Consider the following 119,683-nt stretch of genomic DNA (forward strand, 5'->3'; position numbering starts at 1 on the left):
CTAACTGAAATATCTGCATGCTACATGAACTGTTCCCTAAACCAGAGAGGAGGGAATCAAAGTAAAGCTGGAGAGTCCAGTTTCAGTAGAGAAGTCATAGCTCAAATACTTAGTGCAGCAGAAATACTCAGGCATTATTACACAAATATCAACTAATGCAACTATTAGCACGTTTCAGATAGCTGTATTGTAATTTTCATGCATCAAAGAAAATAGAGACAAGGGTAACAGATGATCAGCAGCTAACAGACAGTGCCCTTGACTTCCACTTTGCCTTAGCTTACAGGCATGCTTACAGTAAAATTATTATAAAAGAAATCCTATGATCCTGAACAGAGATGCCTATAGCTGTTTTGTGTAGCATGGGGCCAAGTAAATTGCTGATGCTGCAGAAATTTTGCTAGATCTCGGCGTATTTCTACTGATTTATATGTTAAATCAAGATTTTCTGAATCTTCCCTTAAAAATAGTTTGTGAATAAGTATTGATGTCCAGGTTTCCCTTTACACTGCCACACACTAACATATGAATATGTTACAGTTCACATACAGATGTTTGTTTTGCTCAGCCATCTGTTCCATCTGAAACACAAAAGAGATCACAGAAAATGAACTCCCACTCTAACTCTCCTTCTGAATACACAGACAAACAACCAGGTTCTCAACAAAACAAATTTGTTGGTTTTCACAATATGTTGGAAAAGATTACACTTTGTGGATGACTCAGAAAGTCAGGTCTCCAGTCTGAACAGCAAGGAATCTTGGCAAGGTAATAATGAAGAAATGATGAGTGATTACGGGGTAAGGGAGCATACAGATCACTACAGAAGAATTTTATTTGCAGGATGGTGTTCTGAGTCTTTAATTTAATTTTTTTCCATTATATTATAGGTGTTTTGTAGTCAATGGCAGAAAAAAGAGAGTACTGTAAGAGAATAAAGTGTGTAGCAAAATGTGTTAACTGAAAAGAAAATTCAGCTACTTGGTGCAACTGGAAGACAGTAGAGGATGATCTGACCCTCAAACAAATCAACATAAGTAGATTCAAATCTCACTGGAGAAGGCAACAGTAACACCTTGAGCCAAGAGTGTTCACTACCACTACTCACACTAACTGTTCATACTGACATACATCCAGTCAGATTTCCACACACCAGCCCAATTCTCACTACAGGTTTCACTTGGCTATCACTACAATAGGTCATGTACTCCAGCATTGCAATGGATATAGATACAGCATAATACCTGACTTCAAGATGAAAACTTTCCATTTTATACTCTCTGAAATAAAACAACCAGACAAAGCATGAAATTTCATATGATTGAGCCAATTAAATTCATGTCCTAATACCTGCAGTCAGGCTTTAAACCAGAATTGCACTTCAAGACTAAAAGCCAGGCCTAGAGAGATCAAGTTACACAACCTTACCTCTTATTCTACACGTCAAGAAAGCCAAAGAAGCAAAAAAAAAAAATCACAACAATGACAACATTTAAATCTGGAGTTTCTGTGGAGGTATTCTTACCTTAAGATTCCAAATATGGATATCTACCCCATATAGCATCCTACCTGATCTCCCTATGTATTAAACGGCAAGTAGCCACTAAATAAGGAAATTTTATTGGTTTCTGTTTGTTTGTTTGTTTGTTAAGGATGTGTGGTACTACAGCAATAATATTTTTTTAACGGAAAACTATGATTCTGAAAAAAATAAATGCATTAAATATTTGCACTGTAAAAACAAGAGTAAAAACTAACATTTTAGCTGTAATATCACATCTGAAAAATGTTTTGGCATATTTGATGCACACATGAGTTTGGAAACTAAGAGTGAGAGTAAAACCTGACACAAGTAGAATAATAATTTATAAATCTGTAAAACTTCTCATATATACAACCATCTAGAATTACATTCAGAGATATCCAAAGTGGCACCAGCCAAGTTTGATCAGACCCTGGAAGCAGTTCAGTGATGCAATTGTTGTATGAAGCTACTAAAGCTGACTTATGCTGAGCAGAGAAGCTGTATTGGAGGAAGAAAGCTAAGTTAGCCCAAGAGGACTAACCTACATCTACACTGCAGTAACAGTTATGTTTGCAGCAGCTCATTCAGGTCCAGTTCATGAGCCCATGCACTGCCCTGGCCTGCACAGCACAGAAAAACAGAAATAGCCAAGACAAAGGAATGAGATTTTTAACACCTTGTGATTTATATTCAGTCCCATTGCTTGTGGGTAATTTTTCTATCTGACCTCCTGCACTATAAAAAGTCTTCATCTGGTACCTGTGAAACTTTCAGCTTTTCTGTTAGAATGGCTGTGTTTTATCACAGTGAAAAAGGTTTTATGGAGCAAGCCCAGAGAAGTAGGACACCCAAGCCAAAGAAAGTTAGATTCATTCAAGTTCATGTTAGAGGGAAATGGCAACATATCTCCTATATTCCTTTACTGATAATGTGTTCTTTCTATTGATGTCTTAGGCACGAAACAATAATGTTATATCACATATCCAAAGTAAAAAGCATAGACACTCTTTAACAGGCGAAAAGATACATCTACAGCTCTTCTTACTGGGCACTGGTCTTTATACAGTCTATAACAGCTGATATCATGGTATAAAAAGATTCAGGTGTTTTGTGCTTCAAATACTCACCCTTGCTGATTCTTTTACCCCTCGACATACATACACATCTTAAATATTAATCACAAGGAGTTTACACACAGACTAGTCATAAACACCCTTATTTTAGAAACACTGGTTCAATCACTGCCATCTTGTTTTCAGTTAACCTCATTCAGAATAAAGCCACTTTCCCTGCTAGATTTGATTTGATATATAAGCCTTTCAGACTCATTTCTGTTGTTCTTCTTGATGCATTCTGTTCTAGTCTCTACCTGGATATAACCAAACAAATTAATGCTGATGCTTACTCAGTACAGTGACAGGATTATTAGAGCACTATTTTGTTGTCCACAATAAGCTCCCTCTTGTGCCTCTGGTGTTCTGTAATTAGGCCCCTTCAGACATACAGTTTGGTTATTATGGTTCAACAGCTTATAATGCATTATTCTAAATAGCTCCATTTTCATTCTCTTTTTTTCCTTTTCCTTTTTTGCTGTTAAATAAAAAAAGAAAAAATCATATAATGGAAGAAGTAAAAAGAATTACTCACCCTTCATCTCGATCTAACATAATGCTTATGGGTAGCAGGGAGAGCAGGAAGATGTTCTTGTGAAGAGAGGAACTTGAGCAGCTTTATAGGACAACAACCTAGGAAGAAATGACAAGCCAATACCCACATTTACTGTTTGTAAATCTGAGCATTGATTCTGCTTTCACAAGTGGCTTTCATCAGATGCAAATCAGAAGCCTGGCATCTGCTTGAGTAACCAGGCAGCCCTGTCCTGCTTTCAGGGGAACAAAAGCCATACAATCAAAGGGTTTTAAGAGGATGACAAACTTATTGTAAGCTAGAAAAGGTTAAAAGTCTGCCAGGGCTTAAATATACCTCGCAGAACTCCTAAGTATGGAAGCACTTCTGACCCTGATGAATTTTTTTTCTGTGAAATATTTCTGTATATTTGAAACATGATAAAAAGTGACCAAACAGGAGAGAGAAAAACTAGTTACGTGTCCTACTTCCCATCCAATTTTGAAAGCTTCAGAAAGCAAACTTAGATAGTTTTATTTGTTCTCCAATTTCAAAAATCCTGCACTCTGGCTGTTGTAACAGAGCCTACCTGTGCTCCCCTGCATCAGTGACAAATCTCCTTCTGTAAAGATGGATAACGACAGGGATTCACCCCAAACATGCTATTTCTTCTCTCAGAAATCTTCACTGAGACTAGCACACCCTGGAAAATGCCTAAATCACATCTGGGTAGAGAAAAACATATTTTTAAACACACTGAAAATTCACTACTTTTACTTACTTCAGTTAAAAGCACACTTTCCCAGCAACAGGGTAAACCAGGTTACTATTTCTACTGCAAATCTTACAGAAAAATGTCTAATACTAACTTCACATGTATATTTATTGTGAAAACAAAGTCTTTTGCTGTCTGGTAACATCAAAAATAGGAATTCAAATAAAAATATATTAATGTATAACTCATCAAAATGTGTCTTTCTAATAGTCTTATTTTTCATTCATTTGGGAATAACCACAAGGCTTATCCCAATGACTATGAAGCTAGAAATGAACATTCAAAGACATGAAATGAGCCTGAAGTGTCACTTGAATAATTTTCCAGCTTTTTATTTAATGATTGTTTCTAGATTCCAAAATACAGAAAGGAATACCATCTCACACACAAGTTTTAGCTTTGTAAGAACATGATTTGTTAATGCTATTAATAACTAGCTGGAAAATAATTCAGTCAGAGTAATGTCTGAAGGACCCTGCTGCTGTGAAGAAACCACTCTTTATAATTATAAACAATTTAATTTAAAACAGTCTTGGTTCTAATGTTTTGCATACAGTCTGACAGAACAACCTGTGATTTCTTCTGAAGGAATCATAACTCTCTCTCGTGGTCAGAGACAAAAAAAAAGCTGGCAATTCTTTAAGACGAAACCAGAAAAAAGATTCAAAGCCATAGGAAGGAGTTTTGTGATTTTTTTTTATGTAGTATGAACTATATAAATCAGATTATAAAACTCAGTGTCACAAAATATCATGGAGCCCAAAAATACAAATAGAACTGAAATTAAATTATGTTAACTAAAGGAGAAATCCATTGATACCTATTGGACTGGTGGTACAAGTGTAACCTCCAGATCAGATGGATATACTAAAACCCTCCAGGCTTACCCTATGCTTTCTGTCTTTAATTCTATGCTTTCAGCACCATGTTGGCAGATATCTTCATTGGATTACCCAAGGTATAAACTAGCTTGAAACAAACTACCTAGAATCTGGAGTTCAATTAGTTCAGATGCAAGTGGTGAAAAGAAAAACCAAAACAAAGCAAAGGCCAAACACAAAACAAAACAGGAATGCTGATTTAAAAATGAGGGATTCAAGAAAAAGATCTCAAGTAGGAAACAGATTCTGTTATCACTGTAAACATAAAAGGTAAAAGGCTACTTCAAGAAGGAAACATCACCTAGAAGCAAAACATGAATGGTGATTGCTGGACTAAGCATCCTGCATCCTGGCCATCACATCTCAAAGACTACCCCATTTGCTGCCAATGAGGATTTCTCCCAAACTGAAACACCTTACAGGGAGTAAGAGGGCTGCAGAAAGCAAAACAGAGACAGTAAGTGATCCCAGACTGCAACAAATGAAATAAAGGAAGAGGCCAAAACATGAAAAGTGGAAAAGCCAGGGAACTGGTGAGGAATGTAACACAGAGCATTCCTGACAGCAGCCCACATAGCTGATGGATGCTGCCAAGTGGTGGTCTGCCCAGGAACAGAGACATCACTGTCAGAAGCAAGATGAGCTGGACTCAACATCTGATATTGAGCTGGCACTTCCATCTGACCCACTGAGAAAGTTCTTAAGGAAAAGTTATCAGGAAAAGAAAAGCAGAAGTCACATTGTGCAGTTTTTCGATACAGTATCTTGTGTTTGAAGTTGATCTGCAGAAACAGCAAGGCTTTCCTCACAAGGACCTTTGTGTTAAGTAACATTACAAGATCTTTCTCCTTCTAAAAGCAATGTCTGGGTTTATTATATCTATTCAAACTAGACCTGGGAAAAATAAGAAATTCTTTGCTGAATCATGCTCAGAATAATTCTTACCTTCTCCATGATTCCTTTCAGACGCAGATATTTAGACAATGTTTCCGGAGATAAAAGACAAATAAAGTACTTTATTATTAGTCCTGAAAATAAGTCACTTTCACAATATCAGCCTTGCATAACTGGTTTTCATCTAATAGTCATCTGCATAGTAATTGTTCATCCCAGACTCTTTCCACAAAATCACAGAATAAGAACAAGTGTTAGAGTGGCATGCTATGTTTGCTTAAGGTAGACATTCTAGAATATCTGCAATAATGCAAATTGCAAAATAAGGATGATAAATTTTACTAATACTATCCAAAATTCTGATAGCCTAATGTTAAGTACAGTATTCCTCCTTATTATGTTTATAAAACATAATATCTAATATGAGCAGGACACACTGTGATAAAAATTAAATAATAATATAGACAATAAACTAGCATACTATTGTTTTCCACACAATCTTATGGTTTTAACTAGATCTCACTTGAAACTCTGAAATATTATCAGATAATGCTGAGTCAAATTTTTTTTGAATTGTTAGTTTCTACATCTCATTAAATCAACGGGATACTTGTGTCTAAACAATGTTAGCTCTCTCTTCTAGGGCAGTACATAGGGTAACATAGGTTAGAATCTTCCTAGTCACTTTAGTACTTTTAATCTTATTTCACTTTTACTTTACTATCAGAGCAGTGGCGGTACTAACTGTAAGATTTTCAGACATTTAAACAAAAACATCAAATACTGGAATTGCATTAACTTCTCACCTTCTCTTCCCATCATTGCTTTAATTTTTGTCTCCTCCTATACACACAAAGACGCAAATATTCTCACACACACACAAAAAACCCACTGAAAACCAGAAGACAACATTTTTTATTGTGAAAATACAGAAAGATACTCTCTTAAACGTTAAGCTACCATGGCTTGAAGTCTAAACATTCAACACATAATTTGTAACTTTAATCAACACATCTCATTTTGCTAATGCATCCTGACTGGCTGCCTGAGTGCTAATGAGCGTCCCTGAATGCTAATGGCTCTGTGAAACTAGATGGCCTCTGAGCATCACATGGATTATCTGAAACTTATTTGCATCTCAGATTCCCAGCACCATTCAGCTTCACCTCTCTTTGACCTTGACATTTTATAAACTAGGGAGAACAGTTGTGTTATGAAAGAGAAGCCAAAACTGAACCAAAAAATGCAGGCAAGAATATATTAATCTACAATATATTTGAAACAATTTACTGAGTCGAACAGTCTCACACTAGAATGTGGTCACTGTAAGATATTATACATCTTATCTCCCCCTTCTTTTAACCCTGATGCTTACAGAACTTGTGTTTAGGAACAGAGTTGCTGTAACCAAGGAAGGTTAAGAATATAAGTAAGACAAGGATTGTGAGAAGAGTTAATACCTTTTAGAACCAATGGATTTGCCAGCAATTAAAGGTATTAAATATATTATACATTACTGCACAATGAGATAATGTAATAATATGTATATCATAAATTCAGCACCATTGGAAAAAATTTTGGGTACACAAGACCTTCTTCAAATACTATCCTATGTATTAAAACCATATATTCCCTTTCCCCCAACATTTAATATTTATTTGGTGATTGTCAGATGTGGTCTGTAAACTTGCAAAACCCCACCATCCTGTTGCAGTGAGTAGATGTTGCATCAATCTCCCATTTTAAAGGGAAACCTATACTGGAGGTATTATTTCAGCTCTCTGTGTGTCACAGCACTCTGTAGAAAGTTAGAAATATTTCCCCTGAAAGCTTTTTCTTTTTTTAATTTTTTAATAGTTTTCCATGCTGTATTTTTTATGTGAAGAAATGCATATATACAAATATACATACATGCACATATATATTTACATATTTTCAGGACAAGAAAATTTCTTGTTTGATGAGAAACATTATGAAAATTATAATTGAAGAATATGATGCAAAGGTTATTTTAAAATAAACTGGGTTTCTACCTTTATTACCCTCAGAGTGAACAGACACATCATGTTCACATAATGCTCAGATCGGTTTCCCAGCTTGAAATACAGTAGAAACTCTTGATACATTGTTAAAGTCAAAATCCAGGAGAGTTATCAGCCATTAGATTATCAGATTTGATCTCTGTGATGTACAGTTCATGTACCAAATTTAATATGGAATCCTTACGCTGTTGTTGACTCAAACATATCTCCCAAAAAGGTATATGACTTTGATCTGAGGACTTCAACTCATGCAATATCCACACCTTCTCTTTGTATTTGTTTTGCAATGGTTTAATCACTTCTCCTATTAAAATTATTTCTAATATTAATTTTCCAGTTCCTACTTAAAGACCGTTACTGTATCCACTTTTCCATCTATCTGAACACAGCACCATAGGTTACCTTATCTAACTTCTCCTTTTTCTTTTAATATTTACATTTTCTCCCTTCAGCTTTTCTGAATTCTGTGTAGTACTTCAAGATTTATTAAAAGTCTTACCAGTATGCCAGATGTTTTTTTAGTTCTTTAAAGACTGTTTGGTACAAATTATCTGCAACTCTAAAAGCGTTTATCCTTTAATGACTATCTGTGCCCTGAAAAGTACTTTCTTATCCTCATGGAATGCAAACAGATGGCTTTCCAAGTGCAGAACAGAAAGTCTTTCTGAATATTTCTACATCTTCTATATAACTATTATGATTAAATTATCTCTGGTTGGTAATAGATCTATAGCACCACTAGGATTTCTCTAACCCCTCATTATCATTAGTTTTGAGTTTCTCCCCTATTGTCCTTGGATTCCTTATGAGTTTTCTAGATTTCTTATCTTCCAAATGACATACACCATTTTTTCTTTACCAAAAATACTTTTCTGTAAGTACATAAAATTATTTTTTTAATGGCCAGTCTTCGCAAACGAAGATTTTGGGGAAAGGTCTTTTACCTTTCCAGCCTGTGCAATGGATTTTTTAGGTGAGACACAGCATGTGCTCAACTGAGTCCACCCTTTAATCCTAAGGTTCATCTGCCGGGGCCAAGCAAGCTTGGACAATGGCAGTGAGGTCCTCAGGACGTAGGTTTGTTTAGAGTGACCTTCTCATAGATGGATGGCCTCACAGGGCTAACGGGCTCCATCTGCCCGGGGGACTGGGAATCGAACATGGTTCGCAGCAGTGAGAGTGCCGCATGCTAACCACTAGGCCACCAGGGGTCCCACATAAAATTGCATGTCCTACAATAAGACAGCTGACATCATGGAACTGTCTCCAGAGACACCTACATAAAAATCAGGTTTGGATAAGATTGAAGGCAAGTTTCTCAAAGATGGAGCTCAGGGGATCATGGATTCTTCTGGGAGAACTCAAACTGGTATCTAAAACATTATATTGCTGTACAATCAGGAAGCCTGCATTTAAAAGTACAAATCATAAAGGTTATGATTTAACATAAGTTAGCAACAAAAATTGGGTGAAATTATTAAATTTGACATTATAAGGAACTTTAGCCCATCCTAAAAATGGATGAGTGTGACATTTGTTACAGAGGGACTTTGCCATACATGGTAGGTGCCAGTGGCTACTGCAATCACGGTAGGAATATATAAAGAAAAAACTGTGTGCAAGAGATAAGCTAACATTTTAGCGTAGTTAAAGATATTTGAGTAACTTTATTAGAGAACTAATTGTTCTAGGAGCATGACAAACACTTTGCATAATTAATTTCCAAAAACAAAACAGTACACCACACATTCAGAAAAAAAACTTATAAAAATGAAAGGATCATAATCCACAAACCCTTTGCATCAGTAATAATCAAACAAACATAGCAGCATCTTGGACTGATACACATGAAATTTATTATTACAGTAAAACTTCTAAGCATTAATGGTAGAATAATATTCCATAAAAACTTCAACAGGTGATGTAATTTAATTTTAGAGTCTAAAATTGTTGGATTTCTATCCATTGCCTTTTTATGTTAACAAAAAAAAAAAGTAAGGAACTGAAAAAATAATCTAAAAATGTAAATTTTGCTTAATTTTATGGCTTTCAAATAATTTTTTACTGTCTTAATATGACACACAAAAATAGTCTTATCAGATATTTTAAAAACTTTGTGAAATGTTAATTACCTTGACAACTTTCAGCAGCTTATTGTCTAATACCATAATGTATTCCTCACTATTTCTCATTTTTCTGTAAGCTGCCTGGGTTACACTGACATGAGAAAAGAACCCACACTGTAGGCTGGCTTTTGCAACCAGTTATGAGTTGCTGTGGTGGGTTACTTAAGGTGAACAAAGGACCTTGACAGCTACTTAATTCTCCACTGTTTCTGATAACACTCTCAAGGCAGAAAAAAATCAGCTCTTCAGTGCCATGTTGCCTGTGCTGCACAGGTATACCCAAAAGAATCCCAGAAGGGCGGTGAAGCTATTCCAGGCAGAGTCCACAGGGACAAGGCAATTCACTTTTCTCAGATCTACTATTCCAGGCTTCCTTCTGACCTCTATTTAACTTCAGTTCAATTTAGATTCAAATTTGGAGGTTTTTCCTCCACAGGTACAGCAGCTAACAATTTTGTATGTTAAAAGAGAAAAGGAAGAATGGGGAAAGTCAATGGTATATCACAAGATTATTCAGCTGCCATGGGAATGTGGGAAAAGAGTGGCAGTGATTGCTTGTTTCCAGTTTATTCTGTGCCTTGATCAACCTTTGCATTTGCCATTAAAATTTCTGTCATCTCCTGGTTCCAGCAGCCAGTGTCAAATACTACCTACTGGAGGTATTTGAAGAAATGTAGCACAGGGATATTCCACTCTGAACCTGAACTGCAATGAAATTCTCAATTTCAGTGAGACACTCTGTATTAATTATCATGGAAAGCAGTTCATGTTATAAATGTTGTGTTATTCACAAAATAGAGCAGCAGCAATGATTTAAAATACTCTTGTCCTGCAGGATATGGACCATCTCAGTTTGACCAGCACAATCTTCTGTGGGCCATATTTGGAACTAGATCAGGAAACTGATCAGCCTGAATGAAACTGAAGAAATAAGCAAATGAGGTGCTAAAGCTAGATCAGGCCCACAAATTCTTCTTTTGCCATATTTATAGCAAGGGTGCATGTTGCATCAGAGCTAAATTTCAAAAGTCCTCAAAAAAACCCCAATCTTTTCTCAGTTTTCCATGTTTCTTTAAATAAATATATATATTCTATGTATTTTATATGTAAGAAAGGTATTTCAAAAGCTTGTTGTTCTTTAAATAATTTTTCCTTTTTTTTCCTGAAAACTTTCTTCTGATATAGAGAACTTATAGGGATGAGTAAATTCAGAGAGTTTATAAGCTAACTTCTGCCCAGGTTAGATATCTCTTGAGTTTTTGGGCTGTTAATGCACTGCTCACTACAGTAGCCACCTAAATGTTGGTTTATAGTCCCTTGAAACATTTGTCTATTTCTCATGAAAACACATGAACCCACGCTTCACCTTGTGTGGCTGACAAAATGAAACTTGTCCTTTTATTATTATTCTTATTCTCTGTAATACTGCTTCACAAATATCTTAAAATTACTCCATATAGCACATTTTAATCTTAGTTTAACACATCCTTTTACCAAGGAAAAGAAATTCTATTAATTACTTTGTTAACCAGAATTGAGAACCTTGTCTAATCTCCAATGCAGTAATCCACTGATACGCCAAGCACTTCTGTGGAATGTTACCCCACAACATTAACTTTACATTTGCTATGTTAAGCTATCACAGACTTTTTGAGCACTGATGCCATGTTTGCATTCCAAGTGTGAGTGCGTTACAGGTATATCATAGGCAAAATTATTTCTTATTTAGACTGTCAAGCATAAAAGTTTTATTTCTACCAACTGCCTACTTTTCTGCACATTTATCCTACAGAACAATAACTTTATAGTTTAAATAAATTTTTGGGGTACTTGGCCTGATTTTGACCTAGCTTTTTAATTTCCAGCCAGGTCTTATTAAAACAACAGAAAAAATTTTGGAAAATTTCTGTATTTTAGCACTTAATTTTCATTAAGTTCTATAATTTATAGAAATTATTATTAATTCCCATAAAGTTACAAATATGAAAAATGTTAATGAGATATAATCTCTTTTTCACAAAATTTGAAAGAAAGTTTTAAGATTACATTTCCATTTCCCAAAATGTTTACATTGCGTTCCTAGTTTGTAACATAAATTAACTAAAATGACAATAGAGTTACTTCTTAGCAGGAATGAAAGGGGACAAGTCAATCTCTTTTACACACAAACAAACAAAAAATCCAAATTCAAATAAAATTCTCTCAGATACAGTTCTTAGAGATAACAAGTAATTTTGTTGGTTTTCCCCTGCCTCCCTCCAACGAAACAGGGACATCATTAATTCTACAGTCAGCAGCTGAAACCAGTTAGTCTGACCTCAGATGTTACTGATCACATCCCTTGTGCTCAGTAAACCCCAGACTACAAAAGATATATCGCTTTTCCTTTCTTACTAAGAATCAGCAGTCAGGCCTGAACATTTTTCCTAATACAAAGGTGCATTTTCAGTTAGGCATACACCTCTGTGAGTATTTTGATCCAAAATGCATGGCCCTATAAGAAAGGTAAGACAGAACATAGCAGCAATAGTGAAAGCTACGTATTGTTTTTACTGATACGACTTTGCACATTCAAATTACATTGCCATGGGTTTAACCAGTCATATCTCACAGTACCACAGAATTACAAAACAAGAGCAATTCTCACTGTCATTTAATTTAAAAGAAGCATGAAAAAAGCTTTAGAAAATGTCGCTTCTCTTGTCCAAGGTCAAGCCTACAAACTGGAAAAAACACTCTTTCTTCCCTGAAACAGTTAAAGACTAAACAACTGCTAACCTTACAGACTTTACATTATGGTATTCCATCAGCTCTCACAGTCAGATTAAGACTGATGTTAGGGATAGCATTTAAACTGTGGGATCTGGGATCATTCTGGGCTAATGGTGTAAAGAGAGGACAACAAGCAAGAAAGGGAATAAAGCAAAAACATTCCTAATAAATAATATTCAGAAGGGATTGACTGTGCAGTACATTGCCATGATGAATCAAACCCATTTATCATATGGTCACTCTGCAGCTTTCTGTAAAGTTGAGGGATTGCATCTTTTGACTTGCAGTTTATTTAAGGCGATGCATTGCTGTGGATCCAAGCTTGACATTGATTTCTCAGCAACCTATGTGATATGGAAAGCCACTTTAGCTACAATATTGTAAAATGGGTTTTTGTCACATGGTATTTTACAAAATTCTCAAGGAAGAATGTGTGAGAGCTCTTTAAAATGCAAGATTCACCACAAGGGAAACAGCGGTTAGCTCAGCAAAGGAAAGAATGTCACATGGCTGAACACATTCTCTCATTATTCCCAGAAGCTAAGAAAGTAGCTAGAGGCAGAAAACTGACAATAATTATATTGCCTGGAAACTGACAGCATACATAAATCTACTGTATTATGCCTTTACTCATTGATTTACTTTCCAAAACTCATTTCAGCATTAGCCCAGAAGTAACACCGTGCAAGGCATTACTCTTCAGTTTGAGGGAAATTTGAGTAAATTTTTCTTCCACGTACTGTGATAATTAACGTTTTATATGGTTGCTCTCTCTATCCTGTGGCAACCTGAATTGCCATGATTTTTGACTGCAATTTTCTTCCTTAGTAGATTGTCAGTAATACATGAAATAGAAAGCAGGCGTGCTTAAAGGAAGAGTAATTCAGCCCTTGTTGAAATTGTTATATTTACAGTGAAAGCCTGCAGTGATGGCAAGACAGCTATTCAGTCCTGAATGTCTGTTTATGTCAAATCAGAAGAGTACAGTGCAAGCAATCTGGACCCAGCAGGACCTTTTATTGAAATAATTTTGACATAACACTGAAAAATCATAAATCAAAGGTATACCTAACAGGGAAAAAATAAAGGTTGGTGATACTACAGGAAAAGTGTTAGCACGGTACTGGCAGACTGGCACGCACATGTTCCCATAATGACCTCAAAGACTGTTAAATTTAAAGAAAATAACTTCCCTTTATGTATGTACCAGATCCAACCTGCACCACTACTGTTCCTTCAGACATTTATGGTAGCACACCACTGGTTGTTCCCCAAACTGAGCAGAAGAGCAGACAAGCCCAAGTGGCAGCCAAGGGAAAAAAACAAGTTTTGCACTTCCCATGTTTGTAAAATCAGCATTGCTATTTTGCTGCCATTGTTTGAGTAAACATTATACCTTTGTTGTAAACAGGTTATAAATGCAATTAAAAGTCTGGAAAGATGTTCTATCAAATTAACTTATTACTTGTGATTATTTTATGATTCTCAGATTTTTGTTCATGTCATTATGCATTTACTTTATTTTGGGTGCCTAATTATTAATAAACAAATAATTACATTTCAAAGCCAGAAAGAGTATTAAGAATTTGAACACTTCCATAGCTACATCTCCTGCATATAGTACATTAACAAGTAAAATGTGCAATTTTTAGAGTGGCAAAATGAATGTTTTTTTCTCTTATACATTTCAGGCTAAACTGTCTCCTTGAATTAATGTTAACAGGTTTTCATATTGCTCATTGAAGAGGTTTTTAGTGTTATTTGACCTCATAGTTATGATGAAGGAAAAAAAACCTGGAGTAGTTTCAGTAGGATATTTTCATGATTTCTACAATGTAACACAGAATAACATACTAATCTTAATGGGAAGGGAGACAACACCATTTAATAATAAGGGAGAATGAAAACAGCATTTTCTCTCTATTAAACTCCAATCTACCCTATTAAACAGTTGAAAAAATTCTTGCACTTGCACCAATTAAACTAATTTTTATAGACCATTCACTGATAAACTCTACTTTTTTGAAGTTTTCTAATATGCCAGCAATTAAATATTCAGTTGTGTATTACTTGTACATTGCCCACAGGTTGTGAGGAATAAGAAAATATCATAAATATTTGGGTTTGTTTTCTTAAAATATATTATTCCAATTAAATATTTCAGGAATTATTTTCTCTTTATCATGCATAGAAAGCCTTTTAAATTAAGAGTTTAGGGTGCAATTTTATTTTTGGTTGTGTAGATACAGACTCCCAGCAAAGCCAGTTAAAGCCCATAAAATACAGTGTCCCAACACGATCCTTAGCAACTTAACACCTCTTGCTCTATAAGTGCAGAAGTAGTGTTGATGCCTAAATGAAGGCTAATGAAGAATCAAGACTCCCTGTGAAGAATCAGGACTCCTTGGTGCATTTGTTCTGTGGCTATGTGCTGAACAGGCACAGCCTTGCTCATATTCTAAACCACTGTTTTCCATTGTTGGCTGAATGATGCCTGTTAAGTCTGGCTAAAATCCCTCCTTTCCTATTCCAAAGCTTTTTGAAATTTAGTATAAAACAGTGGTGTCCATACATAGATAGATCCACATATCTACCACAAGAAACGCAAAAAAGCACTCCTTTCTTAAGCAAATTGAAGGAAGATTCATAGGGGAGTGAAAGGTTGAGTGGGAAGGAAATTCTTGTGGTGTAATGTGGATGAATCCTTTTTTGTTTAGGGGGATTCTACAAGAGGTTTTACTCCACTAATCCATCCCACTTGAAAAACAACCCCCCAATATCCACTCCCATCCATTCTTTCCTCTCTTCTCCTTTTGTCAAGTTCCTTAGTCCTAACTCTGTATTGTCAAAAAGAAAACACAAGTCAATGAGAAGACAAATGGTTTTATAATCAGTGAAATAAAAAACATATCTCATGAAACTCTGTGGCATCAATCTGCAATCTTTGCCAGATTATGGCTGACAGCACTGAACAGCAAAGAAAATTATGTGTATGTAGTGAATATAAGGAACCTGCTAATAACTGTACTGATATTGCTGCCATTTGAACACTGTCACTGATGTTGGTGATACTGGAAAAGGTTCATATAAACACTGACAGCAGTTTAGTACAAAGTACTAAAAAGGAATGCATAAAGTTGGAACACAATTTGATAGATCTTCCAGACAGAGACAGAGATTACATACCATTTTGCCACTGGCTGAATACAAGAAAAATAATTCTTTTATCTACTGTGACTAAATGACTTTCTTAAGTTTGCTGTAATTTGGCACAATACTTCTATTATGCAAACAAAAATGTTTATTCAGTATTTTTGTTCTTCTATTTTATACTTGGCAGACTGTAAATCCATTAACTTAATATTTCATGCAATCTTTGGATTGCCAACATTCAGATAAAGTGTATTTTCAAAAATACAGTGGACTAGAAGAGCGTTTGGATCCTATGTATTGATGTTAAGCAGTATCACTGTCTTCCTCCTATGCCATGAAAGGAGGAAACCATATCCTAAAGATGATTAATCTTTTGAAATAAAGAAGAAGACTATTTTATAATTTTTTTTCAACTATTTCAAGCTATTTTTTCAAATAGCTAAGAAGACAAGTTTCAGCACTTCTCTGTGAAACAGATGGTAATTTTTTCCATCTATATTTCTTATAGGAAACCAAATTTGGTTTAGTCACAATTAAATTTCCAATTAACTATTTGCATTTTTTTACTGCTTTTTACCCATTTCCTCTCTTTTTATAAAGGAAGAAAAAAGTGTACAATAAAATTTCCTCAGATATACATTTGTATTATTGTCCGATTTTTATATACATTTACACACCAAAAACATTATGTAGAAGTAAAGGAAGAGGACAGGTTTTTCCTCATCTGAAAGAAGAACTTTTGAAAGCTGTTTGATAGTTTAATGTAATATACATAAAAATAAAGTATCTTTTCTCTAATTTCACAAAATGCACTTATAATCTATTTACTACTTTAAGTCAGCTTGAATCTCCTCATTACAGACTTAACTATAAAAAAAAAAGGAGAATTTCATTCCATTAGTGCTAAAATAATCTAAACTGGCTAGTAATTTTGCCTTAAATCAAGCCTTTTAGACATTACAGAGTATTAAATTACCTTTTCTTTTCCCTAAATGAGCTTTTAAAAAGCATCTGATCCTACTCTTGCCTTTTCTTTCTCTCTTTCTTAAAATAGACTGTTTTGCAATACCTCTAAAAAGATAACTGGCTTTGGTAGATCAACTTAACTACTGAACACAATTGCAGAAAAGAGATGTCCAAAGCAAAATCTCCATTGTGCATTTGAGATAAACAATCAAATCTTCAAAATAAAACTTGAAATTTTTTGTGTCAATTTGTGTGCATGGATCCATCTCCCTGCCGAAATCTTTCAAGATGTGTGAGACTCTGCCATTATGTTAAAATTATTTAGAGAGTGGCTGTTTATATGAAAATTAGTGATTTTATTTTTGTACTCGGACCAGAACCACCCTGCTATAGGATCTGATTAAATCCTTCCCAAAGACTTCTTGTCTTGGACTTCTAAGATACCTTTGAAGAAAGCTTCTTGCTTTGCTTCTCGCATATAACCAGTGAACCTTCAGTCATGAATTATTGCTTTGAAATACAGTATATTTGTCCTTGTATATGTAAATGAAGTTCCCACTTAACCCTTAACTCAGCATCCCTGTTCCTGCTTTGTTTGCCTCCCCATATATTTTTACTGCCATGATATATAAATTGGTGCCTTGGGGTTTTTTAATTGATAAACACATGCCTACAGGGTAACATCTGATCGTTAGCAGATAAAATCCATAGTTTCCTTATGCTGTGTGGTAGTTCCTGTCCATGGCTGGGGATTGGAACTGGATGGGCTTTAACATCCCTTCCAACCCAAACCATTGTATGATTCTATGAAAGCTCATTTTGGTCATGAGTAACTAAATAATAACAAGTACCCCTAGAGGAATCCCATGGGTTAGGGCTCTAGAAGATAATAGGGGTCAGAGAGAGCTGGTCAGTATTTAAACATCACTTCCTCAGAGCTTAAGATCAGAGTACTCCCATGACAAAGGAATCGAGCAATGGGGGTAGGAGACCTGCATGGGTGAGCAAGGAGCTTCTAGCAAATCTCAAAGAGAAGAAAGAAATGTGTAGGATGTAGAAGAAGGGACAGCCCACAAGGGAAAACTGTAGGAACATCAGAGTATTCAAGGATGCAATGAGGAAGGTCAAGGCCCACTTGGAATTGAGTCTGGTAATGGATATAAAGGACAGCAAGAAGGGCTTCTATAAGTACATCAGCAGCACAAGGAAGAAGAGGGAAAACATGGGGCTGCTGCTGAATCAAAAGGGTGTCCTGGAAGACACAGAGAAGGTGAAATTGCTGAATTCCTTCTTTGCCTCGGTCTTTACTGTTGAGGCCAGCCCTGAGGAGTCCCAGACCTTGGAGGCAAGAGACGAATGCTGGAGAAAGGAATGCTTCCCCTTGGCTGTAGGCGGCTGGATTAGAGATTATCTAGACAGACTTAACATCTGTAAATCCATGGGTGCTGAGGAAGCTGGTAGATGTTCCTGTTAAGCCACTTTCCATCATCTCTGAAAAATCATGGAGAACAGGAGAGATGCCTGACAACTGGAGGAATGCCAAGGTTATTCCCATCTTCAAAAAGGGCAACAAGGAGGACCTGAGAAACTACCAGCCAGTCGTCCCTGGAAAGATGATGGAATAGATGATCCTAGAGGTCATCACCAAGCATGTTAAGAGAAAATAAGGTCATCAGAAGTAGTCAGCATGGTGAAATCTTGCTTGACCAATCTGATAGCCTTCTATGATGACATGGCAGGATGGGTCGATGAGGGGAGAGCACTGGATGTTGTCTGCCTTAACTTCAGCAAGGATTTTGACACTGTCTCCCATAACATCCTTGTAGATAAGCTCAGTAAGTGTGGGTTAGATGAATGGACACTGAGGTGAATCAAGAACTGGCTGAATGGCAGAACTCAGAGGGTCATGATCAGCAGAGTAGAATCCAGTTGGAGGCCTGTAGTTAGTGGTGTTCCCCAAGGACCAATAATAGGTCCAGTCTTATTCAATTCATTCATCAAGAACCTAGAAGATGGGATAGAATGTACCCTCAGCAAGTATGCTGATGATACCAAATTGGGGGGGAGTGTCTGATATACCTGAAGGCTGTGCTGCCATTCAGGAGGACCTTGGCAAGCTGGAGAGTTCAGTGGGGAGAAACCTAATGAGGTGTGTAGGGCACGTGTAGGGTCCTGCATCTGGGGAGGAATAACCTCAAGTACTGGTACAGGCTGGGGACTGACCTTCTAGAGAGCAGGTGTGCAGAGAAGGAGCTGAGAGTATTGATGAATGATAAGTTGACCACGAGCCAACAGTGTGCCCTTGTGGCCGGGAGGGCCAATGATATCCTGGGGTGCATTGGGAAGAGTGTGAGGGAGGTGATTCTTCCCCACTGCTCAGCCCTAGTGAGGCCACATCTGGAGTCTTGTGTTCAATTCCAGTCTTCACAGTTCAAAAAAGGAGCTACTGGAGAGGGTTCAGTGGGGGGGCCACAAAGATGATGAGGAGTCTGGAACATCTCTCATATGAGGAGACTGCAGGAGCTGGGCCTGTTTAATCTGGAGAAGAGAAGACTGAGAGGGGATCTCATTAATGCATATAGATATCTCAAAGGCAGGTGCCAAGAGGGCGGTGCCAGCCTCTTTTCAGTGGTGCCCAGTGACAGGACAAGGAGCAATGGACATAAATTAGAACACAAGAATTCCACCTCAACATGAGGAACAACTTCTACAATGAGAGTGGCAGAGCACTGGAAGAGGCTGCCCAGGGAGGTCATGGAGTCTCTCTCTCTGGAGTCATCCAAAACCCACCTGGACATGTCCGTGTGTAATCTGCTCTAGGTGATCCTGCCTTGGCAGAGGAGTTGGACTGGATGACCTCCAGAGGTCCCTCCCAACCCTAATGACTCAGTGATTCTGTGAAGGCAATGAAAACTTTAAGTTTCCCACAAAGTGATAGTATCCAAATAGGATTTGACCTCTGAATCATTTCAAGAAGGTTTATAATAAAAACTGTGTCCATGCAAATATTACAAAGTACATCTAGAAGAAAAAGTACGTGGTGGATGGAAGAGTGAAGCCATGTAAGTCTCTAAGAAAAAATTCCAAGATTAACATCTATCCACCACCAACCCTATATTTTCCCACCAAGCAGTTTTTTGAAATGATTAATCTGGAACAAGAGAGGAAGTTACTGTTGAACTCCATGAAAAGAAATTGGTGCTAGTTGATCATTAAACAGAAGAGCTATTGATGGTGCCTCCTGCACTCCTCTAACTCATTGGATCCTCAAACTCATCCTGTCTTCACACTAGCACTCCTATTCACCTGAAGAGACAGTAAGCAAGATTTTCAGTTCATTAAGTAAACATAAAGGCTGTTTGGAACTGTGGTTTTGTCACCTCAGCAGTTTCATTTCCATACATGTGTTTTAGGGATCTCAATTTGAGGGGGAATAAAGGTTTAAAGGGTCATACTAGAGGGAAATTTTAGGCTCACAGAACAGGTTATAATTTACGTTTATCTGTGTCTGACAAAACTGTGCATGGCAGGGGCAAGAAAATGCTTGCTGCTTGTCTCTCAGGTTATTCATAATAGGAGGGATGGTTAAAAAATTGCCAATAAAGTAACAGAGCAGCTCCTGGCTTTAAGGACTAAAGGTAGGGAACTTAGACACACTTCACTTGTGATCAAAACCAAACAGTTTTCTTCATGATTGTAAGCCATCATTCAGAACACCAGCAACAGCAGATCTATTTCATGGAGAAATGCAATAACATCTGCTAAATAACGGATTTTTCTAAGTATTGAAGCTTTTCTTTTCTTCTTTTTTTTTCTGAATCCTGTCTCCTGACCTTAGAGAAACAACCAATTCAACAAGTGTCTTTGTCAAGGACCAGACATGCTACCCAAATACAATACAGCTGTTTACTCCACGGGCACAGCAGACATGCTGTTACAATCAGATACTGCATGACCAGCCATGACAATTGCAGCAACAGAAATATCATAGAAATGTCATAGAGTAGTCTACAAGGCTCAGTGGTCTTCAAGTTCTCCCATAGATATCTTCAATATAACAGCTGTCTGTGCTCCCAACTCTTAAGTGTCTGCCTACACACCAGTGGCTGCTCCCCACTGTTCTTGAACACAGAGCAGGCGTCCTTTGAAAAGAGAAAACCTGTGCTGATTTCACATCAGATGTGATGTTACATCACATCAGAATTTCAGTTTCCCTCTCCTCGGCAGGCAGAGCCAGAAACACATTTCCATGCTGCTGGTTCCCCCTCCCCGCACAACTCTGTCCTGCACTCCACAAGGTAAGAGCGGAACCACAAAAAGAAAGGCGCTGCAGGGACAGGCTTGAAGAGACACCTGAAAGCCAGTGATCATAGGGTTTATACTGATGCGGTTGAGCAGAATCAGCAAGAAGAACCTCAAATAGTTTAAAGATGGAAAAGACACTAATTATAAAAAATTGCTGTTTCTCGAGGGTCAGGACTGGTTCATAGGCTGTGACTCCTGCCTTAGTTCAGAGTTAATCTCTGTCTGTTTAAGTTGATAGTCTACAGGCAACAGAGATACTGTGCTTCCCTTTATGTGGCCCTTTATGTGGCACTTATTTTGAACTTGTGTTTCATATCTGTACTTTTTTTTCCTTCAGTGGAAGGAGAAGAAAAGCAAGCCCTTCCTAACAAACAACTCACAATTAGAGAAATGAGTGGTGTGAGCGGGAATTCCCCCTTTTCAAGCTAAAATCTGAATTAAAACTTCAGTGATGCCAATTTATTTGGTTTTTTCCCCCCTCTATATGTGGGCATAACATACTACATTCTCAGTCCTTACTGCAGCCAGCTACAAATCATGTGGCTGACAGTTAAATGGCCACTCTGAAGATGTTGTCTGATGTTGCTGAGGCTTTGGTATGCCCCGGGATGTAGGTCACTGTTAGTGCACAGCCTTTCTCATATTCTTTGTTCCCATGATGCATTTATGTGATGGTGCTTTAATGTGACACTCTTTCAAAATAGAAGTCGGGAGATGTAAAATCTGTTTCCTACATAAATTATTTTTAATCTGTAATTTCCATGACTCTTGACATCTGCCATCAAATGGCAATATATCCTGTTGTTTTACTGTCAAGATAAAGGCAGATTGTTGCTATCTCCACTGCCAGCACTCATCTCATCATCTTTAAACAGCCTTACTCCTGGTTTCCAGAGGTGCAAAAGAGACTCCTAAGGAGCAGAACATTGTGGGTGTTTTAAATAAAAAAGCATTGGAATGAAGAAAGGTCCTATGATTAGCAAGGCTTACCCCTCATGTCACATGTCACATCACACAATACTTATAAATTTAACAAGTTCCATCTAGAAGACAGGACAGTATTTTTCCTTTCTCTAATCCCGCAGAGAAGGTTTTCCAAAATCTCATAGATCTAATGATTGGAACCTTATTCTAATGTCCAGGTTCAACCTGTCTGTATAGTAGAAAGCTGTAAAAATGCAAAAAAATATAAGAACTAGTGTATTACACCACAGCCAAAGTCCATCTGTCTTGGCGTTCTGTTTCCAACAGTGAGCAGTATAGAGCATTTTGGGAAAGAATTTTAGAATCAAGCACTAGAAGAGCAAGGAAGAGGTACAGCGGGACAGAAACAGGTATGCTAACTTGAGACACTGAGACACTATTGTCCAACTGCAGCCAAAGTAAAAATTAACTGAATAAACATATTTTTTTTGGTCCTATTCCTTTCTGACCAGACTGAGCCTCTGAGAGGCATTTTAGGTAAGAATATTACAGGTGCATTATTATGACTTTTTTTAACTGTTTCAAAGCAGAGTAAATAGCTCAGGCTGAACCTTGACCTATGAAGCCTGCACTTTTGCCATACCTGGGTTAATTTAAAACCAGTCTGTATTACAGTCAGAAATATCTGGCTGGACTGGGTGACAGTGGAGACCACTAAACCATATGCAGGGTTAGGATCTATAGGGATTTCAGGACTTTGTATAGGTAGAAGTATACCTTTCTTAAGATGTTTCACTTTGGCATGTCTAAAATCAGTGCTAAAAAGAATCACACATGTTACACTAACACAGCAAAAATCCGATTTGGAACTTTTAAGATCAACTTTGTCTTACACTAATTCACTTGACAAGGAACATCTGATTAGCCAATAATTTACCAATGAAATGTTTAGTTTTCCAACACTAACTTTTCAGTGAATGGAAGACAACTTGGCTTTCAAATAATGACTTCAAATGGCTACAGAGATGGGGCTTTTGACAGGGTAAGATCAATTGTGAGTAGCAATGAACTGGACATTTTGTAGTTTCATTTTCACTGCACTTGCCATGAAACATTTTACGGCTTGAGGTTATTAAGCTGGAAACAGTAGAGAACATTCTCCTCAGGGCACTAAAACTCAAAAGGCCAGTTTCATGACCAATGGCAAGCACTGAAGCATTGATAGCTGCATTCAGAGTCTTCCCCCTTGTGATATTTCGTACTGGTTATGGTAAGCTATCTGAATGTCTTCTGAAAAGTGGAAAGAACTGAATGGAGACTGAACTTCATCTCTTACACTCCTTAAAATAAAAGAGGAATGCAGACAAGCAGGGCAATAGCAGAAGACATAGTGGGGAGGCTGCTGTTTTTGAAATTAGCCTGGAGGTAACCGAAAACAAGAAGAGTGGTAAAAGGCTGTGGTGGAAAATTGTAGAGGTGGACTTGACTTCCAGCTGCAGAATGATCCTAGACTTTGTCTTTCATTTTCTACATCCCTCCCACTAGCCAATTAACTTTATAGGTCACAATGTCCCAATCTTAGGCGTTATCTTCTCTGTCTTACCCACTCCTTCCACTAAGTTGTTCTTTTGCCTCTAGTTTCCCCACAGAAATTGTAACTGCTTGGAGTAACAGAAGATGTTGACAGTGAAAAGAACCACATTTTTAATTTCTGAAGTGGTGTTACAGATGTTCCATCTCCTGGTACAAGCAGAAGGACGTAGAATGAAAACCTATTTGTTTCCCTTGGGTTCAGTTAAACCGCATTATATGTTTTCATCCAAATCGCAACTTAAGCACCTGATAGTCTTTTAATATTAATTTTGTGTGGTTGATGAAGACTTCCATCAAAATGGTGGGCAGTTCTGCTTATGTATGAAAAACAGATAGTGTAATTCATGACACATTTAGGAGGTCTGCATTACCACAATGAGAATCATAGAATCATGGAACAGCCTGGATTGGAAGGGATCTTAAAGATCATACAGTTACAGAATCACAGAATCACAGTTCTAACACCCCAGCCATGGGCAGGAGCACCTTTCAGTAGACCAGGTTGCTCAGAGCTTCATCCAGCCTGGCCTTGAACACTTCCAGGGATGGGGCATCCACAACTTCTCTGGACAACCTGTTCCAGTGCCTCATCACCCTTATAGGGAAGAATTTCTTCTAATATCTAAATCGACTCTCTTTTAATTTGAAACCGTTCTCCCTTATTCTACTTACATGTTCTTTACATGTTCTTGAAAACAGTCTCGCTCCATCTTACTTGTATGCTCCTTCACTTACTGGAAGACCACAATTAGGTCACCCCAAAGCCATCTCTTTTCCCTCTGGATGTAACCATCCAACCACTTTCTTATCCATCTAACAGTCTAGCAGAGAATTGTTTTCTGAGGTTAGCAACACAGGATAGCCTTGTTTGTTCAGGAAATATGAATCAGGGGTTAAAATTTCATCTTTTTGATGGAACAGATACATTTCTTTCACCTGGTTGATAATTTCTCCTATAATGGACATTTCCAAGTTAGTTGATATTTTTCACGACTGCATAAAGAACACATTCCCTGAATATGGAAAGAGTCAACAAACAGAAGAAAATACCTTGTTAATATTCATACCCACTTTAGCTAATTCTTAACTCGAATTCACCTCTCTCAAGTGTTTTTCCCCTCTTCGTCATAAATCCATGATTTGCTTCTTTGCCTTTGATTCTTCGGTATTGTGTTAATACCATCACATCAAATTAGTGGTGCTAACTAGTGTTAGTACAATGCTAGTTTTGCTTTCAGTTATTCAGCATAAGAACAGGAGTGTTGCATAGCTCCACTTCTTGCTATGTGCTGGTGTTATGGGCTTGTATCCTTACTTTCAGTTTGAAGAGCCACCCCCTCTTACTCATGTCCTTATATGTTCTTCTCATTTCACTCATTCGTTTTATCCCAGTCTTCAGTATCACCATGATCACTACTGTTCCCACTTGTTCTGCACCAGAATAGACTGTAGTATAAAGCTCTAGCATGAGTTCACCCTCATCAGAGACCATCTCTTATTAACACTCCCACTTTGTTCAGCAATCCAAAGAACCTATAATCACAGTGGCTGTAATCATGCCGCATTTAAATTGGTTTTGATTGAGATCTCAAAAAAAAAAATAGAACAAAGAATAATAAGTTTAACAATGAGTAAGTGGAACAAAACTACTTAAGATCAATCCCTCTTTTTTCCTGCTGAACTTCAAAATTACCCTGTAAATGCCACCCTCGGTGAAAAATCATTACACGAAAAAACCCCTAAACATTAGGAATTTTCCTAATTATGACATGTTTAGCTACATTCAGACTCTCTGCATGAAATCCACATAATGCAGCCATGCACAAAGCAATTGCTCTGTCTTCATCTGTTCCCTGTTGACTATGGTTCAGGTGAAATTAATACATGAAATGATGAAATGTAGCTCAAATTTGCTACAGCTTTAAGAAAGCCTTAATCCTGAAGGTGTTTACCAAGAAATTTTGTTGTAGCAGATGTTTGTAACAGCAGATGAACCTAATATATTTTTTCTGAATAGAAAGTATTGGCTTAAACCATTTAAAAATTGTAAAATCAGATGTTAAAAAAACAGGAGGTGTATCCCCTTATCTGAAATCCAGTGGTTTTGGCAAGTTACTAATTAAAGGCACAAGCGTTAAGGAGAAGATGTTAATTTGAAAACTCAGCTCCCAATTGGAAATGAATAGTGGACACTTCGATAGTGACAATCCTTGTTTTGTTTCAATTTTAAACAGTGTTTCAAAAAGTATCAGATTCTCATGAAACAACTGTTCCCATGTCTGAAAATTCAACTCTTGCTCTCAGAAAGATACTTTTATCCACCTCTGTTGTTTTGAAATCACCTGTTTGTTTAGCCCTGGTGACCAGGGTCTACAGAAGTCACATGCCTGGGCATGTTGCAGGGCTGCCCAGGTGCCTGCTGTACCCAGTGCCCAGTGAGCAGTCACAGAAAGAGCTGGGAAACTGTCCTTGCCCCTTCAAACAGTGTTTTATACCATCTAATGACTATAAGGGCAAACACCACTTGGCCCTTCCTAAGAGCCACCAAGAAAAAAATGTTTAAGTGAATTCATGACTGCATGCCAGCTAAACAGGTTTTACATCATTAATAACCTGTCCTCCCTGCTCCATATATCTTGCACATAATTTTCATGCCTTTTTCTACAGCACTCAAGATATTTGTATGCTAAGCATGGCTTATGTTCTTCTTCCCTACCAGCACAATGACGACAAACCCCCTCCAACAGCAGGAACTTGGTGCATGCCTGCAATTGCATCAGACAAGTCTTTCAACCCACCCCCTGGCAAGGTGGCAAAAGCAGGGGCCCCAGCGGACAGAGCAGTAGGAAAACCAGGAGGCAAAGTGGAGGAGAAAACCATTAGGAGCACAGCACCTCAACCTCCTACACTGCCTGACACCTCTCTGAGCAAATTTGGGATGAGAGACTGTAATCCACAGGGAAAACAAGGGAAGCTGAGACTGGGGAGGGGGGAGGATACATGTTTTTACACGTCTGTGAAGCCTCATATTGCTAATAGCGTGGTTTTCCTACATGCTAACTATACAGATGGTGTAAAGCCTTGCAGGATAACACTTTGGTTGAAGATGGGCCTGAATTTGCAAATAGGAAGTTTTTTGGGGGATTGTAAGGAGAAAGAAAATTTGTTATTAACAAAATTTAGTCATGTTAAAGACATTTATCAGGTAATGTGGATAAAGTAGGTCATTAACCCCTGCTGGATTATGGGCTGCTTTGTTTGATTGGTGCAAAATTGTATGCATGAGGCACTTACTTAGGACATACATAGCTATATATGGCCTAGTGGTTAGCATGCGGCACTCTCACCACTGCGACCCAGGTTCGAATCCCAGTCCCCCCGGGCAGATGGAGCCCGTTAGCCCTGTGAGGCCATCCATCTATGAGAAGGTCACTCTAAACAAACCTACGTCCTGAGGACCTCACTGCCATTGTCCAAGCTTGCTTGGCCCCGGCAGATGAACCTTAGGATTAAAGGGTGGGCTCAGTTCAGCACATGCTGTGTCTCACCTAAAAAATCCATTGCGCAGGCTGGAAAGGTAAAAGACCTTTCCCCAAATCTTCATTCGCGAAGACTGGCCATTATATATATATATATACATAGCTATGCCCTGCTGTCTGGGACAGTGTGCACTGATTTTGATAACTAGCAGCTGGCATTTTAAAAGCCTGGTCATTCTTCACATGGAGGATGGAGAAAATTCTGTGTGTCTGAGCATATGAGGAGAACCGCAACAACGGGAAAAAAATAACTTCTTGGGGGCCAAAGACACTCTTTTCTTTTGGGTAATATTTGTGTATTGGCTTAAATAAAATAGTTAACCATCACACTAATTCATGTGGATCCAGAATTAATATGGGGCCCATTTGTATCATTTCCTCAGCCCTGTCTCACTGAGGTACATTAATAGAAAGAGCAATTGGTTTGTTCAAAATGAAAATACACATTGTATTTCTAAATTCCAGCTGTGATAGTCATTAAAAATTAACACCTGTTGTACTGGAGAGAAAATACCACTGTCTACTACCAGATACACAGTTTGGACAAACTTCCCGGCTGAGACAGTCCTTGGCATAGTACTTCTGCAAATCACCAAATATGACTGGTAGCAAAGTGATATAACTTTGGCTTGATGTCAAAATTTTACATTAACTTCAATGAACAAAAGAGGTATTTTGAGCTTCTATTATCTTACTCACTGAGACAACTGCATTTCATTCAAATGTTCTGATTTTCATCAGCAGATCTCAAAGTACTTTAAAATGGTCTCATATATATTTAGGATATGAGATGCAGATGCAGAGATGTATTCAAACTCTTCCACCAGACCACTAGTCAAAGCAGGAATAGAAATAGAAACCAGGGCCTCCAATCTTATAGCTTTTCTATGCTTTCCATTTATAAGAATATTGTAATTTGTATTTAATAGCAGTGTTCAGGAAGAAGTTCATACAAGGAAAATACTATGATTAGTGGTCTGGTTTTTATCTACAGAAGGTACTGGATAATGAATATAGAAATGAGTCGTGTGGCTTGCTACTTCTTTTTACCTCCTAAATAGCATTTTTTAAAATTATTATCCATTCCTTCATTTCACAGGCGTTAAAACTTTTATACTCAAAATCCCTTGTCTCTAAATTCTGTCTCTTTGTTAACACCAGTCCAACCTGAACAGATACTGGTTCTTTTCGTAGAGTTAGGAAATTCGTATAATCCTTATGTGCAGTACAGTAATTAAATAATCTCTTTCTCTTCCTATTGTGTCCAAGCCCTTAAAGCTCTGTTACAGAATATTGATTGACATTCCACTTGCTGATAACACGTCAATAGTAATGCTACACGCTGCAGCGGGACTCTCATCACAGCACTGGCTTCTTTCTTTGTATCTTTTTTCTATGTGTCTGTGTGTTGTTGTTGTTGTTGCTGTTGTTTGTTGGGGTTTGTTGTCATTTTTTGGATTGTTTTGTTTGAAGCTGATGGAATTGTTTCTAGAAGTGGTATACGGAATAGGCTGCATGTGCTTGGTGTAGGAAAGGCCAGAAAGCTTGGACTGGGAGCAATAAAGTGAGAAAGGGGAACGAGCTTCTCAGTAGAGGCTGTGGACACAACTAAAATCCTCACTGATAAAAAGAACATAATTAGGTATTCCTTAGCAGTAGAGAAATCTCCCCAATGCATTGGAAGTCTCTGCCCTCTACTGGCATTCCTGAAGATCAGCCTGGCTCAGCCGTGGGAGTCTGTGATCATACCCCTGAGAGTCCTCACAGACCGTGTTGAGACTGGCCGTATTTATAGAGCAAATCCTTCAGAACATGGTGTTTCAGAAAGTGCAAGAATGACAGTGTCTGACAAGGGATCTAAATCTCAAGTGACATTTGCTATTGATTTCTGCAATGCTTTTCAGATGTCTGCTTACTTCTCACCTTGTTCAACACTGTGAGGGTTAGTCTGAAGCATCTCCACATGCTATTACAGTCCCCATCTGTTTTCTTCCAGTGAGCCAATAGAAGGAAGAAGAAAGATAATAAACGTTACTTTTTTGTTGTGGTGTTGGTTTTTATTCCACTACATTAAAAAAAACAAACATGCTTGTTTAGCACAACTAACTATTTCAACAAAAGTTTTCAAAGTGAAATTTTGGGTTAATGTAGAACTACAACTGCTGAATGACTCAGTTACCATCATATGTGGAAACCTTTTAATCTCTTTTCTTTGGATGCAGGGCATGACTCTAAACCTTTATTTTTTGGCAATTATTATGAAATAATTGGTAGAAAACTAATTTTCCCATGAAAATATAACTTTGAAAGACAAATTAAACCTGCTGGTAAAATATGCGAATTTCACTTCCCAGTGAACTCCAAAAAGATTTCAGGCTCAGTCCTGCAATGAACCAAATGTTCTGGACAGCAACAGGACCCTGCATGGGTCAGGCTCCACAGAACATCCTCTTTCCGGACTGCAGCTCAGGTTCTCACCCACTTAACAACTGGAATGTCAACACCAGCTTCTTGTCTTTGGATTTGCAATGATAATACTGATATCCTACTGTAAAAATCACTTTTACACTTATTTGTGCTTTATTAAAATATTTCTCTAAATCTGTAGGAAAAAAAGTATTTGTACAGAATAAAAAAAAGTTCATGCCCTGATATTCTGACAAAGCCATATTTTGTCTCTGCAAATTTGTATGTGATGCCATGTGCAAGAGCCACCCCAGTCTGAGGAGATTGTAACTGTGTGTATGGATGTACCATGCAATTGCATCATCTTTTGAAAGGCCCATTGGTTCAGGTCTGGAAATACCCCTCGTCAAACCAGTGTTTTCACCCCTGTGAAACCCAGAATACTGAGCACAAACAGATTGGAGTGTAAGAGCAAGACTGATCTGGCACAATTTGTGTTTTAATTTTGCCCACACCTCACCAACTTCATTCTTTTGAAAATAGTAGTATGCAACTTTGAGAGGAGATTGTATAGAAAAGTGCCTTACTAAACTAGTATAAAACTTGTACAGTTCTAAATAAAAAGATGCGGTAAATCCAGGTCTTTAATATATATATATATATAAGAAATTAAAAAATATTGTATTCCTTAAATTTAAGGGAGATAAGCTTCTAACATCTGCACTATTACATTGTTGTTAATTGTGCCATATAAATAACAAAATATGAACAATTCAGGGGTTTTCATCAACACTGGAGTGGAAACTCATCAGGTACTTTCTGTAAGAAGCAGTAATTTATCCCTGCCTGACCAGGGGGTTGGACTAGGTAATCTCCAGAGGTCCTTTCCAGCCCAAACTACGCTGTAATTCTGTGAAAATCTTCACAACAGGCCTACAGTCTCCAGTTGTGTCTCTGTGTGTGTTCAGCATGGATTAACTCCTTGCAGTTCCCACAGGCCACACCTCTCCTCGTCATTGCAGCACCACCCTATCTCTGGGCCTGCTGAAGGTGCCAGGCAACCCTGATGTTTGCAGTGTTGGGTCGGCTTCTTCTCCTAGACAATTAACTGAAATAATTTGTAGAAATACAGGATGAAACTGGTCACATAAAGCCTCTTTTCCATCAAACTCCTCAGGTTAAATCTCTCACCTTTATCTGCAAGCTTGACATACACTTGCCTCATTGTCATACACTAGCATTCATTCTCACTCTCAAGCTTCAGTAATGCCATTTTTGTACCTTTCTGCTCATACCTGCAACTGATGAAAGTTAATCCAGTCAACTCTTCCATTCACAATTATGTTTTAACACTATTCACTGCTTCAGCTAGCTTGGCAAAGGGAAGCCTTCAAATCATGTTAGCTTGCAGTATTTAGCTATCCTTTTTTCCAGGATAATCAAGCAACACCTTAGTATTTCATTCCTTACCAGTGCCTTTCTGTCTGTACTCTCAGCCAATAGAAACTGCTGGCTCAATAGCATGGCTGAGAGTTTTACATTTAAAATCAAAAGCATATTTACAAATTGACAGTCCTGGACTGGTTTGAGAGGACAGAAGAATCTCCCTCTCCACCTCTGTATTCAGCAAAACAAAATAAGCAAAGTGACAGTCATACCAAAACAGGCAATCATGCCATGTTAAAATTGACATTTCATGGGTACATGAGCCTTCCCAGTGGCAAAAGGTTTCCTGACTCATGGCAGTAAATCCTTCCCCAACACAGCCCTGAAGCTGAGAAACAAAAAAGTGCAAAGAAAGAACATACACACGATTTTGTATATTCAATTATTTTCAAGATGTTCCAAAAACTCCGACAGTACTGTTTCCATGTAACTCTAGGCTTAGAGCAGGCAATGCTTTCACTCTGTATCTGAACTGTATTTCCATGTAACGTAGCTGAATTTCAGAAAACATTTATGCATGGCTAGTAGATATTTGGCACCATTACCGCAGAAATATATTTTATGCACCATGATCAGAATGAAATAGGTAAAAACTTAAGTCCTTTGTCATAATTGAACTCCACGTCCAATTAAACTGATTAAAATGTTATCTAGATGTTGGGATTACAGTGACAGAGACAGCCCAGTATATAAAACAATATACATTTATTTAGCACAAAAGTTTCATATTCAAATGGAAGTGCATGCATGCTTTTTTTCTATGACTTCACGGCACTTTGCTTTTTAAAAAAGTGAAGAACCATCATGACTAACAGAAAGACATACTAATTATTTGACATAATGACTGTTTTATCCTACAACTGTAGGCCTGAGAGCAGCTTATGAACTGTAAGGCAAACTAGGAACTCCTTCTCAAGTGAGTAATCTCTACGCAGTTCCATTAACTCAAGTGGAACATTCACAAGAAAAATGTTTCACGACTAGGACACAATATATGACTCCAATGTTTCCTATGGTTACAGACAACATAATAGGCAGCGGCGGCATTATATTCTCAGATAGAAAAAGACAGAGTACTAAAAGATTCACACTTACTGACAGAGAAAAAAAATCCAACCATGTATGTGATCACATGACATCATTAAGCATAATTCCCATTTCACAGAAAACAGGTAAGTTGCAATATAATGCTCAGAATTACAACATCTACAGACTTTAAAGCCTGCAACTTTCATTTAGAGGGAAGTACTTGATATTATTTGGTAAGCAAAAGCTCACAACTGACAGCACTGAAATATTATGTGAAATCTGGTTCCATTAATGGCATAACTATAATCACTGGATACAGAAGACCATCCAAATTATACTGGTAGAGAGATTTTCCACGTCTTCTCCTTCACTGACGTTCCATCACCTTAAGTGACTGACATCAAAGATGTGCTGCTGAAACTAGTTCCGTCTTCCCGCCTGTAGTTATCAACTGGATTAGACTCCCAGAGTTTGGTCGATTCTTTCCTGTTATCCAGTCATAAAAGGTTCTGTTTTAAAATAAATGGATAAAACAGGTTGAGGAGGATAAAAAAACCCTATTACTATGAAGTATAGTGACAGGAAGCATAAAATAAAAATAACAGCCTATTTACTTTTCCTTCTTTTCCTACTGCTCTCTAGTGATTTCTATGCATGCTGTAAACCAGTGATGCGATCACTGGATTCAGACTCTCAAAGCTGAGCAGAGGTGCAGGGAAACCCCTAGGGCTTTAAAGCACACACAGGGTATTTTCAGAACATCTCAGAGGAAAAGACCAGGAGCTTAAAATGTCAGAGTGGTGAGGTTTTGTCCAAGATAAAAAAAAAAAATTGAAAGGGGAAGAGGGGCCACATTAGTTGACTTTATAACATATATATTAGAAACACAGTTTTGTGGCTAGGATAGAGTTACTAAACCCATTACTCTGCCAATAGGCCATTATAACACTTCGATATTTAACTATGAGAGTGGTCTCAGCAGAAGCACAAAAAGCCTTAGGACATCCAAAATAGTGCTGAGTAAGATGGATTCATTTTAGGTAGAACACAGAACACTTCTTATCAAAATGCAATACAGAAAGTACAGTATATTCTACAGGTCCATCAACCCTTGCAATAATGCAGACATAGTAACTGCCACATTGGAACATTCCACTATCTGACAACAGCTTCCAGGGCAGAAAATTCAAATGCCATGATGGAAAGGATTTCCTGCATTCTACCCAGGATGCAGATGTTGCCAACACTTTAACAACATTGGATGTTTTCTCATGCACAGACAGTGAGATTTTCAGTTTTCAAAGCTGGGGTTAAAGTTTAGGGAATTAGAAACAAAACAAATCAATCAACCTAATTTTCCTACAAGGTTAAAATACTTAAACATAAAAAATTAATTTGCAGAACTACAACATCTGGCTAAGCAGTCTCTCAGAGACTCTGCTCCAGTCTCTAAAGCACAATAAATTAAGGATCTTTTTATGAACATTTTTAGGCTAACTAAATTCAATTGATAGGGCCCTTTTAAAGAGCCACATCAGACAGCTGCATAGGCTGCAACTAAACAGCTGCAACCAAAACCATTTCTGACTCCAGCATCCACCTTAAAAAAGTTCACATAAAGGAGGAAATCAAATGTCAGAACTAAACTACTCTCTGAACAATTAGCAATAGGTAAATCCAATTTCAGCATCAGTTTGAAAAGACTTTAAAAATGTGTAAGAGTAAATCCCTTTGTGAAAAATGAACATATATCCAACTTTGTTTTTCCTCAAAGGGACAAGACAGTTGTACCCTTATTTTCTTCCTTTTGACAGTTTACCCTCAGCGGAATGTGTGCTACTCCCCATCACAGGGCAGAAGGCAGTGCTCATGCTGCACCTTCTCTAACAATGAATGAGAACAGTAAAGCAGATAATTGTAGTCTGCCATTAGATAAGCTACAGTTGAAGTTTCAGCATTTTGCAACATCATTCAAGACAAGCCTTTGTGGATGATGAAAAAAAATATCTTTATTGAATTTTTCTAAACAAAAGCAGGAATTTTGCCGGTTGAGAGAACTGAACTAACACACTGCAAACCAGGCAGTAAAGAGTGTTTAACAGAAAAAGAATCCCACCCAAGTTTACATGCCTATTTGCAGTTTACCTTTAAGCCAGGTGTCTCCTTCACCTGCTGTCTGCAATTTAATTTGTTTACAGGCTTTACGAGATTCTCTGGCTTCCAACTCCTCAAGGCTATCTCCCTTGCTGAAATAACTCGTGTAGAGAAGCTGAACTTGATGGAGTTGGGCTAATTTTCTCCAGTTCAGAAGCCTGTGCAATAAAACCCAATGTGATTTAGAAACATACACAATGAGGAGACGATGGAGGAAAAAACCCCAGTCAAATCCAAGGCAGCTATTTAAAAAGAACATGTACTAAGATGCATCCTCAAGAGGTTCAGTGAGGAATTGCTCATGGATACTCACTCTGCAATGAATTCTAAGGGCGTCCAGGAGCTGAAATCTGCATCAGGCATCGATTTCCTGTTTGCTGGTGTATCTAAGGTAACCCTGTGATTAAAAAAGATAAGCAAACCTTTTCTTTACACAATCATTTTTCTGATGAGCACCACCTGCTTCATATCACTGCTGTAACATATGCTTGACTTTTACACCATGTGGTATGGATTTCTCTTGCATCCTCCCAGTGTGTTACCAGCATATAGTCATCAGTTTCAGTGTTTATCCAAAGCTCCAACCTATAATCTCTCACCTTTCTGGCTCACAGAGGAGTTGCCCATTAGGACAATCACATATCTCACAGCTCCCTTCCCACCTCTCTCATGCAGACAGGGTGGCAGTAATATGCTTGTTCACATGCACTGCACAGCATATGTGCACTACATCCATGTTTTCAAACAGCCTCATGCCAGTTGCCAATGCAGTGGTTAAGTGCACAGACATAGGAAGTTTTGACTTCGATTATATGTATTTACACTACACACAATGATATTAAGGGGTGAACTTTTCACAACTCCCTCACTGAGATGCTGTTGACAATCCAAGGTATATTTACCCTGGAAAAATTCACTCAAGGACAGAATTTTGCACGAGAACTGCACAAGAGCAGCATGTGCACAAATCCAGTGATCTTGGAGTCTGCATGCCAGTGGAAGGTGCTGTCAATTATCCAAACACATTTTATGCCGTTCCTCTCTGACCTAAAGACATGTGCATTAGGAGTGTGTGTGTGAGGAAAACAAAAACAGGGAGAATTCAGGTAGTGTTCAAAATTCCCATACAGGAGTCTTTAGTCTTTATTTTTGGGTCCTGGTTTAGATTCAGACTTAGCAAGAAAAATACTTCTAATTTTTGCAGCAGAATTGATAAAATTAGACATAGTGAAGACCTACTAAGCCATCCACTTCTTTCGAGCTTTCCTCATCAAAAAGAAAACTGTGACAGGCAAATACAAGCTAAACTTTTTCTTTTCACAGATCCTCAAAGTGACCTAATTTTACTAATCAAGCATAGATATGCAGCACCTTATGGAGAAGCATCTTTAACCGAGTGAAAATGTGTCAAGTAGTCCTTTGCTTTACTGCTATTACACAGCTAAGTCTGTGTAATAGCAGTACATTTTTAGAGTTCTGTTTATACTGAAAAAAAGAGAAATCACACTTTAATGCATGGCTACAGTCAAACTGGTTGAAAATGAATCAAATTTTAATCCTAACATCCACTACAGTTTTGCAAAGGAAAGGAAAGGAATGTAATCATGTTTAGGGTTTCTTGGATATCATTTTATTCACACTTTCAAGATTACCCACTTTCTCTGTGAAACTGTAAGGAGGTCTGAGAAGCTGTTTGTGTACTGTGAACAGTACACTACAAGCATATCTATGTGGCTCTAGGTTACAGCAGTAATTAAATAAAACAACACAGGCAGAGACAACTAAGCAACTACTTACGGTAAAATGGCAACAGCAGCAGAACCAGATGGCAAGCCACTACTGGCACCAGCTAAACTCTGACAAAGCTGATGCACTGCTCCTTTGGCCATGCCATAGGCAATCATCCCTAACAATTAAAAACAGGCAAATTAGAGCACAATCGAAACAGCTCTCAATATCATAAGTAACATGATAGAAACTCAAGACTGTTTGGTGACTATTAAGGCCACTTACCACAGCCAGAACAGAATCAGCCTTTCAAAACATATTAAAACATATATATTAAAGCAAAAAAATGGAAGAAACAAAAGCTTTCATTAGACATCCAGGAACAGTCCCAAAACTCAGTTTACTCAGCACTATAGAAATAAGCAGCTTACTGAGTTAAGCACATTTCGTTATGAACCAAAATGCGCTTTGAAGGATGTGACCTACAGGGTTGACCTTACAAATGTAACAGTAAGTGCAAAGATGCTCATAGACTTTATTAAGGTGATCATCCATTAATTTGTATCATATGACTAAAGTATTTGCAGCTTTGGACCCAAATATATACAGTTCACTTCACTCCTGAACTGTAATTCACTTGGTCAGAATTCCAGGTCTGACAGGGCCTTCAGGGAAAGCCATGGAAAAAAAAAAAAAAAAAAACCAACCCTCATGGTAGAAAAATTGCTAAATAACCTTCAGGGAAAGCAAACTTCTTCCTAAACACTGTTGCTTTCTAGGCAGATGGTATTTAGCAGTGCAGGAGCAACAGCAAGGAGAGCATAAGGCACACAGGTCAGGTACTTTCTATCTTTCTTTCTACCAGTCTATGTAGCTATACAGCCCCTTTCTAGTGTTCCTGTAGAAGCATTTTGCATTGTAGAAATATTTCTGTTATATTCAGTTAGACATATTGTATAGCACCCATTTCTGCTAGGAGCAATCATGGACAGCACTAGCTAACTTATTTTATTGTTATGATAAAAATATTTGCATTGCTATCATATTCTCGTCTTGTCTAAACCAAGCACTCTAAGTCTTCTTAAATCTTTTCATCTTAATACATTTCTTAGCCATCACTATCACACTGCTGCTGTAACTATTCATGTAATTTTCAGCGTTCTTCAGTTCGCATTATCTGAGACTACATTTTCTCATAGGAAAAGAAAGATAACACTAACAGCAAACAAGAAAAACATTGTTTCTTCCAGAATGGCTGGTAGTAACAAGCCTAGCAAGGCATATTTGCAGAAATTGAGTAACAACTCTTTCCCAATTCTTCCTGAAGTTAATAAGTTGCATGTGTTTGCCCAAAGCACTGCTGTGATTTTTAGAAAAATCCAGACTAGCTGAAACCAGCTAGTTCAAAACAGGAAAGCAAATCACTTTGATTCCTGTGTTGTGGTCCCTACCTCCCAAAACCAACCAACCAAAAACCATGAAAGTTTGCCAGAATTAACATTTTCTCATTTTTATGTGGTCAGTCAGCAGTACATCTGCTTATTTTCTCAAAATTAGCCTTTTATCTTTGGACTATAACAGATGCAGCTGTAAACACAGAAGATAAACCATTAACTAGAAAATATAGCATATTTTTCCTGAAAAGTTTTATATTCATAAATTCAGTTTTCCTGAACAGTTTTATATTCATATATTGCATATGTTTTAAAATCTTAGTATCTGTGTCTCATAAAACTATTGTTGAAGTGACACTAATAAAAGATTGGGAAATAGGAGTATTTGTCTCAAACCTTCCTCTTGCTGCCTGTGGGTTTGTGTGTCAGTGCCTTTTTTTTTCTGATTTTAAATTGCTCCCACATTTCTTCCTCCATGCAGACCAACATGGTTGAGGAGCGAGATTAAAAATCCAATAAAGTTCATATTAAATAGCTAGCAGAGGGCAAAGCCAACAGTCAACAAGCTTATCTGTGTCTGAAGCAAAGGTAGACTGGAATCAGAATATGAACAGGAAAAGCAGTTGAGTCATCACCAACAGAAAAATTGGTCAATTAAGGACTCTGTCTTTCAGAACACAAACAGGAAAATTAACTTTATCTAAGCACTTACAGCTTGTTGTGTGCTTCTTAGTCTTCATTTCCAAACTTTTTTTCCTATATCATATATTAGCCAACTACATTTCACCAAACCATGTAAAATATTATTTAAATATTGATTTTATGTGTTTGCACTCCAGCTTCGAGAAATTCAGTATTGCTAACTATAAAATTACACTTTCCTTACATATTTCAGAAGCAATTTTCCATTTGTACTAGAAGTCAAGCAACTGGGGAGAGAAACTGCTGCTTCACAAACAAGAATGCTCAGACGAACAGACATCTCTAACTGTTGTTGTCCCTGCAGCCACGGTGCAGGGATATCATGCATTGCATTTTACCTGGGGTTCCAGATAAAGCAGCTTGAGCTCCTGTGAGAGTCAAGAGACCACCTTCCTTCAGATGTTTTGTTGCTAGATGGCTGGAAATAGTTGATGTCCAAACACTCTGCTTCCACATCAGATCACAGTTTTTGTATAAAGCTGATGAGAAAGAGAATTAGTGAAATTAGCTAAAAGGTGGAAGACCTCTAATTCCAATTTTCTTAGTGTCCCACAGAGTGCAAAAGCACTATGAGAACATGCTTTCTACCATTTTCTACTTTCACACTGTAAAATATACATTTATGTCTTTTGTATCTTCTTTCGCTTTGAGCCTGTAATGTCTGAACTGGAAGGGAGAAGAGAAGGACACATTTTACCAGATTTACTCCAGACAGAAAACAAAGCTATTTTTCTTCCTGTATCTCTAAAGTAGTGGCAAAAGTATAAAATTTCACTCTGAACATTACATATTTAAAAGCCTTTTTTAATCTGAAGGGCTTTGTCTGTAGCATGATTTTGGGTCACTAGGCAGTGCCTTCCAATACTGTATTGCACAGCAACAGCTCAGAGAACTGCAGGAGGCCACTGAGCTTCTATTTGTAAAGGAATGAATTGGGAAATATCGATGTTTCTACTCAGCACTGTCTTTTGCAACTTGCCTGACACAGGTAACCTTGGCAAAGTCAGTTTAACAGTGCTGAAACTCCTCCATTTTAATAAAAATTGGTGTGTCAACAAACACCACTAAGGAAATGAAGTGCTGTGCAAATTTAACGGCCAAGGAAAATTCAGAGAAGCACTAAGAAGCACTGTGACTAAGCTATTTTGTACTTTCATGCTCTTGTCCTCTTCTGTACTTGGAAAGAAAGATAATCTCAAATACCTTTATTACCATGATTTTTAAGGATTCCTTTCAGATATCATTCATGTTTTTACCAGCACGTCTACCAAAATCTTACATTTGGCTTTGGCACTGCCTCCAGCCCATCCTCCTGCTACGCACAAGATCGCATCCACCTTTTCTTCACCAAGAAGTTTTCCAATCTCTGCTGTCACCTTCAATACATAGAACAAAAACATACTGAAAACATTGAGTCAATAAGGTAAAGGAGTAAATATCGCAAATGCCTTAAAGTTACTTTTTTCCACCTATATAATTAAGTAAAACAACACACAACAATTTAAACAGCTATAGAAAATAAATATTTATGAGCCACGAACTCAAAACAAAATAATTATGTTGAAAGATAACTATAGATGACTGTCAGGCCAATGAAAGTCAGACTATACAGTGTGTGATGCCACTGGAAATAACTGACCTGAGCAAGATTGAAACATCTGACCCTTATCTATATCGTTAACAAAAATTATTACTGACTTACTTTTGACCAGTTCTCTTCTGGGTATGGTGCTGTTCAACATGGGAAATGAAACTCCAGGTCTGATCAGGACTACTGGTGTCACTTTTGATGACAGTGTCAGAGATGAAGAACTAAAGATTAGCCTTCTTATTGCTTCTATCTAGACCACAACCATCACTTTGAGTCTGACCCCTAAATTTGAGTTTGTATGGTTTTAGATATCCTATATCTTTTTCTCTTTCAAATATAAGACTTCACAATCGGTAATGAATTTGTTGCCCATGAATTTTCTCTGCCTAAGTGAAAAGCAAACAATTAATCTCTCAACAAAAGAACAAAAATCCACTGGTTTTCAAAAAAGTGCAGAGAAAATTGTGTTGCAAATAGTCTACATTACTCTTTAAAAGCCTTAAGAGTTGTATAGCTATAAAGAAAACATATTGTCTAGAGATTCAGTTTATCAGTAAAAGAAATAGGTTCAAAAGTTAAAATTCAAAAAATAGATCCTATATGTCGAGAAAAAAAACAAAACAGTTTTTAGGCTAGCTTAGAGTCTCCTATATTTACCTTTGTGCATTCCCTAGGAATCTCTCAGTGCTCTGAGCACACCATCTACCTATACACAGTGCATTTAGAAGATAGGATATTTAAAAGAAGCATTGCATTTTAGGATGTCCTTATCCATCTTCATTACAGTCACCTGGTTCAGTCTGAAACTTTTAAAGTCACAAAGACAAAAACAAAGCAAACTGCCTTATGTGCTGAATCTCCAATATCCAGGATCTTTCTGCGTATACGTGCAGTTAAAAAGAATTACCAAAAAAAAATAAAAAATAAAAAGAAACGACAAGCAGAAGCATAAGGACCTTGGGGCTCGCGGTACGGCCGCAGAACCGCCACCGGCCGGGCTCCTGATTCCCGCATGAGGCCGGACCCATTCCCGCAGCCGCGGGAGAAGGGTTGCACACACCTGAGGGGAGGCTGAGAGCATCGCTCGGGAGAAGGGATGCACACACTCGGGGGGAGGCTGAGTACATCGCTCCACCTCCCTGCCCGGCATTGCCCGCTCCGCGCCCGCCGCCGACCCACCTGCTCGGCCTGCTCGGGGAAGGAGTCGGTGGCCTTCACCACCACGTTGGCGCTGGCCTCCGCGTTCTCGGCCAGGTCGATGCTGGCGACCCACTGCGACGGGAGAGGAAGGCGCGTTATCGGCCCCGCAGCGCCCGGCCCGGAGGGGCAGGGGCGCTCCCCCCGGCGGGGCTCCCCCGCCTCGCCACCTCCTGGCCCGGAGCTTACCCAGTTCTTGGCCTTGAAGTACCGCACGCACTGGGAGCCCAGTGCCCCTCTGCCCCCGTACACCAGCACCCTGCCCGCCGCCATGCCCGCTGTCACACCCGGCTCCGCCGCTGCTCCCCGGCCCGGCCCGGCCCCGCCCGCGGATGCGGCCGCCCCAAGGGGCGGGAGAGGGGCGGCAGCGCCGGCCGGGGGTGGTACGAGGGGAGGATCCGGCTCTGCCCGCCCGGGACCGTGCCGAGCCGGGAGCGTAAGTCCCGGGGCCTCGTCCAAGCCACAGCGACGGACTCTGTTACTTGCCCCCAGGGATACTGCAGGGGTTAATTAATTAATTAGTGGTTATGAAGGTCCCCGCAGGGCTCGAGTAGCGGTAACCGTAGAAGTGCTGGCAATTACGGCCGGTTTCCTTTAGCACTCCTGGATCGCACCTGTAGCTTGAGTTGCGCCGCTGCAGCCCTCGAGCACCTGGGCTACGGCACGGCTGGTCGGGCCTCCCCGACTGCGGGGGGCTCTGCGCGCCCCGCTGTCATTCAGAGCACTCCAGACACATCACTTCTGTCCCTCAGCTAACAGGCTTTAGCGATGGATGACACCGCTCCGAGCGCATGGACGGCCGCGGGAGCTCTGACAGCTGTGACATTTAGAGGCTGGGTGGGAGCAAGGGCCGGGAGAAGGTAGCTCAGCACGGCTGAGGTGCCAGCCGAATCCTCTGGCCAAATTATGTGGTTTTAATGCTTTGCCCCTTGCACACAGCTGTTTACCCGCTTTTTAAAATAATCTAAAAAACTGGATTCTTCTAGTTTTCTTCACACGAGGTTACAGTAAAGAACTTGATGTCATTTGAACACGACAATTAAGCCTCTGATGAAACATTAGCCAGGCGATAGAGATAGGATTACTTGCTGCAGAAAGAAGCATCGCTGCACTACAGCATAATGAAGCTGTTACTTGCAGCCATTTCAGGATGTTGTCGCAGCAAAACGTATTTTAGACTTTGATTTTTAACAGTACAGATTAATTGCTGGAGCTTCAAAATACAAAGAGAAGTATTTTGAAATGCCTGCTATTCAGCTGTGGATTTTGGAGCATGAGAAAAAATGGGAAATATGCCTGACTGATGCAGAGAGGCCTTGGAGATGATCCCTTGAAAGTACTAGGATGCCTGGCTGCTTTAAAAAGACGTTATTCGCCTTGGCTTCTCTAATAAGTTTTGTGTCTTTTATCTTAATTGTTGTTGCAATGGGGACCCCAAAGTGGATGACAGGAAAGATTCTTTGCAAAACAGGAGCTGATTTGGTCAATGCCACAGATCCAGAGCTGGTCAAGTTCATTGGAGAGATTTACTATGGACTCTTTCGGGGCGGCAAAATACGCCAGTGTGGGTTGGGCGGGAGGCGTTCCAAATTCACAAGTAAGTACAATTTTGGTTGAATCTTTTGTCTAATGTCTAGTTCAAATATAGCACTCTATTCTTTTTGCTTACAGACCTTGTAGAATGCAAATCGCTATTATTAAATAAATTTGTGGCTGACTTGTGGTCATTATGGTTTGGTGTCTGAATGTGAATATAAAATCCCTATCATTTCAAGCACGCTTTTTGCTCCCAGTTATGTTCTGTAATCCTGGAGTCAAGACGGGGAAAAAAATCCCTAAGGCTAGATGGAGAGTTTCCTTTTAGCCTCATGGAGTGAAAAGCATCTGGAGATGACCCTGTAAATCACACTTTCCCCTTGACTGACTCTTTCCATGCCAAGTGTTTCTCTGCCATCTCTCTGTCCTTACCTTCTCTGTTGTACTTCTCTGAGTTTTTTTCCCTTTAAGAAGCAGAGATTTATTTAGCTGGCCACATCTCTGTATTTCTCTAGCTGTCCTAATGCAAATGTCTGCCATAGCAGATACTGCTAACTTTATTAACATGTTGAAGAAATTTTTACCTTCTTTTCTGCTAACTTTGGAGAGAAAAAATTGCTGAACTCTTAAAAAATGTAGAAACTCTTATAAACTTATTCCTTTTAACATAAAAGATTTTCTTGAGGTCTCAAAAGCACTCAGCTGTACTTTGGATGATTTCCAACTTTCACTCATTCTGTGCTGTAGAGAAAATGATAATTTGCATTGAAGATTTTTAGTTCAGTGTGCAGATTGACTGCAACTTAAACCAATATGAGTTGAAGCTGCTGCAGTCTCACCCTCTCCCTAGCCCACAGCAGTGCTATACTGCCCTATCCTTTGCAATGTCTCTGCTAGTTATGGTGGTGTAGTTCAGAAGTTAAGGTGGCCAAAAAAATTAACCTACCAAAAAATAGTTGTTTTCCTATAGGATTGTGGCTGACTACACAACAAGCACCTCTATAAAAACTTGAAGGCAGGCAGGACTGTGGGACTTCAGAAGGAATGGAGAAAAGAACCAGAGCAACCTCTGCTTAGATCAGCATGACCAGTTGTTAAGCTGGGTGAATTTAGACTTGCTGCTTTTGCCATAACCAAGTTCTTGCTCAAGCTCTGACTGCAGCTGCAACTTCATGACATGGATATAGCAGTCATGGTCATCCAGTCTCAGTTCTCTCACCCTACCCTGTCAGAGAGAATGAGGAAAAAAGTAGCCAATCTCCTTTAAACCTCTGTACAACCTTCCGGACTCTTTAATAAACTTTCTGATTTTTTACTGTGTAACCTGAGAGGAAGGCCTAAGGTTCCACCATCACTCTGGACTACATCGATTCATATTTGGAGTACATGATCCTATACTCCTTAATAAAGCTGTCACTGAAGCTAGTAAGAATTCTCCCTGTTAGAACTCTAAAATCGGGTCATTAAGTGCGATGGGTACAAATATGCATTTAGGTCAACAAGTAGCCCAGAGATTTTCCCTTTTAAATATTCTAATAACTATTAGGTTTGATATTTTCACAGTACTGGTTTCAAACAACAGTACACAAAGTTGTTAAATACTTTTGCACAAGGATGAGCAGAACCCACTCTGACTTTTTTCGCTTTGAATGTCCCCCTTAATCTACAAGCATTCTGAACTTACTGGGGAGCAAGAACTGTGAGACTTTTCCTGGGAAATGAGTTAACATAAATGGACATCACATAGAGCAAAACAAGGCTAGCACCTCAAACACTGCAGTACTGCAGTAGCTCTGACACTTTGGAATTTGCAATAATTTACTGTTACTAGTACAATGCCTTTCACTATGTTAACTAGACTAGGCTTATGGCTGGCACACTCTTTTTTTAGCTGGGACAGTTGACAGCATGACTCAATTGCCATAACAGGTATCCAGTACTATTTTGTACTCCTCAAGGTGTATCATCTGGTCTCCAGCTACTACTTCTGGAGGTGTCCCATACATAATGCAGCATGTATGTTAGACCCACGTGGTTGTTATGATAGTCCTAAGGCATCTAAGTTGGCATAAAATGCTTATGTTTTGACAGCTGAATCAAGCCCTGAGAACGAGCTGGGGAAGCCAGGCATTTTGCCTGTGCATAGCAAACACTGCTGAAATGTGCCAGGAGCCTCCATGGCAATATCCTTCCTGTGGATTCTTATTTCTGCATACTAAGCCAGAGTCACTGGTCAGGTCTTTGAGATTTGGCTGAGAGCCTCAGAAAAGAGACCAAATAATCCTTACAACTACTCAAAAATCTCTGCTGGTTTGTAGGAAGGCTTAATTCTATGTGCCTTGTTGTTACACTGCCAGTGGTTTGTAGGAAGGCTTAATTCTATGTGCCTTGTTGTTACACTGCCAGTTATTTTCCAGTCGAGGGACCCCTGGTGGCCTAGTGGTTAGCGTGCAGGACTGTCACTGCTGCGACCACGGGTTCGATTCCCAGTCCCTCCCGGGCAGATGGAACCCGTTAGCCCTGTGAGGCCATCCATCTATGAGAAGGACACTCTAAACAAACCTACGTCCTGAGGACCTCACTGCCATTGTCCAAGCTTGCTTGGCCCCGGCAGATGAACCTTAGGATTAAAGGGTGGGCTCAGTTCAGCGCAGGCTGTGTCTCACCTAAAAAAATCCATTGCGCAGGCTGGAAAGGTAAAAGACCTTTCCCCAAATCTTCGTTCGCGAAGATGGGCCATTATTATTTATTTTCCAGTCAGATAGCAAGCTAGTTTTTGGCTTCCCATTTCTCGTATGTACTTCCGATTCTCATTTATTTCCCTCCTTTCTTCTTGTTGGAGTTTCTTCTGTAGCTCCCATATATACCAGACCCAACTACAACCCCAGAATGAGCTACTGAAGTGGTAGAACTGTTGAATTTTTGTATGGAATTTGTACAGTATGAATTTTTCTACATAATCTACTAGAATTCTGCCATGTCATGACCAAATTGTATGCCTAATGCTCACTGTTACATCTACCATTTATTGTTGCCTACTTTTTATGTGGCCTGTTTAGACTTTTTTTTTTCAGTTATGAAGCACAGGAAGCAATCTGTTTATTTGTTTATAACACAAGGTACCTTCCTTTTAGAAGTTTTTTAGTAATTAAGCAGTAAATTCTTCAAAACATGTATGAGTGTGCAGTGCTACGCTACCTGAAGGGCTCTTCTTGATCACCTTGTATTTTAGGGTTCCTCTCGATCAGCCTCTCTCTTTCCCATCAGTCAGCATGTCACCTACAATTCCCTACTCACATTTCTTCTGCTTCTCTTACTAAAGGGCTGCAGGATAAACTAAATACTCAGGTGCACATTTCCCTGCTGCTGGCCAATCTGGCCCCCCAGTTAAGTAATTGAGTCTGTGAAGACAAAACCAAGAAAGTTATCACTCTTTAGAGACAGATGAGTGACAGGCTGCTGAGGGAGAGCTCATGTCTATAGCAGAACATGTGAGCACTTCACTGAAAGCCCATCTGACTGCAATACTTTACAAGCTTCCTACAGGTGTAGCTAAAACTCTGCCAGACACCCAGAAAAGCATAAAGGAGTCATAAACACTAGATGAGAAACCAAGAAGGGAATCGGAAACTTAAAGTGAAAACCTGTGGGATTAGAAGTGTGAAATCAGGGCAGATTTCACTTGAGCCAGCAGTGAAGAAAGGGAGAGAGAGAAAGAATGCGAGAAAATAAACACAGAAAGAAGTCATACTATTTGAGGCAGCAAGGGCCTGGACAAGGAAACTGGGACTGTCAGCCTTCAAAGGGATAAGACTGAAAGCATGGCACAGGAATGGGAAATTCAAAACCATGAGTTTGGTTTGAGGAACAGAGATGAAAAAGAGCAGACAATACAGTAGTGGTGATAAAGACATTAACACAGCCAGATAAATAAACAGGACTTAAGCCTGAATCCTTATTCGCAGACCCTATGTAAAGGATTATACCTGTAGCAGAATATCCCTGGTTTGTCTGATATACTGAAAAATAAAACATCATGAACTAAGATGTGTGTAACTAGCTGAATTGAACACCTCTGTAAAAATTATAAAATAGTATAATTTGAGTTTGAAGCAGCAGCACAGTGTGATGTTTACCGTCATCAAGAAAAACTACATACTTAATATTTGATTCTTTTTTCTTGACAGTTTTCCCACACATGGTGAAAAAGCTGAATACAGGCTTGCATGTGATGATCATAATGTTCCTCTGTGTGGCCATTTGCTTTTCTCTGGTCACTTTTGGATTCTGCATTCTTAATGCAATAAAAGTTCCTTACCGGGCTATTAAAGGTCCAGCAGGGGTATGCCTTTGGAACTTCCTTGCAGGTAAAGTCATTTACCAGTACTTTTTACTAGTCACATTCATACAAAATGGTAAAAGTTCCCTCTCTTGCCTTATTAAATATCTCGTTGACTCGAATACTTGTAAATAAAATGAAGTTAAGAGTGAATTCTCATCTATCTAAACAGAACTGCCAGGTGGCATCTTCGTTTATTGTGTCTAGTCAACATTTAACAGGAGCTATGAATGCCAGCCTTTAGGTTCTATGTCACTGATAAAAGGACTTTATTACAAACACTGGTATCATGTTTGCCCATACAATAAGGTGTTTAAGCCATGCCTATGTCTATCCCTACTCTGTATATTGCTCACTGTTGTATTCAGTAAGTCTTTTGAAGCACAATCAAAATGTCTGTCATTTTGATTTGATAACAAGGGTGAATACTTCTTTCATTTTGTTGCAGGTGGATTTGTAGTACTTGCAGTCACCAGCTTTATGGCTGCTGTGAAACTTCATCACCTCACAGAAAGAATTGCCAACTTTCGGGAAAATGTTTTTCGGTTTGTTATCTTAGAAGAACGCTTTGAAGACTGTTTTTGGATTTGTGTGGCAAGTGCCACAGCACATGCAGTGAATTTGCTGCTAATAGCCATCAGTGGGATTAATTTTCCTAAAATTAAGCCTAAAACAGAAGAAGTGAATGTTACAGCAGAAGATATCATGTACTAATAAATCTATACAAAACTACTTGGGTTAAGTGAACTGTTGTAAAAGAAACAGCTTCTTGGCTCTTCAACCTTTGATTTGGATGGATGGTTTAGTTATCAACTTAGTAAAGATGTCAGTCTACAATACCAGCAATTAACATGTCTGTGAAAAAAGAAAAACACAAATGCTATAAATACCATTATTCTCAAAACTGACTGCTGTCTGCAGTATATATATGCTGTTTCTCAGATTTTAGAAAAGTCACACTTTAAAACCTTTAGAAAATTAAGGTGAAATATGATTTCATCAAAACCAAGTCTCTTCTTTGTTTAGAAAAAAATTTGTTATCACAAGTCTCTGAAAGGTTGTTTCAAAACAGAAAGAATGAACATTTGCCAATTACTTTCACCTAATTATCTAGAAAATGTTGAGAAGGACATATAAGATATATTTGATAATGCTATACCATATTGAAAAAGAAAACAGCATCTGTGAGGCTAAAGCTAAGAGGCAGGACAGGCAAAGTATGTGTGAAATGTTTTTAAAACAGAAATTATCCAACCCCACAAGGGAAAGAAGTGAGAAATGTAAAGTTTATGGGATGCTATTAGTCTAAAAAAAAATTATTAGCTGCTAGATAAAGATTTCATGGCAGCTTTTGGAAGAAAAGTGAACAGGTTTTAAGTAATAGTGCTTTTAGATAACATAGAAAATAATGATCTGACAGATTAATTATCTTCAGAACCTTGTCAGTTCTTAGGTTTGTCTGAAATCAGGTAAAAGTGATGTATGATGAAACTATTAAAATGAATAAAAATGGTTAAATAGATGGAAAAGTTACTTTCTTAGGAAGTACCATAATTTTGACAGGGATTCAACCAGTTCATGGGTCATGAGGAAAGAATATTTGAGTAAAGAACATGCAATTAAGCATGGTTATGGTGGCCTCTACCATCTTTGGTTTTGGCTCTTCAAGGTTAGCAGGATTATGAGTGAAGCAGAAATTTGTGAGGGTGCCTCTGCAGTAGTCCCTAATAACCTGTCTTCTTCAAGACAGCATTACCCATGAGATTTTTAGGAGCACTGATTTATTTTTTTAAAGTCACATAAAAATTCAAGAGATAGATGGAAAGTTATGATAAGTCTAGGGCACTATTACAATTTTAGCATAAAGGAGACTCAATAAAGTAGAAAAAGTAATTCCTAGTTTATAGCAACTACTTACTTTACTGCTCTAATTTTACTGGTGCTTTCACTCAGTTTATACCCTGGGCCACAACTCCAGGAAGATGGTACAATACCCAGTACATGGATAGGCAGCAGACAAACCCAGTCTACAAAGGTGCCTTAGATAGTGACAGCACAGTATTGCCCAGAAAACTGTCCACAGATGCCTCTGGGGTACAACCACTTTCCTCTCCCAGAAAATTCTGAGTGGCTCTGAAACAGAAGAACTTAAAAGTGCAGCATGATTATGCAAGTAGAAAATGTAATACTTGTAATTTGTAATTGTTCTATGAACATATATAATTTAGAAGTAATTATTTTACAGAAATAATTATATTGTGACATGTAACTTAACCTTTACTAAATACAATTCTCTTTAGGAAGTGAAAAGGAAGCAGATCTTTAAATCCTCAAGTGATCGCTTTGGAAATGCTTTTCAGTAGTGTTAATATTGCATGCATTACAACATATTTTTCATACTGATAATGAACTTCTTAATGCCCTCCAAACTCCCCTCCACCCCCAACCTTATCAAATAAGAGCCATGGAACTACTTGGTTGAGGACAAGATTAAAGATTTGTTGGAGTGGATTCCTAGGTAGGCCACAGTAACCCATAGAGTACACTGTGTACATGAAGTTAAAAAGGAATGGCTGGGCTGATCAGCTTTGTAATTTCTTGGTTTGAATGAATTCAACAATGAGGTATACTTCAAAAAGATTTCTCACAGCAGATGTGAGGAAGTATGATTATGGGATACTGTAGCTGCACGAGCTGAATGACCTAATACCATTATCACCTAATGACTGTGTTGTAACTTATGAGAAGATAGTATTTTCACTTCAGAGTGAGCAGAAGTATTTCCACTGAATGGAAAAGATGTAACGCCAAACTAACCTTTCAGCTGCACATGTTGTCTCAGTTCAAGCTAAGACACACTGAGAGGACAATGTATAGAATATTTGCTCTGGGAAATTTTTTCTGGGGAAAAAAGGTTAAATGCAATCATACATGTTTTAAGATGTACAATTACAAAGCACACCTTCAGGTAACAATAGGTAAGTCTACCGCTTAGACGTTTTCAGCTCTCCCTCATACATCATAAACTACTTTCAAAAATGTTCAGCTTGATATGTGTGATCTACTTTATTTACACACCTTTTAGTTACACTTAATATAGTGTATCTCATCATAGTCATGCTTTACGTGTGGAAATTAATATTTTGGGGGCACTTCTTAATTTGGAAGAATCGAAATCCTGAATGAGAACATTTATGAGCAATACCTGCCCAGAATTTTGAAGAGATGATGGGTCCAATCCTATCTTTCCATAAAATTAAAAACAACTTCATTTACCCCAAAAATACCCACTTAATTTGTATGTGCAGAATAATATACAGAAGTGCTGTGTATGTAGAGAAACTATGGAGCCATCCTTCAACGGACTAAGAAACTGTTCATTGTATCCAAGAGCCTTGCCAAAATAAATGAAGCTAAAAACCAATTACCACTTTGCTTCTCTAAATGGTTTAATGTTAAAAAATGAAATTTTACAAGACAAATCAAATTGGATGCAATTTCCTCAGTCATTGTTTCTGAGTGCCGCTGTCCTTAACAAAACACGTTATTTCTCTCTGTACCACTTCATGGAAAAAGCTATTGGGTGAGAAGGTCAATGGGCTTCTAGAGAACAGGCCCAGCTCCTTCTTCATCATGTTCTGCTGGTCTAATAGCCTAACTTCAGTTACAAATGTATGGAAAAGCAAACATTGTTATTCGTAGTGTAGCAAGGTGTATGATTCTCACATATAAAAATGAATTATTTATTATCTATTACTATTATGTTTCGCACTTCAGGGGCAGGGAACGAAAGAAACAAAAAAAAATCTGGATCACCTGATGTTAAAGTCCAGTGCGTGTTCATTGTCCTTCAAACTGACAATAAAATAATGATTGGTAAACTCCAAACAGTTCTTTTCAATACAGTGCTTTTACTAGAGAAGCATAAATCCACTTCTGACATTACAGTGATGACCGAGTATTCCAGTGTAATTTTTCCTGATAAAATATAACCATAGTCATTCTTATTGTTTGGTTTTTTTAATTTTATTTTCACTTACCACTCCTTTTTTTTTTCCCCTTGTAATTTCAATCTGGGATTGTACTGTTTTCTTTTAGAAAACAATGTGCGTTTGCAATAAAGCTTTATTTTTTCCTAAGTAATTTACATTTTAATCTTCAGTACACAAATTAAACGTGCAGTAAGCAGAGTAGGGCTGTTTTTTTAACTCTGTGATAAACCCCAAAGAGAAGTGCGCCTACTCATCTAGAGCATGCTATGAGAATCCGGACCACCTTCCCGACACAAGCAGAAACACCCAGCTCCCGGCGTTCAGGGTACTAACCCGGCAAGCGCTCCCGCGTCCCGCCCTCAATCCCGGCCCTTCCCCGCCGCGGGCACCGCCCCGCGCGGCGCCGGCTGATGAGGCGCTGGGCGCGCCGAGGCCGGGCGGTGCTCTTGCCTTCCTGCTTACCTCCTTTCCTTTCCCTTTCTGCTGCCTGCCATGCTGCTGCCCTGCGTGCGGAGGGTGGCTGCGCGCCGCCTCAGCCGGGACCTGCCCCTGGCCTGCAGCTGCTCGGCGCAGGGTCCCGCTCCGCGGGGCTACAGCCACGGGGCCGGCGGGAAGGTGAGGGGCTGAGCCGGGGCGGGAGGAGGCGGCGGTGGGAACGGGTCCCTTCCTCCCGCTCGGTCCTGCGGCTCACGGCTGAGCGGGGTCGCTGTGCCCCCCGGAGCTGAGCCAGGAGGGGTGCGACTCCTTGTGCTCCTCCTGGGTGCACCTGGATGGAGATCTGAGTTGGGGGAAGCGGGGCGGAGAAGCCCTTTTGCACTTAAAATTACTGATTAGAAGAGTTTTTGTCTTTATTTATCTCTATGTGTTCGGAAAAATTATTATAACTTTAATTATGTCGTATCTAATTTCTTTTTCACACTTGAAAGTAGTTGTAGTAGTTGATCCTGGTTTACCAGGTGTTGCTCTGTGCATCGTGTTAGATAAATAGATAAAATGAGATAAATATATGCAGAAGTAGCAATGGTTTGAACAGTGTGCTTGCTGCCTCTGATGGGTCTCCAAATTTTGTGTTGTTTACATTAATGTGTGTCCTTTTCTAGGGTCTCGTTCTGGGAGTCTACTCAAGTGAAAAGGATGATGGTGGTGCCCAGTTCACTAGTGCAGGAGATGCTTTTGATAGACTCGTATCTGGGAAGCTGAGAGACCTTCTGTCCCTGTAAGTGTGTGATAAGCTTCTGAAATGGATTAAAGTACTTACAAACGCCAATGGGAATGATCTTTTTTTTTTTTCATTATTAGTGTTTGTGTCCGTATAACTGTCAGGCTGATATTTGCTTCTACCAGGCCAAACAGTTTGGAGGGGAATTCCCATGATAAAACTAAGCACTGAGGAAACGTGCAAGATGTTTCAGGGGACCTGTCCTCTGTAGGGACCTGACTGTGAATGAGCACTGAGCCAAGCATCCCAGTACATTTGTGTGGCGCACTGCATGGTTGTGGAGTGAATGTGGTACCATAAGACTTATCACCAGTAAGGACTTTCGTATTGAAGGATTCTTTTTGTGTCCTAGATGTGGGCCACCTTTGAAGAAAGGCAAAACACGCATATTTCATGGTTTGCATCAGGTACGAACTTAGCATTTTTGTGTGCTAATGTGTGAAGTTTGCTCTTGCATCTAATTTTAAGCTAAGTTCACTGCTGTGCTTTTATAAATGGCCTGCTCTTCTTTCCCCCTCTTGCCTCTCTCAACAAAAATGTAGTTCTTATTGAAGCCTCCTGTTCTGCACTACCCATGTTTGCATGGCCTTTTGCAAAGCCCTGTACTCCCTCTGCTGTGTTGCAAATTGAGAGGATGTAAACGAGTCTGCACCAAAGGTGCTCTACACTGAATAGCTGCTTACTGAATGAGCTGAAACACAGCAGTTTTGGATCTGACTTCTACAGGGTCCCCAGGGAAGTAGTCACAGAATCAAGCCTGCCAGAGTTCAAGGAGCATTTGGACAATGTTCTCGGGCACATCATGTGATTCTTGGGATGTCCTGTGTAGGGTCAGGATTTGGACTCAATGATCCTTGTGGGTCCCTTCCAACTCAGGATATTCTATGATTCTACTGTGCTTCCTGCATCCAGGAGGAGTGAGTGCCTGGGGGTGTACCAATAGGTGCAAAGACCTTCCGTACATGACAGTTCTAAATCAAGGTAGTCCCATCGTAATCTTTCATCGGAGGTGTCAAAGTTGTGTGCTTGAAACCTCTGAAAACAAGACGTGGGAGTGTTCTTCAAGCAGGACTTTGCACAGACATAGTAGATCACAGAGGTGTGAGATGGGGAGTCATCTGCTCAGAATCAGGCTTTTGGTGCCATTTGAGAAGCCCTAATTCATCTACTGCACGCATGTGAAGCTGGCCAATATGATACTATTTGTGCCTTTTTGGAGTAGTAGCTAGGCCTAGTCAGGCATGTAATGATACTATGTGTCCCTATCTAAGTACATAAATCTTATATTTGGACTACTTAAATAACCTGAAATAAATTCATTTGTAGGGAGTATTACTTACCATGTATAAATTCCTGTGCGGACACCCCATGCAGCTGACACTGGACTCAGCAAAAAGGCTCTCAGAAATTTAATGGAAGTTGAGTGAGTGCACTAAGGATCCTGTTATCCCTGTTCTGCATACTGGATAGGCTCTGAAGTGGGTAGTGAATCTGCAAAAGAAGACAGGAGAATTTGGCCTTACACACTCTAAGTGTGTTGCAAAATAGTGGTAACTAAAACAATGTTAACTGGAATCACTGACCTTCTGGAAAGCTAAAACAAGTTTCAGCATCTTATGGACTAACAGATTTTACTATAGTGCAGTGGTTTGAAAGATGATTGTTAGAGGCTGACTGAGACGGAAGAGAAAGACTAAGATTAACTTCATTTCTCTTCAGAGCTGTGGAAATATATGTATATATATGTTCACATATAAAACTTTGAGTTTTATACAAATTTGACTTCCTTCTTATAAGGCTCCTTTTATCTTTGCTACTTCTTCCTTTTTACCTTCTGCTAGCAGCTTATAAGGCAAGCATTTAGTCTTCTGTGCTACGTTGTTTTCCTGAGTTCCCGAGAGGTGTACCTCTGTGCAGCTTTGGTTTGCTACCTGTCAAATCATGCCAGCACGGCTCCTGAGATGAGCTAACAGACTCAGCTTTCAAAGTGGTTTTATTTCCTTGAACATAGTACTGTGCCAGAAAGGTTACAGTTCTCCAGCTCAGTTCTGGCCTTTGTTGCAGCTGGAAAGCTGGATCTGCTTTCCAAGGACTCTTAGGCTTGCTTACTTTTATGAGTATCAAATTTACTACATGTTGAGCATAAAGCCCAGTCTGCTGCAATGCACATAATTATTAACTGGATAACCGAGTAACTGGCTGCATACCTGTGGAAAATGATTGGGAGCACAGGACAGTGGCACCATACAGGCACTCCTAACGAAACGTGCCTATTGTAGAAAAAGTACTGAATGTATTTTAGTGCTGTGCTTGGTTGGTTTGGAAAGTAAAGTCTTTATAACAATTCTGCTGTAACAATGAGGAAAGCAAATCCATTTGTGTGTTGGCTTCATCTAGGACTTTCCGAGTGTGGTGGTAGTTGGCTTGGGTAAGAAGAATGCTGGAGTAAATGACCAAGAAAACTGGAATGAAGGCAAAGAAAATATTCGTGCTGCTGTTGCAGGTTAACTATTAAATTTTCTGAAGCATTTTGTCTATAAAACAATTGCAGTGGTGCAGCATGCTCCATTTTTGAAGAGCCAGTCTAGATATGCTTTTGTTTTGAAATGCACAACTTACTGCCTGGTTTGGTAAATGCATTTACTTGTCAGTGATATTCATGTAAATTTTTCCTTAGTGAGCAAAGAATTATGGAGCATGTAAATCAAATCTGCAGACAGGTAACTGCAGTTATTTGTATCAAATAACTTTTCTAAACAGAGTGATACTGAAAAAGCACTTGTCTAATTACTACTTTGAAGCCTGAGAGCATCACCGATTCACTTTGTGCTCACTCTGTACTTAAGTATGCACATACATTTCCTTCTACCGCTTAGTCCATAACTAAGATATTTGTGTTTTAAGCTAATATCTTTCACAACATCAGCAGTATGGTTCAGTATGTTATCTGTCATAGGCAGAGGAGGCCTTTATTTTAATCAAGGATGACTGCTGCATCTAAGTGTGTATAAAACAAGAATAAAAAGAGTTCTCACTACAGAGTTTATAATCTCTGACTGGATGAAAGTTTTATGTCCAAATCACTAACCTGTAGCTGCCAAAAGATTGTTAAATTATTTGGGTACAAAACAGAATTTATGGAATTTGTTTGTTTATAAAAATAACATCTGGAAGGATGAGTAGTCATATTCTTGGCAAAAATATAAGTTATGGCAAATTTCTGCTGCCTGTAGGTAGTCATAATTCATAGTAATCCAGAATGATAGAGCTTTGCTTTGCTGTAGAATGAGCTGTGAACAACTGTGAACTTTCTTTTTTATTCTTGTGAAATGCTTGAATCATTATAATTCATCAGGTGATATGTTTAGTCCAATTTGTCAGTATATGTCATTAGCATTTTCAATTATTCTACTGCACGATCTCTTTAATTGACTGACTTACAAACTCAGATATCTTGAGTTAAAATTATTTTTTCCTTGAAATGTCATAATGATCATCTTGGACACCTGTTTTGCTGTTCTGTGCAATACTTGGACTACTAGTTCTGTAATGTATTTTTCAGTTGGCTGTAGGCAGATCCAAGACCTGGAGATCCCTTGTGTCGAAGTAGACCCCTGTGGAGATGCACAATCGGCTGCAGAAGGTGCTGTCCTTGGACTGCATGAATATAATGAGCTGAAGCAAAAAAAGAAACCTATAGTTACTCCTCAGCTCCATGGAAGGTGATGGCAAAGGAAAGCTTGCCTATTTATTTATCTGTTTATTTGTTTATTTATAAAACTGTATGCATGGCATACTTGGGCAGGAGAAAAACAAAACTGAAAGAATAAGACCAGCAATAGTTTCCCGCTTAACTCCTCCTACTCATTTGAGTTGCCTGAAGCATTTAACATCTCAAGTATATTTATAGTATTTGTTCTGTGTATGTCATGTTGCAAGGTTTAGGATAAATAAATGCTGCTTCATAGAAAAGAAGGCCCAGGATAAAAATAAAAGTAAAATATTACTCAAAGCATAGTTGTAACATACAAGGACTTTTGTTGGTATTCTGTGCCCAGATTGTGGAGGAGAGGTATTTTAAAGCCCATAAATGGATAAATCCTTTTGAGAATCAGGAAATGCTAATTGACACCAGACCATGTCACGATGGATATTTTACATAGTTCATTTGTTATATTTCTGTTCACAGACTGCAATGTGAGAAGCTTGGGCGCTTCTGATCTCTAAACAGGCATCACTGTTACTTCATAGCAGAAAGTAGAATCAGAGCTTTTGGTTTTAGAACAGTTGTCAGAGTGGACTTTGGACATTCTGTGTTGGATAGTCTGCCATGCAGAGGAGAGGTATTTCCTATGTATACTTTAAACAGGAACAAGTCCTTCCTTATGAAAAAGTTAGTGAAATAAAATAAAAATGTCTTGATTTAAGGGTGTCTTGATAAGCTACACGGAACACTATTCCCATTTTGTAACACAGCAGATAGTTTGGTAGCCAATTACATTTATATCAAAGAAACATTTCCTGAAAACATAGATGGTCCTGTCACTACTTAAGACACTGGAAGTAATTTTTGTATATAGTAATTTAGGTTGGAAAGGACTTCTGGAGGTCATCCAGTCCAGCTCTTACTTGAATTAGGGATAACCTGGACATTACATACAACTTTCAAGCTCAGTCAGGTTGATCAGGCTTTTGTTTAGTCCATATTTTATTATCTCCAGAGATGAAATTTCTACAACCTCACTAGGCCATCTCTTCTAGTGCTTAAATACACTTACGGTGATTTTTTTTCTTTATGTCCTGTTGCAGTTTTCCATGTTGAATCTAGAGACCATTGTCTGTTACTATCTTAATGTGCAACTCTGAGATGTGTCTGTCTTCATCTTTTCTATGAACCCTATTTAAGATTATAGGAAAGACTGCAATTAGCTCTTTCCTGAATTTTTCTTCTTTAGGTGAAACAAACACAGTTCCCTTAGCTTCTCTTCATATGCCATGTGCTGCAGCTCCCTACCCTTCTTAGAGGCCCTCCTTTGCACTTTCGCCAGTTTATCAGTGTTGGGTTTGTATTCTGGAACTCAAAAGTGGACATAGCTAGATGCAACCTCACAAATGCTAAGGAAGTAAATAATTATGTCCCTTAACATGCTGGCTCTGCTCTAATCCCCAGCACGTGGTTGGCCTTTTTTGCTGCAGTTATGCACTGCTTACTCCTGTTCAACTTGTCCACCAGGACCCCCAGGTTCTTTTCTGCAGTTTTGCTTTCTGCTTAGTCAGTGTCCAGCCTGACTGTTGTGTAGAGCTGTCCTGTCCCAGGTACAGGACTGTACCCCAGTCTTTGTTAGACTTCTCAGTGTTCCCCTTGGGGCATTACTCTACCTTGTCATGGCCCCTGTGAATGGTGGTTTACCTTCCCCATTTCAGGTCCTCCCCATAATGACCTGTTTGCTGATGGCGTACCTGTTGAAGTCCCCTTGTTACCTTTCCCACTTCTTGCCAGTTTCAGTTGCCAGCTGAGTTTGGCTTCTTAATTCCATACCTCCATATCCAGGCAATACTTCCATATTCCTCCTGCTTTCCTCTATCACTGTCCTGCTCTTTTGAGAGATGGAATCCAGCTGAATGTCCTGCTTTGTGATGTTCTGTAAAGCAAGTCAATTTTTCAGTTCTGTCTCAGTAAAATGAAAGGTTTTGTACTGATTGTCTTGCAAAGTAACCAGAGTGACTTCCCCATTTTCCTATCCAAACAACTTTCTGAACGTTTGCTTTGTCATTTGTTAGTGAAATGCCTTGAGTGTGCTGTGAAATGAGATCCAAATTCCACTCTTATTGCATAATCATATTTCAGTAAAGGGAAAACTAGAATTGGAGGCTTTGTGTGGTAAATAAAAACTTTCAGGGCTGTTACAATTAATGTAATTACAAATTTTGGAAGGTGTGTTAATCTTCGTGCTTAAGGATTTAAGCCTATCTCTGATTAGTGAGGATTAGGACAAGACCTGATGTATTGGACAGATAATTTTACATCTGTCTGCTCTAGGATTTTTCTACTTTTTTCTGAAGCATTTGGCACTGACTAGAACAACTGGACTGGATGCACCTTGGATCTCATACTAAATTCCTTGTAGTAAGATAACTATGATATTCTTAATTGCTCCAAATTAATGGTACTGCATTTTCAGAAAGGAGAGAATACATGAATGCGGACAACATCTTACTTTTGCAAACGTGTATAATCCTGATTATTGTGTGTTGTTGTTTAGTGCTGAAAGTGAAGCCTGGCAAAAAGGTGTTATCTATGCTGAGGGTCAGAACCTTGCTCGGTACCTTATGGAGGCTCCAGCTAATTATATAACTCCAATCAAATTTGCTGAACATATTGAACAGAAGCTCAGAAGTTTCAGCAATGTGAAGGTCCATATAAGGTAAATTCCACTGAAATGATGCCTTTGCAGGGTAGAGAACCATGACTGTAAGATGAGATACCTTCCAGGTTACTCAAGTTTGCAGTTGTCTCTCATTTTCCCTCTGCTACTTCAAATGACAAAAGCAGTGAGGGTTTGGCTACTCTCAGGATTAGAAGGTGAGCTGCTAATTTGCAGAGGAAGCAATACTGTAATGCAGTAAAATGATTACCTGTCAATTATTCATGCAGTCAATTACTGCTTAATTAACGTGTGCTGTGAAAGGAAGCCTGATAAAGACTCAGTGAATAGAGGGCAAATATTAGGTACCTTTTATTTTCTTCCCAATTAGGTTTTAAACATACTTTTGCTTTTTTTTTGTGGCAATGAAACATCCTCTATTTATTGTTGTTACTGTTGGGGGTAAACATTTAAAAATGTTGAGTTGGAGCTGTAAAAGCCCTTGCAATTGGATTTGCACAGCTAGTGCTTCTTGCCCCTAAATTTCTACTTTCTGCTCTTCAGTGGAAATGAAAGTGGTTGTCCAAGCCTTAGAGGCTGTTTTGTTGACAAGCAAAAGACTGAGGGAGATCAACTTTGCCTATAGTTAACTGTGTTGCTAGTAGAAAGCTAAACTGTAACTTCCTGTGATACTGTTACTTCACGTACTATCTAGAGCCTCCCAGGCAAGTGGAAGTTTTAAGTTTCTGATGCAGAAGCTGTAGACAAGCTGTTCTGCTGCTTTGTTGTTTTGGCTGCTTTTTAAACAAGGCAAAACAAAGATCGAGGAGCAACTTTGAGGAGGTATTTTTCTGCCTTTACTACAAAAGGTAATAATAATTGGATTTAAATTACAGTCTCCAAAATAACTGACTAAAATGAAATGGTTTGTGTACGAACTTTCAAGGTTTTTTGTCTCTTAAAAACTATCACCTTGGTCAAAGTGTCCAACTACAAAAAAAAAAAATTAATATATGTTTCTATTCCAGACCGGAGTCTTGGATAACAACAGAACAGATGGGAGCATTCCTGAGTGTAGCTAAGGGTTCAACTGAACCTCCCATCTTTCTGGAGATTCACTATTTAGGGGCTGCTAATACAAATGACTCCCCGCTGGTATTTGTAGGAAAAGGAGTTACATTTGACAGGTATGTATGCTAATATTTTAATGACTAGACGGAGGAAATGCTTTCCTACTATTCATGTTCAACAGGGAGATGCTTTTTCTTTGCTCAGCGCATCTTCCAATGCCATTCCATTGAACTTACCTCAGATAGTAGCTTGTGCTGCCTTTTCTGGGGATGAAACAAGATTGATTGTACAAAGGAATTGTAGCAATTGATATGCCATCATCTTGTAAGGGGAAAATGGAAATTCAGGGGAAAAAAACCTAAAGAACATGCTGTTTTTTGTTGTCCTGAGCAAATCTCTGGATACAGATTTTACATGTTTAGAATTGCAGTATGCCACTGGACACCTAGGTGATGCTTAAGGAAATAGGAAATAGTTCCTTATAACTGCTTTCCATGTCACATGTTACTGAAGAATCTACCAGTCTATTCCCCTTGCATAGATTGATTTTACCAAGTGGACTGTTTTGTTCTTGTTTTGTGCACTTCTGCTATTATGAAGACCATTGAGTTAGTCCACTGCAGGTTACATGGATTTTTGTAGTCTCCTAATTATGATGAAATAACTCAGGGACATTGAAATGAAAACCCAGATACCTTGCTTTCAGTATGCTTACTAGGGTTGCAGGAGTATTTGAAAACACCAGGTCTAGCATTTACTGATACTTGGTGTTAAAACGTACTGGTGGACAGAATATTATCATTATTATTGTATCAATATGCAACATCAAACTCGTACACGTTGGGTGACACTTGTGCTCTGTGTTCCAGTGGTGGCATCTCACTGAAGCCGTCATCGGGAATGGATGCCATGAGAGCAGATATGGGAGGGGCAGCAACTATCTGTTCAGCCATTGTGACAGCAGCCACTTTAAATCTACCTCTAAACATAATTGGTAAGTGTGTTTGTCAGAGAATCCAAAAATCTTAATTTTACAACATTTTGTAATTTTCTAGTATCAGCAGTGGTGACGGCCTTGTAGAAACATCCTGGGCTCTTGCAGACCTACTTCTCTCATTCCCTTGATCAGCCTCTTTTCCATTTTTATTTGCATATCAAAAAATATAGCTTAGCTTGAATAAAAAATATAGCTTTGCTTGAATCAAAAACTAGCTTTGCTTGAATAAAATATTGCAACACCGAATTAAGATTTTGAAGGCATGATTTTTAGACTGCAGGAGAGAAATGATTGTCAATAAACATATTCTCAAAGAGTTTTTCAAAGTCTTGATCCTTCATTACAAGAAGGAATGTGGGTGTCTGTATAAGCAATTAAAATTAAAAGGAGTTAGCTGAGCTACCTCCATGAGTGTTTGCCACAGTTGAACAGGAGAGGGATGAGCTCTTATTTTCTCAGGTGAATATCTCAGCAGAAAACTAAAACAAAAAAACCCAGTCTGCTGATACTGTTAAGTATGAGCAATGCTTATTTTTTTTCGGGAAAAAAAGGCTTATTTTTTCTGCAGAGCTAAAATTAAATGAGCTTATTTAGGAATCGTGGCAAAACTAGGTGGTGATGACATGTAACCCGATCTGGGATAAGTTTTGCGTTTGAAAACCTCGACTTTGAGGGAACTGATATTTTAGTTACTTCTATGCTTCAACCAGTAGAGGGCAGCGGTGCACACACATATATTCGCGGCATTCCTCACTTGAAACTGTGATGGGAAGGACTGTCAGTGGAGCAAGTCTGTAGTAATTCCACTGGAGAGAGGTGATCCACTTGTGGACCTTGTGGTGGAGTGCATTTCATCCCATGATTCCATTTGCAGTTGGAGTTTTGACACTGACCCTCTTTTTTGCTGATCTCTAGTTGCTCTTGTTACAGTTGGAGTTACACGACAACTCCTTGGACCACTCTGGACGTTATACAATGTTTATTTATAATGAGCAGAGCTTGAATGGCTCACAGTGTTAATTTGAGAAGTGCTAGTTTTCATTTCAGAAAGAAATCCCTTTACATGTGACCTATTATTTATATGTGGGAGACATAAAATGATATTTATTGCTCCTCTAATGTCACTTGTCATGGCATAAAGTAGAAGTAAATCCTAGTGTTAAAGTGGTATAGGTGGAAGAGTGTGGTAGTGCATCATGCAGAGGAATTTTCCTGATTGAAAACCAGACCCCATTTGTCTTTCAGTAACTAGAAAAAAGTTGGAGCATAATTTTTGAGCATAAATTCAAGATAAGACTAGTATTGTTTTCTTAAGGAGGTGTTTGGGGTTTATCTGAGTGGGGTTTTTTCTACATCTTTTCTGAGAAGGAAACAAGTAACGTACTTTTCTTTTTATCTCTGAGGTTTGGCACCCCTCTGTGAAAATATGCCCAGTGGTAAGGCAAACAAGCCTGGGGATGTGGTTAGAGCCAAAAATGGAAAAACAATACAGGTATGAATGAGAAACTTGGATTTTGAATACTTTTAGTGAGTTGGTTTAATCAACCAAGTTGTATGACTGTGGTCAGAGCACATGTTTGAAAAAAACCTTTAAAAAGATAAGTAGTGCAAATGTACAGTTTTTTAAAAATGTAAGAAGCATGTTATTAACTAGAAATTGCTATCATAGGATTCTTTCAAATATAAATTTAGATTGAAAAGATGAGACATGTTTTATAAATTGCTAGGAAAAGCTGCAAAGTAAGGTCATTTACTGAGCATGCTAGAAAATCTCATTTTAGCACGAGAGGTTTTTACAATGCTTGTAAATATAGGCTCTCATTTAAATGAGTAACATTAATTGCTTCCAGCAGACCCTTCAGGACAATTCCTTGCTATCTGTATAAGACATAAGATTATTAGTTTCCTGCTGATGTAACCAAGGTTTTTATACTGCCAAGCTGCTCTATACATTCAGAACTCTGAGTCATAGGGGCTGTTGGTTCAACGGAGCTTACCCAAAATACATATTTCATATTTATTACCAACTGTTCCATACTCATCTAATAAATTAAATTGCACTGAAAGTCATTGTGCTGTAGATCACTGATTTAATTCAGAAATATTTCTTTCTGTCTGGATTTCTGTGATTCTGCCCCTCCTGACTTCCTGAACCTTCCAGTTCTTTGAGGTTCGTCTCCCAAAACTGAGTTCAGTCACCCTCTGCTCTGAGGGAAAAAGACTGGACAGGTATTCCCCAACCAGGAAGAAATTTGCAAGAAATTGGTAGTAGCTGAGAGCACATTGTGTAATTAATCTTGCAGAATTCATCATGAAGTTTTCCTGAAAGGGGAAAGGAGCAAATTGATTATTTTTTTTAGAGGGAAGAAGTTATGAGATCCAAAGAGAAAGCAGTATAACAAGGAACTGTTTCCAGTCATGTCTCAGTGCTTCTTTGTGGTACCCTCTCCTCCTTTGTGGTTTTCATTGGCAATATCTCAACCCCTGGGATTCCTGGGGCTTTGCTGGGCGTGCCAGCCTGTGTGTTCCACTGGGGTACCTCTCCTGGCTCTTCTGAGGAGTCAGCAGCCCAGAGGCCCAGCATGCAGAGCAGGTTGCAGTGCTGAAAGATGACTTGACTTCAGCTACAGATCTGCTTTTATTTTGTAAACATAACTGTATATCAACACTTTTTCTTTCTCTTAGTGTAGTTTGAGTAAATTTTGATTACCTGAATTTCCTAGAGCCTGTATCTGACAGCTATTTAAGATAATATGTAAGAAATACATCAGTGAAAGAAATGTTTACAGTAGTTTTTCTGTTTTTTACTAATTTTGCCTCTGAAGGTAGATAACACAGACGCAGAAGGAAGATTGCTGTTAGCTGATGCACTCTGTTATGCCCACAATTTTAATGCAAGGGCTATTGTGAATGCTGCAACATTAACAGGTAAGCAGTTTCCCTTCCCTGCTCATTTTGCCATTAGTTCCTTGCTACATATTAGGTGGGCTGTGGATTAGTTGCACTGTGTACATAAACCAGACTTAATTCAAAGGCAACTGAAATGATTTTACATGTTGCAGGACAACAGCGCTCACAGCTTGTGCTCTAACAACCTGTGCAACTGCACCGTGTCTCTGGGAGTGGGGAGGGGACTGGCATGGAGGGGATGTGCTCAGCAGTGTCTGTGAAGTTGGGCTCAGCTGGCCCAGCCCAACTGGAACTAAAAGTGGGAAACCCTACGCAGACTTTAATGTTTCTGCTCAATGTTTCCCTGTGCTTCCATTTCTGAGCTAAGCCCTCCCAGCTCCCAGGGCTGTGTGATGCAGAGACAGTGGCGTTGAGGAAGATCCTGCTTGGTCCACATGTCAGGGCCATGCTGGAGCCCAAACAGTCCAAATGGCTTCTTTGTGAGTGGCCTGCTGAGTGCCTGAGTTCTGACCTAGCCAGCACCAGTTCTCCTATTACGAGAGCTAGCTCAGGTCTCCGTCATGGTAGATAACAGGAGAGTCACCATCTTCGCAGGAACACGTTTGACTGAAGTATCTCTTGTGTTCAGTTTGCATGCTTTTAGGCACTATGAAATGTGTTTTAATTGTTTCATCTCTACAGTTGCATAATAGTGAAGTTATAAATTTAAATTTTAAAAGAGCATTGTGTATGCATCTCATGCACACAGTAACAGGCTGTCATGGGTGAGGTGACTGTAGCTGAAATGAGAGCAAACATAGAAGAGCAGTTCAGATAGGAGTCCACTGTGTTGCTTAATGAATATGCCAAGCAAAATAATTCTTTATTTAAATTCTTTGCTAGTGCTTTAAATTATGTTCCATCAGTTCTACCAGTTCAAATTCTGTGGAAAATTTCAGTAGATGGAAGGGAAACTGATTTTAAGATTGTTGGCTTGTATAAAAGTATTCCTGTTTGGGATCCTTGTGCTCCTATAGAAATTTCTTTGACATATCATTTTGTTAAACTACTTTTTTTCTTTTTTTTTAATCTCACTGAGGATTGAGTGTTGGTATTAGAGAAGCAGTTCTGTGGCATCAAATAGACAAATATGCATGTAATCCCTCAGTTTTAGGCATGGTTTAGTACTTTGATAAGGATTATTTTAGTTTAAAGTAAATTCATACACACTGTGTAAAAATCTATGCAAATGAAATTTGCAAAGGGAAATATCAGCTTGAAAATTGTAGAGGTCTATAAACTGGAAGAAATCCACTCAGTTTCTAGATGGAAATAATATCTAGATTTTTTTTTTAGAGGATACTGTTATTGTTTAATACATTATCTTAGAAATATTGCTAAGAAACATCAAGCTGAAATAAAAAAATCTAGTTTCCTGAGAAACGAAATTTTTATGATTTCTTGTCCTGTGAGATTATATAAATGTTTTAAAAATGTTCAAACTTTTAAAAATATAAGTGTACTAAAATCTTTAGGTTTTGCAGTCTGATTAATTCCCATTACTGATAATGGGAATTGAAAAGGGGAAGTTCTGTGAGGAGTCAGGATGCAGGGAATAACTCAGGTCCACCTTTGCCTTTCTCATATAAACTTGAAGGTATGTTTCTGTAGGTGCCATGGATGTTGCATTGGGATCTGCTGCGACTGGAGTGTTCACAAATTCATCTTGGCTTTGGACTCGCCTCTATGAGGTAGGCCATCTCCATTGTTATTAAATCATAATAGTAATAATTCAGTAATATATGTTATTGAAAAGTTAGTACATTAATGAAAGGCTTTATGCAAATCTAAAAGAGGTATTATTACATTTTGAAATTTCGTAGGAATGGTGTCAGTAATGTATTTAATTGAAAATAATTAATGTTGACAATTATTATCTCTTCAGTGAGGTGTGATATGATACACCAAACAGCATGCACATCATCTCAAGGATCTGCATGTTCTGATAACTTACTGCATATGCATAAGCTCTGGACTACTGACAGTAATTAGTTCATGTTAAAATGATAATTGATCTTGCTTAACAACACTGAGACAGAAATTCAAAGAGGCCTTGTGGCTAACTGAAGTGTGATGGATCAAGGAACCCTCTGAGGGGAAAGATTTGTGTTATCAGGAAAAAGAAAAAACAGATAAAAAAATGTGGTCTTTTGATGTCGCCTTTTGACTGACACTAGATTACCTAAAAAGTAAGATTTCCTGTTTTGTTTTGCAGTGTATTCCCAAATACCTAATATTATATTGGACTGAAGATTTTTAGACTGGTCAAATCTAAACAAAAAGAATATTGCCCAAACTATCACTGTTCCGTTTTCAGGCCAGCATTTTGACAGGAGACAGAGTTTGGAGAATGCCTCTTTTTGAACATTACACAAAACAAGTAACAGACTGTCCTCTTGCAGATGTGAGTAACATTGGAAAGTACAGCAGGTAAGGTGAACCAATATCTTTCATGTGCCCCTTTCTTTGAGTGTATTTATTTAAGATGTGTGCTGTTGGAGTTGCTGTTAAAAACAATACATTTTTCTGCTTCCCACAGAGCCGGAGGAGCATGCACAGCTGCTGCATTCCTGAAGGAATTTGTGACTGCCTCTCACTGGGCTCATTTGGATATTGCTGGTGTGATGTCGAATAAAGATGAGGTGCCCTACCTTCGGAAGGGCATGGCAGGGCGGCCCACAAGAACCCTCGTAGAGTTTGCAGCTCGGTTAAGTCAAGACAGTCACAATGCCAAATAAAAATACTTGTTCTAAAATCATCCACTCTGCCTTAAGAAAAAAATTCTTAAAAGGTACTATTCATAAATGAATGTCCCAAGCATATTTTCATTATGTTAATTAACCACAAATGCATTTTATAAATTATTATTGAGTAAGATTATCTCAGCTTTGAGATTTGTCATCCCATATTATGCATCTTAAAATAAAAAATACTCTGTTTGAACTATTGAGATATTTAATACCAAAATATGATAATGGAAAACATTGGGACTCCTACTTTATATGTAAAGCATAATTATTGTAAACAATAAATACCTTATTTGGATTTGTATTTTGATTGAGAGAGAATACACAATAGGAGATCATAGCTGTACCTCAGTTTTGGGTAAACTCTGGGTGATATGAAAGGTAGCTCTGCAAAGTTGTTCATAAAAATGCCATTCTGCCATTTTTCCTTAGAAAAATTAAACCTGCTCTTGGTGTGTACCAAGGCAGAAATGATGCTGCATCAGACATTTTACGCTGTTGCAATTAGCATGATTAGCATGGCTTCAGCACAGAATTATATAGTTAGTTCTAAACATGTCAGCAAGAGTGTGTCTTGTAACTGTTTTTAAAAAAATTAATGAATGCAAGTTAGTGTTTCATGGGGGGATTTTTGGGAACCTGCTCCCATCTCACATACTTTTCGTCATCTTATTGCTTCCCCCCTTTTCTGGTGTGAGACTGTTGGGTTCCCAGCAGGGACAGTATTCCCAGAATCAGTTCAAACATCAAACAGACTTGACACTTAAAATCATGGGGTGATGTTTTCTTGACAATTTGGGGGATTCAGGCCTAGAGGGTGGGAGATTGTTTTGTTTTAGGGTGTTTTTTCGTTAAACAGTGGTGTGTAACAAGTGATGTGGAACCGGTGCTTACCCAGGCTGGGGACAGTGAGGTGTGGGCAGGGCAGAGACTGGAGGAGGAGGATCTTGCTGGGAAGGATGGCTTTGCTGTCTCTGCTCTCTTTGTTACTAGGAGGGCAAGCAGTATCCTGGGGTCTGCTGGGAGGAGTGTGGCCACCAGGTCGAGGGAAGTGATCTTCACTCTCTACTCAGCCCTAGTGAGGCCACATCTGGAGTATTGTGTCCAGTTCTGGGCTCCTTGGTACAAGAAAGACAAGGAGCTAGCAGAGAGGGTCCAGCGGAGGCCACAAAGATGATGAGGGATCTGGAGCATCTCTCTTATGAGACTGTAGGAGCTGGGCCTGTTTAGTCTGGACAAGAGAAGACTGAGAGAGAATCTCATTAATGCATATAAACATCTCAGAGGCGGGTGCCAAGAGGATGGAGCCAGGCTCTTTCCAGTCGTACCTGGCGACAGGATGAGGAGTAATGGACATAAACTAAAACAGAAGAAGTGTCACTTCAATATTAGGAAGAACTTTACGCTGAGAGTGGCAGGGCACTGGAACAGGTTGCCCAGGGAGGTTGTGGAATCTCCCTCTCTGGAGACACTCGAAACCGGCCTGGACGCGTTCCTGTGTCACCTGGTCTTGGCAGAGGGCTTGGACTAAATGATCTCCAGAGGTCCCTTCCAACTCTGACGACTCTGTGATTAACACGAGCGGGTTCCCCCCGCCCCAGCCGGGGCTGCCCCGCTGCCCGGGGCGGGTCGCTCCGCGGGCGGGGCAGGGCCGGGCCCGCCCCCGCCGCATGCGCCGCTGCTGCCATGGCGGGCGCGCTGGGCGGCATGTTCGGCTCGCAGCCCCCGGGGCCGCCGCCGCCGCCGGGGCCACCCGGCCCGCCCGGCCTTATCCCGCCGCCCGCGGGGCCGCGCAACCCCAACAATACGCTGGTGGACGAGCTGGAAGCGTCCTTCGAGGTGAGCGGGGGGAGCCGCAGGCGGGGGGAGCCTCGGGCGGGCGGGCGCTGCCCTCCCGGTGCCGCCCCCCTGCAGGCGCTGAGCACGGTGCTTCTCTGTCCCGCAGGCCTGCTTCGCCTCGCTGGTGAGCCAGGACTACGTGAACGGCACGGACCAGGAGGAGATCCGCACCGGTGAGCCCCGGGGGGGAGCTGAGGGTCGCCCGTTCCGCGGTAGAATGCTGCTCACGGCAGTGGGAGGAAAGGAACCCACCCGGGAAGGGAAGGAGGGGGGTCTGGTGGGGAGGTCCGAGTGCCGGCTGGCTCCGGGGGTCGTGTGGGATTAGACTGACGGACAGTGAAGTTCATGGTTCCAAATCCGGGGAGCTCGTGTGATGCACTGAGAAGCTGTATGGAGCAGTAATAGAAGATGGGAAGGGATGGCCCAGGCTGCTCCGTAGCGGTGCTTTAAGGCTTGACTGACGCACCTTCGTGGAGGCAGAATAAATACTGAACTGGTGTGAACAGAGGTGGGAAAGTGGCCTTGACTGCTTGGAAGTGTGCTTGTCCCTGAAAATTTTTTGAAGCTTGACTCTCAAGTGCTGTTTCGAAAACGGCATAAATACTTCTGAAAACTCCTTTCTGGATATTAGGTCATATTCCTATGCTGTGATGGAACAGTGGAACAGCTTTCATTACTAAATCAGTAGTGTGTAATATAGGAATTCTCCTCAATATGCTCATATTTGAGAACCCTACATTGAGCTCGTTGCTTGAGCATGGAGAAATGTTTTCTTTATTCAACCAAGTTCCATGAATTATTTTATTATTCCTTGTTGTTGTTAGACATGCAATAAAACTTGGAAGTGTTGTTGTCTTGCAGCTTTAAAAGAAGTTCTGAAAGTTTGCAAAGCACCGTCTTATATGGAGACTTAATGCACATCCTGGTTTTATAAATATGTCATTAATAAATATATTTTACAAATACGTCATTTTAGATATTCTGAAGATTTTCTTTCTAGTAAATACTGTGAAAAGTGTTTTTAATAGTATGCAGACCACTACTATTATCAGCCTGATATCTTATTTTTTTGGAATCTGTTCTTTCTATTTTGCTATATATGTTTAGGTGTTGATCAGTGTATCCAAAAGTTTCTGGACGTTGCAAGACAAACTGAATGCTTTTTTCTACAAAAAAGACTGCAGCTATCAGTCCAGAAACCAGAACAAGTAATTAAAGAGGTATGTTTAAATTAATTCACCTGTCTTGTGCTAGACGAGATAAACTGTGTACATCAGTCACTTTGTTCACATTAATTTTGGGTTTCTCAACATGATGCTGTACCTGAAGTTGGTAGAACCTGACTTTTAACGTAACTCTCACTGTAATCCTGGAGAAGCTGGATGCCTGCTGCTCTGCGGAGTATTGGAACACAGCTGGTAGTTTCATTGGAAGAGACAAACCAGTTAGTCAGATTTTTTTGGCAGTAGTGATCTCTGAAATATGGGATTTAGGGGAATGGCACTAGTGCATTCGCAGTACTCTCTCTCTGTTTCATTGGACACTTTTCCATTATTCCGCTATAAGATCAGCTTGAAAACTCAAGCTAAAATGCTCTTTATGTGAGGTGGTTGCTCATATGAATACCATCTATTTACCAATACACTTTTTTTCATCCATAGGATGTTTCAGAATTAAGAAATGAATTGCAGAGAAAAGAAGCGTTAATTCAGAAGCATTTGAGTAAACTGCGACACTGGCAACAGGTCCTGGAAGACATCAGTGTACAGCACAAAAAGCCTGCAGAAATGCCCCAAGGTCCCTTAGCTTACCTGGAACAAGCATCTGCAAATATTCCTGCTCCAATGAAGCAAACATAATCTTCAGTTTTACATAGCTCAGTATTTTCAATGGTGCAAAGCAGTGGTGTTCTTGCTTTGTATGCTTTTTGTATAATGTAATTTGTACTACAAATATAAATAGTTAAGACAAGCCAAATAAATTATCTTCTTTTTTTTTTCCCCAAAAGTATGGACTGGTTTTATATTTCAATGGAAAATATTCAGAGTTGCTGTTGAGGATGCTTTCTGGTAGAAGTGTGTCTCCTAGAATGCATCCTGTTCCTTCTAGAGAGGGTGGCCCTAGTTTTCCCTCTGTCTTTGCTCGTATGATGAAAATACTTGCAAAGATTAGTGTTTGATTTTACTGGAAGATTTGAATGTTTTGTGATCCAGTAATTATCCATGAGGACCGCTGTAGAAACACCCTTAGATTTGACTGTACTTTTTTGAAATGAATTGTCATTCTTCACCAGACTTTTGTTCACAGAAGGGGTCTTGGGATATACAAATTTGATTATAGGACGATCTGCTCATAGATACCAAGGCACTCCTCAGTGTTTCTTACTGTACACTGTTTTATCTTCTTAATAACGCTGCTGATGCTTTTGAGAAAGCACGCAGGATCACCCTTGAGGAGAAAAGACAACGCAGAAAGAATCGAGCCTTGCAGAATATACCATCTAAGGAGTCTTTCTGCTGTGTCTTTTGCAACCGGACATGCCTTTCTCATATTGGCCTTTTTAGCCACCAATGCGCTTGCAAGAAACGTGGGTAGAGCCTTTCCCAAATCTTCGTTCGCGAAGCCTAGCCATGATGATGGTGATGACATATATAAAAAGTGTCTTTTTGTCAAAGAGGCACTTTCCAAATCAAGCAGTTCCTTTTGGAAAAAATACTAGATAGCAGGGATGAAAAGTATTAGCCTGTAGAAGCATTCTGCCCTTTTTGCTACCTTTTCACCACCAGTGAGGTGCAGCAGCTGTTTTGTATTGTTTGCATCTGTTGGAACAGCTCTTGCTGGCTGTTGGAGAGAAGATGAAGTTGGGCTGGAGGTACCTCGCTCATGGAAAATTTCTAGCCTAGCTGGGCCCTGCTGGTCAAAATTAAATGGGGATTCAAACTGTATAGCAGTTGAAGAGGAGCTATCCCATCTTAAACACCAGGCTGCTGGTTGCACAATTCCCTCCTTGCCTTTCACAGTTACTGATGAGTTAATTACCCGAGGGTTAATTTCTTTATAGGTGTCTTTCCTCCCAACAATGATAAATGTAGTCATTCCTCCACTTTACATTTAGGTGGGCATAAAAGGTACATATGCGCAGTTCCCATCACTCTGGACTCAGTGTATCAATCTGACTCACTTCAGCATAATATAGCAGTCTTTTGTAAAACACAGAAATGGATCATTTACAAGCTTTAATGTTCATACTTACACATCATCCTACTTTATCAGGCTGATACATGTATTGAAATGCAATAGGAATATTGCAATGATGACTATACAAAACAGTTTCTTAAGCAAACCCGAAACTATTTCTAAACCAGCCTCCTATAAACATGCTATTCTTGAAGGTATACCGCATGCTGTACAGCTTAAAATTAGTTTAACAAAAACCATTAAAAACTTAAAAAAATTACATCATCATATGCACAACTTACTTTAAACAGCTGATGAATCAAATGTATAAATGTACAGAAGTAAGACCTTTCTTCAGCTGGTGCCAGATTGATAGGATGTATCAGAGTCCAAATTGCATATTTAATGAAATGGTGGAGTGGTAGAGTCTCTTGATTATAGAAAGTCTTATAACAGTATTTTTGCTTTCTCTTCATTTTTTTATAGAGGTTGTTAAAAAAATGCATTTTTTTGAAATCCATGCCTGTAACTCCATAGTTAATAGATGTAAGAGAGTGCAGGTGTTCCTAATCATTTACTTAAAAATTACTTTTTTAATTTTCTTTCCTTAAATCATATATTGGATTATCATTCCCTGAAAGAAAACAGGAATGGCTTTTCTAGTAATTCTGAGAAATATGGAAATAGTTTGCTTTAAAATGAAAAATACTTAATAAACCATTCTTGATGCTGAGGGTCTTGTTTTTGGTCATCTTTGGTTTGTGGTGGTTCACTGCCATCTGCCCTGTGCAAACAAATAAGCGTTAGCATGACTTGCCTACTTACTTACAATCTCATTAATATGTAATACTTCTTTTCCCAGAAAAAATCCTGATCCTATATATGGTGCTGTGCTCACATGAATGACTAAGGCCAAAAGGTGCCAGCTACAAAACACTAGTGGGATCTGTGCTAGCCAGGTAACTCGAATAGTTACCTGGTCATAACACGCAGAGCTAAACAGCTATGGAGAAATGTTTGAACATAATTCTTAACTTGACGTTTTGAAAAATAAACGGATGCTTCAAGGATAAGAAGTCTTGAAAATCAGAGAATGGCAGCTGCAATTCACTCTTCAAAATATGAAATATGAGTTATGCATTAAAAATGTTGGGTAAAAGTTTTATTTGACACTGAAAGATTAATTTGAACATTAACTACCATTTATAATCAACCCTATTACATTGTCCCTTTTCCATCATTCAGGATTTTTTTTAACAAATGATAGCAAATAAGACTTGACTTATGATTGACTGACCTAAAAGAGTTACGTAAGTAGAAGCCAAGCTACCCTCAGTCTCCTTGTGCATTTGTTTCCCTTTAAAACAGAAATCTGATTTGTCTTGGCAGTCATCTGGCATGACACAGCACGGTTTAATCTTTTAGATGTGGGAATTACCAAACTGGATCCAACCCTGAGTCCCAGGTTATTGTTTTTGTTGGCAGTCAGCACCATCTGCCCTCAAGTAAAGAACTCTAGCACATAATTTACAGGATAAATAATCTCCACCAGGAGATGGGTGAGAAGGCTGGATTTGGTCCTGAAATATAGTGGTAGGGTTTGTTGGTTTTTTGTGGGTTTTTTTTGTTTGTTTTTATATTTATCATTATAACTATGTTAGCTACATATATTTTTAATTATTTCTTGAAGAGAGAGTTCAGCTATGTTTATAAAATACCAAACATTGTTCAAATAACTCATAAATTTGAAGAATGCAAGCTCTTCAGAGAGAAAACATGAAAAAAAGAAGTTTTTACTTAAGTGTCTGCTAATCAATTTTTAAGTCTCTAAACCCTTTCTGAAATTATTAACCTAGATTCATTGAAATACCTCCTAAAATAAAAATATGTCATCTATCAAGTGCAAGGTGAAGAAACAAAAATAAAAGAGAAGACATATCCTTATCAGAACCACTGGTAGATGCTCAAGGTTTTAAACAGGCATATACACTATTAACTGCATTCTTAGTTAAGTACTTGCAACTCTTCTTATTTTTTAGCACCAGAAGGGGTTGCAAGTGTAAGCTCTGCTGGGCAGGGATTATAGCCTACATCTGCAGTAAAGTTCTGGGTCTGTCTGCAGAGAACTGAAGACATGGAGTTCACTGCACTACAGGAACCTCACATCGTTGTGTATTTCCAAATGTATAATGTTTTGGATTTGCCTACAAGATTCTGAACATGAATTCATTTATTGTCTTACAAAATGGATAAATACCTTGTGGCAGCACTGCTGTCTGAGGACTGTGCTGATGGAGAGCCCACTCTGAGGCAGCCAGGACTCCGGTCTAAGCTTGTAGATTTTGTTATTTGAGGAGCACTTCTTTTTGATCTCAAGTCACAGCTCAAAAAGCTCTTTGCGTAGGAAGCTAAATTCGGAACACTGACAACACGACTGGGCACCTCAAGTGTTTTCTTCCTCTGCTTTTTATTGTAACAGAAAACTTCATTACATACACAGTTTTTTCAATTTATACTATAAAACCTCAAAATACCTCATTCCTAGATGTCTTGTGAGGAACCCCCAGATAGGAAGGGTCCCACCTTTTTCTGTAGGCATTTAAATTCTGACGGTATGCTGTGAGGATCCATGGATTTGGTCTCATCTAATTAAAACAACTTGTGGATTTGATCTTGGGGTTTTAGACACATCAGGGTGCTTTCCACCAACTTGACCTCCCCTCTTTTAATGGCTATTTATAGACAGTATCATGCAGAGGGGCTGGAATGGCAAAGAGCAAATATGAGCAACCCAAAAAGATTCATAATTTTCCTTGATGCATGCAATATCCCAATTAGCAACTCCCAAATCTGCAAACAATGGCTGTGCTATCCCAGTGGAAGACTCATGTCTTTGGAGTTCTAGTGTTTTATATCTGCTTAAAAACCCTTATCTATGTTGCACATATACGTCTACTGAATTTATGTTATACTCAACACCTGACTAAGTTGGCTTACTGGAAAGAATTCTACTGAATAACATTATCATAAAAAATTAATAGCACTTTTACTGTCCTGATCACCCGTATGATTCAAATAGTAACAAAACTTCATGATTTGTGATTTGAATTGCATTGCCCATCTTACCTTGATGGAAGGAGTCAAGCCTGCTGTATTAGGGTTGAAAGAAAATGACCGATTCCTGGAGGATTCAGTGTTGGCTGAAAGTGAATGCTGACATTTTCTTCCTTCCTGAGGGGAAAGAAAGTTACATGTATAGAAACGTGTATTTGTTGGAAGCTGGTAGGGAAACACACATTTGTCAAAGTATTCCAGAACAGAAAGAAGCAACCAGTCTGAAGCAATGTGCGAAACACTGAATAGAGCCTTTCAATAGATCCCAAAATACATAACTGCATATAAAAGGCAGTCTTACCACCAGCTGCTTGATGATTTCTTCTCTCTCACTTAATTTGTCTTGCAGACAGTTTATAAGGTGTGTATCTTCTGACCTGGACTCCCACTTTCTTGACTTTTCTTCTAACTCTTTAAGTCTGTACCAAAGAAAATGCAGACTGGAAAAAAACTTCCTCAGATCAGGTTCAAGAGATACCTGGGCTGTACTCTGCCCTAAATTCCAAACCTAAAATACAGGGGCATACTCAGGCCTTTCTGATAAAACAACCTTTTTTAAAAAAATGGACATTTATATGTGGTTTACATAGAAGGATAGAATCTTGTGGAGTTCCAAAATAAATTGCCACCAGGGTTAATCCACAACACCTGCCCACATAAAATCCAGCCCCTGGTGTAAAATACTAAGAAGCTTGCACATCACATGGCTAGTCTAGTTTCCTAAAGAAAAAATCTGCGTCACAGTATCTATACATACCTGTATTCATCTGTTTGTTTTTTTTTCTGACCCAATAACTTTAGAATCCTCAGAAATACTCAATTCCTATAACTTTCATGAAGAGAAGCTTGGATATACATGCTGCTTTAATGAACTAAGTCAAACCTGTAGTCTGAGTTCAGCTTTTTAAATTCCTTAATCAGGGGAAAAGATTCAAATGCGAATTACACATTCTTAGATATGGTGTGGAAACATACATTTGATTGACTCATGAGAACACAAATCATTCTTTCAATCAGCCAAGTGCATGAATTTTGCTGTTTGAGAAACTGAGTGCTATGAAGTTCACCTGCCATAACCAGGACACATACTGAGAAATGTATTACAGAATACAAACCACCTTTTTCTTGTTGGTTTTTTTTTCGTTTGTGGGTAAATATTTTTTAGAGGACCATCCCCCAACCTTATCATCTTAGAGTTTAAATAAAAAGATAAATCTTAACATCTGACAGGTTTGAGGCCTGCTTACATGCAAGTTCTCTCTTCTGGTCCTCTGCTGCACAATTGGGATAAGGGAAAAGGATATATAATCAAAGGGCATAATTCTAAATGGCCTCTCCTGTACAATCTGAAGCACCACAACTTAACTCCACAGGGGGCTGCAAAGTGCATTTATTTACATGAATTAGTGGGGGCTGTCCTAGGAAATTTTCAACGGAGTGAGAATGATCAAGAGCTTCTTAACCTCAAAGATGCTGTTCTGCTGAACAAAATTAAGTACAAGATCATGGATCAAGGCCTCTGGTATTATCTGTGACACAGATTATTTTACACTTCATAAAATTGCTAGACACTACATGCAAGTTTTAATTTAGCATTGTAAAACTTTATGTATAGTGCTTTAGATTAACCAATATTCAGAATTTATTATAATGTCTTTGGGTCTTTTTGATTTGCAAAGGAAATACACTTGTATTTCAATCCTTACAATATTCCATGTATGATTAATACAAAAATTATACGTACTAAGAACCATAAATTCAAACAGAACTCACTGCCACTATGAGCCACAGTTCATTTAAATTACTTACGCAGTTTCTAAGGAGAAAATCTTTGCTAGAAGATGTGCCTGAGTGCTGCTGATATCAGATAATATGGTTTCAATTTCCTTCTGGTGATCTTGTTTCAGTATGTCCAGTTCTTTTTTATGCTTGATACTGAGGTCTTCTACCAGTAGCCTTCCATTGGTATTAAAATATGTCTGAATTATCATGGTTCAATACTAGTTTATTTTCATTGATCAAAGCATGCAGTTTTGAGGTCTTTTATTGACTGCAAAGGTAGTTAACTGGGCACAGAGCTGGCTTCTCCCTACTGATTTGACTTTGACATTTTGGTAGCAATCTGAGCAGAACCATCCTAACACTGACAAAGAGGAAAATTTTTTGAAAAGTATGTGACCTTCACCCTTCAGGAAATGGAATATTCCATATAATGATGCTATTGATATTCTGTCTAGGGTTAGTTTGTGCACTAATCTTAATGATAAAACATGACAATAAAATACCTCACTCGTATTAAGCAAAATTATATTGAAATCTCTGGGATTTTAACATGAGGCTCTGATGATTTATTTTACCACATCATGGCACCAGAACATTTAATACTGCATACCATCATCCTAAAACTGTTTTTAAAAAAAAATAAATTGAAAACTAAAAAATGCCTAATGTTTTTTCAAGCCTAACCATAACATTACTTTCTAATACCAACTCCAAAAGGAATAGACATCTTCTTAAGAATCATAGTTAGTTTGTTGTCTTTTGTTTGCTAATGCTTTGTTAAACCTTGGAGAAACTTTTTCATTAACTCAATGGAGAGTCCATGCTCTATGGTTTACTGATTAAAACAGAGATGCTCAACTCAGCAGATTAACAATTGTAATTTTCACAAGAGATATTCAGTTTAAATTTTTTTTCCTCCTATTTTTTTAATGTACTCCCAAACCTGTTTCACTTGTTTCTGAAAGGCTTCAGGAAAGGCCGAAAGGCCCACAAAAGGTTTCTGCCCTTGAAATTACAGCACAGCCATGCAAATGACTGGCATAAGATAAGAAGCAGAAGAATAAGGGTAAAAAAGGGAGCAGAATCCCTGAAATAAAAGTTCTCTTTCAGAATAACCATTTTGGAAATTGTCCACTCTTCCCATAAAAATACCTTTGCTCTCATCCTAATCCTTGCAAAACTTGCCATATGGGAGGTGGAATTCACACAATTCAAGAGAATGGAAATGTGAATTATTACTTCCAGCAGATTACTGATTTCACTTACTTGGCAACAGTAGAACCAGTAATTTTACATAATTTGTTAAAAAATTTGTCACATGCAAATAACAAGCCACTATTGGCTTTAAAATCAGAAAAAAACTATATGACATAAGACAGGGTCAGTGTTGTAAAAATAGCACTTATTCATATGCACTCACCAACTTAACTATTCCCTTACACAAACTGTTAGTCCTGCAAAAGCAAAACAAGAGCTGCAAGTTAATGTTCCAGGTCTTCCATGGGTTAATTTTAGAGCAGCCTATAGCAGGTGCCTATGTCCATTTCAGCTCTCTGGTCCTACCTCCTGTTATCTGAAGGATTTCTGCTTACATAATTTCCATTAATGCTTCCTTCTCAAATGCTTACTGTAGTAGAGCTACACCATTTATTCCCTGTGAAGAAAATCCTCCAGCCGTAGCATTTGAGGCCCTTTAGACCTCATCACTGACATGTGAATAATTCTTCTCTTCATGAACAGAGGCTATAAATTCCTTCAAGGTAGCTGGAGGGCACTGATGAAACTCTCTGGTTTGCAATTCTTTCTGTTGATCTTGCTTCAAAAGCTTGAAATGAAATTCACTTTGAAGTAACTCTCAAAAGAGTGCAAGGGCAAAAAAAAAAAGTTTCTCATTCTTTGAATATCTGCTGACTGGTAGACAGGAATGGAATTACTCTGACCACTCTGACAGTCTGCAGAGAGACATTCTGTCCACTGAGTGCTTTTCCCTAGACTATATGGGCCATAATTTTAAAGATTCTTTTAAGGGCATACTTTTCAGAAATCCTTTTATATATACAGCTTGTGCAGTTAGGGGCATACATTCTACATCATTGCAAATATGAATTGAAAGGTACCCACACACCAGATCCCTCTGCCAAGAGAACGTGTTAAGTATGTTCATCCAGAAATTTCCAAGTATTCAAAACCATAAAAATGCAGTGGGCAGTGAACCCAGTCCTGTCTCCCATGTAAACTGCACCAGGGGAGATATAGGTTGGACATTAGGAAGAACTTCTTCACAGAAAGGGTGATTAGACGTTGGAATGGACTGTCCAGGGAGGTGGTGGAGTCACCACCCCTGGAGGCACTTAGTGTCATGGTCTAGTTGACAAGGTAGTGTTCGGTCATAGGTTGGACTCAGTGATCTCAGAGGTCTTTTCTTACCTAATTGATTCTGTGATTCTGCACTTTTTCTGTACACAAATGGGAGGAGTGCTTTTACTGCAATGCACCATGTGTGCCGAGCCTGTGGCTACACTAAGAAGATGTGGTCCACCTTCTACAAGACTACAAGTCATCTTGCCCCTCCTGTGCCCTGACAGCATCTCACAGCTCTAGGCTTCCATCAGCCCAGAGATGCTGTCAGTGTTCACTGTCACTGCCCTTACTCCCTCAGTGCAAAGCTGACTGCTACAACCAAAACAAACTCTCATGGAGTATACATAGCATTCCCAAGTGTCCCCTTTGGAGTTAACATTGGTTTCAGCGACAGAGAGTACGTATAAAAACTTGATATTTATTCTCAGAGACTTCTCAATTTTTTTAATAGTTCTTGGGTGAGTTTAGGATTTGTTTATGTCTTCCAGTGCCTTTCAAAGGCTGACATTATGCAGATTTTCTCAGGTTGCTCCTTTGGGGATACACTAGACATATTTTTCTGAGACATATAATGAGCAATTAGTTCAAATGCTTCTATTATGGCTGGAGGGAAATGTGAAATGAACTACTGCTTTTACAAAACTCCTAGCCTCTAAAATTAGTACTTTAGAAAGGAAAGATTCTGACATGCATTGCACTTAGAACACCTCTGATGCTGACATTATTATTGAATCTCTAGATAGCACTGTGAAGTTTGAATTTAAGGCAAACCTTCTGTGTTGTTTATCTCTATCCTGAAGCTGTGCAGCTTCTTGCTTCTGTGACTCCAGCTCAGCACTGAGTAGCTCCATTGTGTCCTTCAAAAGTAAATTCTCTTTCTTGAGTTCAGAAATTTCACTCTGACATTTTTCCAGTTCATCATGAAGAGATCTGATCTGGCTTTGGCTACTTCCTTCCTAAGAAAAAGGCCACATTTATTTATTCACATACTCTTATTTTTTAATGTTAAGATCTTGCTAGAATTGTGTGCATTGAATTTTTGTGATCTGATTTATCAATTATATGTGCCATGCTGTGTGCAAGACAAAATCTGTGATCAAAACTTCTTGAATATATTTAGTCTCCATAGAATTTATTTTATTGTAACATTCAGTTACTTCTGTTGTAGATTCTGATCTTTAAATGGAAAAAAAGCCTGCCCACAGGGGAAAAATTATAAACAATGCTATCATTTAAAGTGAGAAATAAGGGAAGGAAACACATTCAATTTCTATAAGAGAGTGCACACTTTTATTATCCCTAAAGAGAGAAATGTGATACTATTGCTTTTGCTAAACACAACATGGCAATGAAGTAGGAACTGGTCTCTTGCCTGTTGCTTCTTCAGTGTCCTCACACTCCTCAGCTCCATTTGTAGTTCTTCTATTTGTTTCTTGAGGTTAGTGCACGATGTTTGTTGCTCAGAGAGTTCCATCCTTAGAGATCCTAGTAACAATCAGACAGACAATCATTTGGGCTGTCAGAGGAGAGCTGGATGGGGAAGGTAGACATAGGCAATGTACATGAAAACATTAATATATTACATTTTGCTTTGTTCCTCAACTCCTTCCCCATTAGGCATAATGGCCTTCTATTACTAGAGAGGTAACTCAGTTGAGCAATAGTAAGATGATATGGAGCTAAAGTAACAAAGATTCCATGTCGGAATCAGAGAGGTAATTCCGTGGCAGTTGTATTGCAGAATACACCACTGTAATTGCTTCTTCTCATCTTGAACTTTACTGGAGCACCCCTGAACTTCCCTGTTAAGTCCACTGGTGTTTTATAGAGGATCATAAGACAGACTGAGGAGAGCTCTGGTTGTGTTAAAGAAGTAAAACACTTATGTAAGCTCACCTGTCATGTTCTGCAACTTTTGAGTATATTGGGTACAAGTTTTGGGATGGATCAAGTACAAGGAGAAAAGGTTTTCTTTCTCTGTTGTCTCCCTACAATTATTCTTGAAGAAGAACAGAATTGGTCTATTGAACACACAAACTTTAGAGAGCAAGAAATCTTTCTAGCAAATTTGAATGTCTAAAAAAAAAACCAAGCCAGAAGAGAATCTAGTTTGTACTTAAAATACTTTCAAATTATTCTTAAATTAAAAAACCTTTTATAGATGAGCTTTAATAACATGAGATTAAACCTGGAGATATTACACATCTTCCTAATACAGTGTTGTGTTTAGTTCTGAAAATTTAGGGCACTTTCAAAATTGACTAAACAATACATAGGGAACAACTGATCTCCACTGCTAAACTCAACAGAACAGACTTGAACAACATAGAATAATTCTTGTTATCATAGAAAAAAAAAAGAGGAGATTCATGCACACTAACTACATTTTTCCAATTTAATATACCTGACAATGCATACTTGAATGTTGTAAACCAGATTACGCTCTCAGCAACATTCTGCTGCTGACAATTGAGGGCCAAGTTAACAGAGAATATTGAGTCTGTATTGCTGAAATTTCAGGGTATGAAAAAGGAGATTCACAAAGACCTGAGTTCCCAGAAGATGGGAAAGAAAATGAATAAGATGAAAGTCAGAGCTTCTCAGCATATATTTAATCAAGCAGTAGGAGCTGTGCATGACATGAGACACTATACCTAGCAACAGGGTTTGCTGCTTCTGTATCTGCTCAAGTTCATCTTGTAATTCTTTCTTTGCTTTCTCTTCCAAGGTTTGTATTTCCAGCCTATGAGACTGATGTTGGATCTTGAAAGTCTCATTAAATTCCTTTTTCAAACGTTCTTCTGCCTCCTGTAAGCAAAAGTCCCCCCCCAAAACAAAGCAGTTGGAGCCTATTTATCAGCTTGTTGTTTTACTTGTAATGCCAGGATGAATCTGGCCTTCCACTGTACAACTTTTATTTTTATCACCACTTTACAAGACAGTTTATCAATGAAAGCATAAAAATGAGCCAAAGTTAAAATTTAAGACTTAATACGTAGAGATAAATTATCAAGATATCACCTCTTAGATTTGGTGTACATGATGAAATAATAACACTGACATCTTTGCACTATTTGACATTAGAAAGACGCTTTATTACTCAACATACAAAGCTCCCAGATTTGACCTGTTTGTCATTACTTATCACAGTGTATCAGACAAAGTCTTCTATCTTTCCTTGTATCATTCTTGGCTAAAACTTCCACTGTCATTAGAAGTACTGCTGTCACTGTAAATGATGGTGGGAGCAGTTGCCCTGCAGTGGCTCTGAAAGCAAAATCCTGTCCTCAGTTTCATTCTTACCAACTTACTGCCTTCAGCTTGGTTTTGTTTAAACTGGAATTTTATTCTGAATATATAAACAAGATATTAAGTTCTTCTTAGGGTGGTTTTATTACCAATGTTTTATAAGGTTCTCTAAGCTGTGTGAATCAACAGGGACATCTGAACTGCATGTCACAATCACATTTACGTTTTAAAATTGATTTTTTCTCAAACAGCAAAAGTCTTTAGAACATTAGTATATTGTATTAACATTTTGTCACTGAAATAAATCCACTCAAACCTTTAAAAGCTTTGGTTATCCACTTACTGAATTGATTGCAGGTATATAAGGCAATACACATCATTATACATGTCTATTATGCTTTTGAAGTATTTATGTGTAAATTAATAATGGATGAAAAGCAATAAAACTGAGTACTATTATTAATATACTTAGGAATTCCTTTGTAGTTCTGAAGCAGCAGCACAGATAAAGGTGCTTGTATTCATTACAGCCTAACTGTGGAGTATTTTATTTTATGAAGCATTAATTCTCACTGTGGTCTAAGATAAAAAGTTAAAATTATTTTTAAAACCCCATACAAATAACCCAGTCTGATGATGATGAGGTTCCAAAATCACAGAATAATTCATTACGTGCAACAATGGCAACCAATCACTAAGCTGGAGATAACTTGAGTTTTAATAATCAGCTGTCATTAAAATGGTTTATCCCATAAATATATATATTTACATTAGTATGTAGTAAACTGACCTTTAGTTCCTGATTTTTGCTTTTCTCCAACATTTTTAAGACTTTTTGATGTGATGCCTCCAACTGCAGTTTAACATTTTGGTTTTCTTTAATGGTGTTTTGAAGATCCTGCAAAAGCTTCTCTTTTTCTTTGTTGGACTGCAGATTATGTTTCTTCAGTGACTCCTTGAAATTATTTGCTTGTTGGTCTAATATTTGCTTCAGCTGAGCTACCTTCCAGAAAAGTAAGTCAGCAGAGTTGGATTAATGGCTGCATTCACAATGGAGAGGAATTACATAAAGTTGAACATATTTTGTGAACTTGAACATGAAAACTGAACTTGAACAATGAAAACTTTACGAACATGAAAAAATAGAAAGATGCTCATTTTGTGCAAGGAGCTGTTTTTTCAGTGAAGAACAACAACCCTTTTGCATATACTGTCTGTTGCTCATCAAGTATTTTTTAAAAATCATTTCTTTTCAAATCACCTCCACTTCATACATGCAATCCATAGTTCAACTTGCACAATTATTATGTCACAAACCTTGCGGCAGGCCTAAGACTGTGCTTATTGCTGTCCTGGAGATGTAACACTGCAGAATCCATTTACATAAAGCAGTAGATTAGAACCGATGGAAACAAGAATTCTGCACATCAAGCTTCAGATTTATCTTTTCTACTATCTTAATTACTAAACACAGTAGATGTGTACAATGGCTGATGGAAAAGTAACAAAAAAATACCCATCTGTAAGAATAAATTAGTGGGGCTTGTTTTGGTGGGGAAGGAGGGAGGAGTCTCATGTCTTTTCTAGTAGGTAGGTTTTCTCAACTTTCAGCAAAAATTTATATTTGCCATACCAAATACCATAGCTGTGAAATTCTGAAAAACTGCCCTCTGCATAGGAACATGCATACTTAATAAGGCCAATTAGTGGTTTTGCTGCTGTATCTGAGTTCCAAGTCAGAATACCCTTATGTCTCTTGCCTTTTCTTTTGGGGAACATGTGAAAGAGGATGGCCTGTTTTTCATTTTTATATACTTGTACTTTTCAGTCTTAATCAAAATATGAAAGGAAGTAATTCGCATCCTTATGATTTCATGTGACTTAAAATGACTGAAATGATGTTACTCACATCTGCAATTTGGATGCAATATGGATTGTAACCTATGCCTGTGTCCTATTCTTACCTCTACACTAATACATATTCTTTTTCTCTTCTGTGTTGCCTTAATTTTTTTCCATGCATAATCTAGACAGACTATTAGCTGAGGAATCACTGTAGCTTTAGCTAGGTAAATATTTGTTTGTTTCCCCTTTTGATGCAGCACCACAAAAGCTATATGAACATTTACTAAATGGGCTAAGGTGTCTCTCTCATTCCACAGTTTATTCACATTGCATGTTCCAGTACATTTTGAGCTACACAGGAGAAAAGAAGGCACGATATGCAAAGACCTCTCTTCTTATTAACTACCTGGGCACAGTCAGCGCTGTGCTGTCCAAATGGAGATAATGGTGAACTATGTCAGATCTCTCCAAATCACAGTAAGCCTTTCTGATGGTGTACTCCTGCTAGCTCATGGCACTGTTCTTTCTCACATTTGTTGAGCATGCTGGCTTCTCTCCTCCAAATGATGCGTTTTCTCCTTTCCTTCACCTGAGGGCCCTTCTTCATTCCCAGATGGATCACAACTCTTACTCAAGTACTCTCTAAGCCTCTAATATTCTCATAGGTTTCTAGCACAGAACTGTGCTCTGAAGGCTCAAAATGCTGCAAACCACAAAGCTTGAATCAGCTCCCAGGGGTTTAACTCCTTTTGGAGAAAGGACATTCTGTACTTCCAACTACATTGTCCCTTGTCTTCACTTCTAGTCCTGATTTCTGCTTTTATTGTTTCTCGGCATCTGCTCCGTTCTCTCTAGAATTTCTACAAGTCTTTATGTCCCAGAAATGAATCCTGGTATTAAAGAAGAAAAATTAATTTAAACCCTTTTTTTCTTTTGAGATACAGCTTAGAAAGAATTATTTCTACTTGATAAATTTGTCCTATTTTAATTGGGTTTTTTCTACACTGCAACTACGTAGGCCCCCAAAAACATTGGAGAAACTTGTTGTGTTTGGTCTGTTGCTAGCTTATAATATTGAGTAAAAAGTTAGCATTTCCAGACTATCAGATGAAGATGATTTCTTTCTGTGTAAGCACTGTTCATTTGAAACACAAATGTTTATGAACTTCATATGCTTTGGAGATAGCTCAAAACCTATTACTTGAACAAACACATATATCATGAGAACAACATAACTTCCTTTACTAAATCTGGATTCTATACCTCTGAGCAGCTACAAAAATGAATTATTTTTTCATTTTTTATTAGAACTGCTGTTCCTATACACAAATCAATATATTGTGTTCCTTCCATTCACATAACAGTTTGTTCTTCACTGAAAGTCTACAAGGCAAATTCCTTTTTTCCAATTAATTGGTGGTGGCCATAACTTATCATCACTGATCTTGTACTTCAGTTTCCCTCTGAACCCTTTCCAACAGCTTGCTCATAAAGGGCCACATTACTATGGATTTCCTTTACCAGATGGGATAGTGTGTTATGTTTGAATATTATTACTGATATTTCACATGTTCTGAGATCTACAGCAATATTTGTAACTTAGACATGACAGAAATCTGCAAACAGAGAAAAACCTTGTTGAAAAACTCTTTAGCAGATCTACCAGTTTAAGTAGTTGACTGCCTTCTTCTTGGTGTCCAAACCAAGCCATCAGTAAAACTTCTGGTCAAATAATCCAAAGGTGACATTTTTAAATGTACACATCAAATTGAAAACTTAACATTTTTCCTCAAAAATTAATTCAGTGTTTTTAAAACTTAAATTATTTAAAAATTTGTAAGAAGAAAAATTGCTTTATTCACAGAACACAGGGAAAGAAGAGGTAGCAGTGATGGTTCTGTTTTGTTTGTGTGAGAAAGAAAGGAAGCACAGAGGCACAGAAAAAAGAAGAGAACAAGAGTACATGCATTAGCAAATGAAGGTAATTGGGACACTTACCCAACTGATGAAGGCCTAAGGTGTCCAATGACAACTTTATATACAAGTGAAAAAATGGCAACAGGTGACTTCTAGCTCACTCTATTTTATCCTATAAACTCTTTAAATAAGTGAGAAGGCTGACAGAAGAAACCCAAACAAAGAAAAAAACCAAAACAAGCCCAGACTTCTCACAAATCATGGAAATGCCAGGTTGGTAGATAAGAAGAAAATAAAAATTCCTTCCTCCAGTGCTTTGCGAATAAAGTTCTTCATTTTGTTCTAAGCGCTGGAAAGCACTTCTTAAACAACTTCAAACCAACATGGTATGTTTGAATTTCACTGAAGCTATCCAACCAAATTGATTTATTTAATTTCAAAGAGCACATAGCTTCAGCTGCCTCCACTCTGAGTTTCAGTTAACTAGTCATCCAGTTGTTTCTTGGCTTCTTCTGTTGTGTCATCCAATTAAACACACAAAAAAATATTTGTCTGAACAAGCATGCGAAGAATAATTGCCAAATACTACTCTTTATGAAAAATTTAATTGTCTTTACTGTGGCTGTGTGATGGGATCTATCTGTGGCCTGGACACATTCCAAGAACAGGCAGATGCCAGAGCCACTTGCCAACCATACTTTTGTTTCAGAGCTGCTGCAATTTATATTTTTTATTTTTTTTTAATATATGGTAAATCATAAGATTTAATCAAAAGGGGCACTTTGGCTTCTAGTTGCAGGTAAAAAATTCACTTTGTCTTCACACCTATTGAACTCAGGCCAGTGTTTTCCTGTATAAAGAAACACTGAAGTCTTTTGGTACTGCAGGTCCTTATAAAACTAATCTTTGATGTGAAACACTTAATGCTCTAGAGTCGTCCCTATCAGCTGATGAAGTATGCATTAGCATTATTACACTCAATTATTACACTCATTTATTTTTTTCTTTGCTTCCTTAAAGTAAAGTGAGTAAAAACAATGTGCCAGAGGAGTAGGCTGTATATTTTCTAATAGAAAAATTGGAAATGGGAAAAATGTCACTGGGAATACTGCTTAAGCAAATTAAACAGTCATCTCAGCAGGAGGATGAAAAGAGGCACATATAAACTTCATCTGCAGTCACAACATTATAAACCTTCCAGACTCTTCACAGACAATTATTGGCTCAAAGCACTTCTAACATGAAACAAAAGATCATGCTAACTAGAAATAAGCTAAGCAGTAAATTGATAACAAAGAGAACACCATGTAGTAAGAAATCAGATGGAAAAGTAGTCTTAGAAATATTGTTTTTCAATGATTAAGGGAAAAAACCCTACAGAAATGTATCAGGCATAGAAACACATTCTTTCTCATGAAGAGAACATTATAGGCTAAGAAACAAACGTTTCCATCCCATCAGGTTTCCTCCTCCTTTATTTCAATTAAAAGAGCTTTCAAATCCACCAGTGAAAATCCTTCTCTGGAATGATTTGCAGTGCCCAAGTATTTTACTGTGCTTCATTAATTCAAAACAGACAGCCAGACCCTCAATTTGTTTAAATTGGTAAAGCAACATTTAAGCCAATGAAACTATGCCAACTCACATCAGTCCAGAATCTGTTTGGATACTTTCATTATTAACAAACCAGCAGCACTGTGGGATTTTGTGTTTTATAATGTCTTCCTGATGCAAAACAAAATTTCTTGAAAAAATTGCATTTCTGCATTTCTGATTCAATTTTATCCACCAGAATTGCATAAAGTGATCTTAAAGATGCAAACAATACAGTATAAACTCAAGGCAACAGTATCTTTTTAGGCTCTGCTGAATTCTTTTAAAATTTCAGGGTTATGCTTGCATTTGATCTTTCTTACAACAGCTGAATTTGCTTACAACTGTCTTCCATGTAAAGAAAAAAATGAACAACTCTTACTAAAAGATGACTGATGAGTTTTGAAATATTTCAAAAGTCTTTCAAGTTTCATTATTTTCTAACCATAATTACTGTCCTTTTGGGAAGGATGGCTTGATTTTTTTGAAGAAGTGCTTCTCAGACTTTGATAGTCTGTGGATAAAAATACTTGACAAGTATAAGGCTCTGAATGCCATCACAATTGGCTCCCCTGTTGGACTTCTACTTTGACTATTTTAATTCACTGTGCTTGCAAGCACAGTTTCTCAGTGCATTTCTAGAGAATGGATTTTTATAAAAGACTTAAAATTGTCTTTTGATGAAGCATAGAAAAACCACTGCAATTGTGGAGAAGTTGTTCATAGTCAACATAAGGCCCCCAAATGCTACAGGGTTTCACTCCTACTATGATGCTATTACATCATAAAAGTAATATGGTATAAGAAGTAAAAACAAAATAAAGAAATTGCATTTTACTGGGTTTTTAGGTTTTTTTCACAGTTACTTCAATTAAGTTCACAGGCAAGAGCCTTCCTAAACAGCCTTCCATTCTTCCTAAACTTGTGGCAATTCTTGATCAGATGGAAGGGTGTGAACACACTCTACTATATGGTGGTACTCTGCTATTTGGTGGTACCTCCAAGACCCATCAAAACTCTGGGCATTGTTGTGTTAGCATTGTTCAAAGATCTATATGACAAGGTGATGTCTGCACTTACATTTTATGTATTTTGTAATTCCAGAATAGAAGCACAGAATCACAGAATATGTCAAGTTGGAAGGGATCCACAAGGATCATTGAGTCCAGCTTCTGACCCTGCACACGACCATCCCCAAGAGTCACACCATGTGCCCGAGAAGGTTGTCCAAATGCTTCTTGAACTCTGTCAGGCTTGGTGCTGTGACCACTTCCATAGGGAGCTGTTCCAGTGCCCAACCACCCTCTGAGGGAAGAGCCTCTTTCTAATATTCCACCTAAACCTCCTCTGACACAACTTCAGGCTGTTCCCTCAGATCCTGTCACTGGTCACAGGAGTGCCTGCCCCTCCTCTTCCCCTCACAAGTTGTAACTGCAATGAGGTCTCCCCTCAGTCTCCCCTTCTCCAGGTGAACAGGCCAAGTGCCCTCAGCCACTCCTCATACAGCTTCCCCTCAAGGCCCTTCACCATCTTTGTGACCTTCCTTTGGAAGCTCTCTAAGAGCTTTATATCTTTCCTATATTGTGGTGCCAAGACCCTTTAACACATGTTGAAGAGATCCTGTAGTGCAAAAGCAAGGAACTGGAGGGCCTCAATTAATTAGCATTCGACCCACACAGGATCTCCTATTCTTCCTTCCAAAGGACCAAACAGATGTGAATCTGATTTCTTGATCCAGAAAAATCTCATTAATACAGAAATACTGCCACTTAGAAGTGCAACACCATAGAGATGAAATTATCATGCTTCTGCCTGCTCTGCATAGTGCTCTCGCTATGTCTGCCCAACCAAAAATGGGTCTTATGTAGCCAAGGAAGCTATTTTTAGATCTGAAATTGTATCCAGGTTAGAACTGGATTAGTAACAGCACATTGCCTAACCTTTGAGGCGGAAGCTCTGGGCTGAGGCATTGCAAAGGTTCCCAGCTGGCAATCATGCCCTCAGTGAAACATAATGTTGTGTAGTAAATGGTTCTTTCTTGGCTGTGAATATTCATGTACTTATAGCAGGAAACTATTACAAGCTGAAATTACTTCCCTTCCCTGGCACTACTGCCAAGTAATTAGTTCAGAAAGTAACTTTTGGAGTATCAAGAAAAATGTAAAATTTCTCTTCAGATGGAGCATTTCCTCCTTTTTGGGAGCACTGTTAGATTCTAAGATACAATAAAACTTTTCTTAGTGTATCTGTTCATATGTAACATGGCGTTGTGAACATAACACGTATGTACTATCTTATATTTTATGTTATTTATTTATGTTTATGTTTATAGTGGCAATAATTTCTTACTACTCTCTGCTAATGTACCATGATCATGTGATACGAGAGGATGAGCAGTTAGATAACACAGGTTTCTTTCATATTTTTCTGTCCTGAACACATGACTTCAAGAAAAGTAATTTGATGACTCACTGCCTTACTTTTTTTATCTGCAAAAACCTGAAGAATAATTGCTTCATGCCATAAACCTTTCTATTTCTTTGACACCTTTCAGTGGAATGCACCACCTGCACGAATATACACAATACTGTGTATATACACAATACACAGTGCGCCAGGACTCCTCTCTTTCATCTCTTTTCCTCACACCTCAAATCAGTGTAAACTTTCAGGCATTACCCAGGGATGCCAGAATATAATGTAAATTTTCATCTTTAAATAGACTATGATATTTGGTAAAAAAATGTATATTTCAGAGAATATGAAAATTAATAAAGACAACTGCTTTCTGAGATCCCATGTTTTGCAATACATGTGTAGAAGTTACTCCACATAGGTCAACAGATGTTGGATTGACCTGAAATTCTCTCAGACAAGAACCTGTAGAAAACAGTGGCATGGAGAAATGTGTAATGAAACCTAAAAATGGGATTTAGCCAGAACTATCAGAACATTAAGAACTACACTTAAATTCTGTATGTCTAAGACTGGGAAATGGAGTCAGAATGCCACTGTTTGATAACAGAATGTACAAATCTGTTTTACAGGATAAATGAAAGAGAAAAGGCCATGCTGCATTCAGAACTTGTACAGCTAGTATACCACAGATGGGAGAAAAAGCAAGCGTTACATATAGTAAATGTGCACAACACATGCCTCGATTGCTGGAACATGGACACCAAACAGTAGTGATGGCATGTGGGAAACTGAAAACAGGCAGTAGAGGGAGAACAACAACCTGCTTAGCCCCCTGATGAGCCTATCTGTCATTTCTCTGTCTTCAAAAACTAAACAAGAGGTTATTATGGCCACTCAGAGTCTACAAATATCAGCTGAGGAAGATCTAGGTCTTGAGCTTTTGTGGAGATGTCACCATCCAAGCTCCTGCTGAACTTGCTGATAGTGAAACTGGTTAGAATCAGCAATGCAAATTACAGACAGCCACTTAGAACATCAGTGGCTACCTGTAATTCAGTAGTTCCACAGTGTGACCTACCTAATTCTCATGGCTCATTACTTTTTCTTGAGCTAGACTGAAGAAATTTTTTGTGTTTGGGAATATTCTCATTTTGCTTAATAAAACCTTGGAGCCTCAAAACCTGCATTAGCAGGTAAAGAAAAAAAAAAGATGACAAATTCTCATGATGGAAACATTTCCATTTACCCATAATCTCCCAGAATGGACAATCACAAATAATTTCATTCTTTTCCTGAAAAAGGTACCAAATGCTCTTTTATACTGGGGGTAGAAAAATACATGCAGCACGGAGCATCATCAGAACTTTTCACCAAGGCATTGATTTCAGTGCTGTTAAAGCAGTTGTTTTGTAGCTTATCCATGAGATAAAAGTATCAAAATGTTCAGAGGTAAAAACTTCACACGATCACACTGAAGAAAGGGAAATATCCTGTACATAACATTTTAAAACAGATAGCATTTGCCAAAACTAATTGAACAACACAAAAGGGGAACATCTGAGAGGAAGAAAACATATATTCACAGCTGTCAGAAATTTTAAAGGTGCACTGCTTGCCTGGGTAAATATTTGCCTTGTAGGTGTTCTGGTTTTGTTTTGGCATAAAATTGTTTAGCCAATCTGCTTTTTGGCTTTTCAAATAATAACACTTACCTGTAAAAATATTTTGGCAGATGAACTAATCTGGAAAATTTGCATGACTTGGCCTGCAACTGACTATAGATTACAGATGTTACAGTGGATAACCTAATAACACAGCTCAGTTATTTATTTCCAGATTAATCCATGTCTGCAGATTTGTGCTACGACTTAGGTGTAACCAGAGTGTGGAACAGTGGATAAACCACGACACCCTCAAACCTACTTTGGGGTCACAATGTTTTCCCTATTTCACTCTTGACCTTCAGAACATAGAGGGAGGCATACCTAACCACTAATATAGACTAAATTATTGCACATTCTAATCTCCTTCAGTTAGCACCCTTACCAGTAAGCAGGCAAAACAGAAACAATGATCTGTTTGACCTTTTTACCATTGAATTCTCTTGCAGACAAGCAAACAAGCAGCCCCTTCTAGATCTCTAATCATTAAGAAAAAAAATCAGAAAGTCAATAAGATCTGCAAGCCTGATATAGCCAAACTCCTCACCATAAGCCTTAGTATATCTCCAAAGGGTGATATGTGAAATTTACCAAAATAAATAGGCTTGTCAAAATCTTCATAGATGTTTAGAAGCAGTTATTTCTGTTATTTCTGTCTGGAGTCCCTGCATGTTTTCTTGAATGAAAGTCACAACAAATACTATTAAAATCTAATGCAGAATCTCTCAGATGGGACGAAAAATGAAGCGCCCTTTTATTACTGGGTTACAGTTATGCTCAGTTTACCTCAAGTGAAGAGTTCTGAAGTTTCCCAGTTAGTACTTCTTTCTCTTTCTCTAGTTGCTTCAGTTCACACTCTGATTTTCTTTGAAATTCATCTAGCTGTGTCTGGAGCTCCTAAAATTAAAAAAAAAAAAAAGAAAAGAAAGAAGCAACGAGATAAAAGCCTGCAATGGCCAGAACAAAACATGCAGCATGAAAAAGAAAGAACATATTTCATCTACATCACCCTAGATAACAGAGCAGTTTACACAATAGTATATGCTACTGTTTTTGAATGTCACTTATGTGTTATTCAATTAAAAAAGTATTAGCAGTTTGGTTTGGTTCTTTCTAACACTAGTGTGCAACAATACAGTTCACATAATCCTAACCTACTGAAAGCTTCCCTATGGTGGAAAACTGTACATCATGAAGAGTCAGACTATTTTGCCTCAAGTGGTGTTAGTGTTCAAAAATAATTTAGTATGTAAGAGTCACCCACGAGACCTGAAAAAACAGAAATATACCTTGGCCATATAAATAACAAGATGATTAACCAATGGGCAATTAACGGAAAAGAGAATTAAAGGAAGCACTACCTGGTAGCATCCCTAAAGAAAATCACAATGAGGAGGTAAAAATAAAATAAAATAAATTAAAATAAATTAAATTGGAAAAAGAATTGAGGACTATATTCCACCTTATTGCTGGAAATAGTTGAAAAATCAATGATAACCCCAGTTGCAAGACAGTGACCAAGAGCTTGTATCAATTGTTTGCAGCAATTGTTTATTGTAGAAAGACAGAATGTGCAACTTCTAGAAACCTCCTGAAGCGATATACATTACAAGCTTATTAGTGCACTTGCTCTTCCTATTTGTGCCAATTTCCTGACTCAAAAAAAAATATTCTATAACTTCAGACACTACAAATGGAGGAAACAGAGAAAAAAATAGCAATTTAACACCTCTCCCATCCTGTACAGCCCCTTCTCACACATCCCACTCTGTTTAAAACCTAGGTAGCAATTAAAGGATGAAATTAAACAGGTGCATGAGTACTGCAAGGGAGAAATTAGCTTTAGTTTTGCCTGCACAAAAAGAAGAGCATATAACAGTCTTTTTGATTAAAACCTGAAGATCAGGTGCAACATTCCCACTACAACTCTGGCAACTTACTTTCTTCTCTACATCTTAATTTTTCTATCTGGAAAATAGATACTTCTCAAACAGCTGCTACAGACCTTAATTGAATCAGAGGATATAAACTAGCATTAATAATGAAAAATATTGTAATTGTGTTTAAGTTTTACTGTGGGACCCCTGGTGGCCTAGTGGTTAGCATGCGGCACTCTCACCGCTGCGACCCAGGTTCGATTCCCAGTCCCCCGGGCAGATGGAGCCCGTTAGCCCTGTGAGGCCATCCATCTATGAGAAGGTCACTCTAAACAAACCTACGTCCTGAGGACCTCACTGCCATTGTCCAAGCTTGCTTGGCCCCGGCAGATGAACCTTAGGATTAAAGGGTGGGCTCAGTTCAGCGCAGGCTGTGTCTCACCTAAAAAATCCATTGCGCAGGCTCGAAAGGTAAAAGACCTTTCCCCAAATCTTCGTTCGCGAAGACTGGCCATTATTAAGTTTTACTAACTCAAGATTTTTCTAATTTAATTAATACAAACCTCTAAGAAGAGAAGATTACAAGCTTATAATTTATTTATTATAAGCAATAAATATCTACTACTATGCCTTTTTTCTAAAGTATGATTGTTTGATATTTAAATTTGATTTGACTCACATGAAGAGCTTCATCCTGGCGTAATTTTAAGTATACCTGTACAAACTTACAATAAGAAGAATACACTATAAAAAAGGCAATATCATTTTCATGATGTAACTGTGTACCTTGAAGCACTGCATCTTCACATACTGATCAAACATGAGCCCTTTCACAAGCAGATAAAATAATTTACTCACACGGGTTCCATTTTGAGAAATGAGATTGCAAAAATGTATAAACTCCAACAATTTCAAGGAAATTAATTCTTCTGATGAGCAGTAAACACAATTTCTAGTGTCCAAAATCAGGACGGTACTATGAAGCTCAACATTTAGTGACAGCAGCTGCGTGCTTTTTATGACTTCACAACTTGACGGTAATTGGTTTGATTATTCTCAAGTCAATGTTAAACTCGGAAAGTTATATCAGTCTTAACTGCAAAAAAATGGGTAAAAGTACATTTTTAGCACCAAGAAGGGTCTAAAGAACACTTGACCAGCAGTCTGATTGTCCAGTTCTACAAACTGCTCCAATTAATCTTTTTTTCTGTCTAGAAGATGTCTGACAAACCCATAAGTACATTAGGAGTCAGAAACTAAATTCCTCCTTAGTTTATGCCCAAATTTGGCAAACCACTTGGACATGCACTGAGCTGTAAGCTTCACTAAGCACTAAAGCACATGCTTAAAGCCAAACATGTGTTTCAAGGTTCTCCTCTGTTTGAATAGATTTCAGGTCACATTCAGGTTCTTACTGCACAGAAACATTAGAGACTGCAAATTTCCTAAAGCCAAAGGATTCAGTCACAGACAGCATTCTCATGAAAGTGAAATTCTTTGAGAAATCTCTTAAGCCAATCGCTGCTAATGCATATCAACAACAAGAATTACAGCCCAGCCACTTAAAGCACATTGAAAAAAGGTATTGCTCAGGTAAGCTGTCTGGATCCATGAGAAGATGAGGATTCTTTCTGACTAAAGTTAAATAAGGACATATATATATATGCATATGTGTCTGTGTGTGCATGTATATGTTTGTAAATAGTTGTAATTTCATTGGTAACACATGTATTCTGAATTAATTTACCGACTCTTTGCAGAATTAGATCCTCTGCCTAAACAATGCAAAATTTTGATTAAATCAATTTATTGAGTATTTCACAGCAGTGATCCACGAAAATTTAAGTCAGAAATTACAATAACACCCACAATACATTTTTGTCCAGGAGGGTTCTTATATAAATCACTCCAACTACCACATGCAAAGCATGCAAGGATAAGTGTTGCTAAGAAGGCCGTTTATCACATCAAGGATAAATTCACCTTCCTGTCTGTGGAGCTTTTCCCAGAAATACATCAGTCTGACCTTTTTTTAACTTTTTTTTCTTCAGTAAGACCACAGTAAGAAAATCCTGGCATTTTATGTTAATTCAAAGTGCCCACAGTGAGCATAATTCAAATGATGTCACTGTGACCAATAAGATTAAAACTAGATGAATTAAAGCATCTATAAATAAAAGAACATTCCCACCTTCTGCATTTTTTTATTTCAGATTCTATGAAGTTTTAGACTGGCCTGATTTCCTTTGTATCCTTCATTACAAGATCTACCAGCCCTTTTAACAGCTATTCCTTCAGACAAGCCTTTTCCTTATGGGACTGATGCTTGACTTTACAAAGACAGTTCTCTCTTTTATTTATACCCTCTTTGTAAATAGCTGCAGTTTCCATAGTCTATTTTGTAGTGAATATCCTATTTCATATCATATAGATATGAAAAAAAAAACCCCAACAGGGTAGAATTCTGGGGTCACAGTAGTCTATTTTGTAGTGAATATGCTATTTAGGTGGAAATACTCCATTGAAAAATACTGGCTTTATTTTACTTAGCAATATAGAACTGTATTGATCCAGGACGATAAGCCTCTCTCTTAGTCTAGTAATAGTTTGGGGTTTTTTGCTGTTCTGGTTTGAGCTTGGCCATGTAACTCGCTTCCAACCATGCAGGCTTCCTCAAGGACAACCTTAGTCCTGTGGAAAAGTGCAGTAGACAATTTGTTTTTTCTTATGTCTCTGAGGGCAGGTCATATTTTCCAGAATGGTAGCATAACAATAGTTTTAGAGAACTAAAAAGTATAGAAAAGATTCAGGGCTGGACAGTTGCTTACAGGGAGACATCTCTCAAGATACACACATTCCTCATTGTACTGAGTTTATTCCTGGTACTATTTCTGCATTGCTTTTCAGAATAACTGTTTTCTATATTTAAAAATAAATAAATCAGTATTCCAACTTGACCTCAACAGAGAAAGTCTGCCTTGGACATTGTTCTCTTTAAGGTTTTTGTTACAGCACCAGTTGAACACTCAGCCCTGGTACAGCTCAAGGATGTCCATAGTTTCTTTGCTGCCTTTGCAGCAACACATGTACTTCAGGTTATGAATATGAGTCACTGTTCCACTGAATGAGCTCAGAGATCTGGGAATCTTACAGGATTGACTACTGTATAATAATCCAAAAGCCATTAATTTTAAAAGAAAAATTACACTGATTTCAGTACTTTTGGTATGCTATGCCTTTGAATATTTGAGAGCAAAACACCTGTTAAAGCTCCTGCACATCTTCAGAGCTGCTCTTTTTCTGACTCTGTTTGGTACAAGTCATTTGCTGCAGCTGTGTTATTTGATGTTTCAGTTCATCTACTGTATTAACAGCTTTGCTTTGGAAATTCAACATAGTTTCCATATCTTCTGCAGTATCAAAATTTACATTTCAAATAGCATAAATAACTTGCAGAATTTCCAATATAAGTGACTACTAACAGGGGAAATACTTCAGAATGACATTAATGAGCATCTTACCTGCTTTATGCAGGATTTCCTTTTCTTGACGTGTATTTCTGCCTTTGACTACACTTAGATCTTCTTCCACTTTTTTCACTGTACCTTTTGATCCCAGAATTTTTTGCTGTGTTCGCTTAAGCTACACTTCCAAATCCTAAAATATGCATGACATTACTTCCATGTTCATTACATATGTCCTTTTCTTGTCATAAGAAATAAATGGTCATTTTCTCTCTTGGTGTAGTTCCATGACATAAATCTTTCACCTAGAGAGCTGGTTTAAATGCTCTCTGGTTTTTGGCTCTTCCATACCCTTCAACTGTCTCTGCTGCCAGAATATTTGTAATGTGGAACCATTCCATCATTGCAAAGTGAACAGTCATCAAGAGTTACCATCTAAAGACGTCTGAGATTATCCTAAACTTGAAAGAGGTTATACTTCCAGTAATTTCATGACAATGTATGCTAAAAGTTTATGTATATTAGTTTGGAAATGTTTTAAGTTGCTGGAATATAACAGTTTGTGACGTACTCCATAATGCCTAAACTCAGAAAAAATTGGCTCCTACAAACTTTGCTGGGAATCGTCTGTCCATAAGTAAAGGTAAAAATTTGAACCATATTTAATGTTCTGTTTCTGGAGGTTCTAGTTTCAGTTTTCAGATGTGTAGCATAATACTGCAATATTGACTCAGTTAAAATTGCCATTTGTTCCTAGATGAATGCTGAGTGAAACCTTACAGATTAAAACTAACTCATATTTAACACACTCTGTAGCTCAGAACTTCAAGGTAAGCTTGTTTCTTTTACCTCTGGCATATCCCAAAATTCTTCTGAAACTAAACTGAACAGCTCAGACTTAATGACTTGTCAACCTTTGCATTGTCTCTTCTACAGTAATAACAATAAATGTGCACTAACATGATGCTTTTCACCTAAAAGTCTCAAACGTCTGGGCATACACTAAGGAGAAAACAGAAAATTCATCTTGCTTAAACAACAGTCCTTACACCTTTCAAGCCCTATAATAGATTTTGTTGCTAGTATTTACCAATGCTCAGAGGTATTGCAGATTAAAAACATGTTTCTATTTCCCAGTCTGGCACTGTCTACATGAGTCTGAAAAAAATGTGCTATTTAATGGTGGCATAAGAAATACTCAACTTAGAAAGGAGAAATTTTTACTTTTTTATTTAAACTGTAAAGAAACAGAAAATAGCATCATGTCTCTTTCCCTTCTTCCAGATTTATTCCAGTCTGAGGCTATCTCTTCACAGGTTCCAGGCAATATGCTCCAGTGGTATGTAAATCAGCCTCATTCCACAGACTTAGAGGATCTGAAATGTATGAGTTGAGCATATGTCCTTCAGGAAATATTTCAGTTTTATCCAGCTGCTACTGAATTTAGAAAATAAATTGCTAACGACACCACCTTCTTATTTCCATTTCCTATCATATTTTACATTATTTACTTCTAAAAGATTGCCTTTCTTATGCAATAAATCAGGAGTAAACCACGTGCATAAATTTTCATGTGTCCATGTTTCATTTTTCCTGGATGTTATTTCAAGTACCCACAAAAAAATCAGGATCTTGCTTTCCCTCTCCCCCTCTATCACTTCTAACTTCTATGAGCCAGGACACTTTTTGTTATTGAAACAGATATTACAGATTTCTCTGATTCAATTTTAAAAAATGGCTTCTCTGCATCTCTGTCATTCATTATATCCTCTCCACTTTTCTGTAAAAGACAGAGGTTGTTCTGCTACAGATCTACACACTGAGAGAATGAAATCTGAATAATGTTGGGGAAGGTTTATTCAATTAGTCCTCTGATCTTGCAAAATAAAAAGGTATTGAAGGCTGAACTCCCTCAAAGATCATCCTCAAAGAAGAGGCCCAGTACTCTGCACCATCAGCAAAATGATACCAGCAAGCAAAATGTGAGGGCAGATAGTGAAAACAGTTAAGAGCTGTCTTGGAAGAACATAGCTGACTGGGCTGACCCTGCTCTCTACAGAATTCCAGGGCTCTCTTACTCTAGAAGAAATAAATTTTTCCCATTAGGAAACAATTCTTGTTATTCTGTAATATTCCAAGTCTAGACCTTCATGGTGTTTTCTTATCTAATATGCAAGACTGCTGTCATAGGGCTGGGGGCAGGTCTGGTAGATGAGTTTATGTGACGTGAAGGACCAACACCATTAGAAGGAAGTCGAACTGTTGAGCACAGACCATGGTTGGGTACTTCAACTTCAGCACAGCTCATCAGTGTCTCTCCTGCACTCTGACCTTATGTACCAAATGCAGCTGGTTGGCAGATTGCCCATGACATGCCAACCTCTCAAACTGCATCTGACACATGATGCAATTAACCAGAAATTAAAAGGGGCTGCAGAGCTGTGCTGCAAATGTATGAGATACACAGCAGTGAGGATAGACAGGCAAAGTGTGAGGTGAGAACTAGTGGTGAAAATCTAACTGCTCAGCACGTAAAACTTCATGGGTGTAAAGGACACTTCATTAAATGGCACTTGGTACCACCCACTGCTGCAAGAGCCATACAAGGCACTTGATTCCCAATCTGCCAGCTCAGGTCTCTTATCTAATCCTGTTCATATCCATGCACTGAGTTATTGGCAACCAGAAGGGAAAAGGAAAATATACTGTGTAAACACTCACGGCTAGCAGTAGTGCCTGTTTGCTATTCTTTTCACATTTCTGGGCGGGAAAGGTAAAATTCTGTTCAGGACCTCACTCCTCCCTCATGGAATACAAAGTCTAGTGTTCAAAGTGTTCTCCTAATGAGTTACTAATCATCTTAACTCTGTCTTTAAAATTCTCAGCACTATATCTCTCCTATTTCCATTTGAAGTCTCTGAAACTGTTTTACTGCTTAAAAAGCATTTGAATCAATATGATATGTAAAAGACCCCTCCTGTCCCAAATTTTAAAGAATTGATGATTTATACTTTTATAGGCAGAGATAGGGATACTCTACCTGTATTCTCTCCTTCAGCTTCTGGGAATGCTTCTTCCTCTCATATATCTTCTGGCTTTTCTCCTCTAGGTCTGCCTCTAGCTTCTTTACCTGCTGCAGCAAAAAACCTTCCTCAGTCTCTGAGCTCTTCCTTTGCTCTGTTTCTCTTTGCTGACAATTCATCGCTGTTTCTATCCCAGGCTGATGCATAGCTTTTCTCAAAGTCTCTTTTTCTCTCTCATAAGGGACTTGCAGTTTGTGTGTTTTCTCAGTATTTTCTTTAGTTGCTCTCTGGTTCTTGCTCTTCAGGTTTTCCACCTCATTTATTAGAGCGTGTCCTTCCACACTGCATTTTTCATCTAAATGTACTTTTTTACCTAGATTTTCTCTTCTAGATGCTTTGCATTCATTTAGTAGTTCATCAAACTCCTTATTTAAATGTGGAAGCTTGTTTTCAAAGCCTGCATTGGTATCTACCATGTCTTTAGAGAGGACTGTCTGTGCTTGTTTCACTTCTGTTCTCAACTCCTTCTCTTCCGCCTGCTTTTTGCACAATGTTAGCTCTGCCAAGGCTTCTTCCTTCAATCTCTTGTGTTTTTCTACTGCAATTTCAAGGGCCTGAATATGTTTTCTCAGTAACTGTTCTTCTTCAACTTTGCTTTTACACTGGAGAATCGTCTCCCTTGTCTCAGCAAGAATGTGCTGAATTTCTTCTTCATGAGCCTCTCTCAGAGCCTCTATATTGGCCTCATGTTCATCATTCTTAGTGTTTAGAGCATATATCACCTATAGAAAAATAGAAAATTGAAGTATCTAGTGAACGGTAGCCATGCATCCAGTTACTATATTTATCAAGGTGTTAAACAATAAAAGAGAATTACTGCAATAGATCAATATTTTTTTGGTGGTGTGGTGGTTCTTTGTTTTGTTTTTTTTTTTTTCACTAGGAACAGAAGGGACAGTGTTACACTGCAAAACCTTATAGGAAAGGAAGACAATACTGTGACAGGCAATAATTTTTTCACTTTTTGTCAGAAATTTCCTTTTTATTCTAGGCAACTTGTCACTTCATGCCTGTAGTTGGTTCTCTAATGCAAGGAAGGGAACCAGGTCCCTTCTTAAGCTAAATGAGTCCTTATCTGTAGTCCAGTGCACCTGGCCTTCAGTGCAGGAGGGCTACCTGCCACACTGCCTTTAGCATTGGGAAGTGCTGGGGACCAGTAGTGGCAGATCTGTGCAGTGAAATCTGAGGTCCTGATATCCAGTTCATGTGGACCAAAATCACTTTGTGATGTAAATGAAAGTAAAGTATGAAAGGTGGATTAAATTCCGCACTCCAACCAAAACACCATGGAAGATGCATTCCTGGAAGCCACATGCCTCACAAGTCAGTTTGGTCAGCATTGTATGGTAAGCATTACTCAACTGCAAGCCTCTTTTGGCTTGATTCTGAGAAGTGTTCAGGCAATGCATTTTTTTTTTTACCCCACATTTCAGTAATAGTCATAAATCTCAGAAAACAAGTTTTAGCAGATTCAAGTGTCCCTCTGATGACAAGAAGTAATTTTTCCAAACAACTGTTTTAAATCCTTTGATGTTTTATTTTCTTCTGCAAAATGCAGAATAATAATTCTTTTGGCTGTAAGACAAGTTATTACCCATAGCAGGCTTCATTTGTTACTTATAACATACACCAAAAACCTCTCACGGAAGCTGGTGTACAAGCACACTACTATTGTTTTGAAAAGAAAATGCTATTAGAAGCCCAGAGTGGCCTGAAAGGAAGAGTAAATGAGCAGTTAAACTTACAAGACAGTTACATGTAATTGCACAACATAGTAACTGCCTTGAAAAGATACATGTTTGTCTTTTCAGACCTTCATCTACTGGACATAGTTATCTAACTCAAGGAGAACTACACACTGTGTATTAACATGTATGAAGGTTTTCCACTAATTTGTTAGGTTACGTTTTTTTAGGGATAAATTACTGCTCTACAAAACTAGGTTTGGAATTTGTACACAAATTATGATAGATATATTCAGTCTGGCCTGAGCCCACAGAGGTCAATCAAAAGATTCTTAGACAATGTTTGAGAAAATCATAGCCTTAAGTAAATAAATAAATAAATACAGAAAAAAGGTCACAACTAATTCTTTAATTATGCTAGAATTTTGGCCCTGTAATCTTCAAGCCTTCCCCAGGGCAAGCCTCAATTGAGAGTCCAATAAGTATCTTGACCACACTAATGTCACAAACCTGTAATGTGTTGTATAAGCCCCAAAGATGTCTCCAGAACTACTGATTTTGCATATCTATGTCTAACCACATTTTGTGCTATCTGTATATGAATAACATATTGAATTTCAGTCAACCATAAATGAAAGCAAACACACAAATACATCTTGTGTGTAGTCAACTTTCTCCCTGGCAGTAATGAATTAAGTAGAGAAGCCTTAAAAAGTCACAAATGAAAAGCGTGGTCTGGATATATTTCTGGATAAATATATGACAAAAGAGAATAACAGCATTATATTCCTGAAAAATGTCAGACAAGGAGTCATTGTCTACATATAGATATGTATATTTTTGGACCTTAGATTACAAGTTGTTAATTATTCTCTGTTATTTTTAACCACTTTTCCTTGAAATTGAAATAGTTGTAGTATACTGAGCAGTTTCCTTCACTAATTAAAACCCCTCCATGAACAGTGATTTCTTAACTATTAACAGTACTTCTTAACTGTTCAGGAGACAGACATAAAAACTACAAGGAGAAGATTAATTTTGCCCACATTCTATACACTGAATGACCAGTAATTAGGTTAGGCAATTCTTCAGTTAACTAGGTCAGATGCTGATGATCATATTTCTGTATTTAATTCCATCTGTAAAACAGAAACGAACATCCACCACCTTTGTGACTCACTCTTCCGCTCTTACTGGTTAATTTATCTAGTCAATCACCATGGTCTGTCTCATATTATTTTGTGTTCAGGTTGACAGTGGAATCTGGGTTCCTCTACAGTCTGACTTAATCACAGAGATTTCCCAAAATCCACTAAGCATTTGACCACCACCATCACCTTAAGGGAGTTATCTAAAAGAATGGAAGAAACTGGCCTCTCTGCTCTATCTATTATTGCTACACTTCTGTTCAATAGTGGCTAGAACCACAATGAAGAACTTTAGGTTGCATGACCTTAAATTTAATCTTCAAGCTTGAGTGCTGAAACTGACTCCTCAGTATCTTAACCTTCTTAAGAGATTTAATTTTTACATGGCTGATGCTCTGTACTTCATGAAATTTAAGCTGCTCAGACTACTGAATATAGCTACTATATTCCTATTCCAGATACTTCATTTTAGAGACTGGAGTTATATGGGACAAATCTGGGTCTTTATGTGCTGAAAGGAAAAATACTGAAAAATTATTTCAGCATCTGCAGCTTGTGAGTGTACACACAGCTGGGTAATGTGGTATAAATCCCTTAACAGTTGTGTTGATAAACAGCTTTTTAAAAGCAGCTCTAAAACTGACCATATGACAATACAGACAGAATTTCTTTCAAATTAAAAGAGCACTTCACTACTCTTGGAGTTGCCAGCATAATACCAATAGCTACTGCCTCCTTACAGTTCTCCAAAACCAAACGGATTGGGAAACATTGTACTGAATTTATAGCACCTGAGAGTTGTATGGCAGATTGATATAAACACTATTACACACATACACTTGATTATTAATAGTGCAGTGAATATGAATACATCTTATTTACCCTATTCTATCCTCCAAATGCTGTAAATATAAATGGCATTTCCTTTCTCCTTTTATTTACAGTGATATAGAATAACAAAAAGAAACCCCCAAAACATTCAACTGCACCTCATCAGTGAAAAAAAAGCTAAAGTACTCAAAGCAAAACAGACAGTTCCCTGTTCCTACAGTAGTGTTAAATACTACTCTTATAGGAACCTGACTATCATAATGAAAAAAATTGTAGCAGGTTGCTTTACTAGCTGAATAAGAAGGAAGACAATTTGGTATGGAAGGTGAGGAGTGAGGATGATAAGGTGAATCAAAGAAAAGCAAAAGCTGGTGGACAAAAATCCTTCCTGATGGAGAAAGGGCTAGAAGTAAAAAAGAAGAAACACAAGATGGAGAAAAGGCCCCAGATGGGGGTGCCAAACAGGGTCTCCTAACAGCACTAAACAAAGCAGTGAAGGAGATAAGCTTTCATTTATAATTAGTTTGCTAGATGACTGGTGACTGTGTCATCTCCTTTTCACTAGTGGCAGCAGCATCTTGTCTTCACTGGCATGTGAATTTGTTTCTTTGAACTCATCTACTTCCCAAGCAGATGAGAGCAGAGTAAGGTATCTATAAACATGCCAGTCTTAAAAGGGTCTCTTTAAAAGCAAAGAGCAGAGAAATTATTACAATTAACTTCAGTTATTTAAATGAATGGCTCCTCTATCCCTTAGCTTCCTCTGTCACTAACTCCACAGGCCAGAAAATAAAACCATCCCCCACAATTTATTAATTAATGCTCTAACAAGTCTCTCTTGTTCTTTCTATCACTGAAGAAGAACGTCTTTTAATTGAGGTAATAGCCTAGGTTATGATTACCTACAGTACTCATTCCATTTTACACCTATGCTGATTTCAGCTGAATGATACTGCTCTAACATAATAAACTAAGTCCTTTGCTTCCTGAAAGTACAAGAATAATTTTATGCGTCCAAATAGTTTCAGCAACTGTTGATAACATAAACATATAAATGGTTAGTATGAGAGAAGCTTTAAAAAAATTGGCACTCCAAACATCCAAACTTCACATTGACTCCATATCTGTACACCCACTTCACGCTGTTTTACCAACACTTTAAAAACCAAAACAGATACTGGGTGTTTATTAACTGAATGCAGTTAATCTTCCATCTACATTCCTTATTTCTCTCCATTTTTTTTAGATATTTATGACTCTCTTTGAATTAGTATAATCTACTAACTTTAATATATTGTTTATTTTTACTTCCAGGTCATTACTTAATACGCAAAATAATGCAAGATCTATCCCAGATCTTTGAAGCATTTGACTCCCCATAACAGGATGTTTTAAAATTTTTTTACAGTTCCTGACTCATGTTGTATCTTATCTGACAAAACCTTTTTCTACATAACTTAGAAATAATTTTGCAAAGCTTAAATAGCAAAAGCACTATTACTTTTTTTTTTTACATTTTGTGTGCAATTAAGAACTAGAATAAACAAAATCAGTCAGCATGACAATTACATGAAATCCATTTCTATTTCTTTGTTCTCCCTGAGGTGATTCAAATCCATCTTGAGCGTATTTATCAGGTTAAGCTGTATTAAAATATCGCCAGAGGATCACATTACTTTTCAGTAAAAATTAGATTAATTAAAATTTCTGCTTCTTAAAAATCACAAAACTAGATGAAAATACTTTAAAACATTACGCTTAAACATTGACAATTAATGTAAATTAACACACATATGTAGGTAAGCAGAAATGCCAAATTGTTTGATTTCAGAGTGCTTTCTCTCCACATTTTGCAATCTGTCTTGGTGAAATTCTTGCATAACTGCTTAAGGTCTCAAATATCCCCACAAATCTTAGGCTATTACAGTCTCTCATGAAGCCCTTTCAGATGGATGATGTGTAAAAAATAGAAAATCTGTTTGACACGAGCCACATTTTTACCTATGTCCTGTCTGTGCATTGTTGCTATTGTAGTCCAGGAGAATTTTTAATACAGAAGTGAAGTCAACAATTCTGTGTGAATAGCAGGGGAAAAAAAGCCTTATTTCCATGTAATTCACTGATAATTTAGCTGGCTGTTTTTTTGTTACATATCTAAAACTCATAGAACAGTTTGATAGGTCTATATTCTAGAAGCTTCATCTCTATGTTTTGCCTTCAGATCTGTGATAGGCATAGATGAGCTCTGTTTCTCCCTAATCGACACAGACATTATAAAGCATCATAAAGACTGAATCAAATTCTTACTCTCCTGTAGTTTGCAGGTAAAAATCTCATAAAGGACTTCTGAAAATTTAATAAGACTTCTTTATATATTCTAGATACTTTGCTAATTAAGAAAAGAAACCATCAGAACCCTCAGGTATCCATGAATTAATAATGCCAATTTCTACTACTGCATGCACCAAAATTTGAGTTCTTGCTGCTGTAAGCAAAAACTAAAAGGTCACATGGATTCAAGAAGTGACTGGAGAAACATATTGAATAAAAATCCACTCAGGGATATTAAATACTAAGATATTTTGCCCACCTCTGGAAAATCTCACAGATCACTAGAGGAAGTGAGAATAATTTACACAAGTGCACTAGAGGTGCATCATATTCCTGTAACTCACTGGGCACAATCAGAACCAAGCTTCTGGCCTAGATGGACCTCAGCATACAGTGTTTTTTAAAAGATACTTTTCTTTCAGCTTCTCCCCTCACTTTCAAAGCAGCATTTTTGGAGCCAGAGTCAACATATTATTATGTAGTTACAGAACTACATAACAGTACACATTATAATGCTACACTATTACTCATATATCCATGAAATTTTTACCCAAACACACCTAACTGTAAAATAGAACTAGACTGAATACAACCATTACTCCCATTCCCTTTTCAGGAAGGCATTCTTATTAAGCATATGCTGGATATCTCCTGAGATTGTATCAATGATCACAAACCCAAGAAAATTTAACCAGCATTTATTGCCAGAAAAAGTGCAAACAGTCTGTGACGACTGCAGTGGCAACGCACTGTAGTTGCATTGTAATGTCCCATAGTCTTGAGACAATTCATTATTTTTATTAAATACTAAGTGTAGCAATGGATGTTTGGAAAGAGTCCTGCCAAAGGTGGACTGATGAATCAGAAGTTTTTAATGTTGTTTAAACTCATGTTAAGAGGGCTCTTTACAGAGCCACTGCGTTTTCCCCTATACCTCCACTGTAAATCCCTTATCTCTCGGGCCAGAGTGTCCTGGGAAGATGTCCCAAGGTGTTCCCATTGGTCCCTTGTCAACCCCTCCCTTATTGGCTGTGAACCCCTTACCTTGATTGTGACCCCTCACCTGTGATTGGTCCCCAAAGGCTATATAAGCCCCCTCCCACAATTAAACTTCCTCTTTCGTCCTCTCTCCCCTGGTGTCTGGTGAGTGCTCCGTCTTGGGGTCACACGGCCACGTGGCGGGGGGAGGGTGGGAGAGCATACTCCTTCCAGGTTATGGACTGAAACGAGGCCTGAAGGATCTCCCCCATCCCAAATATCTACCGTTAAATGGTGCCCCGTGTGAGGATCGAACTCACGACCTTCATCAGCATCTTAGGAAAAATATTTCAACATTGTAAAAACATTTACAATTACCAGCTATAGTTCTTAATAGCCTTGTTATCAAATTCTAGTATTTCTCTCTTCCTGAATGAAAAAAGCAGAATATATTAAACTGTAATCTCATATTTACATCTAAAAGTAGCTCTTCTATAATCCTCTAAGAGGGTTACATAGTTACAACTAGTCGTGCATAGTCACAACCAGATGCTGTAGCTTCCAAAGGTAATTAAAACAGAAGACTTCTTTGGCAGTAACCTGTTTTAACTTCAAACTGTGTTTAGGTGCCTAAGAACCAAGTCATACAAAGTTTTGAACGACTACTACATTAAAAAGGTGCAATGTTACTTCAGAGGAATTTCACCAAGGTTATTAACTTAAGAAAAAAAAATTCTCTATTTGAAAAGTCAGTCAGTTTGTAGTTTCATTATAAAATAAAGGTACTATTTCCTCAGTAATAGGGTTATGTGTATTCTGCTGCCTCCAAACCCTTTGGAAGACAAATGAATACACATTAAGTAAAATGCCAAGTTTGAACCAGCACAGCAAAGTTTGAGCTCCTGTGCCCCACTGGAAGGTAGGATAAATTAACTCAGTCTTGGTACTGTACTAACTACATTCTCACACTTCCTCATGGCTTTAAGCACAAGTAAAAAAACCCCTCATATGCCTTATCTGTGTCTACTAAAAGTGTAGGTTAAGTGCTCTTTGGCACCACATAAAGTCAGACTGGTTGTGTACAGGAAGGAAAAACAAGTGAATTGTTACAGTGAGCCAGCTAATGTGTTTAAGATGTGACTATAAAGCTGGCAACAGAGGGAGTTCTACCTTAGTGTTACAGCTATTTTAATAAAACAGAAACACTGTTTTATCTAATGAAAATGTGACTGGGGGAAAAGAACACGATATTTTGTGGAAAAAAATTATTTTATATACAAAACACAATGCTGAAGTGTTCAAAAACCTAAAATAAACAGCTTTAGAATATTTACATGAGAACGTCTTCAACTGAGTTGGCATTGACTTCTAATTGGGGTATATTTTTACACATTTGTAAAACACTGGCATCTACATACTGGTTAAAGGAAATGTTAAGAGAGAGGTACAGTTACAGTGTCACTGCAAAAGATACTTTTAAATATTACCCACAAACAAAAGACAGATCATAAAAAATATATTTTATTACCTATTGCCTAAAATATGCATATTAATAACATGCATAACATTTTGTATATAAACATTATCTAGGGTTCCTTGATAAAGAGACTTGAATTTATTATGTACTTTCCATTATAAAGTAGTTTTGAGTTGTTGATTACTAAGGCTGTCAGATTTTCTGCAAATGGGTATAATTAGAGACAAATTTGTAAGGTAAGGAGATAATTCCAACACAGAGATATCACTCTTATACCTTGAATTAATTTAAATGATAACTTCTATTTATTCAAATATGAGATTCTAGGTTCCTTCCTAATAGAAGTACTGGCTTTAATACTGCTTTTGGCTAGTTCATCAACACAATTATATAACATTGCTCATATACTTAATGATCCACAAGTTCCCTTTTAGTTTTGTAAGGAAAACATAGTGAGGACAGGTTAAGAAATCTCAGTCTGCACATTCTTGTCAGCTCATAGGCAAAGATAATGCTAGCTTTTAAATCCTGATAGAAAATTGTACTCAAAAATCATGAAAACAAATACATCATAAAGCATGTGGAGTTATTGGTAGCTGATTTTATTAGTCTTATTAGCACATAATTTAAGCAGTTTTATAAAAAGTCTCTTTCTTCACCTATATAGAAATATTTTTATACTCCTTGCCCAAAGGAAAATATTGCTGCTCCAAAAGCATGATCCTAGTTTTTATGCTATTCTGTTTTGCCTAATTTCTGTAGAATATTGAATATCTCTCTAGAGAACTGAGATCAAAAAGCCTCAAGCACACAGGAGAGCCAAGGCAGCATAATAACTAATCCACAACAGCTGAACCACTGTAAGCATTGGTTACTATTAACACATCACAGTAAATAAGGTCAATAAACTTATCTTAAACTATGTGAAAAAGGCAACATATTTCAACAGGAACATGAACAGACCACAGAAGTGCTCTGTTACAGTTGCTCAGCTGGTAGGTGCTTCCAGAATAAACTATTAGGATTTGATCATATTTCATTCCTATAAACAAAAACCAGCTGATATGTTTATGGCAAATAAAACAGGAAAGGTTAAAAGATCTAATATATAGCCATGCTACAGACACTGGAGTGGTGTAAAAAGCCTATGCCCTCACACACATGCCAGGTCATTTGCTAATTCTTTGGTAAATTTCCACCCACTGAGTGAAGATCATAGAACTAATATGAGCATACATTTTTTGTGCAAAAGTCAGCCATCCCTCCTTAAATAACTAAGGAAAGTGGGTTTTGCTTATCTGGCTGATTTCCCACCAAAGCTTATCATATAAAGTTCATGTTTTCTACCTTGCTGACTGAGCTGAAGGGCTAAACCTTCTAATGACTGGTGGGGATAAGCAGTCAGTGTGTAACATTTTGAACTGCTCCACATAGAGTCATTCAGAAACATCTGCCTATGCTGCTGCTTCTAGAAGAGGAACACACTTGCTTCCCTTTGACATTTCTTTTCCCTGAAGGAATAAAAAGGGTTCATAAGTGCATTTTACCAGCAATTAACTTTTCCTTGCATCAGCACTCTTCTCCTTTGTTGACTCATGGTATCCAACATATACACACAAAATTCTTGCTAAACTGCTTGATTTTTTTTTACTAACAATCTACTTGACCAGTAATACTGCAATTTAAAACATGCTTCTTACAACAAGGCTCCCAAATTCACAATTGTGGTGGTTTGGGCTAGGCCTTCCTTGGTGACCAGTTTGTAACCAAGGAAGGGTCCAGATTTACCCAGTATTCCCTACGATTTTTACGTAAGCCAGACTATAAGAAGAGAGGAGGAGAGGCCTTCGCTCTCTCTTTCCTTCTGGCGGCTTGGAGGTGCAGGTTCCCTGCTGTTGAGTCTGCCGTGTTGGGGAGCGAGGCCTGGTTAGGCCTTGCCGACCTTGGGAGACAGAGGTTGCCGGCGATCGTTCCGGAGCGACTCTCGGTTGTCCCAGGAGAGTAGTGAGATATCTTCTTTGCTAACTCTTTTGTTCTTTAGTTACTAGATCTCGGGCTACTGATTGGGATATATATATATATATATATATATATATTTTAGTTTAGTTTTGTTCCTTTTTCCCCTTCCCCTTTCCCTTTCCCTTGTGAAATTGTATATAAGTGTAAATATATTTATATATATCACTTTGGTTGTCTCTCTCGTTTTCGGGTTTTTCTTAGTTTTTCTCCCTCTTCTCCCTGAGGTTTTTTTTTGTTGGGGGGGACTTCTGGTGGTAAGGTTTGGAGACTTGGCAGGGAGCCAGCTTCAAACCATATCAACAATACAGAGTCAGATGAACCCCTAGGGAAAAAGAAGGGTTTGAAGGTAAAAAAATATTCCTCAATTGGTATCCAGGAATTTGTCTCTAAGAAGGAAACAGAAATGTTTTGTGGCTTGGGTAGCTCTCTCATCACCAGGTAATGTCACCTTCCAGTTATTCATATTAGGCTTGATTCCAGAACTGCAGTCCAGAACAGCAGATTTAGTTTGAGCCCCATTGGCAGAGGTTTGAAAAGAAGCCTGAATAACATGGATATCTGTAGCATATCCAGTTCTTGCCAGCACTTCCCGAACAACCTCGCCAATGAAAGTTGATCCACTTTCCTCAACATTCATCAAGAGTTCATTTGCAACTTTCATCCTATTTCAAATAAAAAGGACTGTCCTAAGAATCCATAAACACATGAAAATCCTGCAATAGCCAATGGCTGTTAGAAATCTGTAGCTTTAGGCACTAGGGAGTGAAACCCAAAGTGTCTTATAAAAATCACCATGCACTTTAACTCCACATTATGCTCTACAAAGAACCGTCAAGCAGAAAACAGCCGTCCAAGAGACCAGGGTTTGATGGAGAAGTTTAAACTTAATTACTAGTACAAAGTCATACATGCTGCTATAATCATATGAATAGATTGACTTCAAAACAAATGGGCTACAAAAAACCAGTAGTTTGCTGCTCAAAGCAAACAAAACATTACTTTTGCTGCTACAGCCAAAAATGTGCAGAACAGAAAAATGTATGACTGAAGGTATGAAAACTTCCTATATTCTACCTTTCCAAAAGCAGAAATACCAGGGCAGTAGAGTGGGAGCAGCTGTCAAGATCTCTGGCTCCAGATTACCTGTGGAGACTCCCTACACCAACGAATGCCTTACAACATAATCACCACTACATGCAACAATGGAAATCTCATCCAGTTTGGTTTCTGTTGATAACTTTGCACACCCCTGCTTCGCCTTTGAGAGTAGGAGAACACTACTGACTATGTAACAAAGAAACAGAATGGAAGTCGAGATCTGTATCCTACACCTAATTTACACATTTTGTATTCATCTCACCTGGCACAACGCTGAGTGGATGAGTTCATCATCTCATCAATGAAAATCTAAAGTCACTGAGACAGGAAGCTGCAGCTGTGCAACAATAAACAGCAGTATTGCCTACTAGGTTAGAAACAAGAAAGAAAAGCACTAAGAGCCATTTAAACTTAGGAGGGATTTTATTATCATCATCCCGACTGCAATATACCCAAGAAAACAGTGATTTGAAAGGCAGTTCTCAAAGTTCCTAGGCCAAAAATGATTACAATAAATTTTCCATATAGCCATTTTTCAGCTAATCTGGTGTCACATTTTGCTTCTTACTGTTTACTGTTGGTTCAGATTTAGTCTATCCAGAAGTCAGAAGGGAAAGCATATGATTTAAATTCCAATTCTACCGTGAGTTCTCTATAAGTGCAGTGTTATTGCAGAGAAAATTGGTTCTTAAAGGTCACATTCCAAAACAGAATTATTTGCTTTTCAGACATATTTTTTGAGCTCCAGGTATAAATCATCTTTTTTTCAGATGACTGAAAAGTGTCTAGAGGAGAAATTCTATTTAAAGTAAAGAAATCAACCCTCTCACATTTTAACAGCAGAAATTTAGCAAAAAAAATTTGAAAAAAACACTGCAACAAAATTTTGCAACACAGGCAAAAAGTAAGGATCATATTGTGTACAAATCCTATTTAACAAAGATAGAAACAATGCACCTCTAAAGTAAGTATTGGTATAGTACAGTGAGTATACTATAGCAAGTATATGTGTAATTACAAGTAGCCCTTGTGTATGTATCGATACGCATGATGTACATTATCACATACAGTTATCATGAGATGAGAATGACGGCACTGTAACTAGTAAGCCATTCTAACTTGAACATCTGAATGACTTCCTATTGTTTGACCTGTATTTTGTCAGTGTTTTTTCATTGTTAAAACGTCTCTATCAATTGCAGTGAGGTTACAGGACATGCAAAAGCTGTGTTAGTAAACAAGGGTGGTAAATAGGTTTTTCTCGCTGATGAAGACACATATGTTAAAAGGTAACTGCCATCTCCTACATATTTCCTCTTATTTCTTAACATGGTGTGGGAAATATAGTGTAGCTCAGTATTTGACCAAAAGTTTAGGTCCAATATACTACGTAATTTAGTCCTGCCTCTTCTCCAACTCCTACCTTTTACGAACGTCATTTGAAGTGTCGCTACTTAGGCACATCACGGAGAATTAACTAACAGTCAAAGTACTATTGTACTGTAGTACCTCGCTTCGGCTGCAGCTTTGCAACAATATTACTCGCGAACCTATAAAATGCGAATTACTTGCCGTCTTCGTAATTCTAGGGGAAAAACCGGATGCCGTCAATCGCTCCGAACAGCTCGGGGGCAACCCCTGTGTCTTCGCAGAGCTGGAGCTCTTCTCGTTATGGTCGCACGGTAATTAGAGCAGTTAACTGTGAGGCGTCTATCGTCTGCCATAAAGGCAGCCCCCAGGGTAGGGCTGCACCCCCGCGAGCAAATGCTTGGAAGGAAGTTTGAGCACACTGATGTTCTCAGTAGCCGCCCTAAGAGAGAAGACCCGTTTCCCTTCCCTCCTGTCAGACAGGGGCCACCAGAGGAGACAGTTCCGAGGCACCCCCGCCGCCCCGGCCAGGGCAGCCTCACCTCCCTGGGAAGGCTGCAACAGCGAGACTTACCTTAGTGAGCTGGGCAATCTTCTTGCACATTTTCACGTGCATATCCCGATTGCATTCCTCTCCCGAGCCGCTGCGAGAGGTTTTAGATCCATTGTAAGTCCCGGGCTGATGAATGTTGTTTATGCCAGAGGCCATTAGGCTTGAATTTTAATCAGGTCTGTGTGTACGCTCCGGGTAGCGCGATCCGGTCCCCGCTGCTCGCCGCCCCCGGCTCTGGAGGAACTTCAGCCCCAAACAGGGCAGGCTCCAGCCGCCGCCGCTCTCCCTTCTCTGCAGATGTCCCAGTCCTTCAGCAAAACACCCAGGCGAGCAGGCAGAGAACAACATGTGGAAACATCCTGATGGGGATTTTTTTTCCCTCCCCTTCTCTTCAAATGGTTGAGCTTCCGCCAGGAGAAGGTGCCAGCGGCTGGGTGCTACAAATTCCCCAGCGGGGACACTGAGCCAGCCATACAGGCAGCAGCACAGGCATTGCCGGGGATCTGTTAGAGCAGAGATCGCCTGAAGATTAAATCATGCTGCCTTCTTGGGCTGCCAGAGTATTGCAGAGGTCATCAGAGAAAGCAGTGTTGGCACCTTTCATAAGCTCTGTTATTCTGGCAATCCTCTCTTAAGTCTGGATGGACCACTAAGTGATGAAGAAAACCTTTGCTCGGTTTTTGCTGCCACACTGAAAAAAGAATGGAGCCAAGAGGCACACGAGAACAGCTGAGCCCCGGAGCTGTGTCCAGAATCTGGTCTGCCTGCTTTATCCAAAGAGACTCAGTTCCCTCAGTTACACTAAATGCGGTGGAAAGGTGCTTGAAGAAAAATGACAATATTGCAGGTCTTTTTTTTTTTTTTTAATGTGCACATTGTTTCAAAGCGACCAGGTCTGTACACGTAAAATAAATAAAAGGATAGAAAAGGCAGAAAAAAGGGCACACACACACACAAAAGGCAAGCTATTAAGATAATGGGATGTTAAAAAAGAATGCTTCAGTAAACTGTAACGTGAGAATAAACTGGTTAGTGAACACGTTTAAACAAGCCTAGAAGAGAAAGGGGAAGGAGGAGAAGGCCAAGCAGGGTGAAGTCAGAGAGGTGGAGAAAAGGAAAAGTGAGAAAGAACAGGTAAGAGAAGCCGAAAGCTGCTCAACACCCCTTTGATGTGTAACTAGCCAGTACACAAGACCCTATGGAGCAGGTCAAGGGCTCTACCTCAGCTCACACTGTCTTGCAGCCAGGGGGACCCGTGAGCTTGTTCCCTCCCCCTGCCCCATGCAGCTAAGGTAGCTTTCCAGTCTCACCTCCTGGTAGTACTTGCCATCCTTCTTGGGCAAGAAGCTTCTGCTTTGCTAGTGGTGAGTTTGAAAAAAGAGCTTTCTGAGGACTATCAGAATTGGAAAGGAGGATTATGTGGTTTCGGCTAAGGGCAGGATAAAGGGAAAATAGGAAAGCCTTGATGAAGGCGAGGAGAGATAAAGCACTTTTAAGAATAACACAAAAGAAAAAGATCAGGGCAGAAGAAGAATGCCTACAGGCAGTGGGGAGAAGTAAGAAGACCTCGGGACGGGGAAACCAAATTGCTAGGAGAAAAGGTGAGACTGTAAATATCCAGAGGCAGAAAGAATCTCACTCCAGAGTGAGAGGAAATGAGGACTTAGAAATGCAATGTAGAAGGGAAAACAAAGATTATCACAGTTGCTGGGAGATTCTAAGCAGGCAAAAGAAGTTTAGCCCAGACAGGACATTAGTAAGAAAAGGTAAGAAACAGATCCCTGCACAAAGGAACACCACAGTACAATTTCTTCACTCACTGACACAAATGTCCAAGATGTTGCTGGAACTTCTTCTGTGACTAGGGGACAGGCACATGGCATTGTCAATTGTCTGATATCTGATAAGACACTTAAGTTTAACTCAGTTAATATGGTTATATCTTCTCTACACAGTCATCAGTTTGAGAAAAAGTGTAGAAATTTAATTATATGTAAAATTTTGATTAAATTGACAAGCTTATTAGGACAATCAAGAGAATAGCAAGAGCTGCAGCAATATCCTAGCACCCTGTTTCCTCAGAAAAAAAGAAAAAAAACAAAATTAAGTGAAAATAGAAAGCAAATTAGGAAAATGCAAAATGTTTTAAAACTACTCATAATAAGTTACCTGTGTTATCGCTCTACTATGTGGACAGTGACATGGCACCAAAAGTGGAAGGTTTATAGTCTTTTACTCATGTATGGTTGTTCAGCTGAACAGAGGACACACTGGACCTGGAAGCACAGGTGGACAGAGACTTGAGACCCCTACATGGGTACAGGCAGAGCAGAGGAGCACGGATCATCAGGGACAGTGTAAATGGAATAAACCACTGAGATATCTCAAGCTGTTTTTGTATTTTGGGCGGTTAGAGGGAAAAACCTGAGGCTTTGGTACAACATGGTGTTTTAGCAAAACATAATTTGTCACTGGTAAAGTATTTTGAGTCCAGACAAGACTTTTCAGACAATACTTCAAACACTGGAAAAGTTTCAGTCAGATCTCATGCACCAGAAAATGCAACCATGGAACATAAATTCACAGATGACTCAAGTTCATTAGTCCCATTACTCAAAAAACTCCACTTGGTTTCAATAACAGAATTTCAGCAGATAATGCCAGAGCATTTCAACGAGCATTTAACATCTTTTTTTTCTTCTCATTGATCTAGAGATCACCTATACATAAGGCAAGGACATCACAAACCACAATATAAATGTGTAGTACACAAATAAGGGGTTTGTGAGAATGACATGGAACACATAGGTGGATTACAGAATGTTTATAAACTTGGGGCAGTACACCAGAAAGACAGTTTAAAATAACAATTAAAAGTCTAAATAGAAAATACATAAACTTCTGCTTGAATTATTTTTGCTGCACTAGTTTTCACTAAACTATGAGAGAAGGTGGTCATGTCCCTACCATCTTTCAAAAAGTCTGTGAGTAACTCTACAAAGCTTTATAGCTTTGCTACTCAGGTGCATTAACGAATAACCTTTTTATTACAAAAGACAAATCATACATGATAAGACATACATACATAAAGCCTCCCATTTTTGGTGCCTCTCGCTTGCTGAATATGCAGACTATATAACTTCTGAAATCTTCCGACTAGCTACTATTAAGAGAGTCACCCCCTCGCCCCCAAATTCCAAGACATAAAAAAGATATTTCTATTGCAAATGTTTAATACCTAAGTCTGCACCTTTATTTAACACATTACAAACAGCTTTCCCAAAACAATTAATGCAGCCCAATTCTTTTGCTCTGTCTGAATATCAGTACTACTGAGGTCAGTGGGATTTTTTTATTTTTTTAATACATGAGCGCAAAGTTAAACTGGTCTCCCAGATTACACTCTACTGCTGTTTTACAGTCCAATAAAATTTGCATTTGGAAATGGTAGAACAATACAGTAAGTCATTAACTGTCATGTTATGTCAGAACTGATGGGTGGGGTGCTGGGCAACCTGATCTAGAGGGTGGCATTCCTGCCCATGGTGGCACTGGGGTGGGGGTTGGAACTAGATGATATTCAAGGTCCCTTCCAACCCAAACCTTCCAATGATTCTATGTTTCAAATGACAAAGCCTTATTACTAAAATTGATTTAAAACTTCTCAAGTTGGTGTGTCAACAAAGGGAGACACAATCCTAAGTGAGATTCTAATTTAATTCATAAATTACTACCCTCATTGATTTCCACTTACACTCACTTTGGTCCCAGAGTAGCTTTTTGACCCCAGAGTAGAGAATTCTGGAACTTTTTTTCCTTCTTTGGAGGGGGAGAAGGAAATAAGGATAAAAAAATGTAGTCAGAAGACTTGTAAGAGTTATCCTGCTCACCTAATTCACTATCCTACTTCCAATAAAACTTGGGTTGGGATTGAACACAAGAAAAATTACAAGTATAAAGTGCTACCACTGGTACATCCTCAGTAATTACCTATGTTACATATAATTACATATAAAAATATTACATATAACTACTTTATAATTTTAATTTCTTCTCACCTCATAAAGCAAACACGATTCCAAAACCACTAGAATTGTTGCCAATTTCCTCATTGACTGAAAACAGTAACTATTCAAAAATGTATATACAATTTTCCAGCTGACTTACATAAATGCAAGTTTTGGAGTAATGTGGTGAAGAGAACCTCTGATTACTACTGCATAACGATGGCCTAATTATGGATGAAACATTACTATGCTTACATTTTAAATGTGGAAACTGGAACCAACAAAATGCATCAGATATAAAAGCCCTTGAACACCTAATAAATGGGGTAGCAACCTCTTCCATTTCTTGTAACCTGTTTTTTATCCAGTGACCTACATCTAATAATACCACAAAGTAACTGGCATGCAGCAAGCTTGGCTTACCCAGTGCCACTGTATTTGCTCACATAACAGGACCGATAAAGGCAAGAGAAGGGATCTAGAACAGTGATTCAGAAGTAGACCATAGCAGATAAGGTCACTACTTCCAAGGACAAGTAAAAAAGCTTTAATTAGTAGAGCGCACTTCCCTCCAGAGCCTGGAGCACCATCCAAAGTTCTGAGTTTCATCACTCTTCTGCTTTTCAGATAGAATTGTGAAACCCACTAGCCATAACCTCTGGGCCTGCAGTGGTGGAGAGAGCCTTGTTCCTCTAGTCAGTCATCATATCCATCCCTCAGGAAGTAGCTGGCCCTTACTGAGCCCTGAGAGTTAGCTCAGCAAAGGACTGAAAGCCCAGGGCTGAGCTGGAATGGGGTTCCTGGCCCATGGGGAAGGGCTGTGGCTGGAGGCCCAAGTGAGGCTGGTCAGGGCTCATTAAGGTTGACTAGTGCAGTCAAGGCATTGAAACATAAGCTGTAAAAACTATGACAGCAACACTTCTATCAGTTGAACAAGGTATTTGGTATCAAAAAGAGATGCCAGCATTTGTGATCCTACTTCAGCATGTTATTTACCTACACATTAAATACCAATTATACTGGGAATCTTTTATTTCTACATATAAAAACAAAGCCCAGCAGAAATATTTAAAGCAGCTGGAAGAAATAAATCTCACATCCTAGGTGAAATCCAATTTAAGGGACTATAAGGTATTCCCCAGAAAAGATCTGTAGACCTGAGACGCAAGCAGGTACAAATGGGCTACTAAACATATGTGAATCAAAAATAATTCAGTTTGCATTATTAGTTTCACTTAAAAAAAAAGTCCTGGGTTTTTAATGCCACAAGAATCACAAAGTTTTATTTGCTCTTGTCTTGATGTTTCCATCTTCTTCCCCACAAACAGGGTCCTCTTGCAGAAAAAATCTAGATGAAGTTAACTGTCCAGTAAAAATACATTAAATAGAAAAATTATTACACATCGTATTTCCCTAGAAAATATAACCTTAAAAAATGCAAACTCACTGAGGATTTGCTGTTGATTATAGTGGTTTTGTAGAGCGACTATTTTTTTAATATAAAATAAAAACTTTTAGGAAAATGTTAGCATGTAAGATTCTATGTTACTATTCTACTTGTGCATATAGAATCCCTTTCCCACCCTCTAGGAGCAGAAAGGGATTAGGCCACATCCGTATGTTTTAAAAGTTAATACAAAATACAAACGATTCACCCTTAAAAAGCAGGTATCTGTTTTAAACATACACAGATGTATGGCAGTATAATGTGTTAGGAAAAAAACCCTCTGCCTTATGTTTAAATTATTTTAAAATTTATCTTTGTCTATAAAATATAATAATTTGTCTCCTGCTGCTGCCCTCCATCCTTCACATCTAGTTCTTATATCCCATAATCCTTGACACCATTGTAAGGAGAAAATAATTCTATTATTTTGTTGATAAAAATCTGCTTCTTAAAGAAAACACTGGGAGAACTTAGATCTGAAACAAGACTGACCTCTAGTGTTTTTCTATTTTATTTATTTTTATTTATTTTTCTTAGAAAAAAATGACCCTTCTTCAGCATGGGTCCTGCCTATTTGATCTACTGTCATTTGATGGTTTGTCACGTGTCCTCACTAAATAGCTTTCATCACTTGAGGTAATCAGACATCTTATTTTTTTAAAGGCCAAACACATATGGACTACACTTTAAGTTCCTACTGTCCACAGCTTACTTCTATTCACATTTTTGAATACTGTCTATAACTCTGTAGTTACTATATGCTCAGAATGTTTCCCCTCAGCTAATCAGCCCTGGCCTTGCTTCTCATTAGAAGTGTCATTAAATGCTCTTCATACATTCTGTAACCAGTGACACAGCTCTGGAGTTTGAGCTTAGTTATCTTTCCAGTTTTTAATGAGATTCAGAATTTATTACTAGTCTCAAGTTAAAGGATATCTGGGGAAAAAAACATCAGGTTCACAACAAATGCTTGAAAATTTGGGAAAAAAAATTCCACTAGTAAGGGATTCAGTCTGGAAGGAGCCCAAATAGACACTCCAACAAGTCAGCTATCCATACTATCTGTCTTTTCAGTCCCCCTCACAGCAGATACAAAAAGAAGGGTGTTTCAGTTATTTTTTCTTACTGACACTGGCTGAGCGTTTTCGGGTTGATGCCCCACATGCTCTGGTGTAAGGCTCCTGTTTACAAAATGCGACTGTACTCATCTTCGCAGATGCTCGCGCCCGGAGAGGACTTTGGGAGAGTGGCTGAGGGCAGTACCACGGCTTGTCAGGTTTATTCAACTGGGGCTAGTCCAGAGAAGGGTAATGAAGCTGGTGAAGGGTCTGGAGCGCAAGTCCTACGCGCCGCTGAGGGAGCTGGGGGCGTTCAGCCG

General features: G+C 38.4%; 5 protein-coding genes and 1 long non-coding RNA gene across 11 annotated transcripts; 4 read left to right on the plus strand and 2 right to left on the minus strand.

The window, feature by feature from the left end:
* Nucleotides 1-31,599: 31,599 nt before the first annotated feature.
* QDPR (quinoid dihydropteridine reductase) lies at nt 31,600-41,099 on the minus strand. The gene is made up of 7 exons (XM_027686591.1): nt 40,958-41,099; nt 40,751-40,843; nt 39,260-39,356; nt 38,319-38,459; nt 35,954-36,062; nt 34,470-34,553; nt 31,600-32,511 (listed from the first exon to the last, which is right to left on the minus strand). The coding sequence occupies exons 1-7, from the start codon at nt 41,039-41,041 to the stop codon at nt 32,403-32,405; spliced, it is 717 nt and encodes a 238-aa protein (XP_027542392.1). The 5' UTR covers nt 41,042-41,099; the 3' UTR covers nt 31,600-32,402.
* Nucleotides 41,100-41,492: 393 nt separating this feature from the next.
* Nucleotides 41,493-47,375, plus strand: CLRN2 (clarin 2). Of its 2 annotated transcripts, XM_027686590.1 has the most exons (4): nt 41,493-41,605; nt 42,209-42,365; nt 46,492-46,671; nt 47,092-47,375. In XM_027686590.1, exons 1-4 carry the CDS (start codon nt 41,537-41,539, stop codon nt 47,355-47,357), a joined length of 672 nt encoding a protein of 223 aa, XP_027542391.1. In that variant the 5' UTR covers nt 41,493-41,536; the 3' UTR covers nt 47,358-47,375. The 2 variants fall into 2 exon arrangements, with proteins under 2 accessions (XP_027542391.1, XP_027542390.1); XM_027686589.1 differs by having other exon boundaries at nt 41,493-42,365.
* A 3,697-nt stretch (nt 47,376-51,072) lies between these two features.
* On the plus strand, nt 51,073-66,281 carry LAP3 (leucine aminopeptidase 3). The gene is made up of 13 exons (XM_027686609.1): nt 51,073-51,250; nt 51,736-51,851; nt 52,207-52,261; nt 54,252-54,357; nt 55,417-55,576; nt 58,118-58,279; nt 59,248-59,406; nt 60,160-60,284; nt 61,691-61,779; nt 63,113-63,215; nt 64,848-64,927; nt 65,554-65,666; nt 65,776-66,281. Exons 1-13 carry the CDS (start codon nt 51,128-51,130, stop codon nt 65,972-65,974), a joined length of 1,590 nt encoding a protein of 529 aa, XP_027542410.1. The 5' UTR covers nt 51,073-51,127; the 3' UTR covers nt 65,975-66,281.
* Nucleotides 66,282-67,596: 1,315 nt separating this feature from the next.
* On the plus strand, nt 67,597-69,824 carry MED28 (mediator complex subunit 28). The gene is made up of 4 exons (XM_027686413.1): nt 67,597-67,822; nt 67,929-67,995; nt 68,930-69,042; nt 69,484-69,824. Exons 1-4 carry the CDS (start codon nt 67,670-67,672, stop codon nt 69,679-69,681), a joined length of 531 nt encoding a protein of 176 aa, XP_027542214.1. The 5' UTR covers nt 67,597-67,669; the 3' UTR covers nt 69,682-69,824.
* A 1,493-nt stretch (nt 69,825-71,317) lies between these two features.
* FAM184B (family with sequence similarity 184 member B) lies at nt 71,318-113,607 on the minus strand. 5 transcript variants are annotated; one of them, XM_027686409.1, is made up of 12 exons: nt 112,873-113,607; nt 99,321-100,085; nt 91,726-91,836; nt 82,296-82,508; nt 80,911-81,064; nt 79,629-79,741; nt 79,028-79,212; nt 75,923-75,967; nt 74,415-74,532; nt 74,126-74,230; nt 73,257-73,462; nt 71,318-71,783 (listed from the first exon to the last, which is right to left on the minus strand). In XM_027686409.1, exons 1-12 carry the CDS (start codon nt 113,005-113,007, stop codon nt 71,693-71,695), a joined length of 2,241 nt encoding a protein of 746 aa, XP_027542210.1. In that variant the 5' UTR covers nt 113,008-113,607; the 3' UTR covers nt 71,318-71,692. The 5 variants fall into 5 exon arrangements, with proteins under 5 accessions (XP_027542210.1, XP_027542209.1, XP_027542208.1 ...); XM_027686408.1 differs by having other exon boundaries at nt 75,923-75,970; XM_027686407.1 differs by having other exon boundaries at nt 75,923-76,069.
* Nucleotides 71,496-72,072, plus strand: LOC113969144. Its single transcript, XR_003534770.1, has 2 exons — nt 71,496-71,545; nt 71,862-72,072. It is a non-coding gene; the product is annotated as an uncharacterized LOC113969144 (long non-coding RNA).
* Nucleotides 113,608-119,683: the final 6,076 nt, after the last annotated feature.

This window comes from Neopelma chrysocephalum, unplaced genomic scaffold, assembly GCF_003984885.1.
Source record: "Neopelma chrysocephalum unplaced genomic scaffold, ASM398488v2 Primary Assembly neopelma1_71, whole genome shotgun sequence".
NCBI lineage: Eukaryota > Metazoa > Chordata > Aves > Passeriformes > Pipridae > Neopelma > Neopelma chrysocephalum.

Excerpts from the sequence above, each read along its gene's own strand:
- QDPR (XM_027686591.1), bottom strand. The coding sequence starts at position 41,041 with ATGGCGGCGGGCAGGGTGCTGGTGTACGGGGGCAGAGGGGCACTGGGC. Across the intron at positions 40,844-40,957 it reads ACTTCAAGGCCAAGAACTGG|TGGGTCGCCAGCATCGACCT; the intron begins GTAAGCTCCGGG and ends CTCCCGTCGCAG. Across the intron at positions 34,554-35,953 it reads GCTGCTGTTGCCATTTTACC|GGTTACCTTAGATACACCAG; the intron begins GTAAGTAGTTGC and ends TTTTAATCACAG.
- CLRN2 (XM_027686589.1), top strand. The coding sequence starts at position 42,113 with ATGCCTGGCTGCTTTAAAAAGACGTTATTCGCCTTGGCTTCTCTAATA. Across the intron at positions 42,366-46,491 it reads GAGGCGTTCCAAATTCACAA|TTTTCCCACACATGGTGAAA; the intron begins GTAAGTACAATT and ends TTTTCTTGACAG. Across the intron at positions 46,672-47,091 it reads CCTTTGGAACTTCCTTGCAG|GTGGATTTGTAGTACTTGCA; the intron begins GTAAAGTCATTT and ends ATTTTGTTGCAG.
- LAP3 (XM_027686609.1), top strand. The coding sequence starts at position 51,128 with ATGCTGCTGCCCTGCGTGCGGAGGGTGGCTGCGCGCCGCCTCAGCCGG. Across the intron at positions 58,280-59,247 it reads AATGTGAAGGTCCATATAAG|ACCGGAGTCTTGGATAACAA; the intron begins GTAAATTCCACT and ends TTTCTATTCCAG. Across the intron at positions 59,407-60,159 it reads AAAGGAGTTACATTTGACAG|TGGTGGCATCTCACTGAAGC; the intron begins GTATGTATGCTA and ends TCTGTGTTCCAG.
- MED28 (XM_027686413.1), top strand. The coding sequence starts at position 67,670 with ATGGCGGGCGCGCTGGGCGGCATGTTCGGCTCGCAGCCCCCGGGGCCG. Across the intron at positions 67,823-67,928 it reads AGCTGGAAGCGTCCTTCGAG|GCCTGCTTCGCCTCGCTGGT; the intron begins GTGAGCGGGGGG and ends TCTGTCCCGCAG. Across the intron at positions 69,043-69,483 it reads CAGAACAAGTAATTAAAGAG|GATGTTTCAGAATTAAGAAA; the intron begins GTATGTTTAAAT and ends TTTCATCCATAG.
- FAM184B (XM_027686407.1), bottom strand. The coding sequence starts at position 113,007 with ATGGCCTCTGGCATAAACAACATTCATCAGCCCGGGACTTACAATGGA. Across the intron at positions 81,065-82,295 it reads GCAAAAATCAGGAACTAAAG|GAGGCAGAAGAACGTTTGAA; the intron begins GTCAGTTTACTA and ends TTTTGCTTACAG. Across the intron at positions 74,231-74,414 it reads AAATCATCAAGCAGCTGGTG|GAAGGAAGAAAATGTCAGCA; the intron begins GTAAGACTGCCT and ends CTTTCCCCTCAG.